The 128,189-nt window shown below is 65.8% G+C and overlaps 14 protein-coding genes across 39 annotated transcripts in view; 10 read left to right on the forward strand and 4 right to left on the reverse strand.

The window, feature by feature from the left end:
* Positions 1–16,014: 16,014 nt before the first annotated feature.
* On the forward strand, positions 16,015–24,732 carry MAP1S (microtubule associated protein 1S). Its single transcript, XM_054805675.1, has 7 exons — positions 16,015–16,250; positions 17,663–17,764; positions 18,521–18,603; positions 18,724–18,864; positions 19,371–22,611; positions 22,746–22,963; positions 23,064–24,732. Exons 1-7 carry the CDS (start codon positions 16,049–16,051, stop codon positions 23,217–23,219), a joined length of 4,143 nt encoding a protein of 1,380 aa, XP_054661650.1. The 5' UTR covers positions 16,015–16,048; the 3' UTR covers positions 23,220–24,732.
* A 1,863-nt stretch (positions 24,733–26,595) lies between these two features.
* On the forward strand, positions 26,596–36,359 carry FCHO1 (FCH and mu domain containing endocytic adaptor 1). Of its 3 annotated transcripts, none has more exons than XM_054805824.1 (29): positions 26,596–26,675; positions 27,724–27,873; positions 28,527–28,604; positions 29,384–29,475; positions 29,558–29,632; positions 29,720–29,861; positions 29,955–30,107; positions 30,229–30,333; positions 30,653–30,751; positions 30,879–30,975; positions 31,139–31,183; positions 31,270–31,342; positions 31,424–31,445; positions 31,535–31,589; positions 31,677–31,855; positions 31,935–31,959; positions 32,047–32,109; positions 32,208–32,250; positions 32,369–32,460; positions 32,571–33,197; positions 33,415–33,533; positions 33,628–33,733; positions 33,808–33,919; positions 34,027–34,182; positions 34,668–34,800; positions 34,906–35,105; positions 35,301–35,365; positions 35,476–35,640; positions 36,067–36,359. In XM_054805824.1, exons 3-29 carry the CDS (start codon positions 28,578–28,580, stop codon positions 36,087–36,089), a joined length of 3,093 nt encoding a protein of 1,030 aa, XP_054661799.1. In that variant the 5' UTR covers positions 26,596–26,675; positions 27,724–27,873; positions 28,527–28,577; the 3' UTR covers positions 36,090–36,359. The 3 variants fall into 3 exon arrangements, with proteins under 3 accessions (XP_054661799.1, XP_054661801.1, XP_054661800.1); XM_054805826.1 differs by having other exon boundaries at positions 34,093–34,182; XM_054805825.1 differs by having other exon boundaries at positions 29,393–29,475.
* A 331-nt stretch (positions 36,360–36,690) lies between these two features.
* On the forward strand, positions 36,691–38,636 carry B3GNT3 (UDP-GlcNAc:betaGal beta-1,3-N-acetylglucosaminyltransferase 3). The gene is made up of 2 exons (XM_054805957.1): positions 36,691–36,717; positions 37,494–38,636. The coding sequence occupies exons 1-2, from the start codon at positions 36,691–36,693 to the stop codon at positions 38,634–38,636; spliced, it is 1,170 nt and encodes a 389-aa protein (XP_054661932.1).
* Positions 38,637–39,376: 740 nt separating this feature from the next.
* On the reverse strand, positions 39,377–48,733 carry JAK3 (Janus kinase 3). Of its 2 annotated transcripts, none has more exons than XM_054805718.1 (26): positions 48,624–48,733; positions 48,302–48,420; positions 47,706–47,918; positions 47,475–47,598; positions 47,239–47,350; positions 46,468–46,613; positions 46,053–46,335; positions 45,836–45,958; positions 45,597–45,754; positions 45,239–45,350; positions 44,761–44,947; positions 44,289–44,410; positions 44,051–44,182; positions 43,884–43,968; positions 43,657–43,790; positions 42,731–42,863; positions 42,486–42,637; positions 41,618–41,768; positions 41,407–41,546; positions 40,939–41,128; positions 40,698–40,822; positions 40,358–40,530; positions 40,157–40,274; positions 39,938–40,048; positions 39,747–39,859; positions 39,377–39,652 (listed from the first exon to the last, which is right to left on the reverse strand). In XM_054805718.1, the coding sequence occupies exons 1-26, from the start codon at positions 48,689–48,691 to the stop codon at positions 39,646–39,648; spliced, it is 3,531 nt and encodes a 1,176-aa protein (XP_054661693.1). In that variant the 5' UTR covers positions 48,692–48,733; the 3' UTR covers positions 39,377–39,645. The 2 variants fall into 2 exon arrangements, with proteins under 2 accessions (XP_054661693.1, XP_054661692.1); XM_054805717.1 differs by having other exon boundaries at positions 48,612–48,629.
* A 745-nt stretch (positions 48,734–49,478) lies between these two features.
* On the forward strand, positions 49,479–55,613 carry SLC5A5 (solute carrier family 5 member 5). The gene is made up of 15 exons (XM_054805958.1): positions 49,479–49,570; positions 50,349–50,760; positions 50,874–50,939; positions 51,264–51,315; positions 51,396–51,505; positions 51,580–51,734; positions 51,852–51,992; positions 52,614–52,743; positions 52,919–53,007; positions 53,127–53,239; positions 53,460–53,530; positions 53,800–53,886; positions 53,974–54,179; positions 55,091–55,194; positions 55,290–55,613. Exons 1-15 carry the CDS (start codon positions 49,479–49,481, stop codon positions 55,520–55,522), a joined length of 2,061 nt encoding a protein of 686 aa, XP_054661933.1. The 3' UTR covers positions 55,523–55,613.
* Positions 55,614–56,040: 427 nt separating this feature from the next.
* CCDC124 (coiled-coil domain containing 124) lies at positions 56,041–67,757 on the forward strand. 2 transcript variants are annotated; one of them, XM_054805647.1, is made up of 5 exons: positions 56,041–56,206; positions 57,567–57,738; positions 64,925–65,111; positions 65,493–65,607; positions 65,937–67,757. In XM_054805647.1, exons 2-5 carry the CDS (start codon positions 57,580–57,582, stop codon positions 66,139–66,141), a joined length of 666 nt encoding a protein of 221 aa, XP_054661622.1. In that variant the 5' UTR covers positions 56,041–56,206; positions 57,567–57,579; the 3' UTR covers positions 66,142–67,757. The 2 variants fall into 2 exon arrangements, with proteins under 2 accessions (XP_054661622.1, XP_054661623.1); XM_054805648.1 differs by having other exon boundaries at positions 56,186–56,278.
* A 2,789-nt stretch (positions 67,758–70,546) lies between these two features.
* KCNN1 (potassium calcium-activated channel subfamily N member 1) lies at positions 70,547–82,507 on the forward strand. Of its 3 annotated transcripts, none has more exons than XM_054805365.1 (10): positions 70,547–70,798; positions 75,864–75,979; positions 77,235–77,669; positions 77,754–77,849; positions 77,935–78,353; positions 80,663–80,804; positions 80,915–81,025; positions 81,126–81,253; positions 81,937–82,006; positions 82,123–82,507. In XM_054805365.1, the coding sequence occupies exons 3-10, from the start codon at positions 77,292–77,294 to the stop codon at positions 82,393–82,395; spliced, it is 1,617 nt and encodes a 538-aa protein (XP_054661340.1). In that variant the 5' UTR covers positions 70,547–70,798; positions 75,864–75,979; positions 77,235–77,291; the 3' UTR covers positions 82,396–82,507. The 3 variants fall into 3 exon arrangements, with proteins under 3 accessions (XP_054661340.1, XP_054661338.1, XP_054661341.1); XM_054805363.1 differs by lacking the exon at positions 70,547–70,798 and adding an exon at positions 71,374–71,539; XM_054805366.1 differs by lacking the exons at positions 70,547–70,798; positions 75,864–75,979 and adding an exon at positions 76,638–76,738.
* Positions 82,508–83,661: 1,154 nt separating this feature from the next.
* Positions 83,662–86,379, forward strand: OCEL1 (occludin/ELL domain containing 1). 4 transcript variants are annotated; one of them, XR_008574287.1, is made up of 5 exons: positions 83,662–83,740; positions 84,241–84,368; positions 84,771–84,934; positions 85,055–85,698; positions 85,865–86,000. XR_008574287.1 is itself a non-coding variant. In XM_054805577.1 (5 exons), exons 1-5 carry the CDS (start codon positions 83,728–83,730, stop codon positions 85,982–85,984), a joined length of 654 nt encoding a protein of 217 aa, XP_054661552.1. In that variant the 5' UTR covers positions 83,662–83,727; the 3' UTR covers positions 85,985–86,379. The 4 variants fall into 4 exon arrangements, 3 of the variants coding, with proteins under 3 accessions (XP_054661552.1, XP_054661554.1, XP_054661553.1); XM_054805577.1 differs by having other exon boundaries at positions 85,055–85,283; positions 85,865–86,379; XM_054805579.1 differs by having other exon boundaries at positions 85,112–85,283; positions 85,865–86,379.
* A 109-nt stretch (positions 86,380–86,488) lies between these two features.
* On the forward strand, positions 86,489–94,415 carry OCLN (occludin). 5 transcript variants are annotated; one of them, XM_054805575.1, is made up of 9 exons: positions 86,489–86,863; positions 87,753–87,798; positions 88,086–88,922; positions 90,097–90,255; positions 92,591–92,754; positions 92,845–93,033; positions 93,113–93,284; positions 93,584–93,625; positions 93,773–94,415. In XM_054805575.1, exons 3-9 carry the CDS (start codon positions 88,239–88,241, stop codon positions 93,872–93,874), a joined length of 1,512 nt encoding a protein of 503 aa, XP_054661550.1. In that variant the 5' UTR covers positions 86,489–86,863; positions 87,753–87,798; positions 88,086–88,238; the 3' UTR covers positions 93,875–94,415. The 5 variants fall into 5 exon arrangements, with proteins under 5 accessions (XP_054661550.1, XP_054661547.1, XP_054661546.1 ...); XM_054805572.1 differs by having other exon boundaries at positions 87,757–87,798; positions 88,197–88,922; XM_054805571.1 differs by having other exon boundaries at positions 86,490–86,863; positions 88,197–88,922.
* A 689-nt stretch (positions 94,416–95,104) lies between these two features.
* NR2F6 (nuclear receptor subfamily 2 group F member 6) lies at positions 95,105–102,856 on the reverse strand. Its single transcript, XM_054805576.1, has 4 exons — positions 102,441–102,856; positions 99,117–99,211; positions 97,201–97,725; positions 95,105–96,681 (listed from the first exon to the last, which is right to left on the reverse strand). The coding sequence occupies exons 1-4, from the start codon at positions 102,689–102,691 to the stop codon at positions 96,407–96,409; spliced, it is 1,146 nt and encodes a 381-aa protein (XP_054661551.1). The 5' UTR covers positions 102,692–102,856; the 3' UTR covers positions 95,105–96,406.
* A 6,507-nt stretch (positions 102,857–109,363) lies between these two features.
* Positions 109,364–113,643, reverse strand: USHBP1 (USH1 protein network component harmonin binding protein 1). 2 transcript variants are annotated; one of them, XM_054805858.1, is made up of 15 exons: positions 113,511–113,643; positions 113,042–113,226; positions 112,878–112,960; positions 112,629–112,756; positions 112,330–112,557; positions 112,107–112,217; positions 111,898–112,019; positions 111,642–111,782; positions 111,475–111,557; positions 111,084–111,219; positions 110,753–110,990; positions 110,386–110,577; positions 110,207–110,298; positions 109,989–110,111; positions 109,364–109,615 (listed from the first exon to the last, which is right to left on the reverse strand). In XM_054805858.1, exons 1-15 carry the CDS (start codon positions 113,517–113,519, stop codon positions 109,444–109,446), a joined length of 2,043 nt encoding a protein of 680 aa, XP_054661833.1. In that variant the 5' UTR covers positions 113,520–113,643; the 3' UTR covers positions 109,364–109,443. The 2 variants fall into 2 exon arrangements, with proteins under 2 accessions (XP_054661833.1, XP_054661832.1); XM_054805857.1 differs by lacking the exon at positions 109,364–109,615 and having other exon boundaries at positions 109,625–110,111.
* A 735-nt stretch (positions 113,644–114,378) lies between these two features.
* On the forward strand, positions 114,379–117,344 carry BABAM1 (BRISC and BRCA1 A complex member 1). Of its 5 annotated transcripts, none has more exons than XM_054805861.1 (9): positions 114,379–114,513; positions 115,039–115,365; positions 115,449–115,507; positions 115,637–115,757; positions 115,830–115,908; positions 116,337–116,361; positions 116,594–116,723; positions 116,845–116,931; positions 117,022–117,344. In XM_054805861.1, the coding sequence occupies exons 2-9, from the start codon at positions 115,072–115,074 to the stop codon at positions 117,220–117,222; spliced, it is 996 nt and encodes a 331-aa protein (XP_054661836.1). In that variant the 5' UTR covers positions 114,379–114,513; positions 115,039–115,071; the 3' UTR covers positions 117,223–117,344. The 5 variants fall into 5 exon arrangements, with proteins under 5 accessions (XP_054661836.1, XP_054661834.1, XP_054661837.1 ...); XM_054805859.1 differs by having other exon boundaries at positions 114,388–114,513; positions 115,056–115,365; XM_054805862.1 differs by lacking the exon at positions 114,379–114,513 and adding an exon at positions 114,526–114,548.
* Positions 117,345–117,916: 572 nt separating this feature from the next.
* Positions 117,917–122,415, forward strand: ANKLE1 (ankyrin repeat and LEM domain containing 1). 8 transcript variants are annotated; one of them, XM_054805804.1, is made up of 8 exons: positions 117,917–117,956; positions 118,633–118,735; positions 118,844–118,931; positions 119,032–120,959; positions 121,083–121,245; positions 121,359–121,508; positions 121,582–121,711; positions 122,078–122,415. In XM_054805804.1, exons 1-8 carry the CDS (start codon positions 117,931–117,933, stop codon positions 122,382–122,384), a joined length of 2,895 nt encoding a protein of 964 aa, XP_054661779.1. In that variant the 5' UTR covers positions 117,917–117,930; the 3' UTR covers positions 122,385–122,415. The 8 variants fall into 8 exon arrangements, 5 of the variants coding, with proteins under 5 accessions (XP_054661779.1, XP_054661782.1, XP_054661778.1 ...); XM_054805803.1 differs by lacking the exon at positions 117,917–117,956 and having other exon boundaries at positions 118,338–118,735; XM_054805806.1 differs by lacking the exon at positions 117,917–117,956 and having other exon boundaries at positions 118,340–118,735; positions 119,032–120,987; positions 121,349–121,508.
* A 166-nt stretch (positions 122,416–122,581) lies between these two features.
* ABHD8 (abhydrolase domain containing 8) overlaps positions 122,582–128,189 on the reverse strand; it is a 10,493-nt gene continuing 4,885 nt past the window's right edge. Inside the window, exons 2-5 of the mRNA XM_054805808.1 lie at positions 126,275–127,052; positions 125,473–125,643; positions 125,121–125,337; positions 122,582–124,998 (exon numbers count right to left, since the gene is read on the reverse strand). Coding sequence (XP_054661783.1) covers positions 124,849–124,998; positions 125,121–125,337; positions 125,473–125,643; positions 126,275–127,044 — 1,308 coding nt within the window. The 5' untranslated portion in view covers positions 127,045–127,052 and the 3' untranslated portion in view covers positions 122,582–124,848. The remainder of the gene's footprint in view (positions 124,999–125,120; positions 125,338–125,472; positions 125,644–126,274; positions 127,053–128,189) is intronic.

Consider the following 128,189-nt stretch of genomic DNA (forward strand, 5'->3'; position numbering starts at 1 on the left):
TGACAGGCTTCTCTTATATTCTTACTGTAATTTATCACATCAAGTAATAATTTTCATAGCAAAAATTATTTTGAAAGGAAAAATGGAAATGTGAAGTTCTTGTCATTTTAAAATGGAACACTTCAGCCTTATTTGCATGTTTGACTTTGCATTCAGAATATAATGGGCAAAATGCAACACAATTCTGGTGAAAGCTTAGATTTCAATAAAGCATCGTTTTCTAAGAGGAAAATGTATGGGAACAATGCCCGGCTACAGCACGACTCCGCACTGACTCCTTCCCAGTCTGATCCCTTTTGGTCGCTCTTGCGATCCTTTGCCTTAGCCTTGATGTCACTTCAGTGAAGGTACAAGGTGGACAACCACTCCTTAGAGTGCGGTAGGTGACGTTCACCTCAAATCTTACTTATACTTGGTCATCACCAGTAAAGGTCACAAGGTTTTGACCACCTCAGAGAAGCTTTGAGCTGGATAGACCTGGGGAATGAAACATCTCTTACGCTTAGCTGGAGAGTTTGAGATGCCCTGGGGAGCAGCGTGGAGGATTTAAATCTGCTCACGTTAGGGCTGGCTTGCACTTGGATGAATCCTTGCTAGAAGAAAACCTAAAAAGACCACTTTAATATTATACATTTCCACTACCAACTATTGCTTTTTTATTTAGACATCTCAGGTGTGACAGAAAGCTCGTTCTTAAGCTTGCTGTAGTCCAAGCTCTCCTTTTTTAAGAGCGACAACCCATGCTATCCTAATTAAAGAGGTGGAAAATAGATGTGCAGACCGAGAAGATCCTTAGAATTACTAACATTTTTATCTTACTTCAGGAATGAAAGGTGCTCTTGCTCTTCCTGCTTTACAGCTTCACTGGACCGTACTGTTTGAGACGTACACGCGTTCGCATCACGGTGGCAAGCCAGCCACACAGCTTACTTCTGTATAAACTGCGTATCTTGACTTTGCAGGCTCTGAACCTGGCATGAGTTTGCTAAATCCTTTCGAGAACTTCATTCCCACAAACATCTGCCCGCTGCAAACGCCCAAAGGATGCCTTCTGCTACTGCTGCACCACCGCTAAATGAGCAGGCTCACAGGAAAGGAGAACGACTCGAGTCCTCTCCAGATAAGGTCTCCCAGCTCCAAAGCATCTATCAGCAGGACTGGGACCACTGCTCTTCTGGGTGCAGCTCCTTGCAGGGGAAGAAAATCATGGCCCAGGTGACAAGTTTGGTGAAGAGGAAGGTAATCAACTCACTCATGATCTTTTCAGCCAGGGAAGTAAGAGGTAACCAGCAGATGCTACGTGAAGCTGGGAACTCCATAGCTCCCCCTCCACAGCACGCTTCTGCCACCTGTGTCGTCCTGCCGTGCCTAACCTGAAAAAGACTTTTTTTTTCTTCTCTATATCTGGAAAAATAAAAAGGTTAACTTTTCCAGCCCTTTGTGTTGATTAATTCATTTAAAGTGGCAAAAGATATTACAAAGAATGAATGTTATGAAACTTTGGATCACTAACAATGATGTTGTTCCCAAAAGCACACCAGGAAATGCACACACTGTCTCTCATGACTCGCAGTCTGATGAACCCTCTTGTTATTGCTTCTCCAAGGATATTTGCCATTATCTGTCACTTCTCACAAGGTCGGTCTGTCAGTCCTCATCTTTTGCTCCACACCAAGTGTGATTTGGCCTAGGCAAGGGCTCAGTGCTGGGGTTACTGAACTTCATCCTTCCTCATGCGTGCCAGGTGTAACACAACTCGGACGTGCTGCAGGTGTTGCTGCACACCCCCCAAACTCCACCAAGGTGGGCCACCTCCAAGCCCTCAGATACCCCCAAGGCAGTTGAATGGAGGGAGCACAGAGGGGTTGGCAAGGCTCTGCTGGCAGTGGTTTACCTACTTCTTTAGCCACTCCGCGGAGATGAGGAACTGGGAAAATGAGTATGAGGAGCACCAGGTGAGGATGGCCTCACCATGGCCAAGAGCCATCCCGCCCACCCAAAACAGGCAGCTCAACACAGGACCATGCTACAGGGCTGCCGTTGTTCTGCAGGTCATGCTCTCTGCTGCTCAACCAAGAAGGGAATTTGGGTTGGAGAGAGTTTATGTTAACATTACATCACATGAAATGTCATTTAGGCAGGAATTTCTGAGCTGGAGAGAGAGACAAGATGGGAGGTAGCACACCACAGTGATCAGGCTGCTCCAGGGATGCCTGCAAGGAGATGCAAGAGCCTGAAACCCAGGCCATAAACTGCACAGACCACAAACTACGAGGGCAGTGACACTGATGCAGTGACGTTAGTACTGTTGTCTCCCCGCTGCTTGGAGTGCCTCCAGTGAAATCTGGAGCCTTTCCTGCTGATGGAGAGCAAAAGGGATGACAGATTTTCCTCTCCCTGCAGGGAATGTCCCCTGTGGTAGTGGGTAAGAGCTGGGTGCAGGAAGGGGAATCTGCTCTGCTTTTTTTTTTTTTTTTTTTTAAGCTGAGCCAGGGTGACTGCACCTGCATTTCAGGCAGCCACAGCCACCCTGGCATGTGTTACGGCTGGATAAGGCACCTGCAAATCCTCTGCAAAGCAGCAGGACCTGCCAGCACGCTTACACTGTCGGTAAAGATGTGCTAATGTCTCCGTGCTTCTTTAAAGGAGGTTCTGACAAGGGAATCCTTCATGCTCCCGCAATGAGAAGAACGAACACGTACCTGACTGCAGAAAAAACCCAAATTGGGAGATGTTTGTTATCAAAAAGGAGAAGCCCTTGTAAAGAACGCGATGCTAGAAATGCAGGTGTGCAGGATCCACGCATATCCCTGAACGCCTGACCTTCACGTTGATGCCTCTCACCACACCCCAACGTATGGGCATCCGGCGTAACCTCATGCCGCCGGGGCTGTTCTCTCCTCTGTGCCACGAACCAGAATGCCTCTCCGTCTGCTCCTTCCTTGTGTCGCCGTTTGTCTCCCCAACCGTCTCCCTTCATTATTGCCCTCCGAACCATTTGATTGCTGAGGAGCATAAAGCACCACGGCCAAATCCAGATCAGGCCTTGAATTTCAGTGTTTGTAAAATACAGAGGTGTCTAGGTCTGGGTTTCAGCATGATCCATCAAAGAAAGAGGGGACACTAGCTGGGGTCATGTCCCAGTTTTCAGGGAAAGCTCAGGGTCTGACTTCAAGACTGACTTTGTACAGTTTTCTTTCACAAAAGTCTCCTGGACTCTTAATAGGATTTAGTTGTGTTATTTACAAACTGAAAGGAGGAAAAAGAACCACCCAGCAGGTCCTCACGAGACAATGCAGAGCCCCTCCTCACACTGACTCAACTGCGTCAGCGCCAACCTTTCCGAAATCTCCCACTGCAGAGGTAGGACACCCAGGCACACCTACCTTTGATAGCCAGTGACTCAGAAGCTGAACCGAGCAAATTAATACCACGATGAAATGGTTCTCGGGGTTTCTGCAAAGTTTACACAAAATTTCTCGTAAGGGAAAGGTGGGCACGAGTGATGGAAACACGTTCTTACGCCTCACCTTCAAATCAAGCAACGCTTCCACCAAGCAATGACTACGATGAAGAGATGGAGCTGTGACCAGTGACACTGGGAGCATCTCCCCTGCCCCGTGACTCACCCCCTTGCATCGTCCCAAGGCAGATACAGGCAGTTTGCCCAGTGAAGCCCCTGCAGAGACCCAGTGCAGCGCTGGGGGTAGTGCTCCCCGTTCGCAGTGTGGGGCAGCTGACCCATGGTCTCCCAGTCTGTTCCCAGCTGACGTGTCCCAGCGCGCAATACCATCTCACGGCACGGCACCACCTCAACTGGCCTCCAGCGCAGCTCTTGCTCCACAGCAAACCCCTGAGGGGAAGAGAAAACTCTTGTCGATGTCCTAATTTCTCTTTTTCAAAGATCAATTGAGAATAAAATATTTACTCTGCATCCTAGATATTCATGTCCTCAATTCATTGAATACATCTCGAGGAGCCTCCGGACAGATCACACCACAGCTTCACCCTCTCAAGCTGCAGTGCAACGAACTCTATGTGATTATCTTTGCTCTGCAAATGCAAATCTGATATCCTTTTGTGTTACAGGGTAGGTACCGTGGAATCAAGCCTACCAGAGACTTTTGTGACCTCCCATGTTCAGCAGCGATATCATTGCTACCTTTTGAATGGCCCGGAGAAAACAAGATCTCAGGAGCCATTTATGGCTGTTGATGCTGCTGCTCGAATCAAGTTTCAAACAGCAGGTAAGAAAAGGATTTATCTCAATAACTTCCTTTAATCCATTAACTAGTCAGGCTGGCAATTTACAATCAAATTATTTTTCTTTTACCAAAACTTTCCTGCGTAATAATTTTCTTAAAGTATTTGTCTGCATGCATTAAAAAAAATAAAATCAAGAATTTAATTTCTGAATATATGTTACCTGCAAACAATCCCCATGGTGCTCATAGTTGCGCTGTAGCTTCTTTTCTGATAGAGGGGTTTAAAATAATTACAAAATTAGTGTATGAAAAAATCATCAACAAAATTCCACTGTTTGGCAATCAGCTATTAAGTGGCCAGAAAATAGTAATATTGCAATACAACGCTGTGGGAAAGGTTTCAGGTTTTTGTGATGGGCTGATCCATGTACAAATAAATGCTTATGGTTAACAAAAAAAAGCAGGAAGGAGCATTTAAATATTTTAATCAAGGAAAAATTTACTTCTAAAACCTTTCGACCTTGAACAATATTCCCATCTGCAATTCATTGTAAGTACTTAGTAGTAAACTTTTGAAAATTCAGTGTTTGAATGTCATGTTTGCATAGACACTGAGGGGCAAGATTAAATAAATCCTTAAATTTTGATCAGACACGTTAGTTAAAAAGTTTCATGGAAATATCTAGAAGCGGATTTTTTTCAAATCACTATTTAAAGTCAGTGTTACCAAGGGCAATTTCAAGGTTGCCATCAGCATCTTGTAGAGTACTAGATTATTAAAATTATTATTGTTGTAATGTAATTAAATCTGAAATAAAAGCCGTGAAGACTCTTAAAGAAAATATATTTTACATATCGGAACCCGGGTAATGCATCGACACATGACATTACCATTGTCTTCGCACTGTAAGAGCATTGTCTCACCGTTGTCTTACTGTTCTTTATCTGTAAAAATATCTCTCAAAGAGAAAAATAATAAGCCTTCTGCCTTAAAACTCCAGCCCTTCCAGTGCATTGTCTACGGACATGGAAATATGCTTTGGGGAAGCTTTAGTATAATTTTCAGAGATGTTTGGAAGGTAGGAGAATCTCAATAATGGAGTTATTTCATTACTCTATGTCACAATGACCGTCCATGAGCAAAACAACAACTCTGATGATAATTTTTTTTTCTGGTCAAAAGACCGCAGAAACCTGAGCCGCTCTCAGCCCACGCGTCTCACTGCAGCCTTTGCTGTTTGAGACACTGCACTGAAAGGACTTTTCATCAGTCTCCTACGGTACGGCATGGATGTAGACCCAGAGAGGTCCCTAGAGCCATGCTGCTGTGAAGTCCTTGGCAGCTTTTCTAGGACCCGGAACAGAACTAAAGGAGCCTTGAAAGTCCATTGCCTTCAGCCGCGTTTCCAAGAAAGTCCCTCTGACATATCCTCGCTCCTCAGATGCTGAAAGGAATATCTTCCAGATGCCAAGCCCCATGGCTTTGTGGAGTTATGCTGTCAAAGTCGTGGTGCTCAGGGGAATCGTAAATTGGATTTAGGGATGTTTTCTCCCCAAAGGTCTAACGCTGGGGGAACTGAGATGTTCTAGCTGGAGATACTAGGTTAGAAAGGAAACCAAAGGGATTCTCAAAGTCTTTCTTAAATTAGTCTATCCCTCCAGGCAAAAGAAATCATCCGCTGACAAGGAGAAGAGATAATTCCCAGCTAGCACAAGCCTACTAACCTCTGCCTTGCTTTTCCCAGACTTGTTCCACCCTGAAATGAGTTCACCTGAGCCCAGAAACGGCCACAGAACCAGAGCCAAATAAGGAAGCCAGATAAGAAAAGATTCCTAATCCTCCTGTTGTCTCCTTTGCCATTAAATCTCTAATTGGTGAATGAATCGATCACATAACTCCCCCGACCTCGGGGTGGTCGCTGGAGCATTAAGGAAAAAAAAAAAATTTCACTTTTGGGACTGTGCCAAATCCTCCACACCTGAGAGAGGCGAAGACGACCCTTCTCATGGGCTGCACGGCAAACTCCCCAGCACGGGGTCTGAAAACCAAACCTGCACAGGATTCAGATCCTGAAATCCTGGCCTCCGCCACCTTTATTACCCTCCCCTTCGAGTACAGCCCAGTACTCAGAGCATTTACCCCAAAACTAAGAGACGTGGGCTCATCCACTTGTTTGAGAAGAATCAAAGCTGGTTTGCTCCTCTCCGAAGTCTCTCAAACTCCGTAAGAGTACTTGGATCTTCTCCCAAGAGAGAAGAGCGGCAGATGCATGACTTATATTGGCGTGACTGCCGTAATGATCATTCACGTTAGCTCCGTTTGCAATAATTCTATATTTATGTAAGAATTTCACACGGTAGTGTGTTTTTTAAATACTTCTTTTCACTGCAGAGCACTAAATGTACTGGGAAAGGGAAATTAGCACAGTCAGAAGCACGTACACCGGGAAGTACATCTACGTGTGCAAAGCCATCGACCAAAGGAGTTCAAGGAACAGTCTTTGCCTCCAGCTAAATTGGTCCTTAATTGGGTCGAAACGTGCTCTGGTAAAATACCGTTATTTATCTGCATTGCTTAGCTGATGACACCACCAAAATTCACTGCAATTTTGGATTCTTGCTCTGCTGACCTCAAGGCGTTATGTGGTTGGAAATGGCTGCGCATCTCTTTTGCCCACCTGCGTTGCACGGCACAACCGGTGGGTCTCTGCTGAGCTGGCCCCATTTGTTAACAGCAGCATTGGAGGATGGATTATTTCTTCATCTATTTTAAACTTTGTAGAAGCAGCTTCTTTCCTGGGGCCTCACAATCCTTAGATCTTAGCCAGAACAAAGATGTAATGGCAAGATTCAACGGAAGCTTAATGCGAGACAAATATTTGAATTTATAATATTGCAGTTTCGTGATGGTTACTTTTTTTCCCCTGAAGGGAAAGACTGGACCAACATGAACTTTTCCTTACAGAAATGTTTTATTTTCATAACTGAACAACTGTTTTCAGACGGCACTTATATTAACAGCTGTGCAATCAATATATGCACAAATTTCCTTAAAACTAAAGGAGAAAAAAAAAAAAGAGTAAATCTTGTACTTCCATTCCAGATATAAAGAAAAAACTTCAAGATATTGAAGGTGTATTTAAGTCAAAGCATCTACCAGGGGGATTGTCTTCCTTTCAGTTTGTGTTTTGTTCTTTTTCACTCAGCCTGACAAATATACAGCATTGTGTTCTGGCCTTGCCATGACTAATTTCAAAGGAAACGTATAACTAGCCAAAACAAAGGGCAATACAGAACCCCAATGGTTTATCTCCAATGTTTTTCAAGCTTGTGGTCTGAAACAGAAGAAATGTAGTCGGTGACTCTGGGGGAAGAGATTTGCTTGGACTAATTTTTGTTTTTATGAGCAGAAGTCTAAGAGTAATGTGATATAAGCCAGACTGCTGTTCAACCAGAGAGGAACAAACATCCTTTGATACTGCTTTTATCCCTGAAGTAAATGATGCTAAGAAACTCCAGAGAAGCCTTTAATACATTTCCTGCTTCTTTCTTGGATTATTCCCACGTTAGGAACACTCTTCTTTGAATTGAATTTATTTTTCATTTAATGAGGTAAAAAAAAAAATCAATTTGAAAATGTAAAATGGGAGATGAAAACAATACAAACCAGATATATTGACTAATTGCTTTTCTGATACTTTTAAAGCCTGTAATTTCTGACTTATTGTCTGTTGTAAGAACTGCAAGAGGCAAGAAATGTAAGTCCATACAGTAATTTCAAAAGAGGCATAGCCAGTAGAATTTGTTCAATATTGTCTGAGCAGAACCCTTACATTTGGAGAATGCACCGTTTTCCGTATTTCCTTATTCTCAGCCTTGCACCAGCTGAGCCGTATGGACAACACATGTCCAAGACAAGCCTTAGAATGGCGTGAGAAGACCACGAAGCAAACGTGTAAAAAACTGACACAGATTCCGGAGTCTGATTATAGACAAGCAGGCCCGCATGGTGGTCTACGCTACTGGGTTTTGCTGCTTTCATTATCCGTGATTTTTCATTGAATTCCCCCGAATCTCTACGTGACGTTACAGTCTGCGACGTACACGCGCTCTGCGAGTCTTCGTTAGAGATCGTCAGCGCTGGTACCAACTGACAGCAGGGGCTGATGCTCCAACCTGCCCCTCGCTCCACTGCAGCACCTTTGTCAGATCCACTTAGAGCTGAACCAGACCGCGAAACAGTCGTGCACGCATTGAAAGAGTTCTAGTTTTAGCCCACTGAGAGTTAAAACCAGGCTGAGGGACCAGGAAGGGATGCAGAACTGAAGCCAAACCACAACACAAAGCTTCTGTGTGACCGAGTTCTGCGCATACGTCCCATCCATTGACAGGCAGCAGAGATCTGCGTGGTACGGAGGTGCGGGTGCGAGCCCACCACGACCATCGGCACGTCGGCTGTTGGACTCACGGCTCCTCCTCAGGGACGAGAGAAGGCTCCCGGGAAGAACGGTGTGGGGAAGTTCAAACCGTTTGCACTCTAGGAACATTCGGGTTAAAAGATCTCCCCTCTTTTTTTTTCAGATGGGAGGTAATGAAAGAGCTAGAAGCCTAAAATAATAGGTCAAGTTCACAACCAGCTTTAGTAAAGAATATCGGCTGTCTAAAATAATGCCAGTTTTAAGCTTCTCAGAGAAATGGTATTCTTCGGATTAACAATTAAAGATATCAAATGGAACAAAACCATGACGGCAGGGAATCAGGGCACAGAAAACACATGCATATCTCAGTAAGTGTCATCAGTACGGGAAAGCAAGTGAAAACTCAGCTAAGAAACGTTATCAAATATTCAAGGATGAGGGGAAACACATCCATCTACTGACAAGTGCAGGGATATGAAACAAAGGAGGACAGATTCTCTCCTTCAGCCGTGACACAGCTCCCTCTGCAATCAAACTCTCAGGTCTGAAGCAACAATCCCTCGGTTAACTCCCATGATGGAGAGCAGACACTTCCTTTACGAACACAGCCACCGCTGAGCTGAACACGCTTGTGATGCCTACAGCCAGAACAGACCACTTTCGCCATCACGGCAAGACGACGAGGCGGTGCTGAGCATTCCCATTCAAGAGAGAACCCGGCTCTGCAGGGGCTGTGCCTTCTGGAAACAATAGAGTTGTTATTCACGACCCAGTAAGAACCGGACTTCCATGGGAGAAGACAAAAATAAATAGATGTTGCAATAAATTGTCCTTATGAGCTGGACAGTTGTCCTGAAAAATATGTTTATTAATGCAATTCTGCTAAACACGGACATGGAAGGATGTTAAGGCAGGGAATTCTCGCCTCTGTAGCCATAAAGCAGTCCTCTTCCGAGTGTATTACTCCTTATGTACTCTTTACAAATTCTGCTGTTACCTTTTAGAGCTGATTTCCGTTATTTCCTTTGCCAAAGCTGTAGAAAAATGAGACATATAGAAATCGACATTTTATTTGTACAGGAAAATAGCCAAGAACTCACTTCCAGAAGGTCCCTCGAGAGAGAGGCTAAAAGCCTAACACGGAGGAGACCGGGCTCCGCGTCGACCTGTTCCAAATGACAGCATTAGGGTACGAAGCCGCCGGCTCTCCGAGTCCCCTATCAGTTGGAGTATCCCAGCCTTCCTTACAACCGTCCTGCAGAAGAGAACTGAATTTTCTATTGCGTCCTTGTGTGTAGACTAGTCCTGGAATTGCCACTGCACCAGCTCTTACAATCCAGTATTTTGTATTTCGTTGGAACAGAGCAAAGGATCCAGCTAATACGATGATGTCACAAATGAAAGACTGCATTTTGAACCTTGCTGTTATAACTCATTAGGCAAAGCATTCTTACATTAATTATTCCAGATGATGGCAAAAAAAAAAATAATTTAATATTCCATACAAAAGATGTCAAGGTTAATGATTCAATCGGGAGAAAAACTGCTAGCGGAAAAAACCCTCCACATGACAGAAGTTTTGATATTAAATGAATAAAAAGAATTAAAACTGTAAGAATTGAAGAAGGCACCTACAAAAACCCAACCTCCCCCACTTGTAGGATGATAAGGCTGTATTTTACATTGAGGCTTTTCGAGTAAACAAACCTTTGCTCTTCCACATTGCGTTTTCTCCAAACAAATTCACCAAGACCTACATTGATACCGCAAAACGCTTGGAAAAAACCCTTCAAACATGAAGCTTATTCCAGGGGGTGGTGTGAAAATCAGCCCGTTCAACGCCAGCATGCGTGTCACCCAATCTGTACCTTGGCGCTCTGCCTTTAAGGCGCTGTGCGCAAGAGCCAGGCATGGGTTGGTATTTAAAGCGATAATTCATCCCACCGTCTCCGTACTATGGGACTTGTACGTTGAGTATAACGAAGACATTTCTTGCTGTCGAATCTGACCGTCTGTTTTGCCATGAGCTAAGGAATTACCACATTAAATACCCTGAGGGGAATGCCCTCACCCTACAAATTGTCTCTTCTCTAAGTTTCTCACTTTTACTTGGTATTATTAATTATAAAATCACCAGTAGGATCCGAACATAAAATGGATGCCTTTAGTAGAGTGCTTGAAAGATGTTTAGAGGTTTAGTTAGGTACGTATTGAAGACTCACTGAACTAAAATACTGACATGCTCAAGACTGGGCTTTGGCACAGAACTCTGGCTTCGAAAGGAAACATGGGGTTTGCAAGGTCCCTTGAATTTTAGGTCAAGCCTGTAAAACCCGGGTGTAAAATGCTACCAGAAGACCTCACTGTAAAGCCCAACTCAGCCGATTGAGCTTAGGTTCCTTGTTGCGTTTTCCTTATGGTAAACGTTTGCCCCTTTCGTTGCGAATTCCTCCGACAAAGCGCAATCACCTTGTGTTTTATTGCTGCGTGGTGGCGAGGGCTGACCTCTCCCTCCGCTCCTACTACAAAGGCTTTTGTGTTCTACGTGTTGCTAGGAGGGAAGACGTGGAAGGACCGTACCTTGTTAGCTTTTCCTTTGCCTCCGTCGTGCCCCAAGGTGCTCTGCGTGACGCCAGTCTTCACCCTTTGGCAGCCTCTAGAAGAAGGAATAGATTCAATACAGAGTTTAATCTGTACTTAAACAGAAAGACAGAATGGCGTGGTCAGACAGGAAAGGCTTTAAATACTCTCCTACAAAACGGCAACAACAGCAGGTGTAACTAAAAGGCCGTTGCATTTACTAATGGGAGCACAATCCGGTGCAGCGCAGCACCCTTACTCCACCAGTAGCAAATGCTTCAGGAAAAAACCACACCAAGCTCATACGGGTGCAAGCAAAGAACAACCCCTCCCAAAACAAACTGCTTGGTTTGCTTTAAAAATATCTAGACTTTAATTCACCTTTCCCGATTCCTTCCCGTCGTCCTTTATTCCTACATGCCTTGCTCCTCTATTTTAGGAGGTGTAGGATGGCCTCGGGTGGCCCACGCGCCGTGCAAGGAGAGAGGCTGTTCGGTTCGACTCGGCAGGGCGCGCGCGCGATGAGGACGCAGAGGCAAACGCCGGCCTCGCGCAGAAAACAGACTGGACCGTTACTCAACAATCCCCAGACAACAACTCCTTCCCCGTGTCAAACCTGTAAATATAATAATAACAACTTATGAGACGCGCTTTTCATCCTGGAAACAAACACGCAGTATTTTCCAGATTGTAATTTTATTTCCTCTAAGAAAGTTGCCTTTGGAAAGCAGCAGCCTAATTAGCACAGCAGGGACTCGATCAGGTTTAAGGTACGTGGTTAGCGTGTCGCTTTGGTATGATATGAGATCACAGATCTCATTCTGGTCCCCAAAGGACGCTTCTGAACGACTCCAGTCCGCTGCCCGGACATTCAGCTCTCTGGGTACCTGCACATCACCTGCAGCAAGGGCAGAGGGGTAGCTACAGACAATTTGGTTCATTGCAACAACCCTGGCAATCAGGAGGCAACGTGGTTCCCGTGCGCACACGAATGACCCCAGTTCGTCCCTCTCTTGCCAGCACAGGAGCAGAAGAAGAGGCAATATGCATCTCACCTCCTTGAGGATCGACCGGAGGGTTAGCGCATTTCTGGGCACCGTTGATGGTTGATTTGAGTTTTATTATCAATCTACGGGCTAAGCGTCAACAACCGGCATCTGTGCCGGGTAAAACACTGGCCACAAAAAACAACTGGTACAACCGACAGCTGGGCAAACTGATCTGGCAAAGGCAACAACCGGTTTTATAAGGCATGAGTTTCTTAAGAGGAAAGGAGAAGAGGGACAGAAGAAAGAAAAGAAGAGGAGAGGATGGAACAGGTATCACCACCCTTGGATCCCACGATGTCGTCACAGGAACGGCATCTTGGTCCGCAGGTCTTGGTCTGCAGGTCTTGGTCTTGGTCCGCAGGTCTTGGTCCACAGGTCTTGGTCCGCAGGTCTCGGTCTTGGTCCGCAGGTCTCGGTCTTGGTCCGCAGGTCTTGGTCTTGGTCTGCAGGCGGTGGGTTGACAGCAGCGTGACCACATGGTGCCTTTATCCTGTTCTGCCCTCAGCGCCCACCCTCGGGGAGGGGGGTAACGTGCCTTCCGGGGTCCCAGGTGTCCAGCTCATGCCCAAAGCAGCCGCTGGAGAGTTACCAGAGGTGGAGGGAGGCAGCCCACCACCCCACCTCCACAGCACCCGCAGCGACCAGGAGTTGTTGGAGACAACGCAGGGTACGTGTGGCTCCTCAGCAGTGTCTGACACCACCCCCTGAGACAACACAGGGCATTTGCGGCCTTTCAACAGTCTCTGACACCACCCCGTGGCTCTGCTTTGAACTTCACTGGTCTTGGAGGTGGCACCCCTCCACCACCACTGGAAGAGGGATTGTCTGGATCTCTAGGGAAGACTCCGTCTCGAATACTCTTCCTGCAGATGCAAGTAATTGACCGCAGCGAGAGAATTTCCTTGTCCAAGCAGCACCCATATGCTCTCCACTGAGATCCTGAACAACTTCAATTTGTCCAAAATCGTAAGGCCCCTTGAATTTCATCTTCTAAGGTGGTGATACAAACATAGCGGACAGAAGGAGAAAAGAGAGAAGCAGCAGAGGAGAACAAGCGATTTATCATGCATTTAACAACGGCTATTCCGATCATTAAAAACAAAAATCCAGCCAGTAAAATAAGCCCAACCTGGATCAACCACTTTCCCCACCCCGTGGGTCCCAATGACTTCAGGAGGGAGGTAAACCAAGAGTTAGGAGAGAGTCTGTCAAACCAGTCTTTGGGCTGGAGCAATTGGAACAGTTTGGTGATTTGATCAGCGACTTCTTTCATTTTAGCACGGGCTTGCTCTATCGAGGTAGTAGCGTTGTGCATAGTTACGCGACATTCTCCGTCGGTTAAATTCAACGCGCCACGCGCACCTCGTTCCTTTAGTAACAACATATCAAGAGCTAAACGGTTTTGTAACGTCATCTTTGATACCTGTTGAACCTGCAAACTTAGTTCTCTGAAAGTATATATGGTCCAATTCGACAACACGTGGACTTGCCAAGTTATATTTTCTAATACAAATTGGTGCCTCCGCAAAGTCCGCTGTATAGGAAGTGGGTCCCTTTTCTCAGTCCGGCCCCACGCGATTAGGAAGTTGTGTACGCCAAGGGAGAATGACTTCTGGAGTAACTAGCTTCGTAACAGCCTGGCTGTTTAAACGGGTGGGAAAAGGGGTCTAGCGGAGTATTAGAGCAGTAATGAGAAGTGGTGGCTTCACCAACTCTGTGGGTTCCTGGCGAGAAGGAGCAATTTCCACTATGGACGGTAAGCTGCTGCTCGGCCCCTTTCGGGGTCTAGATGCGCCCGCAGCCCGAGTGGGAGTGGGGCTGTGTCAGGGCTGCTGCGGGAGGCTTCAGGCCAGGCACCCATTTTGGGGCTGGCACCTTTGGCCTGGGAGCAGGGGATGGATGTTTCCAGTTTGGAGGCTGGACGCTGATTTTGGGCTGGTTCTGGCTGTGCCAGGGTGTCCCCGGCGTGCTGGGGAGGGAGAGACCAAGACTTCGCCTGCCGCTGCTCTCAGCTGCTGGGGGGTTCCTCGCGGCAGCTCCCCTGGGGGCACCAGGATGTCCAGCACATGGGACTTTGCAGCTTTTTTCCTGGGTTTCTCTCCTGTCCTGCCCCGATGGGCTGCCCTGGCTCGGGTGCTGTGGGGGGAGACACTGCGCCAGGCGGCAGTGGACAGTGGGTGCCGGGGAGAGGACGCGAGGCTGCACGCGGGGGGCGGGATGCACCCCGAGCCCCCCTGATCCTACCACAGCCCTGATTCCCCTTCAGCAGGGACCGACCCCCAGCCGGATGCAGGGGGTCCGGAGTGGTGGTTACACCTCAGGGTGCAGCCTGTGGGGGTGGGTGCTGCTCGTGGGTGGGACAGGATCTGGCACCGGTGTCCTGGGGGGTTTGGGGTGACGTGGGTCTGGAGCCCCATGAGCATCCTGGGGGACTCGGGGTGACGCGGTGCCGTCTGCGGCAGGTCGAGGTACCGCAGGAGGTGCTGGAGAAGCTGGGGAGCAGGGAGCTGCCAGCGGTGGAGAAGAGGCTGAGCTGGGTGCCCTCGGTACAGCCGGGCTGGGGGGCGGTGGGTGCTCAGCCCTGAGTACTCGGGGAGGGGGGACACCAAGCCCCGCAGCCAGCACCGGAGCCAGACCCTTTGGGTGCCAGTCGCAGGGGTCCAGCCCCGGGGCTGAGGGGTGCCGGTGCCGTCCCGCAGTGCGAGGCTGGGGAGCCGTGCGCGGTGCGGAAGGGGGCACGCATCGGGACGCTCTGCAGCTGCGCCCGTGGTACCGCCCGCAACTTGTTCATCCTCAAGTGAGGGACCGGGGACATCAGGGACGTCCGGGATGCTGCCACCCACCAGGATGCTGCTGGCCCAGGTGGTGCCCTGTGCAGTGGAGGGGGAGCCCCAAGACACCCCTGGACGTGCCTGCACAGCACCCTGGCACCCTTGGGTGCCCTGAGCTGTGGGTGTCCAGGGCCGCATTAAACGACTTGGATTCATACCTGCTGCCTGCTCTTTGGGGGCTCTGGGGGGTCAGCACCCCTCTGCCGCTGGCTCCGGGCTGGGCATGGGTCCTGGGGGGCCGGGCAGGGTGGGCAGGGTGGGTCCCATCCTGCTGCGGGTCCACGTGGGGCACCTGAGGCTGGGGTGGGACAGCAGGAGGGTGGGTGCTGCTGTGCTGGGCTGGGGGCCAAGGGCTGGGCCCGGGGGGGTCTCGTAGTCCCGGCACCGTTTATTCCTGCTCCGCTGGAAGCAGTTTGGGCAGCGAGGCCGAGGGCGGGGGGACGTGACGGGGGCTCCACTGCCCGGCCCGGCCCCATCCTGCCCCGCACCGCACAACCCGTGCACGACACAGAGTTACACTGCACAGCCTCGCCCTTGCGCTGCCTGTCCCCTGCACCGCACCGTGCCGCGCAGCCCCCCACCCCGGCACTGCACCGCACTGCACCGCACACCCCCAGCTCCGCACCGCACGGCCCCAGCCCCACGCTGCCTCCCATCGCCGCATCACCCTGCAACGCCCACCCCCAGCTCCGCACTGGCCTGCGCATCCCTTGCACTGCACTGCACTGCACTGCACTGCACTGCACTGCACTGCACTGCACTGGCAACCGGACCCCACCCGCGGCGGCCCCACCCCGCCATTGCCCCTTTAAGACCTCTCCGCCCGCCTCCGCTCCCTCCCGTCCCTCTCCGTGCCGTGATCTCCCATTGGCCATCGGTGACATCAGTGGGCGGGACTTGGCGGCGGTGACGCAGCGGGGGCGGGGTCCAGCGCGGCGCGGCGCGGCGGGCGGGGGGCGCCGAAGATGGCGGCGGCGGCGGCGGCGCGGGCCGCGGGGGCTGCGGAGGGCGCGGGCCGGGCGGCGGCGGCGGCGGTTCCGGTTCCTCCTCCTCCTCCTCCTCCCGGCCCCGCCGCGGGGCCGCGCCGCTACTCGCTGCTGGCCATCGTGGGCGGTGGCTGCCACCGGCCCGGCCTGCTGGCCGCCGCGCTGCAGCAGCTGGAGCGAGGTGAGCCCGCGGCTCCCGGGGCGGTGGCGGTGGCCGCGGTGGTCCCGGCGCTGCCCCGGTGCGGGCCCGGCCCTCCCTCGCGCGTGATGCCCCGGGCTGTGCCCCCTCCTCCCGCCCCGGGGCCACCCCCACCCCCCCCCGGAGCCCCCCCCCCCACTCCCGGCTCCGAGCCCTCCCGGTCCCCGGGGTCCGACCGCTCCTGCCCCGCACCCCCGGGGCCTGACCCCCCCCGGGCCCTCCCGATCTGCCCTCTCCTGCCCCAGATCTCCAGGGTCCGGACCCCCAGCATCTGCCCCCTCTCCTGCGGCGGACCCTCAGGACCTGCCCCCTCCCTCGCCCCCAGACCCTGGGGATCTGCCCCCTCTCCCCCGGGTTCTGTCCCCCGGCTCTGGGGCGGCGGGCGGACCCGTCCCCTCCCTTTGTCACCACCTGGGACCTTGCCCCGTGGGGGCTGGGGGGGGCCGCGCTGGGGGACCCCCTTCACCCCCTGCTCCCGTCTCTCCCCCCCGGCCTTCCCTGAGCTGCGGCCGGAGCTTGGGCGGGGGGGGGGTCTCAGGCCACGGCATCAGAGCACCCCTGCACTGGAGCAGAGCCCCCACATCACGGCGGGGGACACACACACACGTGTCGCCAGGACTGCCCCGTTGTCCCCCTCCCTCGTGGGACCCCCTGTGAGGGCAGGACCGCGCCTCGCTGTCCCCGTGCAGCGAAACTGCCCCCAAACCAGCCCCAACCCTCGCCCAGCGCCTTGTGCAAAATTTGTGCAACCCCCCGCGGCCGCCCTGTGCCGAGGCCCAGCCGTCTTACGCCATCGCCCGCCGGTTTGCCGGGGCCGTTAGTGGGGAGCGGTTGCGGCCACGGTGGTCGGTCACCGCGGTGGGGGGCTGGCAGCTCCCCGTGAATCCCCCCTGTGGGGTCCTGAAGGGGTTCTGGGTGTTTTGGGGCTACGCCTCGGGGTTTCCGACCCCGCTCTGGGAACACCTGCACCGGCGGTAGCACCGTGTGCACCGAATCCTCCGGCACCGTTAATTCCTCTAATCGCCGCCTTTGAAGAGGTGCCGGCAAGGTGCGCCCGTCGCCCCGGGGGCTGAGGTTTTGGGTTGGCAAAGCTGGTGCTGCCGTGAGTCACCGTGCAAGGTGCTCGTCTGCCTGCCAGGCGGCCGGTCGGTGCGTCGGCCTCGTGCCGGGGTCCGACTGGATTTGGGGACGCACTGGGGTGTCCCCAAAGCCACCGGGCTGGCACGGTTGTGTCTTAGGGTGAGGTAGGAGTGGGGCGGACTTGTGCTGCTTCTTGGCTAAACCGGTGCCGTTTAGGTGCTGCGGTGTGGGGACGCGGTGCCGGTGGGTGCTAACAGGGCTGAGCCCCCCCTCATTATTTTTGTCATCCCATCCCCCCCCCAAAAAAAAAAAAGGAATCCGCTCTTGGGATATCGATCTGTCATCCTGCAACCTGGACGAGCAGCTGAAGCTTTTCGTGTCCCGGCACTCGGCCACTTTTTCCAGTATCGTGAAAGGTAAAAATGGGGAAACCCCCCCCATCCCAGGGGTGTCTAGTGGGGTGGGGGAAAACCCCCCCCCCAATCAAGCCAGGGGGGTGGCAGGGAGGGGGGGAGGGCGGGGAGGGACTCGCGAGTCCCTCCCCGCCGTCCCCCCCTCCCTGCCACCCCCCCAGCCGCTGTGGGAACAGACTTTGGCTTTGTGACCCCCTCACATCCAAGCCCCGTGATCCCCACCACCATGTGAGAAACCGCTTCCTTCCCTCACCCCGGGGCGGGATGCGATTTCCCTGGGAAAGGAGAAGATGGAGCCGGGAATGCCGGTGCCGCTCTGGTACCTCTGTCCCCACCGTGTCCCCTTGTCACGCCAGTGGGTCACTCCCTGGGTGTGGAGGGGGCCCATGGGAGGTGGTAGGGTCTCCAGTGGGGGGGTTGCAGCCCCGAGATCCCCCTGGGAGCACCCAGGGCTTGCCATGGTGCTCAGGGGGGACAGGAGGGGCTCCCCCAGCCTGTCTCCCACCTCTTTCCTCCCCTCCCTGCTGCAGGAAGGATGCGGGAAACGTGTCCTTCGGCTAAGCAGATCCGTTGGCCCCCGCCGTGTCCGGGAGCGGGATGGTGGCTGTCCCTCTTCCATGGGGGAAGTGGGCAGGGGCTGACCCTGCCGCCGTGTCCCCCTAAACCATTTCCCCCACCCAACCCCCTTGGGATGAAGCCAAACTGGGGTGCAGCCCCGTTGTTTTAGGGAAGGTGGGTGTCAGCCCTCGCTCCCCACAGGTCAGCGGACCCTCCACCACCGGGGAGATGTGCTGGAGACCCTCGTGCTGCTCAACCCTTCCGACAAGTCCCTGTGCGACGAGGTAAGGCGGGGGGGGACGGGGGATGCAGCTGAGGTCCCTTCGGAGCAGGGGGGTGTCACGGGATGGAGCCTGGTGGCATCATCATGTCCCCTTCTTTCCTCGTGTCCCCGCCGTCCCCAGCTGCGAAACCTCATCACGGACGTATCGCAGCACAAGCTGCTGGTGTTCGCCGGGCCCTGCGTGGAGGAGACAGGGGAGCTGATGCTGCAGACGGGCTGCTTCTCCCTGCGGGATTTCATCCAGATCTTCACAGACAAGGAGGTGCGGTGCCGGGGAGGGGAGCTTAGCTGGGGGACCCCCGGGGAGGAGCTGACTGCTCCCCACCTCCCCCAGCTCCGGTGCGTGGAGGGGGCCGCAGGCCAGTGCTGCCGGAGCGACTGTCTGCTCACGTTCTCCGGCGTCTCGGTGGGGGGAGCCGGGCACGGCAGCGGCACGAGCAGGAGGCTGGTCCAGCCGCAGGCAGCCACGTCCCTCTCACTGCCGGGCTGGGGAAGGGGCAGCGGGGGCGGGGGGGGCGGATCGGCCACATCCTGGCCCTGAGCCGCAGCTGGGGGGGGGGTGCAAATGGGGGACCAGCCCCCCCCCCCCAGGCATTGTGCCAGCACCGGGTACAGCGAGCGGGATGGGGTGTGGGAGCCCCCAGGGAAGGGGTGCCCTGTGCTTGCTGAGGGAGGGGTGGCTGAGGCAGGGCACCCCCTGGGTGCCCCATCTCTGGTCCTGGGTGCCCCATCCCACCTGAAGCTCTGGCTGTCCTCATCCCCTCACAGGTAGGGGAGATCCTGAGCTCCGCAGACCCCTCAGCCAAGGCCAGGCTGACCATCAGCTGCCCCGATTTCGGGGAGTGGAGGGACTCGGGCTTGGACCATCACAACCTCCAGGACTTCATTGAGCTGCGCTACAACCCGGGCTGCATCCTGCCGGAGATGGAGGGGCTGGAGGAGTTCATGGAGTACCTCTCGGAGTCGCTGGAGCCCCAGTCCCCCTTTGACCTCCTCGAGCCCCCCACCATGGTCGGCTTCCTCAAGCTCTCCAAGCCCTGCTGCTATATCTTCCCGGGTGGGAGAGGGGACTCAGCTTTCTTTGCCGTCAATGGCTTCAACGTCCTGGTGAACGGAGGCTCCAACCCTAAGTCATCCTTCTGGAAGCTGGTCCGGCACCTGGACCGCATCGACTCCATCCTGGTGACGCACGCGGGCACGGACAGCCTGCCCGGCGTTAACAGCCTGCTGCAGAGGAAGCTGGCCGAGCTGGAGGAGGATCCGTCGCAGGGCAGCGGGGACTGGGCGAAGAACCTCATCTCCCCGGAGCTGGGTGTCGTCTTCCTCAACGCCTCCGAGAAGCTGAAGGACATCGAGGGTAACTCGCGGGTGCTGAAGAGCTGCGATGAGGCTGCCCTGACCCTGCACTACCTGGAGAAGCTGGGTATCCGTCCCAACCCGCTGGCCCGGGACAGTGGACCCCGCGCAGAGCCCACCGTTCTCTTCCAGAAGATGGGAGTGGGCCGGTTGGACATGTACGTCCTGAACCCCGTGAAGGGTACCAAGGAGCTGGAGTTTCTCCTGCAGCAATGGTCGGGCAACAGCTACCCCAAGGAGCAGGACTTGCCCCTGCAGTGCCTGACCTCTGTCTGCGCCCTGCTCGTCTGGCACCCCGTCAGCCCCTCCGAGAAGATCATCCGGGTCCTCTTCCCTGGTTGCACCCCCCAGGGCCGCATCCTGGAGGGGTTGGAGAAGGTGAAGCACCTGGAGTTCCTCAAGCACCCCGTGGTCACCAAGAATGACTTGAAGGGACCATCAGTGCCCCAACCTGAGAAGCTGCTTAAGCAGAGGAGGGCGGAGAGCAAGGAGAGCCTGAAATCGGCTTCCAAGCTCAGCTTGGTGGACGCTGGGGCACCGGCGCCGAAGGAGAAGGCTCCATCAAAGGTGGAGAGAAAGGAGGTGAAGGCAGGGACCAAGGAGAAGCCAAAATCCCTGGGGGAGACAGCCCGAGCGGGATCAGAAGAGGAGAAAGCCAAGGATGCTCGGGCCAAGCTGGAGTCTTCGATGGAGAAGCTGAAGGTGGACACAAAGCCGAAGCCGAGCAAGGAGAAAGTGGTGCCCAAGAAGGAGCCCATTCCCCGGAAAGAGGAGAAGAAGCCGCCAAAGAAGGACGAGGGGGCCGAGGCGAAGGGGGAGGCCAAGAAGGAGGCGAAGGTGGTGAAGAAGGAGGTGAAGGCTGAGACGCTGCGGAAGGATGCGAAGGAGAGCAAGGCAGAGGCCAAGGCTCCCGCCAAGCCCCTGGCCCGGAAAACACCGGTCCCGGAGACTCGCAAACCCCTGGCCAAGGCCGGCAGCATCAAGAAACCCCCCCTCAAGAAGGAGCCAGAGAAGCCCAAGGCCAAAGCCCCCCGGGAGGCAGGCGGCAGGAAGGAGCCGGGGGCGTCGGACGGCTCCAAGTCCTCCTCCCCCGAGGACATGGTGCTGGAGGCCGAGCGGGGCCGGGGGGCCGCCTCGCCGGGGACTAGCGGCAGGAGGAAGAAGGAGGAATCAACGGACGAGGGCATCACCACGGCCGAGAGTGAGCTGGAGCCCTCGCCGCTGGAGAACGGGGCAGCTGGGGGGCAGGAGGACTCATCCTGCCTGGAGAACGGCCTGGAGGACCCCGACAGCCCCCAGCGTTTCCGCTACCTGGAGAGCAGCCCTTTGAGAGCCGTCTGCCCACCCTCACCCCTCGCCAAGACCCCCAAGAGCGACCGCAGCGTCAACTTTGACCTGACGCCCACCGGGATGCTCAATCACGGCCCCGAGGGCGGTGAGGACGCCTGCGGCAGCTCCGAGGAGAAGACCCTGGAGATGATGTCTCCGGCCAGCTCGGGGCCGGCCAGTGCCGGGCACACTCCCTTCCACCAGTCGCCGGTGGACGATGGCATGGAGGAGCCGGGCACCGGCTCGAACCGTCAGCCAAACCCTTGGCCGCCGGCCGGAGGCAAAGCCTCGCAGGACGGCTCCAGCTCCTCGCAGGAGAAGCAGGCCGGCTGTCTCTCCCTCAGCCCTTTCAAGGACGACGTCCCCGACGTGTCCCCCACCATCACCACCCCCTCGCTGCCTGCCGAGGTGGGCTCCCCGCACTCCACCGAGGTGGACGAGTCGCTCTCGGTTTCCTTCGAGCAGGTGCTGCCACCCGTCAGCGAGTCCCCACCGGAGGAGGGCAGGCGGTCTCGGGGGACCGGGGGGACACCAGAGCCGGAGGCCACCAAGGGCGGGTTGTCGCTGCCGCTGCGGCCGTGCCACCACCCGCCGCGGGCTGACGGCGATGCGGTGCCGCGGCCCGGCCGCCGTTCCGACTCTCCCCACGACGTGGACCTCTGCTTGGTGTCACCCTGCGAGTTCGAGCATCCCAAATCGGAGCAGTCGCCCTCGGCCGCCGCCAGCCCCCGGGAGCTGTCGGACAGTGACCCGTCGCAGGAGCTGGTGCAGCGCCGGGGTCGGCCCCGTCAGCCGGCGGGCGAGACACCCCCCACCTCCGTCAGCGAGTCGCTGCCCACCCTCTCCGACTCTGACATCCCGCCGGCCACCGAGGACTGCCCCTCCATCCTGGCCGATGGGATGGAGTCGGACGAGGACTCGGAGCATCCCAGCCACGGCGTGGCCAGGGCGCGCGACCCGCTGCCGGCCCCCATGAAGGACCCCTGCCCCCTCCCCGCCCAGCCCGGTATCTGCATGGTGGACCCCGAGGCGCTGCCGACCGAGCAGACCCGCGCCGGGAAGAAGGAAACCCCCGGCAAGGTGAAGAGGACCCCGTCCCGCGTGGGCTCGGCGCCTGCCGCCCCAAGAGCCGAGCCCCCCCGGCACCCCACCCTGGCTCCCAAGGCCAGGGGTCCCGCCAGCTCAGCCCGTGACGCCGGGGACAAGGCCAGGCTGCCCCTCGGGGACAAGAAGGGTCCCTCCGGCGGGGACACCCGCACCCCAGGGACCACCCGCGGCACTGGAGCCCGGCTGCCAGCGGGAACCGGCAGGGCATCACCAGCAGGTACGGGGCTGGGGGGGGACACACGTGGGTGCTCCCGGCTCCCAGAGCAGCTCAGAGGCTCCGCTGGTGCCGTGCAATGGGTTTGGGGAGTGCGGGGACTGCGGCTCACAGGTCCCGTACCCCCGTCCTGGCAGGCGCACGGGCTGCAGCCCCCCCGGGCCCCCCGGTCTACGTGGACCTGGCTTACCTGCCCGGCTCCTGGAGCGCCCGGACGGTGGACGAGGAGTTTTTCCGGCGCGTCCGTTCCCTCTGCTACGTGGTCAGCGGCGACGACCACCTGAAGGAAGGTGTCCTGCGCTCCCTCCTCGACGCCCTGCTCGCCGCCAAACACCAGTGGGGCACCGACATCCAGGTGAGCCCCCCCCAAATACCTGGAGCGGTGGGCTCAGCCCCCTCCCGGTGCTGGGGCGGGGGGGTCTGGGTGTGACGCAGCGCGGTGGGTGTCTCCGCAGGTGACCTTGATCCCCACCTTCGACTCGCTGGTGATGCACGAGTGGTACCAGGAGACCCACGACCGGCAGCAAGAGCTGGGCATCACGGTGCTGGGCAGTAACAGCACCGTGGCCATGCAGGATGAGACCTTCCCCGCCTGTAAGGTGGAGTTCTGAGGCGGAGGGGGGGGGGCCCACGGTGTGGGCTTCACCCCCACCCTCCTCCGTGAGCCCCCCCCTCTCCCTCCCTCCGCACCCGGTGACTTGGGGGCTGGTGCAGCCCCTGGCCGCTGTGGCTCGTAGGGGAGGGAGAGGGGGGGCTGCTGGGGGGAGATGCGGTCGTTAACCCCCCCCCCGCCCCAGGACTGGCGGGTCTCCCAGGGGACCCCAAGCCCACGGCACCCACATGCACCGCACCGTCACACACCGCGTGGTTCCCGCATGCCCACGCCGAGCCGTACACTCCTCGCTCTGCACCCGCTGCCGCCCCGGGGTGGGTGAGGGACCAGCCGGGGATGGGGTGACGCTGCCTTTGCGGGGGCAGGATCCGCGTCGTCCCCCCCTGCATCCAGCAGCGGTGCTGAGCTGTTTCCCGGCGGGCAGCGAGCCCCAGCCGTGCTCGACTTTACAGGGTAAATTTTATTGTTTGCTGTTCCTACCCCCTCCCTGGACAAGCCACTACTGCCAACCCTCCCGGGACCCGCAGCCCCAGCCCCTGGGGGGGACACAGGTCCCCTTCCGGGGGGCTCTGGGCTGGGAATGACGTCAGCCATCCCCGGGGGCGGGTTTCCATCCCCGTGGGGCAGCACTGGGGCTCGTGCCCGGGCTCGGGGGGGGCTGCGGCGGCTGCTCCTCTGGCACTACAGCCACGGGTTTCGTCCCCAGCCCATCGGACCCCGTGGCCGCCAAGAGCGGCTGTGTCCCCCCGTGTCCCCCCCTTTCACGTGCAGCAGCTGGGGGGGGGGGGGGGTGTCTGTCCTCTCCCATGGGCTGAGACCTGGCAGCTCGCTGCACTGATGGCTCTTTCCCTCCCTGACAGCAGGGGCTGTGGGGCCTGACCCTGCACCCCAACTGGGAGGGGGGGGCTGAGGAAGGCTGCTCCCCCCTCATCCCCCCCCAAGCCCTTGAGTTGCTGGAAGGCTGTTAAGAAACCAAATGTCACGTGCAATTTTTAAGGGGGTTTGTGAGCAGAGAGCAGGGGCGGCCGGGCCAGGAAGGGGGGGGCAGGATCTGGCCCCCCACTCCCTCCCCCCCCCCCCCCCCAGCCCCTGGCTGGGGCAAACACTAACCCATTTTGTAGGAGGCTCCTCGCTGGCTCTTTTTGTAATGACTTTTTAAGAAAAAAGGAGGAAAAAAAAAAAAATAGTGTGAACTGAACAAACCAAACCCGGTTCGGCCGGAGGTTATTTATCTGCGGCCCCCCTGGCCCCAGCACCGCCTGGCAGCCGCGGGGGCTTTTACCTTCGATTGTATCGTCCTACGTGTTCGGGGAGGGGGGACTGAATGTTTCACCTTTAGTGCTTTATATATTTTTTCTTAGCTGGGACCTGGTTTGGAGGTTGGGGGGGTGAGGGGGGCCGTGACCCCCCCCAGGCCCTTGCCCACGGACGCCGGCACGCTCCCCGTCTTGCACGCCACGTTCCCGTTTGGCAAATGTGTTGAAAATGAGCATTAAAGAGAGGATAGCTCCCGGCTGCTCCCTGCCTCTTGTGTTTGGGGGGAGCTCGGGGGGGTCCCTCGGTCCTTGGGGCAGGGGGCCGGGGGGGGGGGGCTGGATGCCACCCTGGGGTCCTGGGATGCTGCTGGGCGGTTTGGGGGTGCTGGGGATGGGTTTGGGGGTGAAGGGTGGGTTGGGCTCAGCTCTGGAGCGGGGAGGGTGTGCTCTGGGGCCGCATCCTGTGCTGGGTGAGGGGCTGGGGGCGGGGGGTGTCCAAGGCATCGCCCTGGGGGGGTCGGAGAGTGAGCGGGGCTGGTGCGCCAGCGCGGTGGAGGATGGATGCAGGGTTGCCATGACAACTGCATCCCCATCCCCACCGCCCCCGGCCCGCAGAGGAGGGGGCCGCGGCCGCTCCGCTCTGCCCCCGCACGCTTGGCACGGGGTGGGGGGTCCTGAGGGGGTTGGAGCTGCCTCGGTGCTGGGGAGGGGGCGGGGGTCCCATCCCCCTGTGCCCCAGCTGTGGGGCTGAGCCCCCACCCTGCGTGGTCAGCCCGAGCCTGGCAAGACCGGGGAGCTGAAACCCCCCCAGCCACCCCAAAACCTCCCCATCCCCAGGACCTCACCAGGCCCTTTGCTCCGGCGGTGGGGCCGTGGCAGCGTCATGGGGGGGGGTCTGCTCACCGGGAGGTCGGGTGTCACCTCCAGTGCCAGGGCTGGGGGGGCCGGGGCTGTTCCCGGTGCTGCGGCCATCACCGTCCCACCGAGCCCCCGGCTCCGGCACCGCAGGACGAGGCTTTTTGCCGGCACGGTGAACGGTCCCGGTCGGCTTTGGGCTGCGTGAGCCAAGGGGGCCTGTGGCCGTGGGTGGCAGCGCCTCGCCGGGGGCTTCTCTGCCATCGCTGCCCCGTTGGCCGCTGCCAACGTGCCCGGGGGTGCCGCGGGGTCACAGAGGTGCCCGCGAGAGCGGCGGCAGCACCGGCAGCGGCCTGGGCCTGGCCTGAGCCACGTGCAGGGCCAGGGAGGGCCACCCGACCCCCCAGCCCCTCCGTCCCAGCACCGTGTCCCCGCCGGGGCCGTTGCGGTGGCGGTGGCTGGCTCAGCCTGGCACGGCCGGGCCGTCCTGGCGGGCATCGACGGCACGAACGGGCCGGTAACCGAAGCCTCCGCCTGACGCGCCGTCCCAGCTCCAACAACCGTGGCCGTGGCACCCCGGGCCGGCGTGGGGCCGGGTCCCCGTCTCGAGGAGGATGGTTGTGCTTCGGCTCCCAGGGACGAGCCCCCCCCCCGCCCCTCCCCGGGTCCCCACCCGCCGGAGCAGCCCCCGCTGCCCACCCGTGCCCGCTCCCGCTCCCCGCCCCGCAGCTGCGCCGCGGCCGCCCCGGTGTCAGCCGGAGCCGGGGCATGAGCTCAGCGGGGCGCGAGGCACCGGGTGGCACCGGCGGGGGCGGCGGGGGGCTGCGGCGGGGGCCGGCCCGGTTGCAGCCGTCGGGGTCGGGTGCGGGGGGTCACGGCGGGGGTGGGGGGGTGGGGGTGCGGTTGCACCCTTAGCGCTGGGCACAGCGGCACTGGGAGAACAGGAGCCCCGGGAGGTGGGAGCCCTGCGGATGGTGGGAGCCCCCGGGCCGGGGTGTCGGTGCAGGCGGCTCTCTCCTCCGCGCCCCCCCCCGCCCCCGCCGCCGCCCCGCATCGCCCCCCGCATCCCCTCCCGCTGGGGGGGGGGGGGGGCGGCGGCCGCTTTAAAAATGCAAATCACCCCCTCCCCGCGCGCGGCGCGGCTGCTTCCCGGCCAATGAGAGGCGGCGGCCGCTGGCTGCGGTAACCGCTGCCGGGCGTGGTGACCAATGGCGAGACGGCGCGGTGGGAGGGGGCGTGGTCTGTGCCTCCCCCGCCCTCGGCGCGGTCCCGGCTCGGAGCGCGCGGCCCGGAGCGGGCGCGGGGCGGCGGCGGAGCGGAGCGGGGCGGGGGCGGCCCCGCAGGTGAGTGCGGCCCCGCCGGGCCCGGGTCCCGCGGCCGCCCGGTCCCGCCCGCGGGCGGGGAGCAGGGAGCAACCCCCAGTCCCGCGTACCGGAGCGGGGTGCAGCACACCCCCCACCCCCCCCCCTCGGCCGTGCAGCCCCCGCCGCTCCCGCGCGGTGCGTGGGCACAGCCCCTCCGCTGCAGCATCCCCCTCCCCGGGGCTGGGGTGCAGCCCCGCGCCCCCCTCGGCCGGAGCCGCCCCCCCCCCCCACGCTGTGCATGGCTCCCCGCTGCAGCGCACCCCGCCCCGGCTGCCCGGGCAGCCCCCGGTGCCCCCCCCCAATAAAATCCCCCCCCCCCCCGCACGGGTGCAGCCCCCCTTCTCCAAAACGCCGCTCCCGGTGCTGCGGGCAGCGCCCCCGCGACCCCCCCCGCTGCAGGTGCAGGACTCGGCGCTTTCCCTCCTTTTTTATTTTTTTTTGGGGGGGGGAGCATCTGCACCCCTGTGCACGCCCCGACCCCCCCGCGGTGCCGCTCCCTCCACCAGCCCCGCAGCCCTGGGTGGGGGTGCACAGCTTCCCCCCCCCCCCATTGAGCAGCCCCCAGCCCGGGCAGGTGCAGCCGTTCCGCGAGCCGGGCGGGATCCGGCCCCCCACCCCGGAGCCCCCCCCGCACCCCTCGGGGGGCCGCCCGCGTCCCCTGCACCCCAACGCCGGTGAAGGTCACCGCTGCGGGTGGCCAGGGCCGCCCGGCTCGGGGGCACGGGGGGGTCCCGGGGGGTCCCTGCCGCAGTCCGGCGGGATGCTGCACCCCCCCACACACACACACACCCCCCCCCGCACCCCCCGTCCCGCTCGGGGACTCGGTGGCCGCTGCCACCTCCGGGGACTTTGGCCGGTGGCGATGGGGCGGCGGGTTCGCGATGTCTGCGCCCGCTCGTGACCGGCGGCGGGTCGGGGTCCGGCCGGGCCCGGAGTCCCCCCCCCGGTGCTTCCCCCCCCCCCAGCCCCGCTTCCCCTCCGGCCCGGCTGGGGAGGCCGCGCTGAGCCCGCCCCGCTTGTGACACAGGTGGCTCAGCCTGCGCGGAGGGACCGCCGGGTCGGGGGGGCCGGGAGTGGGCGTGGGGGGGTGCAGCGTGCCCTAACCCCCCCTCCCCTCCAGACCCCCGGCGTGCCGAGGATGATCGGGGGGGGCCCACGAGCCCCCCAGCAGCCCAGGGTGAGTGGGGCCCCCCCCGTTATGCCAACCCCCCGCCACGCACGATTTTTTTGGTTTCCTGTTTTTCTCCAGCGCGTGATGGGGAGCAGGGCTGGGGGGGCACAGCCCCGGGGGAGGGGGGGGGCACAGCCGGGGGGTCCCCTCTGCCGAGTGCCGGGGGGCTGCTCCGGTGGGTGACCCCCAGCACGGCTGGGTGCATTTGGGGTTCAGGCAGGATGGGGGGGGAGGGGGGGCACGGACTCCTGGGTCCCTGTTTGTGGGTGGAAGGGGCTCCCCCGGGCGGGGAGGGGGGCTGGTCTGGGGAGGGGGCTGGTTTTGGGGGGCTGGGGGGCCACCGGCACGGCCGGGCGCGGGAGCAGCAGCCGCCGCTGCGCAGCAGCCGCTCATTTATTATTTAGCTGCGTATCTGGTGTCGGGCCCAAGCGCAGCCCCGGCGGCCCCCCCGGACCCCCAGCCCCCCCCCCCCGGGGTGCTACGCATCGTGGGGAGGGGGCCATGGCGGTGGTGGGCACGGGGGAGCCTGCGGTTTCCATGGCCACGGAGCTGCGTTTTCCTGGCAAAACCAATAAATACCGGCAGGTGCTGGCATGGTGCGGGGGGGGGTCCCCGCCGAGCCCCCCTGCACCCCCGCTAAGGGCCAGGTGTATCCCCAGGGCGCCGGGAGCTGAGCTGCGGGTCCCCGCGCTGCTGACCCCCCCTCCAAGATGTCCTACTTCACCGAGCACTTCTGGGTAAGCCTGGACCCCCACCCATGGGTGCACCCCACCCTCCTGGGTTCGCTGCGGGGGGGGGGACACCCCAGCCCTGGGGGGGGGGGCGGTTTATCCCCGCCGGTAATTTTGCAAGGCCCGACGCCTCCGTTAACGCTGCAAATTAATTGCTGAGGGGAGGGCGGAGTGATGGGTGTGGGTGCCTGCGGGTCCCCCGGCTGCGGTGCTGTCCCCGTCCCCGTGGGGATCCCCGTCCCGGCACCACGGGGGGAAGTTGGCAGCGCCGCGGGGGCACGAAGCGCGGCCGGTGCTTCCTGGTTCGTCTCTGCCGGGGACTCGCAGCTGCCTGCGCCTTCCTCTTCCCCCTGCCTCAGTTTCCCCAGCTGGGGTCACCGGCACCCTGACACCCCCAGCCTGGCCGTGCTGCCGGGGGGTGGTGGGAAGCCACCCCTGCCTGTTGCGGGGGAGCAGGCAGCACCCAAAATAGCACCCGGCGTCAGGGCTCAGCCCACCCCTTCCTGCCCTGCTCACCCCAGGGAACCCAGGCGTCCGGGGCCCCCCCCCGCCCCGAACCCCCCAGCTGGCTCCCTGGCAGGGCTGGGGGGCTCTGCACCCCCTTGTGCACCCCAGGGGGGGTCTGGGCCACCATGCCCCGTTTGGGGTGTTTCCACGCCAAATGGTGCTTCCTGCCATGCCAGCTGGTGGCACCATCCGGGGCAGGGGGGGGCCGGGGTCTCTCCAGATGCCCGTGCTGGGGGGTGCTGGGGGGGTTCGGGGAGCTGAGGGTGGTCCCGTGCCAGGGCGAGAAGAACCACGGCTTCGACGTGCTCTACCACAACATGAAGCACGGGCAGATCTCTACCAAGGAGCTGGCCGACTTCGTCCGAGAGAGGTACCGGGGTGGGGGGGACGGGCAGGGGGGACCCCGGCACGGCCGGGCTCCATCCCCAGCACCCCCTCCCTGCTGTCCCCAGGGCTGCCATCGAGGAGAACTACGCCAAGGCCATGGTGAAGCTGTCTAAGATGGCCACCAATGGGACCCAGCTGGGGTAAGCAGGGGTCTGGGGGGTCCGGAGCACCCCGAGCTGGGGTGAGAACCCCATTCATCCCTCCCTATGCCCCCCCCCCGCCACCAGGACCTTCGCGCCGCTCTGGGAGGTTTTCCGCATCTCCTCGGACAAGCTGGCTCTGTGCCACCTGGAGCTGATGAAGAAGCTGCACGACCTCATCAAGGAGATCTCGCGCTACGGCGAGGAGCAAGGCCGGGTGCACAAGAAGGTACCGCGTCCCCTCCTCCCGTCCTCCCTCACCGCACCCCGAACCCCCCTGCCCACCGTGTCCCCGTCGTGTGTCCGTGTGTCCCCCCTCCAGTCCAAGGAGGAGGTGTCGGGAACGCTGGAGGCCGTCCAGCTCCTGCACGGGGTGGCCCAGCTGCTGCCCAAGTCCAAGGAGAGCTACCACAGCAAGTGCCAGGAGTACGAGCGGCTGCGCAAGGAGGGCACCAGCCAGAAGGAGATCGACAAGGTGAGACCCAACACGCGGCCCGTCCCCCCCCTCCCCGCCTCGATGGTCCCTGTCGTCCCGTCTCTCCCCCCCCCCCGCCCCGCCACCGCTCCGGGGTCATCCCCGCTGCTCGGTCCCGTAGGCAGAGCTCAAGTCCAAGAAGGCGGGCGAGGCGCTGCGGCGGGCGGTGGAGAAATACAATGCTGCCCGCGCCGACTTCGAGCAGAGGATGCTGGATTCGGCCATGGTGGGCAGCGCCGGGGGGGGTGGGGGGGCAGGAGGGGGGTTCCCGGCGCTGGCTGCGCGATGCAGTGGTGGCGTGGGACATGCTGGTCCTTGAGGACCTGCCAGCCTGGCTGAGCACCCCTCCCGTGGTGACGGCAGCCCCGGTTGAGCACCCTTTCCCTGGAGATGCTGTCCCCTGGGGATGCGCCGCCCTGGTTGAGCCTGGGATGGGGACGCCAACCCCTGGGGACGTGCCCCCCCTCCCTGTGCGCACGCTGACCCCTTGGGGACGTGCCACCCTGCCCGAACACCACCCCCCAACCCCCCATCTGCCCCACCAGCGCTTCCAGGAGGTGGAAGAAGCCCACCTACGCCACATGAAGGGTCTCATCGGCTCCTACTCGCACTCCGTGGAGGACACCCACGTCCAGATCGGGCAGGTGAGTCCCCAGGGAGGGGTGACAACCCTGAGCTGTGTCCCCCTTGACTCTGTGTTTGATGTTCCCCCCCCCCCCCCGCTCCCCCCTTTTTTTTTTTTTTTTAATTCCCCCCCCCCACCCCGCCCAGGTCCATGAGGAATTCAAGCAAAACGTGGAGAACATCGGCACCGAGATGCTGTTACGGAGGTTTGCCGAGAGCAAAGGCACGGGGCGAGAGCGACCAGGTGAGGTTGTGGGCAGCATCCTGGTGGGCTCCCCCCCATTTGCACGAGGGCGATGCTCCCCCTCCTCGCACGAGGGCTTTTGCCCTCGTGCGAGGAGGGGGAGCATCGCCCTCGTGCAAGGACGGAGCCGCGGGTGCTGGGCTGATCCCCTTCTCGGTGGCAGGAGCGTTGGATTTCGACGAGTACCGGCTGGCCCCAGCGCAGGAAGGCGAGTACGTCTGCATCCAGCAGCCCCGCACCGGGGATTTTGGGGTGCGGAGGGGGGCTGCTTACCACTTTGTACCCCCTTTCCAGGACCCAAGAGGAGTCGGAGTAAAGCTTTCCGTATCCCTGGGTTGAGCCGTAAGGAGAGGGATCGCGATGCTGTGTAAGATCGCGTCCCGTCGCCCCCGCGTCCCGTCGTCCCTTCCCTGCTTCGGGATCTAACGCTGCCTCTCTCGTTCCCCAGGGAATCCCCGGATGCCGAGGTGGTGAGTATCCCAGTGCCAGCCCTGGGATTGGTTTTTTTCCATACTGGGAGGACTGGGGAGCGAGCGCCTCTCCGAGCATCTCCCCGCAGGGCTGCCCGGAGGTGGATGAGGACGGGTTCACCGTGCGTCCTGACGTCACCCGCAGTATCCTTGTGCTGGAGGGGGGGGGGGTGTGCGTCTGTGATTTTTGGGGGGTCCGAGCACGGGGGTTTTGCCTTGACGGGGGCTCAGCCGAGGCAGAGAACCACGTCTGCTCCTCCAGCGACTCCGACTACGACGAGGATGAGCCCCGCAAGTTTTACGTCCACATCAAGCCGGTGCAGCCCCGGGAGGCGGGTGGCAGCGCCGAGGCCACCGTGGAGCAGCTCAAGGCCACCGTGGGGAACCTCATCCTGCCCCCCAGCATCGGGGTGAGCCTTGGAGGGGGGCTGCGGGGTCCCCAGGGACCGTGCCAGGGCGAACTGACCCACTGTCCCCGATCTCTTGCAGGGCACCGTCAAGCGACAGTCGTCCCGTAAGTGCCACCGTGGGGGCTCAGCGCGACTCGGGGGTCCCCCGGGCTCCGTGTCCCCTAACGCTGCCTGTCCCCATCCCTCCCCAGGGCACGTGGCGTCTCTGACCCCAGCCCCAAGTGACACGGACCCCGAGGGGACGCTGGCGGCAGGTGAGACCGTACCAGGGGGGGTCCCGGGGATGTGGGGTCCTCGGGGTGTGGGGGACAGTGGCTCTGCAACCCCCCCAGCGTGTCCCCTCTCCCCGCAGGTGACAGTGCAGGGAGGGGGCGCCTGGCAGCGCAGGCGAACAGGTATGGGGCAGGGAGGGAGCGGGGTGCTGTGGGGCGGTGCACCCCCCCCACCCCAAGCCTCTTCCCGGGGGGTCCCGGGTGGGCACTGAGCTGCGCCCTCCATCTCCCTGCGGTGCAGCGGCCCCGGGAAAGCCCCTCCGGACATGGTGCCCCCTGACGCTCTCTTCGGGCCCCCGCTGGAGTCAGCTTTCGAAGCGGAGGATTTCCCGGGTGAGGATTTGGGGGGGTCAGGGAGGACGGAGAGAGTGGGGGGGACCACGGCATCCAGGGTGCCATGGCCAGCTTCCCCCCAGCGCTCTGACGCGGGCTTCTCCCTGCAGCCCCCCGCGCCTACGTCCTCACCTCCTCTTCCTCCCCTTTCTCCTCCTCCTCCCCGGAGAACGTGGAGGACTCGGGTTTGGACTCGCCCTCACACCCTGCGCCCGGACCCTCCCCGGACTCAAGACCCTGGACCCCACAGCCGGGGACGCCGCAGAGCCCCCTCCCCAAGCGGGGCGGCCCGTCGGACCCCCCGCTGCCTCCGCCGCCACCCCCCGCCACCCGAGATCCCGGCGCCTGGGTGCCGCGGCCCCGCAGCCCCGCCGGCCGCCTCCCCGAGCCCCCCGGCTTCGCCGTCTTCAGTGGCCCCGGGGCCGAGGGGCTCTGGGAGGACGCGGAGACGGCGCCCCGGGGACGCAGCCGCTGCCCCAGTGGCCCGGCCCCCCGGGAAGCCCCCTCGCCCGACCCTTTCGGGGAGCCCCCGCCGTGGGTCAGACCCCGCAGCCCCAGCGGGGACCATCCCCCTCTGCCCTGTCCTTCCTCCAACTCGGCCTCATCCTCCTCCTCCTCCCCGGCCCCCCCCAGCAGGGGGGAGTCCTCCAGCCCCTCTCCGTGGAGCTGCCAAGGGTCCGGGACGAGGCTGACCGAGGGCGGCACGCCGGCGGCTCCCCCACCGCAGGCTGAGCCGGGTGAGTGGCAGGGGTGCAGGAGTTGCCCCCCGTTACCCTTAACTCTGCCCCCCCCAAGCTGGGCATGGGGTCTCACCCAGCCCCGGCTCAGCTGAGAATGGGGCTGAGACCTGCCAAACTCATGGCACTAGTGAGACCCTGCTGGAGTCCCCTCGTGGAGGGGGGGGCCCTGCCATGGCGGGTCTCTCTCCTCACCCCCTGTCTGTGCCCCCCCCAGATGCTCTCCCCGCCTGGCCCAGCGCAGCCCCCCGCGAGGTCCCGCTCATGGCCCCCCCTCGCCGCTCCCGCACAAAGAGGCCGGTGGCCGGCCCGGCTGCAGGCAGCAACACCGACCTGGTGCGTAGCTGGGGGGGGAGCGGGACCGGGCTGCGGGACCCCCACGGTGGGGGCCAGACCCGGACCCCCTCCCCGATGCCGTCTCGCCTTGCAGTCGCGCTCGCTGAGCCCCTCGCCCTCCTGGAGCTGCGGCCCCTCGCACTCAGCGCCCGCCAGCCTGGGCGAGCGGGGCTTCTTCGCCGTCTCCCAGCCGGCGCTCGGTGGGTCCCGGGGGGCTTGGGAGGGTCGCAGGGTGGGGGTCCCATCCGGGCTCTGACCCCATCTGCCTCCCCAGGGCTGTCGCGGGGTCCCAGCCCCGTGGTGCTGGGCTCGCAGGACGCGCTCCCCGTGGCCACCGCCTTCACCGAGTACGTCCACGCGTACTTCAAGGGGCGCGACGCCGACAGGTACGGGGGTCCCGGGGCGGGGGGGGGGGGGGGGGGCCAGGGCTCCCCCCCCCCAGCTGCTATGTCCCGCCTGGGGCATCCGCTGACCCCCGGCCTGTCCCCGGCAGCTGCCTGGTGAAGGTGACGGGGGAGCTCACCATGTCCTTCCCCGCCGGCATCGTCCGCGTCTTCAGCGGGAGCATGGCCCCCCCTGTGCTCAGCTTCCGCCTGCTCAACGCCGGCGCCATCGAGCAGTTCCTGCCCAACGCCGAGCTGCTCTACAGGTGCGGGGACGCGGTGGCACCGCGGTACCGGTTGCATGGGGGTGCGTGGGCAGGCTGGCGGCGGTGGGGAGCTGGTGTCGGGGTACATGGGGTGCCTGGGGTGATGCAGGGATCATGGGAGGTGGTGGGTGCAGCGATGGGGAGCTGGTGTTGGGGTACAGGAGGGGTATGGGCACCCTGGGAGGTGGTGGGTGCAGTGATGGGGAGCTGGTATTGGGGTACGGGGGGTACCGGGGGGTGCAGGCATCTTGGGAGGTGGTGGGTGCAGTGATGGGGAGCTGGTATTGGGGTACGGGGGGTACCAGGGGGGTGCAGGCCTCTTGGGAGGTGGTGGGTGCAGTGATGGGGAGCTGTATGTCGGGGTACATGGGGTACCTGGGGATGCCGGGACATCCTGGGAGCTGGTAGATGCAGCAACGGGGAGCTGGGTGCCGGGTGTCCCGGGGTGCCCAGGCACCCTCGTCTCTCTGACCCCATCCCGGCAGCGACCCGTCCCAGAGCGACCCCAGCACCAAGGACTTCTGGCTGAACATGGCGGCGCTGACTGGGCACCTGCAGAAACAAGCGGAGCAGAGTCCAGCCGCCTCCTACTACAATGTGGCTCTGCTCAAGTACCAGGTGAGCCCCAGGGGGGGACAGCTGGGACCCCCTCGGGTCCCCCACCCAGCTCCTGGGGGTGGGAGGGTCTCGGCGCCCCCCTGAACCTCCCCGACCCCCCCCCAGTTCTCACGGCTGGGCCCCGGCTCGGCGCCGCTGCGCCTGTGCGTGCGCTGGGACTGCTCGCCGGGCGCCACGCAGGTCAGCGTCGAGTACGGTTACAACGCCGGCGCCCTGGCCCTGCCCGTGCCCCTCGCCAACGTCCACGTCCTGCTGCCCGTGGACGAGCCCGTCGCCAACCTGCGGCTCCAGCCGGCGGCCAGCTGGTAAGGGCTGGGGGCACCGGGGGTCCCAAACCTGCCACCCCCCCCACCGCCCCCGCCAAGGGTGGGAGAGCGGGGACCCCAGGCTGGGAAGTGGGTTGTTGATGGGGGGAGGGAGGTGGGGAGCAAGGGGGATGGAGTGGAGAGAGGAGGGTTTGGGGGGGCTGGGGGCTTGGGGACGTGCCCGTGTCCCGGCAGGAACCTGGAGGAGAAGAGGCTGCTCTGGAGGCTGCTGGATGTCCCCGGTGCCCCGGGGCAGGGAGGTGAGGCTGCGCCTGCCCTGCTCGGAGGGCACGGGGCAGGGGAGCAGGGTCCAGGCTCGGCCTCTGCAGCCCCCCCACCCCCTCCGCTCTCCTCCCCCCCCCCCCCCCAGGCTGCGGCCAGCTCTCGGCCAGCTGGGAGCCCCTCTGCGGGCCCAGCAAGCCCAGCCCCGTGGCAGCCCAGTTCAGCAGCGAGGGCAGCACGCTGTCGGGCGTCGAGGTGGAGCTGGCGAGCGCCGGGTACCGCATGTCGCTGGTCAAGAAGAGGTTTGCTACAGGTGCGGCTGGCGGGGCCCTGGGGGGTGCGGGGGCCTTTCCCCACCGCCCTGGGGGGTGCGAGGTCCCGTCCCCGTTCCCCGTGGCCCTGGGGTGCACGGGGTCCCTTCCCTGCTCTCCAGGGTGCGCGAGGTCCCTTTCCCGGGATGCACGCGGTCCCTTTCCCAAGGTGGACAGGGTCCCTTCTCTGCTCCTTGGGGTGCACGGGGGTCCCCTCCCCGCTCCCCACAGCCCTGGCGTGCGTGGGGTCCCCTCCCCACCACCCCAAGGCCCATTCTGCCCTCGCTGGGCGATGCCCAGCCCGGGGAGGGTGCGGGTAGCCCAGTTCGGGGCTGGCGTCGAGTCCCGGCCACTCGGCGATGACCGTCCTCGTGCCAGGCACGTGCCCCCCATCCTCATGGCCCCCCCTCACCGCCTTTCCTCCGCAGGGATCTACCTGGCAGGGTCCTGAGCCACCTCCCACCGTACCCTCCGAGCCCCCCTGGGCTTCCCCCTTGGTTGTGTGAACTTGAAACACTGGATGGAGGCCAGCTGGGGAGGGGGTGCCGCCGGGTGGGAGCCCCCCCCCAATCTCCTCCTCCTCTCCTTCTCCCTCCGGCCCCCCACTCCATGGCTGTCACCGTGTCGTCTCCTGCTGCCCGGCGGTCGGTCCCCTCCACCCTCCCCTGTGCTGTGAAGGGAGCAGGAGCTGCTCTTTTATTAAACACTTTATTTTCTAATAACCCCCCCACCGGCTCCTGCCTACCTCCTGCCGCGACGCCCATCCCCGGGGCCTCCAGGCTCCTCCTTGGAAACGGGACTCAGCCGATTCGCCGCGGCTCCCCGGGGGGGCTCTGCCGCTGCGGGGCCGGGGGAAACCGAGGCAGGGAGACGGCAGCGCTTTGCCGATCCCCTTCCCTGCACCCGTGGGTGCTGCCGCCCCACCTGCGGCAGCTGGACGGGCAGAGGGGTGGGGGGGACGGATGGGCGGACAGGGGGAGGATCCCTGCGGGAGATATCTGGTGCCGCTGGGGCCACATCACTCCTGGCACGGGGAGAGGTGCGGTGCGAAAATGGCCCCAAACTGGCTCTGTGACAAGGTACCGGGGGCCTCTGGGGGTCCGGGGTCTCACCGGGGGGGGCTTGTGGCTCTTTGCAATGCAGCGGGGTCCAAAGTGGCGCTCCTGGGCACCGGGACGGGGTCCCTACCTTGGTCAAGGGCTGGCTGGGTCCGTCTCCGGCTGGCCGGGCTCTGTGCGGTGCCGGCGGGCAAGCGGCAGCCGGGATCTTGCCAGGGTCGCCGTGCGCTGCCTGGGGGACCCCTGTCCCGGTGCTTCGTCTCCGAGGGTGAGGGCTGCTCGCGGCAAACGCGGGTGGGCTCCTTGCACCCACGACCACCCCGCTGCCTCCTCCCTATGCCTTGAGCCGGTGGTAACTCCTTGGGTACCCCCCATGCCAGCGGGTCCCGGGGGCTGCGCACCCTTCCTGGCCGTCCCCGGGTTTCGGCGCCACACCCTGCGTTTGCTCTCCCAAAGGAGAACAGCCCCGTCCTGGAACCGGCGGTTTATTGCTGCCTTTGGGTCTGCTGCACATTTCCTGGTGAAGCCGGAGCGGTCGGACTCTGCCCTGCACCAACATTGCCATTGCCCAGCTGCGCAGCAGCCAGCTCGCGGGTTACCTGCGGGTTACCTGCGGCACGGTGTGACTGGCCCGTGTGGGGAAATCCCCCCCCACCCCTCCGCGTACCGGGAGGGAGCTCCACGGTCCGCTCCGCAGGGCAGGGTGCTGTGCCCCTGCCCCGGTCGTCTCTCCGGGTGCGGCCGGCCAGGGGCTGCAGGGGTGACCGGTGCCGAATCCCACTCCCTGTCTCTTGCAGAGCACGTCCCTGCGGCGCTACAGGCTGGAGCTGTGGGTTCTGGTTGCCTTGGGGGTCCTGGGGCTCTGCTACCTGCTCTACCATGCTGACCAGCTGTGGCCCGGCGTGGCCCCCAGGCGCAGCCCCCCCCCCAGCCCCCGGGCAGCCCCCAGGCTCCCCTCGCCCCGCGTTCTGCCCACCCCCGCTCCGTGCGTGGCCAACGCCTCAGTGCACAATGTCACTGGCTTTGCCAAACTGCCCGGCCACGTGCAGGACTTCATGCGGTACCGGCACTGCCGGTCTTTCCCAGCACTGCTCGACGTCCCCAGCAAATGCGGGGGGGCCGAGGGGTCCTCCAACATCTTCCTCCTCTTGGCCATCAAGTCATCGCCGGTGAACTACGAGCGGCGGGAGGTGATCCGCAAGACCTGGGGGCAGGAGAGGACCTTTGAAGGAGCCCCCATCCGCCGGGTCTTCCTCGTGGGGGTGGCCCCCAGCGCCCAGGACGCAAAGAAACTCAACTGGCTGCTGCGGCTGGAGCAGCGGGAGCACGGGGACGTGCTGCAGTGGGACTTCAAGGACACCTTCTTCAACCTGACGCTGAAGCAGGTGCTCTTCCACACCTGGCTGGAGAAGCACTGCCCCGGCGTCCACTTCATCTTCAACGGGGACGACGACGTCTTCGTCAACACGGACAACGTCATCCACTTTGCAATGGCCACCCAGGGCATCGAGGAGCGTCATCTCATGGTGGGGCAGCTCTTCATCAACAACAGCCCCGTCCGCATCCAGCACAGCAAGTACTTTGTGCCCACGCAGCTCCTGGCCTCCAAGCAGTACCCGCCCTACTGCGGCGGCGGTGGGATGCTCATGTCCGGCTTCACCGCCCACGTCATCTCCCGGGAATCACGGGACATCGAGCTTTTCCCCATCGACGACGTCTACCTGGGTATGTGCTTGGAGAAGGCAGGGCTGCCGCCCGCTTCCCACGTCGGCATCCAGACCATGGGCATAGGGGTGCCGGCCAACACCGACCCCTTCGACCCCTGCTACTACCGGGAGCTGCTGCTGGTGCACCGCTTCATGCCCTACGAGACGGCGGTGATGTGGCAGGCCATCCACGAGCCCCAGCTGCTCTGCAGCAAGAGGGTGAGCATCTTCTAGGGTGGCCAAGGAGGACCGAGAAGCCGGGGTGAAACACCGGTGCAACCCAAGGGCCGCTCAGGCTGCGTCTCGCCCCGGACCCCCGGTAGCTGCTGCTCGGTGCTGCCGGGGAGGGGCCCCGAGGACCCCGGGGCTGACCCCCCCCCACCGTGGTCCTGCCGGGAGGGCAGAAGGGTGACGGTGGGGCCGAGTCCCGGCTTCCGCCCTGGGCTGGGTGGGCTACCACGTGCCCATCCTGCCCCTGGCCTGTTTCTGCCTGGTTTTACCCCAAATCTGCCTTCCGGAGGCCAGAGGAGTCATGAGGCACCAGGGGGAGAATAAACGAACCCGTGTTGTTAATGAGGGCGTGGGGCCTGCAGCCTTCCTGGGCGACTGGGGTGCAGGGAGGACAGGGCCGGCTTGGGGGGAGCAAGGGGAACCCCTCACCCCACTGGGGTGGGCGTTTGCCCTCAGCGAGGGCCCCACGAGCGGGCTGGAGGGGGGGGGACAGGCACGCAAGTTCATCCGCACCCTCGTGGCCTCGTGCGGGGGTGCCCACTGGAGTCACACCCCCCCCCGGAAAGCCTGCGGTGAGTGCTGAGCCGGGGACCCCCACATCCGTCCCGTGGGCACCCTCACCCCTCCCAGCCCACCTCCCCCAGCAGCTCCACAGCGACTGGTCCCCGGTGTCCCCTCTCCCCGGTGTCCCCTCTCCCCGGTGTCCCCTGTGCATCCTCTCTCGCTTCCCCCCAGCTGCCAAATTTACCAAACTTTACTAGAAAACGGCCGAATCCCACTGTGGCGGGGGCAGCGACAGGCACACGTGGGGTAAAAGGCAAGTGGCATCGCGGGGGGGGGGGGTGTCTGCCTGCTGCAGGCAGGGAGCTGTGCGGTGCCCGTGTCCGGGGGATGCGGGGGGACATTGCATGGTGGGAAGTGACGGGGGCCGCGTCCACCCGCGCTGCTGCCCCTCCGCTGGCCCCGCCGCTGTCGGAGCATCACCGTGTCCGTGCGTCCGTCTGTCTGTCTGTCACCGCCTGGGGATGGGGAGGGAGGTGGGTGGCTGGGGGCTGCAGCAGCAACCCTGGGGTCCCAGCTCGGGAGGGTGGCTGGGGTTGGGGGGGGGGCTACCCGTGGGCTTTGCTCCGTCCGTCCCGCAGCGCCTCGATCTTGGGGGCCAGCTCCCCGAAGGTGGGTCTGGCACTGGGGGTGAAGGCCCAGCAGCTCAGCATCAGCGTGTAGACCTGGGGACAAGGGACGGGGCCGTCAGGGGAAGCTGGGTGGCCCCCAGGAGCCCCCACCAGCCCGGGCAGGGCTCTCACCTCCACCGGGCAACTGGCCGGCGCTGGGAGACGCCGGTTGTCCTTCAGGAGCTCCAGCAAATGGCAGATGATCTGCGCCATCTTCTCGGTGCCCATCATGCGGAGGAACTCCTGCAGGCATGGGGATGCCGTCAGCGTGGAGGGGGGGGCTCATCCCAAAGGTAACGGATCCAGGGTGCGGGCAGAGGGACCCCAGCCCTGGGGAGGGGGGGGTCTCACCTCCGAGGGGCTCTTGCTCTTGTTGCTGTAGGTGAAGAGCTCGTAGAGGAGCACCCCGAAGCTCCAAATGTCAGATGCCCGCGAGAAGATGTTGTCTGCCAGGGACTCGGGTGCGTACCTGCCAGCGGGACGGTGCTGAGCACCGGATCCGGCCGGGACGGCAGCCCCACGTCGTCCCCCCTGCCCCAGTGCCACCCTCACCAGAAGACGGGGCTCTGGCCAGGCTCCCGCACCACGTAATAGTCCTTGTCCTGCGGCAGCAGCTTGGCCAGCCCAAAATCCCCGATCTTGACATGGGTCTCGCTCTCCACCAGGATGTTCCTGCTGGCCAGGTCCCGGTGCACGCAGCGCTGCACTCCCAGGTACTCCATGCCCTGCGCGAGACGCAGCCGCTCGCTGGGGCCGGGACCCGGCAGCATCCCCGGGGGCTCATCCCAGCCGGACCGCGACCCCTGGGTGAGCTGCGGCATTGCTCCGTCCCCATCCGTCCCCCCCCGCAGGAGACCAGGACCCCCTTGGCCACCGGCCCCCCGGGTCCCACCTTGCAGATCTGCCAGGCGTAGAGGAGCAGGGTCCTGTGGTCCAGGCGGGGCTGGTTCTTCTGCAGGTAGTCCCGCAGGCAGCCGTTGGGCAGGTACTCCATCACCAGCCGCAGTCCGCGCCGCCCTGCGCGCAGATCCGTCACCTGCCGGCCGGGATGCGGGCAGAGCCGGGTGCGGGCAGCATCACTGCCGGGAGCCCTGCCCGTTCCCTGCCCGCTCCCTGCCCCACGCCGTGCTCACCCCGGCTGTAGCACACGCCCCGGTACTGGACGATGAAGTCGTGCTGCAGCGAGTGCAGGATCTGGATCTCCCTCTCGAAATCCTGCAGCTCCTTGGCCGAATCCTGCTGCAGCTTCTTCACCGCCACCAGCTCGCCCGTGCTGTCGCCCAGCGGGTCGTAGCGGCACAGCTCCACGCTCCCAAAGTTGCCCTGGCCGGGGAGAGCCGGGAGGGGATGTGGGATGCTGGGGTGCCTTGGGGGGGACCCAGAGATCCTCACCATGTTCCCAGTGCCTGGTGCCCCCCCCAGCTCCCACGCACGGGGCACAAACCAAGCGTTCCTCAGCTTTGCAGGGCAAAGCATCCCCCCTGTGAGCAGGGGATGTTTCGTGTCCCAGATGCAGGTATGAGGGCGGGGTTGCAGGACGCTCGTGCACTGAGCCTTGCACACGTGCGTGTGGGACGGAGCCCTCTCTGCCCCCCCCTCACCTTGCCCAGCAGCGAGATGTACTTGAGGTGCCGCTCCTCGAAGTGCGTGGGGTCCTGGCCCATGGCGAGGGGCTCGTACCCCCAGAAGCTGTCCCGGAGCGTCACGTTGGCGGGCGACAGGTCCGAGAGCAGCTCGTAATCTGGGGGGAGGCAGGCGGTGAGGGCACCGTGGGGGTGCAGAGCCCGTACCCCCCCCCATCCTGGGGCCCACCGGAGGTGATGAGGCTGTTGAGGTCCCGGATGAGGGCGCGGAAGCAGGGCCGGCGGCAGGGCTGGTAGTCCATGCACTGCGCGATGAGCGTGGCCAGCTCTGTCCACTTCGGTGCGGGGAGCTGGAGGCTGTTCTGGTAGAAATCCAGCTTCTGTGGGGGCGGGAGAGGGTGCTCAGGCTGGCTGCGGGGTGCCCGGCCCCATGCCCCCCCCAGGCAGACCCCAAACAGCCCCCACGCTCCACACCAAGCTTTGCAAACCCCTTGCCCTGAGCATCACCCAAAGGCTGTGGGATTTTAGGCTGGGGGGGTTGGTTACCGCCCATCCCCGCAGCACCGGGCCCCACGGCCACCTCTGCTCTACACCGGGGCGGGAGGGTGCTCTGGAGCCCTGCAAGCCCCAGGGTGCCCATGTCCCCCCAGCGATGCCCCTTTTCCAGTGTGACCTGCGTCACCAGAGCCTCTGGCCGGCAGAGAAATCCCGGGGGGGCGATGGGCAGCACGTGCTCTTCTCCGGGCAGTGGGTGGGGGAGCAGAGCCCAGGTGCAGCTGGAAGGGACGGGGGGGTCGGGGTGCAGCAGGACGGGGCGGGGGGGTCGGGGTGCAGCAGGACGGGGCGGGGGGGGTGGGGTGCAGCAGGATGGGGCGGGGGGATCAGGGTGCAGCAGCACGGGGCAGGGGGGGTCAGGGTGCAGCAGGATGGGGCAGGATGGGGCAGGGGGGTTGGGGTGCAGTGGGACAGGGCAGGGGGATCAGGGTGCAGCAGGACAGGGCAGGGGGATCAGGGTGCAGCAGGACAGGGCAGGGGGGTCAGGGTGCAGCAGGATGGGGCAGGGGGGGTTGGGGTGCAGCGGGACGGGGCAGCCTCACCTTCTGGGGCTCCAGCAGGCTCAGCGGCATGTTGCCACCACTGAAGATCTCCCAGAGGGTCGCCCCGAAGCTCCACTTGTCGGCCGGCAGCGCCAGGCTCTTGGGGTCACTGAGGCACTCGGGGGCCACCCAGGGGATGCGCTCCACCAGCACTGGGAAGAGGGGGACAGCCCTGCTCAGCACCACCGGGGGGGGCCCTGCCACCCCCCCCCCACGTGGCACGCTGGGTCAGCCCGGGGACTTACTCTCCTTAGCCAGGATGGTGACGCTGACGCCGGGGTCGTTGAGCTTGATGAAGGGGGGGCTGCTCGGGTCCCCCTCCCGGGTCAGCAGCACCTTCTTAGCAGAGACGTTGCCGTGGGTGATTCTCTTGTCCTCCTGGAGAGGGGAGAGGGACCAGGACCGTCAGCACAGCCCGGGCCCGTGGGGCAGCCCCATGCGTAGGGCAGAGCCAGTGCCAACCGGGGTGAACTGACAGGGATGCATGGGAGTCGTGGGACACGGATACATGGGAGTCGTGGGACACGGATACGTGGGGGCTGTGGGACACGGATACATGGGAGTCGTGGGACACGGATACATGGGAGTCGTGGGACACGGATACGTGGGGGCTGTGGGACACAGATACGCAGGGGCTGTGGGACACGGGTACATGGGAGTCGTGGGACACGGATACGCGGGGGCTGTGGGACACGGATACGCGGGGGCTGTGGTACACGGGTACATGGGAGTCGTGGGACACGGATACGTGGGGGCTGTGGGACACAGATACGCGGGGCTGTGGGACACGGGTACATGGGAGTCGTGGGACACAGATACGCGGGGGCTGTGGGACACGGGTACATGGGAGTCGTGGGACACGGATACGCGGGGGCTGTGGGACACGGATGCATGGAAGTCGTGGGACACGGATACGTGGGGGCTGTGGGACACAGATACATGGGAGTCGTGGGACATGGATACGCAGGAGCTGTGGACACGGATGCACAGGTGCTGAAGGATGCAGCCACAGGAGCCACAGAACGCGGACGCATTGGAGCTGCCGGACACAAATGCGTGGGAGCCGTGGGATGAGGACATGGGAGAGCTGTGGGACGCTGACACGCAGGAGCTGCAGGACACGTGGACTGCGGGACACTGATGCTCGGTGCTGTGCCGGCAACCGGCTCACCAGGTAGTTGAGGGCGTACGCCAGCTGCTTGGCCACCTGCAGCTTCCAGCTCGTCGTCACCTTGCCCTCACCTTGGTTCTTCTTCAGGTAGAGGTCCAGGGGCCCGTACCTGACGTACTCCTGCACCATGATACCTGCGGGGATACGGCACGGGCAGGGCTGGCGCGTGCCCTCCCGGCAGCGCAGCCGTGGCACGGCGATGCACGGCGAGGGGGACGGGCACTCACTGTCCTTCCCGAGGCTGACGCCATGCAGCAGGACCAGGTGCTTGTGGGAGAGCTGGCTCATGATGCTGGCTGCCTCCAGGAAGGACTGGGAGCGGGGAGAGGCTGGCTCAGGGCTGGGGCTGCGGGGATCCCCCCGGTGCCAGGTTGGGGGGCTGCTCCCGCCTCACCTCGGAGCAGTTGCGGTGGCTGCCGTCCATGACCTTGAGCACCACCTCGGTCTGGTAGTACCCGTCCTCCTCCTGGTCCCGCTTGATGCCCTTGTAGATCTGGGTGAAGGAGCCCTGGCCCAGGCTCTCGCCCTGCCACGAGACGGGAACGCTGCCGGGGGGGGTCCCAGCCCATGGCGGGGGGGTCCCAGCCCACACACCCCATCCCACCAGCACCCCAGCCCCCCCGCCCCAGTACCCGCGTGAGGCTCTGGGCATCGATCTTGTGGAACATCATCTGGCTGAGGCCGCGGCGGGGGGCGGCGGGGGAGCTGGGGGCCCGGGGACAGCCGCTCCGCACGATCAGCAGGTTGGACTTCTCTGCGGGGACACACACACACACACACGCACACACACACACACGGCCGTGAGGGGCAGCTGGGACAGGCTGTGTCCACGCTGTGACGTCACACAGCCTGCCCCATGACATCACAGCCTGCTCTCTGATGTCATGCAGCCCACTCTATGATGATATGGCTTGCTCTGTGATGTCACACAGCCTGCTCTGTGATGTCACATAGCTCATTATATGAATTGCACAGCCTGCTATATGATGTCACCCAGCCCGCTCTGTGACGACACAGCCTGCTCTCTGACGTCACACAGCCTGATCTGTGACGTCACACTGCCGCGAGCCCTGCCCCGGCCCCGCCCCGGCACGGCGGCGTCACCTTTGGGCAGGGGCGGGCAGCAGGCAGCCAGGCGCATGCGGACACCCTCTGCCTGCAGCCCGCAGCACCCGTAGGTGTCGAGCAGCTCCCGCAGGCTGCAGAACCGCCGGGGCACCCCCGAGAGCCAGAAGTTCCCATCCTCGTCCCTGCGGATCAGGCAGCGCTTGTAGTCCTGGCCGGAGCCGGTCTGCGGGGCAAGAGCGGGGCTCAATGGCACAGGGTCCCCCCCAGGAGCCCCCCCCGCCCCGAGCCCCTCCTGCCCCGGGGTGCCCGTAGCAGCCCCGGGGCCGTGCCCGCCCCAAAGGCCATCGCCGATGGCACCGTCCCTGCGAGCACCGGGTCCAGCCTGGCGTTTCCCTCCCCGCTCCCGGTGACACCCGCAGCACCCGGCACAGGACCCCGCACGATGCTGCGCGGTGCCGGCACCCCAGTCCCCAGCCGGTGCCGGTGCCAGTGCCGGTGCCGGTGCCGGTCTCACCTCGGCGCAGACGGTCAGCAGGTAGCTGTCGAAGTCCTGTGGGCTCCGGCGCAGCAGGTACAGCCCCGGGTGGCTCCCGGCCACCTTCAGCTTGTTCACTGCGAACTCAGAGCTGCGGACGGCAGGGCTGGGTCGGGCGCGGTGTGGTCCCCCTTGGGGACACCCTGGGGACCCCCACTGCTCACCCCTCCACCACGGTCTCCCAAAACCCGGCGGGCACCAGGGTGGGCTGAGCATCACCGGCCCAGCGAGCAGGATGGGGACCGGTGCTCACCGCTCTTGTGACTCCAACCCAAGTGATTTCTTCCCCCATCGCCTGTGGGTTGGGGGGGGTGAGGGGGGTGTCCCCGGCACCCACCTGATGGGCCCGTGGCACTGGTTCTCCATGTCCTCCAGCAGCCGGGGGGGGGCCACCTCCTTGCAGAAGTAGTGGTGGGTGTCTGCGGTCAGGCGGTAGTAGCCGTCGATGAGAGCCACGAAGGAGCGGGCTTCCCGCAGCGTGGGGAACTCCACCTCCTGGGCGAGACGGGGCGGGGGGTCAGCCCCACACTGACCCCCCCACCCCACCGAGGCTCCCCCCACGCCCCCCCGGCTCACCAACACCCGGTTGTCCGTCTTGGTGAGGGTGACGACGCGGTTCTCCACGGGGCCGCCCTCCCGGCTCGCCTGCTTGATGCTGATGTCGACGATGTCGGGGAAGTCGCAGAAGTGCTGGCGGCTCTGTGGGGGACACGACCGGGCGTGGTCTCTATGCACCCCCATCCATCCCGCCACTGGACACCCCCCCCCCCCCAGCACGGCCACCCGCCCGCACCTCAGAGCCGCAGCAGCTCCAGGAGATGCCGCTATCGCCAGCCACGTGGATGGCGATGTCCGCGGCGGAGCCGGGCGAGCGCACGATGAAACTCTCCTCCGCCCAGCGCCGCTGCAGCCGCTCCAGGTCCAGCAGGTACTTGAGCTTCAGGTAACACCCGTCCGTCTGGCAGCCCCCGATCCTCCGCAGGGATTTGCTGAAGTGGCGGCGGATGCGCTTGCGGGTGAGGAAGCTGTGCTGCTGGATCTGGCACCGCAGCGGCTCGGGGATGCAGGACTTGTAGCTGACGGGGATGGGGAGGTGAGGTAGTGGTGGGTACCAGGCTGTCCCCAGGGACACCGGGCTGTCCCGACGGGTGCCGGGCTGTCCCGACGGGTGCCGGGCTGTCCCCACAGCCCCCAGCACCCTGGCTCACCTGACATGGCTGAAGACCTCATCGGGGCTCTGTCGCTTCTCCTTGGCGATGCGCAGCATGTCCAGCACGGCCAGGCTCAGGCACTCCTCCTGCGTGGGCAGGCTCAGCGCCACCGCCACGCGTCCCCCGATGAAATCACTGCGGGACTGGGGAGGGTGCAGGGGATGGGTGGGGGGCTCCCCGCGCCAACACACCACTGCCCACACCGGGTCCGTCTCCTGCCCGGGGGTGCTGCAGCCAGGACACCCGATGCGCCCCAAGACCCCTCCGTGCACAAGGCCGTGGCAGGTATCGTCCCCCCCCCAGCTAACGGGAGCTGCCAGGGTGGCCCCTGCTGACCCCCCCGTTGTGCTGGGCTGGCTGTGGGGTGGTGGGGTGACTCCAGCCCTGTGCCCCGCTGCCCACGTCAGTCATGTCCTGCCCCGGGCTCTGGTTTCTTGCTGCTGCCTGGGGGGCAGCGGAGCTGGCTCCGTCCCTGGGGCGTGCATCACCCAGGGGACGCAGTGACCCCCACCTCAGCAAACTGGGGTGCCCCGTGCCCAGTGTGGGATGCCCACAAGCAGCTCCAGCCAAGCTGGGTGGGAGGACCCACGTCCCGCAGGCATCATGGCTAGGGGTCAATGGGTGCTGGAGGAGGGCGGCACGGCCCAGGGCAGCGACGGCCATCACTACACCGAGCTTCACATATCCCACACATCTGAGCAGCCACGTGGGACCTTGCCCTGCGGCCCCAGGTGTTGGGGACAGGGACATCAGCCTGGAAGGGCTCACCTGGGCAAAAAGGTAATCGATGACGGGGTAGTCCAGGATGGGGCTGACCCGGTCATTCAGCAGCTGGAAGCGGTGGGACTGTCCCAGCCCACACCAGTTGGGGAAAAAGAACCTGGTGGGGAGAACGGAGGGGGCTCAGCGCCGCATCCTGCCCGGCGTACAGCCCCTATCAGCCATCAGAGACTCCCCAGGGAGCCGGGCTGGGGCTGGGCTGGCCGCGTCCCCGCAGGCTGTACCTGATCCTGTACACCACGACCTGGCTGTGGGAGTCATCGACGGTGAAGAGGTGGTTGGGGGGGAACCAGCAGCTGAGATCCTCAGTGGCCAGGGCAAAGAGCGGGTGGCAGACGGGCAGCACGCCTGGGGACGGAGCCGCGCTGTGACCCCCCGCCAAGGACGGGCACGGCTGGTACCCCGAGCCCACGGCCGCTGCCCTGAGCCCGCCGGCGCTGGGGGATGATGCTCACCGCAGGCTTTGGCGGCACGGACACACAGCTCCTCGGCCGTGTACTCGCCGAAGGTGAAGGTGAGGATGCCGGCGGTGGTGCCGGGGGGGCTGGGCAGGGTGGGCGCCTGGTGGTACAGGTACACCTGGAGGGTGCCGGTCTCGGTGGAGGAGAGGCTGCAGGAGCGCTTCCTGATCAGGGGGGTGTCCTCGGCCAGCGAGGCCATGGCGGGCGCTGCAAGGAGGAGGGGGCTCAGCCAGCGGCACGGTCCCCAGTGGCCGCACCGTCCCCCCCCGTGTGGGGCAGGACCTTGCCCCGTGCGTGTCCTTCCCCACGCATTTTCCTCATCATCCTCCCCCCCTCCCAGGGTAAAACCCCGCGGCCAAGCCTGCAGGATCTCCAGGGCTGGGGTGAGCCCGTCCTGAGAAGGATGAAGGGGAAACCGAGGCACACAGCCCTTTCTCCCACCATCCCCAGCCTGTCCCACGGCCTCCCCTCCTCTCCAGCCGGCCCATGCCCTGCATCGCTCCCAGGCGTGGGCAGGGAGGATTCAGCCCCATCCCCGTGCCCGCCTGGGCTGGCCGGACCCCGCCAAGCCCCCGGTGCCGGTGCGGTACCTGCTGCCGTGCCAGCGGCCTCGCCGGCGCTCGTGTGCTCCAGCCCCAGGGAGCGGGTCCCGGGCAGGGCTGTGCCACCAGGTCGGGGTTCCTGTCCTGCGTAGGCGGCTGCTCGGAGGCTGCGAGCGAAGGAGAGAGTCAAAAAGTCCCCTTGGTGACTTCCTTCCTGCCCGCAGCCTCCGCGGCGGGTGGCTTCCTGGTGAGGGAGGGGGTACAGGGTGAGGGCAGAAAGGAGCCACCCAAGGGTGCAGGGACCAGCCGGGCAGCGAAGGGGCAGGGAGCCCCGGGCACCCCACTTGGTGCTGGGCACCTCATTGGGCACCTCGCTGGTCCTGCCGCCTCCGGGTGCCGTGGGTACCGCAGGGATGGGCGATGCTCTGCCAGGGGCATCCCAGTCCCCGTCCTGTCCCCACGGGGTGCCGGGCTGGGTGCTGCTCACACACCCCTGCCCTCCCCTGCACCCCGTTGCTGGGACCCTCCCTGCCCCACTCACGGCCCCGCTGGGACGGGCTCAGCCCCTTCGCCCCGCTCCCGTCCCAGCCAGCCCAGCCCCAGGGTGCTGCCGGGGCCTTTGGGGCTGCCGTGGGGCTGGGCGTGTGCCCGGCCCTGGTGCCATGCGGCTTGGCACACACCCGCTGGCGGATGTGGCCGGGCCCAGCAGCTGCCTTTCGTTGTTTTTTTCCCCGTTTCTGCCGCTCTAACCGGCTCGGCAAAGAGGCGAAGGCGGAGAAGGAGGGCTCCTGTCCTGCCCTGCCCCGGGGACAGGCGTTGGGGACAAGGCCACCAGGGCTGGAGCCAGACCCCGGGGACCAGGGACCCTCGTTTGCCCCACGGTGACGCCTCGATGGGGACAGTGCCCCCGTGGCGGCTCTGTCCCCGTGTCGGGGCTCTTCCCCGGTCCCAACCCCAGGCTCGTCCTCGGGGTTTGGGACAGGACAGGGGGGAATCCCCGTGGGACAAACCTGGCCGGGGGCCGGGTGAGACAAAGCAGCGTTTGTGCTAAGGAATGAGGAAGCCGTCCAGCCCCGCGCACCGGGTGCCACGTATCCCAATGGCCGAAGCCATCCCGCCGGCCCCGCGCTCCCCGGGATGAGCGGCCGACTCCCGGCAGGGCAGAGGGAGCAGCGTGACTCGGGGCTAGCCGGTGCCGGGGCGTGCGGGAGGGAAGGGGTTATGGATGAGGCCCCCGACGGCTCCGTCCGCCCCACCAAGGGTCCCTCCCCGCCGGCCTGAACCTGCCTCCCGTGGGCTGGAGGAGCTGGAGGCACGGTCGGCCCCTCACCACGGCCCCGCTCCCCCCACCGCCGCCGCCTCAACGCCCGCCGAGGACGTCGCAGCAGCCTCCTCCGACCCGCCGAGCTCCCTGCGTCCCCAGGGACCACCGGGCAGCCCCCCGCTCTCCTCCTCCCAGCCTCAGCACCGGGTCCTTGCCGGCCTGCGGGCAGCTGCCTGCAAACAAGCTGCATTTTTTTTTCTGGGTAAAGGTTTAGCTTTGGTTTGTTTTGTCCCCTCGGTTGGAGATAAATTTGGCTCCGGTGGCAGCTCTGCCCCTCCCTGTTTGTGCTGGCGGCGGGGGGGGGGATCGCTCCATCCCGGCCGCATCCTTCGGGTGCCGACGCTTCCCTGGAGCCACGGAGGAGCCGGTGCCCAGTGTCCTCCGGAGCAGCCGGACCAGGCGCTGCCGCTCTCCGCTCCCTGCGTACACCGATCCGGGAGGTATTCGGGACGATTCCCTTGCTGAGCTCGGGCAGTCCCCTTCTGCACCTTGGGATTTCGCCCTGTGCAGCCAAACAGCCGCCCGGCCGCTCAGCACGGACCTTCCTGGGGACGGGGATGGGACGGGACGGGATGGGACGGGACGGGGCGGCAGCCACGCTCCCCACTCCGTGCTTGGTCCTTTTTTTTGCCGCGCGTTGAATGTCAGTTGATAATAGCACCGAGTTTTCTCCCCTTCCAGTCTCGCCGCTCTCGGATGCGCCGGTGCCACTGTGCCCTGGCCCAGCCGTGCGTGCCGTGTCCCCGTGCCGCGTCCCCATCCACTCTGCAGGTCGCCAGCCGGGGGTTCCCCCCTCGCTGCAGCCGCCACGCTGGCCCCCGCGGGGAGCCTGGAGGTGTGGGTGCCGGAGCGGCTCACCTTCAGCCTCTGGGACTACGGCGTCTTCGGGCTGATGCTGCTCGTCTCCACCGGCATCGGGCTCTTCCACGGCCTCGCTAAAGGCGGCCAGAAAACCTCAGAGGATTTTTTCACGGGGGGACGACGGATGTCGGCGCTACCCGTGGGGCTCTCACTGTCAGCCAGCTTCATGTCGGCCATCCAGGTGCTGGGGGTGCCGGCGGAGGCGTACCGCTACGGAGCCAAATTCCTCTGGATGTGCTTGGGGCAGCTGCTCAACACGCTGCTCACCGCCCAGCTCTTCCTCCCCGTTTTCTACCGCCTGGGGCTCACCAGCACCTACGAGGTGGGCATGGGGTGGGGGGGGCAGGGGGACACATCCTGCCCCGCATCGTGCCCCGGAGCAGCCCCCGGGGTGCCCCGCACAGCCCCGAGACGCTCCCTCGTCCTTGTCCCCAGTACCTGGAGCGTCGGTTCAGCAGGAGCGTCCGGCTGTGCGGGACCGTGCAGTACGTGGTGGCCACGGTGCGTGTCCGCGGTGCGCGGGTGGGACGGGGACGGTGGGGCCGCAGCACCCGGCGGGGGGGGGGGGGCTGGGATCCGGCCGTGCCGGCTGCCCTGAACCCCCGGGAAGAGCCCTTGTTCCCGTGCTTGTGTTTTCCGTGACTCAAAGCAAACAACGCCCGGCAGGAGCCCTGTTTTGAATGAAAACCCCAGTGTTTTCCCAGCGCTGAGCTCGGGCGGCACCGGCCCCCTTCGTCCCCGTCCCCGCTGGCGCAGCCGTCACCTGCCCCATGCCCACGGCGGGGGGGGGGGGCCGGGGCGCTGACCCCCCCCTTCTTCCCGCAGATGTTGTACACGGGGATCGTCATCTACGCCCCCGCCCTGATCCTCAACCAAGGTGCGGTGGGGACGTGGGAGCTGCTCCCCGTCGCGTCCCTGTCACTGCCCTGGGGACACCTCAGTCCTGTCCCACCCCAGGCATCGTCTGGGGCTCTGCTCAGCACCTTCCTTCTCCTTCAGTGACCGGTCTGGACATCTGGGCGTCCCTGCTCTCCACCGGAGTCATCTGCACCTTCTACACCACCATAGTCAGTGTGGGAGCGGGGGGTCCTGGGGGTCCCCGGGGGTCCCCGGAGCTCACCCATGGCTCGGTCTGGCACAGGGCGGGATGAAGGCTGTCATCTGGACAGACGTCTTCCAGGTCGTCGTGATGCTCTCCGGCTTCATCGCCATCATCATCCGGGGGTTGCTGCTGGTGGGGGGGCCTGCCAGGGTGCTGGCCATTGCCGCCAACGGCTCCAGGGTGAACCTTGGCGAGTGAGTGCCCCCACCCTGCCGTGTGCCGACCCCTGCTCCCCCCCGCCCCGGGGTGCTGGGGGGCCGGTGCTGGCCCCGGCTCAGCCCCCCGCCCCGACGGCGTGCCGCTGTGCTCAGCTTCAACCCAGACCCACGGAGCCGGTACACGGTCTGGACCTTCCTGCTGGGCGGCACGCTGGTCTGGCTCTCCATGTACGGCGTCAACCAGGCCCAGGTCCAGCGCTACGTGGCCTGCAGGACCGAGAGGGAGGCCAGGATGTGAGTCCACGGGGCCGCGGGCATCGCCTGGATCCCGCTCTGCATGGGACGGTGCACGGGGGCGAGGGGCTGCTCTGGGTGGGGGGATGGCTGCACACCAGCCTGTCACCTTGGGGAGCCCAGTGCCTGCACCCCTGCGTGAACCCTGCACCCTGGCATGGCCCCTGCACCCCTGTATGGACCATGCACGGACCCTGCACCCCTACACGGACCCTGCAGGAACTCTGCACCCTTGCATGGGCCCTGCACCCACGCACGGACCCTGCACCCACGCACGGACCATGCACGGACCCTGCACCCCTAACGGACCCTGCAGGAACCCTGCACCCACGCACGGACCCTGCACCCATGCGCGGACCCTGCACAGACCCTTGGCCCCTTGCATGGACCCTGCACGGTCCCTTCATGACCCCTGCATCCTTGCACAGACCCTACACCGCTGCACGGACCTTGAACCCTTGCATGGGCACTGCACTCCTGCACGGTCTGTGCACTCTTGCACGGCCCTTGTACCCCTGCACAGACCCTTGCACGGCCCCTGCATCCTCGCACGGATCTTGCACCCTTGCACGGTCCCTGCCCCCCTGCTCAGCCGGGTGTGCTCCCGCTCTGCGCTTGCAGGGCGCTGCTGGTGAATCAAGTGGGGCTCTTCTGCATCGTCTCCAGCGCGGTGGCCTGTGGCCTTGTGATGTTTGCGCTGTACAAGGACTGCGATCCCCTCCTTGCCGGCTACATCTCGGCCCCCGACCAGGTACTGGCCCCCGCCGGCTCTGCCCTCTCGAGTGCCAAACTGAAGGCAGCGAGGTGGAAGGGCGAGAGGGTTGGAGGGGCCGGACCCACCCCCGGGTCCCCGGCTCAGCCCCAGTGCAGGGGGTTGGGGTCCCCCAGGGTCCTGCCCCCCGCCGATGCAGCCGCCTCCCCCCCAGTACATGCCCTATCTGGTCCTCGACATCTTCGAGACGTCCCCGGGGGTGCCGGGGCTGTTCCTGGCTTGTGCCTACAGTGGGACACTCAGGTGAGGACGGGGTACCCCTAGCTCCAAGGGGACCCCAAACCTCCCCGTGGAAGGGGGCTTCCCCCCCCCCCCAGGCTGCTGGCGTCGGGGCTGAGCGCTGCCGCCTGCCCGCGCCCCAGCACGGCCTCCACCAGCATCAACGCCATGGCGGCTGTCACCGTCGAGGACCTCGTCAAGCCCAGGCTGCCCACGCTGTCACCGCGGAGGCTGACCCTCATCTCCAAGGGGCTGTGTGAGTGGGGACATGGCCGTGCCGTGCCGTGCCGTGCCACGTCGTGCTGCACTGCACCGTGCCGTGCCGTGCCACGCTCCCCGGTCCTGCACTGCACTGTTTTGTGCCACGCCACGGTGCGCTGCATGGTGCCACGCCGTGCCACGCCACGCCGCCTCACCCTGTGCCGTGCCACGCCGTGCCCTGCCGTGCTGCTGAGCCTTTCCCGTCTGCCCCGCAGCGCTCATCTACGGCTCCTCGTGCATCACGGTGGCAGCTCTGGCCTCGCTGCTGGGCGGCGGCGTGCTGCAGGTGAGCCCCGCGGAGCACAGCCGGATCCGGTGCCTCGGCGAACCGGTCACCCCGCTGCCTCCCCCCCCCACTTGCCCGCTGGCTCTGCCCAGCCAAGCGGGACCCGGCCATGCGCCGCCGGGTGCTGGAGAGCCCTTGAGCCGGCCGGGGGGTCTGGGGCAGAGCCAGGCACCGTCCTCCTCTTCCTCCTCCTCCTCGTCTGAGCCCCCCGCAGCCCCCGCAGCCCCCGCGCCGGCGCGGTGGGGCCGAGCTCTCCGTCCCCCTTCCAGGGCTCCTTCACCGTCATGGGGGTGATCAGCGGCCCGCTGCTGGGGGCCTTTGTCCTGGGCATGTTCCTGCCGATGTGCAGCACGGCCGTGAGTCCGGGGGGGCGCGGGGGGGGGCTGCGGGGGTCCCACTGCAGCCCGCTCCAGGGCCGGGCAGACCCCTCTCCTCCGCCGCAGGGCGCGCTGGGGGGCCTGGCCGCCGGCCTCGCCCTCTCCTGCTGGGTGGCCGTGGGGGGCACCCTCTACCCGCCCAGCGCCACTGCCATGGGGGTGCTGCCCGCCGCCGGGGCCCTCTGCCCGCTCTACAACCGCACCGCTGGCGCCAACCGCACCGTGCTCCTGGGGACCCTGCCCCCCCGCGAGGAGCCCCCGGCCCCGGCACGGTGAGGGGGGCGGCTGGGGGGGGGGGGGCGGTCCTGGAGGCGCGGGTGGCCTCCTCTGACATCACACTGCTGTCCTTGTGTGACGTCACACCAGTTTCCCTGCTCATTGCGATGTCATAGCACTTTCCTTGTGCCTTGTGATGTCACATATCGCTTTCCTTGTGCACTGTGATGTCACACCACTTTCCCTGTTCCTTGTGATGTCACACTGCTTCCCTTGTTCACTGTGATGTCACACCACTTTCCTTGTTCCTTGTGCTGTCATAGCACTTCCTCCGTTCACTGTGGCATCACACCACTTTCCCTGTTCACTGTGATGTCACAACTCTTTCCCTGTTCCTTGTGATGTCACACTACTTTCCTTGTTCCTTGTGACATCATAGCACTTTCCCTGTTCACTGTGGCATCACACTGCTTTCCTTGTTCACTGTGATGTCACAACTCTTTCCCTGTTCCTTGTGATGTCATACTGCTTCCCTTGTTCCTTGTGACTTCGCACTGCTTCCCTTGTTCACTGTGATGTCACACTATTTTCCTTGTTCCTTGTGATGTCATAGCACTTTCCCTGTTCACTGTGATGTCACAACTCTTTCCTTGTTCTTTGTGATGTCATAGCACTTTCCTTGTTCTTTGTGACATCACACCACGTTCCCTGTTCCTTGTGATGTCATACTGCTTCCCTTGTTCCTTGTGACTTCGCACTGCTTCCCTTGTTCACTGTGATGTCACAACTCTTTCTTTGTTCTTTGTGATGTCATAGCACTTTCCTTGTTCTTTGTGACATCACACCACGTTCCCTGTTCCTTGCGGCGTCACACTGCTTCCCTCGTTCCCTGTGACGTCGCGCTGCTTCCCTCGCTCACTGTGACGTCACACCGCTGTCTCTGTGGTCCCTGACCCCTCCCTCGCAGGCCGGCCATCGTGGGTGACTTCTACGCCATCTCCTACCTGTACTACGGGGCGCTGGGGACCCTCGCCACCGTGGTGATGGGGGTTCTGCTCAGCTCCCTGCCAGGTGAGGCCGGGGGCCGGGCGGGGGGACGTGACCCAGCGCCGGGGTCCCCCCCCACCCCACCCCAGCCCCTCCCCACGGCCCCCCCTTTCCGGCAGGGCTGACCAGGCGGACACGGCTGCCGCGGGGCGTGCTGTGGTGGGACATCGCCAAGCAGACGACGTCCTCGGTGCGTCCCCCGGGCACCAAGACCCCCAGGGAGGAGCCCCCGGGCAAGGCCGAAGCCCCCTGGGTGCTGCCGGCGAGGCCAGACGGGGAGAGCAGCCCCCCCCGGGCCCCCCCCGAGCCCAGCACCGCCACGGACCTGCTGCTGCAGGAGACCCACGTGTAGGGCGCCGGGGGGGAGGGACATGGGTGGGCTGTGGGGTGGGGGGTGCACGTCCCCGTCCCGGGGTCCCCAATAAAGGAGGAGCCGATCCCCTGGAGGAGCCTGTGCTTGGGGCGGGGTGCAGGGGGCGTCAAACGGCGGGGGGGGACACGACATGGACATGGGGGATGGGGGGTCCTGCTGCGCCCACGGCGGTGGGCCCTGCCCTGGTAAGCCCCGCCCACCCAAGTGACAACGGGCCCCGCCCCAGCCGGATAACAATGGGCCAGGCCCTGCTGAAGCACGCCCACCCGGGTACCAACGGGCTCTGCCCGGGGAAATCCTCCGGGTGACAATGGGCCCCGCCCGCAGGAGCCGCGCCGCCGTCTCGGGGGAGGGGGGCCGCCATCTTTGTGGCGGGCAGGGCAGGCGGGCAGAGTTGTGGGTTCTCCCCCGACCTGCTCGCCGCGCCGTGGGCGCTGCCGTGGGCGCTGCCGTGGGCGCTGCCGTGGGCGCTGCCGTGGGCGGGGGCTGCCGTCCGGCCCGCCGCTCTCCGGCGAGAGCAGGCCGTGCCCTCAGCAAAGATGGCGGCCGCGGGATGCGAGCCTTGACGAACCGCCGGCGTCGCTCGCCCCTCCCCTCCCGCGGGAGCGACCGCGCGCACCGGTGACGCGCAAGGGGCGCGACGGCCGGAGCGGCGGGGACCGGGTAGGAGCGGGCCCGGGCGGCGGGTCCAGGCCTCGGGGCCGGCCTGAGGGGCCGAGACGGGACGGGACGGGGGTGCGGAGGGAACCGGGAGGGAGGGGAAGGGCTGGGAAGGACGGGGCGGCGAGGCCTGGGGGGGAGGGAAGGGGGAAGGGGGGGGCAGGCCTGGGCCCTGGGGGAGGGCAGGGGGCTGGGGGGGCTGAGGGGTGCGGGAGGGGAGGGGGGGGAGCGGAGCTGTCTTTTCTCTGAGCAAACGGGGGGAACAGCCGGGGGGGGGCCCGCCGTGGGAGGGGAGGGCTGGGGGGGCCGGCGGAGGGGAGCTGTGTAGGGCCCCAAGGCGAGGTTCGGGGCTGGGGACGCTGGCACGGAGCAGGGCTCTGCTTACCCTGCCCAGGGGAGGGGTTCGGCCCGGGCAGGTGACAGCCGGCCCCTGGGTGGGCAGCTCGGGGCAGGGGCTGGCTCTGGGTGAGGGACCCGGAGCGGGGCTGGGCCCTGACGGCCGTGGGAGCAGCCCCTGGGGTGGGCGATCCCTGCCCCTCCCACCCGGCGTGGTGCTGTCCCGCGGCCCAGCCCAGGTCGAGCTCTTCAAGAAGGGTCAGCGCACGTATGGGGGAGGAGACGGGATTTAATCCACCCAGGCTTTGGAAAGCTTGGGACTCAAGCAGCCGGCCCTAAGCATCAGCCCCTCTCTGTTGTTTCTTGGTTTGTTTAGCAAATAGTGATTTGCCCCTAAAAGTGAAGGTTTAACGTCCAGAATGTGGTGTCTGCCTGGGCAGCGTGCTGAGGAGAAGGCCCTTTCTTCCTGCCTAGTTAATTCTGAGGCTTCTGTTGTGCCTGGCTTTTAGGACTTTTCCTGCCATGACGGTGTAGGGCGAATTGATACGGCACGTCTGTGCGGTCGTTTATCCAAGTTAAACAGGGCCACGGGGCTGCGTTTCTGTACAGTCAGGGGGTGTGATACAGCGTTTGTGCTGCTTCATCCTGCTCTGCTGGCAGCAGTGAATTCCCCTCGGAGCCTGCCGGTGCAGAACGACAGCACCCGGCTTCGTTTTGACTCAGCAGCAGAGAGCGTTTTGGTTTGCAGGGCCGTGGTGATTTTGACTCGGTACCAGGAACCCAACAGCCCGATTTGTCGTGTTGTCGCAGCATGGGAGGGACTGTCCTGGTGTGGAGTGAGCAGAGTTCCTCCTGGGTGAGCTGAGAGATCGCTCATTCTGTTCTGCCCAGGATCTCGAAATAGTATGAGGCAATAAGAAAAGGGGATTTTTGTGGTGTGAGCTCCAGCTGTTCCTGCTTCCCGGGGCAATGGTGAACCCAAGATCCTGTCCAGGGCAAGGATCTGAACCTCTTTTCTTCTCCTCAGAGCACCTTGAGTGATGCCCAAGAAGTTCCAAGGTGAAAATACCAAGTCGGCTGCTGCCCGCGCGAGGAAAGCTGAGGCAAAGGCAGCAGCCGATGCCAAACGTCAGCAGGAGCTGGAAGATGCCTACTGGAAGGATGAAGACAAACACGTGATGAGGAAGGAACAAAGAAAGGTGAATGGCTAGTCAGGTAGAAGGGTATCTTCTAGCCGGTCCTTTGCTGAGCCCATGAGATCCAGGGTTGCTCAGAAAGGGTCACTTCTCTTCCTCTGCCCCCCCCCCCCCCTCGCTGTCTCTCCACACATCGTCCTGCGCTTAGTTACGGGCAGAAGAGCTGGAGCTAGTGGCTTCTCTGGAAGCTAAAAGAAACTGAGTGTGGGAGTCAGTGTAAGTTTTGATGTGTAATTCAGAAATCTGGTGGATCTTAGAGCTGGCTTCCCGAGGGAGGCAGTAGAAGCTTTATTGTTGGAATCATTTAAAGTTGAATTAAGTGAAAGATCATAGACTCAGCTGTAGGGCTTGATTTTTGACCAAGCAGCTCTTTAGCTTTTTTTCTTTCCTTTTTCTTTCTTAACTTTTCTTTGATTTTTTTTTTTTTTTATATAAGGAAAAAGAAATGATCAGGCTTAAGGGTTACAAAGCCTTTTTTTGTCCTCCCTAACTTGGTGTGCCACACATCAGGACGTGTGTCTCTCAAAAGATTCTCTCTGGTTTGCTCTTACCAGCTTGCTCTGCCCTCGGTGCGCGTTTGCCTCGTTGCTCAATAAACAGAGCACTTTAGTGCTCGTTTCTGGGTTATTTGATTTTTGACATTGTCCTACATCAGCGTTAGACAAATCTATGTTCTGCTTGTGTGGATTTTCTAGAAACAATTGCCGGTGATAACTTAGCTGCCTCTTCTGAAATTATTTCTTTACCCTCATGCTAACCAGACAGGGCTTCTGTTGACAACATAAACGGGATTTGTGGGGTTACTGGGTTTGTGCTGCTCTCTGAGTTCGGTGCTTACTGAACTTTGTGTGTTGCTACTTGAGCACATTGGCCAGGCAGGCAGGATGCCAGCGCGTCCCCGTGACCTTGGCTGCCACGTGCTGTGTACGTCTGCGTGAGTTCACCCCTAATATGTGTCTTGACGTTTGGAATTTGGAGTCCTGTGTGCTGTTTCCCCTCGCGATCCTGTAATGCTGTCTAATTACTTCCTGGAACAAGGACTTATTATTGCTCTACTTAAGACTTGGCCAACAGTGACCTATTTGACTGGGCTTCCAAAACAGGCTCCTGCAGGGAAGGAACCTGGGAGTCTGGAATTGCAAACTGGAAAACCAGTTACTCTATCCCAGAGCCTCAGACCGGGTTTTAGAGAAACCAGTGAGGCGGTTGCCACTCGGCACCTCAGCCAGCCCCTTTCCCTGCGCCAGCATAGCCGTAGTCTCTAGGTCTGAATTTCACCTGAATGCTGTGGGTTTTGTAGTGCATTTGCTTCCCACAGGCTCCCCTGGGGATCTTGCAGCTCACAGCAGCAAAAAATCTCCGCTCAGACAGGGAGCTGTCCTGCCAGAAGGACTCCGAGTCTTATCTGTACCCGCGCAGGGGCTCTTCCTGCTGCTGGACCCTCGCGCAGGCGCTGCTGCAACCTAAGCAAAGGCTGGGGTTTTGTGGAGGTGAGCAGGTGGCCAGCAGATAGGAGCGAGTGGGTTGCTGGGGGAAAATAAATCAGCGAAACCTTCCTTAGCCGCTTCTCCAGTGCGGGAATATCCCCACGGAGAATGGAAGAAGCTGCCTGTGCCTCGTCACCTCCCGGCAGGGAAGGGATGTGTGACTAAGATTGTAAATGACTTCCCATCCCCATCCTAGAGAGGACAGAAACCAAACTTCCCCAGAGAAGTAGCTGTTTCGCGGGTGGTGCTGGTGTGGAAATAGCGCTGCTGTCCGTGGCCATATGCTGCAGGAGGGACTCGTGTCGCTCTCAGCTACAGCACCCGGAGGAGGGGATGGCGGTGCGTGTAGGAGGATGTTCTCAGCACCTCGCAGTCAGCGCTGAACGGCTCTTCCCAGCTCTTCCCCGGCTTTCCGGGCGATGGCAGTAACACGTTAATGGCGTTGCAGCGCACCCGCGCAGCACCTCTGAATTCCTGCACCGCCAGCAGGCAGGAGTGGCTGAAAGCCTTCAGGATGTGCTGAGACCGAACCCTGCACACCCCTTTTAATCCCTTTTTTTGCCCGTAGATGATCACCGGAACCTCGGTGAAATAAATGAGAGCGCAGAGCTCTGTGTTCCGGGGTTTGGTGGTTCTGCCTGGTGATCTGGGGGTCTCGCTGACAGGGCAGCAACGCACGTCAGCATTAATGTTTGGGTGTAGGGAAACTTAATGTTCAAAATGCAGTGCCTGCTGTCGTGAGATTCGCTGTCACCAGATGACTGTCCTGTTGTTTGCTTTTGCTGCGTTTTGGGGTTTCTTTAAACGCCGCCCCCGCTCTGAGAGCGACCTTCGGAGCTGATTTCTGCTGACAGACGATGACACTCATTTGGTGGCTCCGTGATGCATAAAGGAACATCTGAGCTAATATCACCAGCCTGCAGTGTGTGTGTTCCTCCTCTGGCACTTCAGCACAAGTCATAGCTTGTTACCTTTCCCTGGAGAGCACAAAATCTACATCCTTCTTGCTGGAAGACTCAGAGTTTTACCTAGGTAACCGTTTTTCTTTTAACATTTGGGTGTTTTCATCCTTTCTGTCCCTTCCCATGCGAAGTTATGCTGCAGCTCAGAGCGCGGCGCTCCTCACCAGCCTGATCGCAGTGTGGTTTTCTCCATGCAATTAGCTAAAGTGTGTCTGGTGGTGGAACAGCCGCGGACGCGTGTGCATCCTGGGGGAAGCTGCGGGCAGGCTTGGAAGGGTGACAAACCATTAAATCGGCTGGAGTGTTACGGGAAGAAGGGACCAGTGGAGTATCTGTCAAGGGCAGAGGTCTCGCAGCCAGAGTCAGACCTTCTTTTCTCTGGCGACCTTGGGTTTAGCTGCTTTGTGCCCTGCAGGTACGTGCAGGAAGATGTCGCTGGCTGGGACCGCTGCTGGAGCTGAGATGTCCGCTGGAAGGACGCAGCCGAATTCTCAATCTCCTTCAAAAAGTCCTGCTGGAGCTGTCTGGCTGAGGGAGGACAAGCCCTTTTCCCCGTTCAGGCTGTGTTTTGCCTGGACTCTGTGAGTGCCTGTGTGCCAGGAAAGCAGTTCCTCCTCGTTCAGCAGCGGCTCAGAGCCCCTTGGCACCCTTCTCTCTGCCTGGCGTGTCCTGGCATCGGCAGCACCGTCCTGCGGAGCTCTCTCCCGCGGCTTCGCTCGGTGGCAATGGCAAAGGGAGGGCGTGCAGATGGCGTGGGAGCGAGGAGACACTTTATACTTGTATGCGAAGGGTCTGGGGAAAGATTCAAGTTAAACGCAGGGCAAGTACTTGTGCTAGAAGAGCGCAGATAGCGCACGAGGGAGCAGTGACTTTTTTTGGTGCGAGTTTTATGCCTTTCTTGTTCCCGTTAGCCTCGATCACGGGGTGCAGGCCAGCAGGTTCGTGTACCAACAGATCCCAGCTGCAGTGGTATTGCAGGCAGGCAAGTGGTGACTTTCTCTTCCTCCTCTCCTCTGATTCAGTGCAGAATTACTCAGCTGTGAGCACCAGCTCTTACTCAGATAAAACGCAAGACAGGTCAAATGACTGTTCTTCCCTCTTTGGAGGACGTCTGCATGGTACCGGGTATGTGATACTGAAATCTGATGGCTTGAACGAGCAGAGATGTAGTGGAGAGAGACCTGACGATGCCAGGACGGGGTTTAGACCCCAGAACCAACTTCCTCAGGCTCCGGTATCCCTTCCATGCTTGCTTAGACCGCCTGTGAGCAACGCAAGGAGCCCGTTTGATCCCGTCTCAAAGCTCTGTGTACCTCAGAGAGCCCAGTGAGCACTTAGACGTACTCCAGGTCGGTTTTGCCCCACTCACTTTCTGACTGCGTCATTTTTTTTTTTTTTGCATTGCTTTGCCCTTCCGCCATGCAAGAAGCAGCGTGCTTCGCCAGGCTCTCCCACCTTCCTCGGGGCATCACGCTAAGAGGTTGATTGGGAGTGCTGCTGCTTCAATTGACTGCTTGCTCTCAAAGCCATGCGCGTGAGACCTTGTTCTCCTCCTGTCTGGCAGGTGGGAAGCTGTTCTGAAAGCTAATGAATTGTTCCTTGCTCAGGTAGTTCTCCGCAAAGCTGGAAACTTGGGTTTTGACACACAAATCCTTGGCAACGGAAGGGTCCAGCTAAAGAAATCTCACCCCCTGCTCCTCCTAGCGCCCTGCAGAGTGCAGCAATGTCGAGGGAGAAGATTATTCATTTCCTTTCCAGTTTTCTAATAGCTTTGCAGTACGCTTCACTTAGACAAATCCAAGCCTCTCTTTCATCAGGACATTTAAGCTGATTCATAAAGGATTAGTTTCTTTTGGCCCAACCTGAGAAAACTCTCCAAAAATGACAGCTTCAGGCCCCTTGGGCTTTGGGATCGGCAAGCAGGCGGCTCGGAGCTGCTGCTTTTGAACCCTGCAGAAGGTGCAGAGCAGACCCGAACGTGACGGGCCGCTGGGGAAACCTGAGCGTGTAGATCTTGTGGGTCTTGTGACAAATTAGTAACAGTGCTGGCTTATTTACTTTCCACAAATAGAAACTCAATTGTAAATGCCAGAGAGCAGGGAGTAGCTTACCCCGGCAGTTGGGGGAGAAGAGTAACTGGAGGTCCCCTGCAGCACGTGGTGCGGGAAGAAGGCCCTGCACCCTGCTTGTGCCTCTGTTTCCCCTTTGTTAAGTGTATGTGTCCTCTTTGGAGAGTTTTGTTCGAAAGGGGCTAACGGCAGCAGAGCGTTATCCTTGGATTTCTGCTCTGTCAGAGTGTCGTCGGCCCATCTGGGGCTGCGTGGGGTGAGGCTGCTGAGCTAGCTGCCTTGTAGGACAGTTCCCTTTCTGTAATGAGCAGGGGTAAAAGATAATCTTCTCTAACTATAAATAACATTTCTGTTCCGAAATGTCTTGCTCCCTTCCCTTAGGTCATTAGTACTTGTGTATCCCTCGTTATCTGTCTCCTGAATTATTCAGGCCACAGCTGTGCCTGGAGCCTTGCTGAGGTGCTCACCGTGCCAGCACCCTCTCTGGGTTACCTTGTCCAGTCACCCCCGAGCTCCAGGGATGGGACGAGCGGTGTGGGGACCCTTTCTTTGCACCAGCCCACGTTCTAGGCACGCTGCTTCTCTTGCGCATGCTTTGCATCTAATTAAATGGCTTACTCTCTCTGACTGCTGGACCTCCAGTGATTTCTGTGGCCCTCCTGTTTTGGCACATTAATCTCTCCAGTTTTGGGATTTCTCCTGCATTCTTCCTTAAAACCCGCCTGATGCTCAAGCAGGGTCTGGTGGCTGAGCCAGAGATCCCACCCGGAGCTGTGCTGAGGGTGGGCAAAGCACCACAGTTGCTTTTGCTCAGGTATAGCCCTGTGTATAAATTTTTAGGGAAGGAAAGACAGTCTTCCCCTTCCTCTCATGACAACCTTCCTGTTGCAGCAGCGGCCAAAATCCCTCCTAATCTGGGAGACCGAGTACATTTGTTTACTCAACCTTTACTAGAAGAAGGAGAGGCCTGACAGGAAAGCAGCGGGCAGGGAAAGCCGATGTCTTAAATAAATGAGTTTGCACTTTGAAATCATGCACGGTCCAGTTGCCGGGGCATTGTGTCTCAAGGCACTGGCACTAAGCGCTTAATGACCAAGAATTTGAAGACTGCCAGTTGTAATAAAGGCTTCATCCCTCTAATGGGTTTTTTCCCATCCTTGGCCCCAGCTGCTTGGAGTGGAGCTAGGCGAGGCTTCCCTTCCCTTCCCTTCCCTTCCCTTCCCTTCCCTTCCCTTCCCTTCCCTTCCCTTCCCTTCCCTTCCCTTCCCTTCCCTTCCCTTCCCTTCCCTTCCCTTCCCTTCCCTTCCCTTCCCTTCCCTTCCCTTCCCTTCCCTTCCCTTCCCTTCCCTTCCCCCTTCCCTTCCCTTCCCTTCCCTTCCCTTCCCTTCCCTTCCCTTCCCTTCCCTTCCCTTCCCTTCCCTTCCCTTCCCTTCCCTTCCCTTCCCTTCCCTTCCCTTCCCTTCCCTTCCCTTCCCTTCCCTTCCCTTCCCTTCCCGGTTGAAAGGCCTGGTCCTGGCTGCGCTTGACAGAAGGGGCAGCAGCCTGAGGGCATGTTTTGATTCAGCATTTGTGGGCTTTGATTCTGTGTTTTGATGGGTTTTTCTTTAAACTCTTGAGCCGTGGAGCGACTTAATGTTTTGGGGTTGGGGTTTTTGGGGGTTTTGTTGTTGTTTTGTTTCATAGAGTCTCAAAGCCCAGCCTTGCTTACCGTCTCTGGAGTGGGCCCTACCCCAACGTATGTAATTCTGCTCCTACTCCTTGAACACCGCTGAAGACGGCAGGTTGCGTTACTGCTGAGGTGGTTTTGCTGCACAACTGCCTTCGAGTAAACTCGTTCCATTAATGCTCGATCAGTTCCTTGTGCCATCCCTGTGAATAATGGATGAGAGCCGCAATTAAGTGTCCGTGTAACTAACCTAAATACAAACTGCTTTGCAGCATGTGACGCTGCCCCAGACAGAGATGTTTGCTTGTTGGTTCTTTCTTTTTGCCAGACCTTACAGGTTTGGGGAGGGGAAAAAAATAAACTCGAAGTCCAAGTGCTGAAAGCCCCTCAGGGCCTGTTGCCTGGTCTTGTCACTCTCTTCCCTGGGCCTTGGAGGGCAAAGTGGCTCTTAAACTCCTTCTGGAGCACTTTAAAATTACTGCAAGAGCTGTGTTGCTTGTTGGATTGGGTCTCACCGCCTGCCCTGGCTCTTAGGAAGACCGTGAGCCAGACCTGAGGACAAATTCAGCCTCTTGACTGGCTTGTCTTGAACAACTGCTGAACTTTCAACCTCCGACCACTTATTAAAATTAAAGTGGAAAACTTAATCTGATTGTCAGCAGGTCCTGGCTGGTACCTCCCACTCCTTCTCGACAGCGGGGTTGTGTTTCGCAGTGCTGACATCACGGGAAGCCAGCACATGGTTGCAGATGTGGCAGAGACAGGGGAAATTATTATTCTGAAAGGATGGGCCAGGTTATCGCTGTCTCGCTGGAGGTCGGGGCGGGGGAACCAGTCAATGTTTCTTCTGATACGGTGAGGTCAGCGCTGCGTTAGCTACAGAAGTGAGGTGCCTGTTCCTGCCCAAGTGGGGTTCCCTGCTCCCATAAGGGAGAGTTTGATCCCTCTGCCTCTGGTGCTGCGGAGGGTAAGGGTGGAGGTGACCTGATCCTTCCTCCCTTGCAGGAAGAGAGGGAGAAGCGGCGGCTGGAGCAGCTGGAGCGCAAGAAGGAGCTGCAGCGCCTGCTGGAGGAGGAAGACTCGAAGCTGAAAGGGAAGTCACCCAAGCAAGTCACTCCGGGCAAAGTCACCAGGGCCCAGATCGAGGAGACGATCAGAAAAGAGCAGCAGCAGCAGGAGAATGCAGATACAGGTTTGTGGTGCCATAGAAAGGCCCAGAGAGCCATGGGGGGCTGGGGAGAGGGAAGGGGGCTGTTCCTTCTTCACCTACTGTCGCTGAAGGACAAGACGTTTGGAAAGCAAGAGCTGCCTGCAGCTATTGTGTGCTGCATGCTTTGCCGTGGCTGTGTCTAACACCCAAATGGGGGGAAAAAAGAAACCCCCCATCACCTTGAGGTGGAGAAACAGAGCTGCAGAGTAGGCACTCTTACCTTCCAGGACTGGGACCGAACTCTGCCTGAGTTTTCTCAGCACTTTCTTCAGAGTGCTTTGGAAAAGACTGTGCCTCTTCTGAGGGTTCTGCACAGGCCGGATTTGATGTTAACGGTTCTCCCTTCCCCCCCTCCCTGTGCAGTGGAGAAGGAGAAGACTCACTTGGAGGTTCCCTTGGAAGAGAACATCAACAGAAGGGTACTGGAGGAAGGATCGGTGGAGGCCAGGACGATTGAAGATGCCATTGCTGTCCTCAGGTACGTGGCCATATCATAGCGGTGCTCTCCTTTGAAGGTGTCACCTTCTTTATGAGAGGTTCTTGCAGGCACTCCCTTCCCCAGAACTGGCTTCTTTCTGCGCTTTGGCTATGACTTTCTGTCTTGACAGCAAGAACAGGACACGTCCCCTGCCCTGTTGTTCTTTGGAGAGTATTTCAAGTGGGTAGGGGAAGTATCACGGGGTTTTTCTGCTTTATCACCCACGTTATTCCGTGCGCACTTGGTTGCGCTGACAGGGGATCAGAGCGGCTGGTGCCTGCAGGGAGGTGTCTCTGATACGTGTCTCTCTCCGAATTCCCTCCCGGCAGCGTTGCCAATGATCTGGACCGGCACCCCGAGCGCCGGATGAAAGCTGCCTTCACGGCTTTTGAAGAGGTCAATCTACCACGCCTGAAGCAAGAGAACCCCAACATGCGCCTGTCCCAGCTCAAGCAGCTCCTCAAGAAGGAGTGGATGAAGTCTCCAGAAAACCCCATGAACCAGAGGCACAAAGCTTACAACAGCCAAAAGTAGAACTTAGAGCTGATCGTCCCCCACGGACAGTGGGCTGGAGCCACAGGGCTCTGCTTGGATGAAAATAAGAGACACAAGAAACCCTCTCCTTTTGTTTCCTTTCCCTGTCCCCACTTTCTGTCTTTCTCTGTTCTTGGATTTAAGATAAGCACGAGGTGAAGACGGCCTGTCCCTCCCGACGTGCTCACCCCTCTGCAGGCAGCTGGTACAGAGCAACCCAGACAGACTAACACTACCTTCATGCTTCCAAATTTGGTTGTTATCTTACAAAAAAGCTACTAACTCGCTTCCAGACCTTCAGCACGGGCAGCAGTTTGTGAGGTGTGATGTCAGAGCTGCCTGCTGAGGTAGGGGATGCTGGCTAGCACCGCGCGTTAACCCGCTCACAGCCCAGACCTGCGTTCATCCCTGTCTCTACTGTGGCTGCACCGCACCCTCGTGCTCTGCAGGGTGAATTTTTGCATCTGTCACGAGGAAGGTGCCTGCCCTCATGTCGTCCTCGGTGCTGGGACGTCCCCAAAGAGATTCCAGACTGGGATCGCTGTTGGCCCTGCCTGCTGCCGGCCACCTCTCGCCTCCTGATCTCGACTGGCGGTGCATCAGACAGGGAGGAGGAACCCCAATGGGAGCAGAAGCTCTGTTGTGGGGAAGAGAGAAAATAACCTTCCGTCTTCAATACAAGAAATAACAGCGCAGCGTGGTTCCTGCCTTCTCTGCGCAGGACACTGGTGCCGGACTTCTCTGTGTGACTTTCCTGGTGGCCTTGCCCAGAGCCTTACACACTGCTGGTGGGACAGGAGGGTTCCTGGAGGGGCTGCAACCCCGCGCTACCCAACAACTGCCCCAGGAAGGGAAGCTGCTGCCTCTCCTATTGCTTCTTTCCCCGCCTGCTCTCGGGCTCAGGCAAGAAGGTGCTCTGTGGGCCCATGGAAGGGGACACGAGACTGTCGGGCTCAGCAGCTTCCCCCGCCGCTGGACCGAAGGCACTGGCCTGGCTGTGTCGCCTCTGCTCCCCTCGGCCGCAGCCCCACGGTCTGTCCGCTGGTCCAGGCCGGAAGAAATCGGTGAGCTCCCGCAGCCATGGCAGAGTCCTGCCCCTCGCTTCGAGCAGCCACCGGGTTTTCCTCTTTTCCCTTTCCCCTTCCCATCTCTTCTCTCCTTTGGGAGTGAAATTCCTTCCTAAGGTCTAAACCCTTGACCGGGCAGCAGCTCCGTCGCCGTCGGCACTTACCTGTGTGTGTAACCGGGGCTGCCAAACCCAGAGCAGCTCGTGGCTGGTTTGGCATCCCGCCGGGGTTTCATCTGATGGCACTAAACAAAGAGGGTAACGGGCAGCGCGTGCCTGCGAGCAGGCAGGGAGGGTTGCAGAGGCGTTTGCACTTTGGGGGTGAGGGGGGGGGTTTGAGGAGGCGATGCTGTTTTGGGGTTCTCCCCAGCCCTCCCCACCCTGCTTGCAGGTTGAAGGAGCTGGGTCAGCCCCTGCCACTGTGTCCCCCCCCCACACACACACGCTCCCCCGTGCCCAGCCGGTAAAGCCAGGGAGGAATGCACCCCGCGTCTCCCCTTTCTGTGAGAAGTTTGTTGTGTTTGAACCCAATTAAAAATTAAAAAACCAACCCCAACTCCTGTTAACTTGTTGAAGGAATAAAGGCTGGGGGGGAGGAGGGCTGTGATTTCCTGGTTTGCTCTGGGGGGGCTGTGTTTGCCGCGTAAATGGTGGCTAAAAATCCCGCTGCGGTTTGCGTCGTGGTTCCTGCATTGGGGAATTCGGGGGGGGGGGACCCTTCGTGCCTCCCCCCCAGCAGGCTGGGGGGTGTGCGTGGCTCCGCTGCGGCCCTGGAGGAGGCTGCAGGCAGCTGCCCTGCCCTTGCCTGTGACTGACGCGGGCGAAGCCCACTACCTGCCCTGCCTGCGCCCTGCCTGCGCCCTGCCCGCCCCTCCTCGATGCTGAAATAAGGAGCCCACGTGAGTGTTTCCCCAACCCGCGTCCCTGGGCTGACCCCCCCCCCCCCCGTTCCCCCCCATCCCTGTGTCCCCCAGGCTGCAGGGCTGTCCCCCCCCTCCTCCCTGGGGGCCTGTGTGTCCCCCCCTCCCCATGGCGCAGAGGCCTTCGGCTCCTGCACAGCCCTGGCTTTGTGCAGCAGAGCCCACCCTCCTCCTCCTCCTCCTCCTCCTCCTCCTCCTCCTCCTCCTCCTCCTCCTCCTCGCACTGCGGCACTGCCGTGGTGCCCCCCCGGGGGGGCCGCGTGGGATATTCTGGCAGTGACTGCACGGGGGGGCTGGGGGGGGGGTGTGGAAGGGGCTAAAGGGTGGCTGCCCCCCCCCCCAATTCAGGGAAGGGATCCCCCGGTGCAAGGGAGGGGTTATTGGGGGAACCCCTCCAGTGCAGGGTGGGGGTTCCCCGGTTGTAGAGAGGGGATCAATGGGGGGAATCCCTCGGGGGGGACACAGGCCGCCCCAGTGCAAGTGCGGGGTTAATGGGGGGGACCCCCCCCCCATTGCAGAGGCGCGTGTGGGGGAATCCCGCGGTGCAGGAAGGGATCCCGGGGCACGGGAAGGGTTAACGGGGGAACACCCCCCCGCTGCAGGGTGGGGGGGCGCGGTTTCCCCCTCCCCCCCTCAGCGAAGTGGCTACCGGGGGGTCCGTGCCCGCCGCGGGGGGGTTTCCCGGCACCGGGGGGGGCCGGGCGCGGTGGAGAGGGGAGGGATTCCCTGCCCCGCCCCCCCGGGATTCCCCCTCCCTCTCCGTTCCCCCCCCCCCACACACACACTGTGCGGGGGGGGCCGCGCTCGCGCCGTGCACAGCCCGGGGGGGGCGGGGTTACCATGGCAACGGGCTGCTCCGCTGCGGGGGCGGGGGAACCCGCGGGGGGGGGGGGGGCGGTCACGCGGGCCCGGGATCCTCGCAACGCCCGCGCAGCCGCGCAGGGCTTACACCGGGCATCCCCCCCCGCGGCCCCCCCTGCACGGGCATCCCCCCCCCCCTGCACCGGGCATCCCCCCCCGGCACCGGGCATCCCCCCCCCCCCGGCACCGGGCAGCCCCTCCCCGCGCACCGTGCACACCCTCTGCAGAATGCACGCTCTGCACCATGCCCCCCCCCATCCCCAGCTCTCTGCACACCCCCTGCACCACGCAGCCCCCCCGCTTCATGCACCCCCCCGCCCCTGCACCCCCCCCCCCGCCCCTGCACCACGCACCGCCCCTGCACCATGCAACCCTCCGGGCACCGCCGTGCCTGCCCCCCCGCCCCGCACGCCACACCCCCCCGCAGCATGCACCCCCCTGCACCCCCCTGCACACACACTGCAGCACCGTGCACGTAGCACACCCCCTGCACGGAGCTATGCGTGCACCCCCTGCGCCCCTCCCTGCACACACACACACAAAGCCGTGCACGCAACCCCTTGCATGCACACTCACAACCACGTATTTACCCCCTGCACGCAACACAAAGCACACTGTGCACGCGCACGCCTACACGCTGCAACCCCTATAGCCCGGCACTGTACACACGCGGCCCTGCGCACGTCCCTGTGCATGCACACCCAGCCCTGCGCCTCCCACACCCCTGTGCACGCTCCCTGTCCCCACACCCCGCTGTGCACACCCCACCGTGCTTTGTTCAATGCACAACCACAGCCCCTGTGCCCTCCTCACCCGCAGCCCCTGTGCAAAGGCGCGCACACGCTCGCACGCCCTCCCCAGCACAGGGTGCTTGCACACGCGTGTGCCCTGCTGCCCCAGGGAGGCCCCGCTGCTGCCCGCAGTTCTCTGACTTGACAAAGGGAGCGCGGGGGGAGGCTGCAGGCAGGTGGGCAGCGCCCGCAGCCCCCCCCACTGCTGCCCACCCTGCCCACACCCCGCTGCCCGCACGCCCACCGCAGCCTGCCAAGCGTGGGTGCGATGCACGCCACATCTGGGGGCCTGCTCAGAGACGCCACCCTGATCCCCCCCCCCGCCCGGCCCTGGGGGGTCCCGGTTCCCCACCGGTGGCAATCGCATCCCCAGGAGCTGCACACCAGCCGTGGGGGCCCGCGGTCCCCGTGCCGCCCTGGGTGCTGGGTCCTGCTCACGCACCCGTGCCAGGCCGGCCGCGCGGCTGCTTTCGGTGCAAGCGGGGGGCTACTGAGGGCACCGCGGCCGGGTCAGAGCCAGCGCGGCTCCAGGGTGCCCCGGCTGGAGCGATGCTGGGCACCGGGGAGGGAAAAGCACGGTGGTGGCGTGGGTGCCCGGGGAGCTGCGGGGCGGGTGATCGCCCACGTCCCCGCAGATGTGGCAATTAAAGTGGGGGAGCCGGCAGGCGGCTAAATTTAGCTGCAGACAATAGCTGCGGTGGCCGGGGCGGCGGGGAGGAACCGGGAGCTGGTGTGCGCGGCTGCGCGTGTGAGCGGAATAGCAACGCCGCCGCATCGCCGCCTCGCGCCCTCCGCCTGTGCGCTGGGGAAACCGAGGCACGGAGCGGCAGCGTGGGGCCAGGTGGGACCGTGGGGCCGGAGCAGAGGCGCCCGCCCGCCCCCGGCCCCCAGCTCGTCCGGCCGTACCGGCAGAACCTCCCGGCAGCCCGGGCTCACCGTCGCGCCGGCACGTGCCGACGCCAGGCCATGGTCACCGGTGGCAGCGCTCGAGGGGAGCGGAGGCTGGGGTCTGCCTGCAGGTGGGTGCACGGGGGGGGGGTGGGCTGGGGACCCCCTCTGGTTCCTGGGGACCCCCCCCTCCAGCTCCTGGGGACCTGCTGCTGCTGGGGAACCCCCTGGCTCCTGGGGATTCCCCTGGGTCCTGGGGATCCCCCGGCTCCTGGGGACCCCCCCAGCTTGTGGGGACCCCCAGCGCAGCGGGGATGGAGCGGGGCAGCGGGGGGGTGCCCGGGGGCAGCACGGCTCTTTGGGAAGGGGAAGGGGATGCCATGGGGGGCTGACCTGGGGACACCCTGAGGCTCTGGGGGTCCGGGGCAGGCAGGGCCCATTTGGCTGCCCCTGCTCCCACCCGCTGCGCACCCCACAGCCCCCGGTGTGTCGGGGAGCCGGGGGGGGGGTGGATTGGGGCAGTGGGGCGCTGGAGGCAGCCACGGCGGTGACAATGAGGACGCGATGGGAGTGACTCTGTCCGGCTAAAAATATCCTCCTCCCCCATCCTCCGCCAGCGCCGCGGCCTCAAGGTCACTGCCCGCCGTGGCGGGGCTGGGGGGGGGGATGCGGGGGCGTGGGGCGGGGAAGCCCCCGGCCCCCCCCCCCCCGCACCGCGGCTCCCACACGCGCCCGGGCACGGCTGCCGTCGCCACCGCCGCTCTGCCGCGCAGAGAGCTGCCAGCGGCTGCAGCCCCTGCGCCCCGGCCCATGCCCCTGCCACCCCCCGGGCACCCCGGCTCGTCCCGACGCTCCCCATAGCGCCGTGGCAGGTGAGCGGGCGCGGGGGTGGCAGCAGTGGGGGCCCCCAGGGACGGTTTCCCCCGGCTGTGGCTGGGTGCCTGGGTGGGGGGACACCGGGGACGCCCTGCCTGCGGTGCATCGGCTGCTCTGGGCAATCCCCAGCTGCTGGAGTCAGGGGAGCACGGCGGGTCTCAGGGCTCGGGGTTGGTGCAGCCGCGGGGACTGAAGCTGCGAGGCTGCATAGGGGAGCGTGGCTGAGCGGGTCTGGGGGGCCCTCAGTGCTCCCTGGCAGCGGGGTCCGGCTGCCGGCACAGCCCCGGTGGGGGACACGGCCCTGGGACAGCTCTGGCCAGGGGATCCAGCCCCACGCTGCACCCATCACAGCACCCACCAAAACCGGGGAGACCCCGTGCCGCGAACAGCCTCGGTCGATCTGGCTGTGATGCCGGGAGCCGGCCATGCCGGGGCGGCGCAGCCGGTGAGACACGGGGGCTGACGGGACCTCGGGCCGTGCGCGGTGCCAGGGCTGCGCGTGGTGTTTGCTGGTGTAAAGTCCAGGGCTGGTGCTCGGGGCTCCCGCCGGGTTCTGGCACCGTGCGGCGCTCGTGGCTTCGACGTGCCAGGGAGTGCCCGGCGTGCCGCGGTGCAGCCGTCGAAGCTGTGGGTGCTGGGGCCTCCCTGCCCCTCCTGACCTTCCCTGTGACCTTGGGCTGCCCCTGGGGACCCCGTGCAGGACTAGGGACCGCGGTGGCTGCGGTGACACTGCCACGGCGGCGGGGACCACCGCCCCGCAGCACAGGGACAGGGCTCTCCAAAGGTGCTTGCGAGATTTGGGGACCCCCCCCTCGCCCAGGGGCTTGTGGCAGTCCCAGGGGCAGCGGGGACACCCGTGTCCCCCCCAGCCGGCCCTGGGCGGGGGGTCTGTGGTGACCCGGCGGGGGCAGCCAGGCGGAGCGGCTTTGTCCTTCAGCTGAGCCGAGCTGCGTGGGGGAGGCGGCGGGCGAACCCGGCGCAGCGGCTTTGTCTGGGGACCGCGACGCGGTGGCGGCGGAGGGGGGCGTGGGGAGCCCAAACCCCCCTCCCCGAACCCTGCAGCACCCCGCACCCCAGCCCCAGGCACCCGCCGGGCTCGGCGCAGGTAGGGTGTCCCCGTCCGCGTGTCCCCTCCTGAGGTGGGAGGGCTGGGGTTGGGGTCCCCCTTGGGCTGGGGGTGCCTCGGGGACCCCGGCTGCCCCCACCGGCCCCGGGGCCACCGGTGCTGCCACCGCCATTCCTCCGGGGCCTGATCCAGCCCCAGGGCGTCTCGGTGGGGCTCAGGGGAGGGTTTTTCTCAGGGAGACCCCGGGACAAGCCGGGGATTCCCCTGTGTCGCAGCGGGGCCGAGGAGGTTCGGGTGTCCCCACGTGTCCTCGTGTGTCCCCACGCGTGTGCCAGCCCGCGTGCCTCCCCCTGCGCCATGGGACCTTCGGACACCCCCACAGCCCCACGGGTGGGGATGGGCCAGATCCTGCGTGGGGCGAATCACCCCGGTACCGGGCTCTGCCCCTTTGCACTGGCCCCGACGTGCTGGGGCAGACACGGGGTGCCCGGGGTACGGGGACGCGGCTGCTGGCATCCCCGGGGCTGCCTCGGTGGCAGGGCTTGGCTCGGCCGTCCCGGTGCTCTTTGGGGAGCCCGGTGACCTCATCCCGGTGACCTCATCCTGGTGCTTCCGCCAGCCCCAGGGGGGGCTCAGATGGTCCCGTGCACCCCCAAACCAGGCTCAGCCCCCCTGCCCTTCCCTCGGGGGGCAGCGGCAGTGGCACACCCCCCCATCCAGCTTTGTGCCGGCGGGTGGGCAGCGGTGTTTGCGAGGGCCGGGGGCTCCTGCCGGCACCGACAGATGCTCTCCAGCCTGGGACATATGGCCGGGGCTTGGCAGCGGCGGGAGCCGCGGCCGCCCGAGGAACCGGGGCCACCGTGGGGAATTTGGGAGGCCGGGGGGGGCTGTGAGGCGTCTGACGCGCTTCGTGCACCCGGCAAGCCCCGAGCCCCCACGCCAGCTGGCGGGAAGCCCCTGCGGCCCCAGGCGAGGGGCACGGCGTGGGTCCCACCGCCCGAGCACCCCGTCCCCTGCACCACGGCGGGGTGGGGGTTCCCTGGTTCCCCAGCTCCTTCCCCCCCTGTACGGCAGCGGGACCGTGGCCGTGCCGCCCGGCTGCTGGCATGGGACCCGCAGGCATGGCCCGGCCGCGACCGCAGCTCCCCCAAATTCCTGCCCTGCCCTCCCCAGGACCGCGATTCCCAGGCAGGAATTAGCGACTGGGTAATAAATAAATCACCAGCCAGGAGCCTTCGGCTGCCCGCTTCTATTTTTAGCTGCACCCTCCTCCTCTGCAGTTGCTCCCAGGCAGCAACGCTGCTCCGGGGCACGTGGGGAGCGGGGGGTCCCACCGCCACCCCACAGCCACCCCCAGGGCACCGGGGCCTGCTGCGGCCCGGCCATGTGGGGGGGTCAAATCCCATCCCCCCCCACCCGTGTCCCTGCTCCGTGCAGGATGAGGAGGTGCTGCCCCGGCCGGGGACCCCTGAGGACCCCCGTCCCTCCCCAGCCGAGGGTCTTGCCCCAGCCAGCTCCTCTTTAAAGCCCGTGACATCCCGTGCCCACCCAGGGCAGCCCCCCCACACCTCTCCCCAGCGACCCCTACACCCCCCCCGGGGAGATGAGACTTCGTGGGTCCCCGTGTCCCATCCCCGAGCGCTGCGGCGGGTGGCGGGAGCACCCTGCGGCCGTGCGGAGACACCCGGGCTGCGGCGGTGGGTGTCCTGCTGCCGCATCGCCGCCAACCTCCCGGTGCGGGAGCTGCCGAGAGCCGGGACGCTCGGGGCCGTTGCTCAAGGACACGCAGCGGCCATGGACAGCAGGCCCCGGCCGGGGGCGGGGGGGGACCTGCCACGTCCCCGTCCCCGCGATGGGGCTGTGGGGGAGCAGCGCTCGGCGCCCCTGCGCTGCGCATCCCACCCGAGCATCCCCGGGGATGCAGCCACCGGCCGTGACGTCCCCATGGGGACAGGGACCCCTCGGGGCTTCGCAGTTTTAATCAACCCTCCGGGCGCTGAATCCTGCCGGAGATGTCCCCATCGATGTCCTGACGGGGAAGATTTAATAGGGCCCATTTATGTTGCCATTGATAGAAGCTATTAGTGAAACGACCACGGAGCGATGGTTAATAAAATATTTACTGTCATCCGTCTGGGAGGGCTCTGGGGGCGGCTTCACCAGCCCCATTCGAGGTGCCAAAAACTTTGCCAGGCCCCGGCATGGCTCTGGCATCTCCGACACCTCCGTGGCAAAGGGAGCCCGGGGTCGGCAGCCCCGGGAGACCGCTTCCCCCTCCGCCCTGCCCGCTGCGTATTTTTCTCCCCAACCGAGTATTAAAAAGAAATCGGAGCCCATTTTCCTGCAATAAATTTGGCAGAATGGAGCGAAAATGATCTGGCTCTGGAGGGGAGCCAGCGGCCCTGGATACACACCGGTGAGCAGCTGGGCGCTGGAGCCCGGCCACGCAGCCTTTGCTCCCGCAGGTAGCAGGAAACCATTGGCCCTGGCTCCGGAGCATCCCCCTGGGGGGGCGGGGAGGGGGTCTCAAAGCCCTGCTGCCCCCCGCCACGGATGGGGGGATGCTGGTGGCGGCAGCCCCTTCCCGGGCATCCCTGCACCGGGGCGGGGGGGGGGATGTCGGCGCAGCGGCGGCATTTGTAGTGGGGGTGCTGGTGCCGGTTGTTTTAGCCGGGACGGGCTGCAGCAGGAGGCCTGAAATTTGGGGAGCTGCCCCCCCAACCCCCCCCCGGGGGTACGGCCCCGCTGGGGGGCCAGGGGAGAGGCTGCGGGGACCCCCCAGCTTCCCCGGGCGAGGAGCCCTGCAGCAACCTGCCCCGGCCTGGCCCTCCAACCGGGGTGGCGCTGCCGGTGCCATCTGCACCGTGGGCTCCACACGGGGATTTCGGTGCCCGTCGTGCGGGGAGGGGCTGTTGGTGCTGGGGGGCTGCAGGAGGGCGCAGGGCCAGGGGCTCTGCCCGCGTCCCCCCGGTGCCCCCCGGCCCTGCCCTCCCCTTACCCCAGAGCCGAAGAACGTGGCTCCGCTCGCCGAGTCCCCGCTCCGACGCCCCGGTTGCTGGCGGGGGACTCAGTGCGACACCGGCAGCCCCCCTGCCCATGGCCCCGCTGTGGCCCACGGACGGGGTGACCCCCCCATCCCGGGTGGCAGTGCCAGGGCGGGACCCTCGGCCGTGTGCGGTGGCTCTGGGGGTCCACGGCACCGCGGGCGAGGGGGTTCGGGGCCCCCGCTAACGCCACGTCTCCTCTCCGGCCAGGCGTGGAGGGAAGCCCATGGCACCCGGACCCCCGGACCCCCCCCGCACCAAGCCCCGGCCCCGCAGCCCCTAACGCCCCGAGGCCCCCCCCGGCCGGCCCCGGGGAGCCCGAGCAGGTAAGGGGGTGCGGAGGGGCTGGGGTGGGCAGGGCTGCGGGTGCAGGGGGCTGCTGCGGTGTCGGGGGGGGTCACGGGGGGGTGTTGGGGCGCTGGGGGGGGCGTTGGGGTGTTGGGGGGTGCGCTGGGAGTGATGGAGGGGATTACTGGGGGCTCGCTGAGGAGGATGGAGGGGTGCACTGGGGGTGGTGGGGGGGCGCATGGGGGGTGATGGGGTTTGGGGTGCAGGGGACCAGCGCCGCGAGGCTGCAGGGTGGGGGGGAGGCGGGGGCGTGCATGGGGGGGCGCTGGGGGCGTCATTGGGGGGCTGAAGGGTGTGCGCAGGGGTGTGGCGGGGGGCTGGTGGGGAGGGGCTGCCAGGGGGTGTTTGGGGGTGCCTGGGGGGGGGTTTGGGGGGGACTGGGGGGGTTCGGCGGGGGGGTGCCGGGGGTGTGAGTGCTGGGGGGGCTGTGGGGGCCGGGGTCACACGTGCTGGTGTGTGTGGGTGCGGGGCAGCGGCGGGGTCTGGGGGTGCGGGGGGTGTCCGGGAGCGCACGGGGGGGGCGGGGGGGCCGCGGGGGAGGCGGGGCCAGCGCTCGGGGGCGTGGAGAAGGGCGTGGCGTGCTGTACGTCACGGGGGGCGTAGACTGTCTCCGCCAATGAGGGGCCCCGCCCCGCCTCCGCCCCGCCCCTGAGCGCTCCGGTCCCGCCGCCGCGCGTCCCCGGGACCGAGCCGGGCTGCAGCGGTGGCGGCGCGGCCCCGGCCCGGCCCGGCGGCAGGTAGCGGGCAGCGGGCAGGGCAGAGCCGGGCCGGGCCGGGCCGGGGGTGGGGTTGAGGTTGAGGTTGAGGTTGAGGTTGAGCCGAGCCCACCGGGAGCCCCGGCACCGGGAGCCCCTGGGGCGGCGGGGGCGCGCAGCTGGAGCCCGTTACCGGAGCCCGTTACCGGAGCCCGTTACCGGAGCCGTCCCGGGGCCGCGAGAAGGGCCCAGCGCCGGGCACCGGGGGCACCGTGAGGCCGGACCCCTCCTGCCCTCGCTGCTCCCCGCCCCCCCCGGAGGCGGCAGAGGGGGCGGCCGGGCTGCAGCGGCACCGACCCCTGGGCGGGGGACACGTCCCCCGTGGGCAGGGCACGTCCCCGCCGCGGTCGAGGCTGGCACACGGGCACCATGTGCCCCGTCAGCTGTCGCCCGATGCCGGGTGGGGTGAGGATGCTGATCCCGGGGACACCCCCCCCACCCACGCACCCCCCCCCCGACACCGTCCCCTCTCCCGCAGGTCGCCCCTGCGCCGCTGAGCCATGCGGGATCGCCCGGCCCCCTCCTCGCCAGAGCCATGAGCAGCTGCCGGTACAATGGGGGGGTGGCACGGCCCCGGGGCCCCCTGAGCGCCTCCGCCCGCACCCTGCACCCGTTGGAGGGGGAGACCCAGCCGCTGCGGCCCCGCCGTCCCCCCGGCCTCGAGGTGGTGGTCTCGCGGCCAGAGCAGCCCGGGGGTCCGGACCCCGGCTTGACGGCGGCCCCGGGACAGGATGCGGCCGAGGAACGGGGACGAGGACCCCGGAGGAACCAGAACATCGGGTACAAGCTGGGGCACCGGCGAGCCCTCTTTGAGAAGCGGAAGCGCCTCAGCGATTACGCCCTCATCTTCGGGATGTTCGGCATCGTGGTCATGGTCACGGAGACGGAGCTGTCCTGGGGCGTCTACACCAAGGTGGGGGTCGTGGCGGGCGGGTGGGTGGGCAGGCAGGGGGCTGGGGGGATCCGGCCGGGCTCACGCCGCCTGCTCCCCTCGCAGGAGTCATCGTATTCGTTTGCACTGAAATGCCTTATCAGCCTCTCGACCGTCATCCTCCTGGGGCTCATCGTCATGTACCACGCCAGGGAGATCCAGGTGAGGGGCACCCACCCGTGGGTGCTTGCCAGGGCCGCGACGCCCCGGGGGTCCCACCGCCCACCACCCCCTTCTCCCCCCTCAGCTCTTCATGGTGGATAACGGCGCCGATGACTGGCGCATCGCCATGACCTACGAGCGCATCTTCTTCATCGCCCTGGAGCTGATCGTCTGCGCCATCCACCCCATCCCCGGCCAGTACCTCTTCACCTGGACGGCGCGGTTGGCCTTCACCTACGCCGCCTCGGTGGCCGACGCCGATGTGGACATCATCTTGTCCATCCCCATGTTCCTGCGGCTGTACCTGATCGGGCGCGTCATGCTGCTGCACAGCAAGCTCTTCACCGACGCCTCCTCCCGCAGCATCGGTGCCCTCAACAAGATCAACTTCAACACCCGCTTTGTCATGAAGACCCTCATGACCATCTGCCCCGGCACCGTCCTCCTGGTCTTCAGCATCTCCTCCTGGATCATCGCTGCCTGGACAGTCCGTGTCTGCGAGAGGTACGGGGGATGGTGCTCAGCGGGGCTCCTGGGGGGGCGGGGGGCGCGCGGGGCTGGGGCGCAGCTGAGGACACACGGTGCAGACCCCGGCGAGGCTGGGGGGAGAGAAGAGGCCCCTTGGAGAAGAGGCCCCCGCTCTCTGGGCAGAACCTCCTCGGCGGGACCCTCGTGTGGTGGCCACGACGGTTTTGCCAAACAAAACCCGCTTGCTGGGGCGAGGTGGGGGCGGCCGGACCCCCAGGCTGTCCCCTGACCTCTCCCGAGCCCCTTCGTGCCCCCCCGGGACACGGCAGGAACCCTTCTCTGCCGGCCAGGAGGAGCTGGGGGGGGTCTCACGGAGGGGACCGAGCCCTCGCGCAGGATGTGGCCCGTGCTCCTCAGCTGCTCCCGCAGAGATGCCGGGGCCGGGATGCCCGCGCCGGTGCCCTGCCCGTGCTCGCCCCTTCTCGGCCGCTCCCTCGGACACGCGTTAACTGCTCTTGTTTTCCCTCCCTGCCCGCTCTGCTGCTCGCAGGGACAAACTGTGAGTCACCCCAGGGCCCGACAGCGCGTCCTGCGCGGGACGGGCCCCCCGCCCCAGCCTCGTGCTACCCAGAATTTAGGATTAGCTGCAGCCGGCGGGTTGGGGGGTGTCAGGGTTGGGGGGCCGGGGAGAGGGGGCAAAGAGACCGTGGGCACGGAAAGGGGCTGGAGCCCTTTTCTGCTTGGAACCTCAGCAGCTGCTTTCCGCCCCCCCTGTGCCCCCCCAGCTGGGGCGGCCGCGGTGCCCAGCCTGGCCGCGGGCACGAGCCGGGGGTCCCGTCGCAGCGGGCGCGGGCGGGGGGGTGCAGAGCGTGGTCCTTCTGCCCCGGCTCTCGGGGTGCTCTCGGAGGGGTGGGCTTGCTGCAGGAATCGCTGGGGGTCCCGGGGCGGCCCCAGAGGGAGAAAAACCCCGGCAAAGAGCGGAGCTGCGCTGGAGCAGCCGGGAAGGAGCCGCTGGATCCTCCTTGTTTGGAGCTGGAGGCTGAGGCTCCGCAGGGCTTTTGCTCGGCTCCGGCGGTCGCTGTCGCTCGGCGTTTCCCCTCCTGAACGTGCCCGGTCCGGGTGCGGTGAAGGAGTTCCGGGTGCCCCTCGGGAGGATGGGGGGAGCGGGGAGTACTGCAGCCCCCGCTGTCCCGGGGAGCATCACCACGGGGTGATGTCCTGGTGCTGCTGGCCCTTTGGGGACCGACTCAGCCCCAAGTAGGGAGCGGGGCCGGCTCACCCCCTATGCACCCCAATACCAGCCCACCCTGGGGTGCGGGTCCCCCCCGGCCACGCGGTGCCCCCCAGCATCGCCCCGCCGCATCCCTGGGTCCCGCCTGAGGTTCCAAGCCCAAACCGCGCGGCCGTGCCCGGGGGCCAGGCAGAGGGACGCAGCAATCCTAAATTCCTTGCCGCACGCTTGAGTTCACCCCGGCTCGCTCCCGTCTCCCCCCTTCCCTTTCCTCACCCCTGGCACCCATTTTCCCAGCTCTCCGCTGCTCCCCGCATGCCCCCCCATCCCGCTGCCCGGCTTGGCTGCACCCAGCGCCCGGCCCCACTGCTCCGTGTCCCCCCCAGCCGGGCTCATCCCTGCCAGCGGCGGGGGCCGTGTCCGGGGGTCCCTCGGGGAGGGGGCGGGGGGGCACAGCCATCTGCACTCGTGGCATCAGTGCTGGCCACGAAATCTCAAAGCACAGTGTCCCCTGCTCCCCCCACAGTGACGCCCACGGTGGCCTCGGGGCCCTTTGTAGCCCTGGGCTTGCTTGGGGGGGTGGGGGGTGGGGCAGCTTGCTGGGGTGGCCACCCAGGAGCTCATGGGGGCGAGGGGTGCTCTGCGCCGGCCGTGTCTGTGCAACCATCCCCCATTTTGCAGAGATGGGGTGTCCCCTCCCCAGGGGGGTCCGGTCTGATGGTGACACCCGTGTCCTGTGCTTTGGGAACTCTGGGGGAGCTTCAGGAGGCCGGAGGTTGCTGCCATCCGTGTGTGGGGGCGGCTGCTCCCCACCCCTCGTCTCCAGCAGTGCCCCCCCCCCCCCAAACCAGCCCAGCTCCCGGGGACCGCAGCCACCCCAGGGCTTTCCTCCTCCCTGGCGCCTGTGTCCGGAGCGAAGTGTCCCCAGGGTGTCCCCAGCTGCTTTGGGGTCCCACGTGCCAGCGGCGTGGCCGGGAGTTTGGGGACTCTCCTGGCTGCAGCCGCCGGATAGGAAAGCGGTTAAAAACCGTGTGGCAAAGCCGGCGGCGCCACGGGGGGCACGTGGCAGGATCGGGACCGTGCGGTGACGGTGGCTGCGCTCGGCCCTGGGCAGGTACCACGACAAGCAGGAGGTGACCAGCAACTTTTTGGGGGCGATGTGGCTGATCTCCATCACCTTCCTCTCCATCGGCTACGGGGACATGGTGCCGCACACCTACTGCGGGAAGGGCGTGTGTCTGCTCACCGGCATCATGGTGAGCGCCAGGGAGGGGGGCAGGCGGCGGGGCGGGGGGGGGGGGGGATGACGACTCCTGTGCCCCCCCTCTCCTCCCGCTGCCCTCACTGTGGGGCGCTCTGCTTGCAGGGTGCCGGTTGCACTGCTCTGGTTGTCGCCGTCGTTGCCAGAAAGCTAGAGCTCACCAAAGCGGAGAAACACGTGCACAACTTCATGATGGATACACAGCTAACGAAGCGGGTAAGACCCCCCCCCAGCCCCGGGAGCCATCGGACACGGCAGCGCTGGGCGCAGGACCGGCCATCTCCGTCCCTCACCCTGGTGCTCTTGGTGCCTCCAGGTGAAAAATGCTGCTGCCAACGTACTCAGGGAAACGTGGCTCATCTACAAACACACCAAGCTGGTGAAGAAGATCGACCATGCCAAAGTTCGGAAACACCAGCGTAAGTTCCTCCAAGCCATCCATCAGTAAGTGCCAAACCTTTACCTGCTTCCTACGAGGAGGTTTTTCCCTGTGGTGGCTCCGGGAGGAGAGCCAGGCGCTTCGTCCCCTTCTCTGCCCGTGCTGCCCGGACCCCCGGGTTGGGAGCCAGGTGGTCCCTGTCCCTCTTGCGGGGGGGTGGGGACCCCGATGACGCCGGGGTGACCCCAGGGGTACCCGACTGATGAGGCTTGACGTGACCGTGTCTGTCATCCGGCTTCACCCGTGCCGGGGAGCGGGGCTGGGGGCTGCGAGCTCCCGGGTGCCTCCTGCTTTGTGGGGGGGAACCGAGGGGCGCCCAGCTTAGAGGGGGGGGACGCGGAGGAGGTGGGGGGGGCCGTGCTGCGGCTGCTGTCGTCTCCCTGCGCTCTTCGTGGTGGTATTAAACCTGCTGTTGTGTTTTGTCTCTGTTCTGCCCCGTCCCTGCAGAGCTCAGAAGTAAGTCACCCCGCGGGGCTGCTCCTCTCCTCCGTCTGCTCCCGTTTGCATGGGCTCGTTGCTGCAAAATGGGGGGGACACACGGCGCAGCCCCCCCCCAGGGCTGTCTGGGGCGAGGATGGAGGGGCAGAGGCTGTGCTTGCGGGGTGGGGGGGCTGCATGCCGAGGTGCTGGGAGGGGGACTGCATAGGGGTGTCGCTGACCTTGACCCCGCTCCCCCATGTCTCTGCAGGTTGAGGAGCGTGAAGATGGAGCAGCGGAAGCTCAACGATCAGGCCAACACGCTGGTGGACCTGGCAAAGGTGAGCGATGCCGGGGTTGGGGGGGGCCGGGAACCCCCGCTGCAGGGGCTCCCGGTGCTGAGACACACACACCTCCCCCCCCCCCCGCCCCGGCGTGACCCCTAAACTCCCGTCAGACTCAGAACATCATGTACGACATGGTCTCGGAGCTGCAGGAGCGTAACGAGGACCTGGAGAAGCGGCTGGGCGCCCTGGAGAACAAGATGGAGGCGCTGGGGCTGAGCCTGCTGGCGCTGCCGGGCCTGGTCAGCCAAGCCCTGGGGCAGCAGCAGCGCGAGCTCCTGGGGAGCTGGACCCCCCGTCTCTGCTCCGCCACGGCCCCTTGCACCCCCACCCGACCCCCCAGGTCCCCTTCCACCGCCCCCCCTACCTCCTCGGACAGTGGGTGATGGGGGGGGGGTTTGGGGGGGCCAGGGTCCCTCTTATGTCTGGCCATCGTGTGGCTGATTTCAGTAGCTTTGTTCTGTAAAGCCCTGTATAAATTTCCTGCGTTCACTGTGCTGGCGTGAGGCTGGAGCCCCCCCCCCGCCCCGAGCCGTCCTGTGCCCCCCCCCCGGCCAGGTGGGAGGTGAGCCCCGGCCTCCAGGAGGGCTTTTTTTTTTGGGGGGGTGTGGGGGGGGTGTGCACAGGGAGGATGGAGCAGCCCTGGGGGGGATGGAGCAGCCCTGGGGGGCAGGAGGGGAAGGGAGGGGGGAGAAGCCAGGAGCCCTGAGTGTTATGGGGGGTCTGGGGGCTGCCACCTCCGCGTGGGGGGGGTGGAGGTTGGGGACAGGGTGGGGGGGCGCCTGGGGTCTTGCCTGGAGGGCGCGGAGCGGGGGGGGGCAGCCCCCCGTGGTGAGAGCAGGGCTGAGCCCCGGGGGCTGAGGATTCCTGGGGGGGGGCGGGGAGGGGGGGGCTCTGTTCCTGGCTCTGCCACGAAGTGACCTTGGCGAAGTCACGTCACCTCTCTGTGCCTCAGTTTCCCCCATCTGTAAAATGGGGGTGGGGGGGTGGGGAGGGAGGGATTGGGGGGGAGTGGGGGGGCAACGGTACCGACCATTGTAAAGTGCTGTGAGATTCCTGGATGCAATATTCAGCCCAGCCCCCTGCCCGTGGGGTGGGCAAGGACCCTCTGCCGGGACCCCCGCAGCCCCGGCCCCCCCCTCCCCGGGACTGGTCCTGCTCCCCAGCTACGACCCTCGGTGTGGAGGGGGGGCCGGGGGGGAGCTGAGGTGCACATTAAAGGAGGCTGAACTGGACGCGTCGCTCTCTGCTCGCGGCAGCGGGACCCCGCATGGTGGGGGGGGTGGGACAGGGTCCCGGAGGGGGGAGTGAGGGAGGATGCTCGGGGGGGATCTTTGTGGCTCCCCTCATTGCAGAGGCTCCTCCCCCCAATCCTGGGAACCTTGCAGGGGGTGGATGGGCCTGACGTGGGGGCCCCGAACCCCCCGGGGGGTGCACCGAGAGGGCTGGGAGCTTGCAGCCCCCCGCTTGCTGGCACTGGGGCAGGTTTGGGGGGGGGCTCGTAGCAGCGGGTGGGGGCTGTTTGCATGGGGTGAAGGCTGTGGGGGAGCCCGGGGGGAGGCTGGAGTGGGCAGGGGCCGGATCCTGCCCACGCAGGGCCCCGTGTTGTGCTTCGGGGCGGCGCGGTGCAGTTAATGTTTAACTGCTGGTGCCTGTTGCGGGCAGCGGCGGGCAGAGGCCGGGGGACATCGCGGTGAGCCCCGGAACCACGTCCCGCCATGAGACGGGCAGGTAATGGCGGGGCCTCGGGGGCTGGGTGCTGTCCTGCCGGGGCTGGCATGGGGAACGGGGGGGGATGCGGAGCCCGGGGGTGACACGGCGGGGCTGGTCTGCTTGACACGCGTCCAGCAGCACCCGTGGCGGTGGTGGGGACGGCTGGCAGCGATGCAGCGGGGACCCTTCCCCTCCTCCTGCCTGGAGGGGCTGCGGCGGTTCCCTGCTCCTGCGGGCCGGGCCGGGGTGGCAGCCCTGGGACACGCACCAGAGGAGCTCGCAGCAGGGGAGGTGACATCCCCGGGGCACGGTGGGAGCTCGCTGGTGGGTCCCCGTGTCAGCGGCCACTCGTGGATCCCCAGCGAGCGATGGGGAGGGAGGGCGGCTCGGGGCCAGGCTGCGAGCGTGCCCCACGGGGGAAACTGAGGCACATGAGGAGGGCTGGTCACGCTGTGATCCGTGTCCCTGTGCCACGGGGTTTGCTCCTGTTCCCACGCATCCCGGGGCTTCTCCTCCAGAGGGGCTCAGCCCAGAGGCGGAGAAGCGGAGCAGCTGCCAGATGCGCCCAAGGGACCCCCATCGCCCCCAAGCTGGAGGGAGCCGATGGCCGAGCCCACCCGCCCCACCAGCGAGCCAGGGCTGCCGGGTACGGAGCTGGGTGCAGGGGTGCTGAGCCCCCAGGCTGGGCTGGAGGTGTTCAGCCCCACTTCGCTGCTGGGGGGGGCTGGTGGGGCTGGGGGTGGCCGGCCTGGCCTGGCAGCTCACCGCCATCCTCCTGGGGCTGTGCCATGGCCCCCCCCTCACCGGCATCTGCCGCCTGGCAGCTGGGCAGGCAGCCGCTCTCATCTTCCTCTTCCTCACGGTGCTGCTCTGCCTGGCTGGCAGCCTCCTGCCCCTCCAGACATGGAGGCACGGGGTGGCCCAGAAGCACCGGGAGGTCCCCGGGAGTCCCGCCAGCACCAGGAGCGGGCACATCCCTGGGTGGTCCCTCCCGTGCCCCCCGGTACGCTGGCCGTGCAGCGTCACGCCCCTCCCTTGTGTCCTGAAGGCTCCGCCAGCCCGAGCCAGACACGTCGTCTTCGAGGATGAGGTGATGTCACTGGGGAGACCCCCGGGGAGGGTCCCCCCTGCCGCAGACGGGGAGAAGACGGGGGCCAGGTCCGTCCCCCCCGGGCTGGCACCCCGGCCACGCGCTGTCCCGGACTACGTGGTGTAAGTGACTCCCGTGGGGATGGGGGATGGCCACGGGACGGGGTGTCGCGGAGCCCTGGGGACCCACGACACCCAGCTGAGAGGGTCCTGCCTGCCTGGGATGTGCGGGCAGCACCGCAGGCAGCGCCCGGGCTCTCCCTCCCGCACCCTGAGCCTCGTGGCCTCGTGGCGGTGCAGAAAGTACCCGGCGATCCGGAGTCCCCGGCAGTGGGAGGGCTACAAGGGCGTCTTCCAGGACCAGCTGGCGGAATACACGGAGCTGCTCGGGGAGCTCCGCGCCGCGCGGCGGAGGTTCGGGGAGCTGGAGGCAGCGATGGGCCAGCGGCCCCGGCACGCCGGGAGCAGGACGGTGGGTCCCTCGGCAGATGCCGTACGGCTTGCAAGCGGCGTTGGGTGTGATGAGTTGGCTGGTCTCTGCAGGGACTCGGGATGAGCCTGGGGGGCTGCAGCGGGTGGGGGGGACTGGAGGGGACGTGGGGACACCCGGGTTCCTGCAGCTGAGAGGTGCGAGTCGTACCCAAAGGCACCCAGCAGCGGCTGGGAAATTAATGAGCAGCAGCATTTCTCAGCTACGCCCTGGGCGAGGTTTTCGCCGTGCAGCGCGGGAGGAAGGCTGGCTGCCCTCGAGCCCCCCAGGCTCGTTAGCTCCCGCTGCCTCGTTAGGGCCAGGCTGAGCCCCCGGGGGCTCCGGGCTGTGTCTTTCGGCCCCACAGGATGGGAGCAGGGTGGCCCATGTCTGGCACAAGTACGTGAGGAAGAAGAGGGTGAGAAAGGGAAGGGGTCAGGATCTGCTCCCCGAGCTGGGGGGCTGCTGGTCCACGGCCCCCGCGTGGTGCCTCTCCCCCTTCCCCAATGCTTGGGGGGGGTCCCCAGGGCACCACAGGACCCCGGTGCCAGGTTCCTCCCAGCTGAGCACGGTCCGGCCGGCAGGATTCGGCCCTCCTGGAGAAGCAGCAGCGCTGCGAATACCTGAAGAAGAAGCTGACGCACATCAAGGCGCGGATCCAGGAGTATGACCGCGACGCCCGCGACAGCGCCGTCTACTTCTGAGCCTGCGCACCGGCCGGCACCGATGCCGTGGGATGATGACCCCAGGGGGGACCCCGGGGGCTGGGTGCTGGGGAGGGGGCGCTGATGCTGCAGGGATGCACCCGGTGCCCACCCGGCCGTTGCACCCACGCGGGTACGGCGGGCAAACCCACAGGCTCCTCGTGCTGCTGGTTTTGGGGTCCTCTGGGTGCTCCGTGCCCCAGGGAACCTCGTGGCCCCCAGCTCCCCCCGGAGCTGCCCCGGGTGGGTGCTGCCTGTCCCTGCGTGGGAGCCGGGTCCTGGCTGTGCCCCCACCTCACCCCGCGTCACTTGGGGAGAGCACCCCCCACCCCCCGGGACAGTGGGTGCAGCTGCAGAAGTGGCCAGAACTGGTTTTAATAAAACGCGGTGATGTTTGGGGGGGTCTCAAAGCGCATCCTGGGGCACCCAGAGGGGCTGGGGGCAGCTGGCAAACGCGGGGTGGGGGGTGTGGGGGGGTGTCCCAGCGCCCGTGGGACCCTCCCGTGCTCAGGACAACAACGGGGGGGGGCCGGGACGGGGCAGAGCAGAGCCCGACCCCAAAGCCCTGAGGGACCCCGGGGGCTGCGCGGCCCCAGCCGGGGGTGCTCCCCCCGCTCCGGGCTCCCCCTTATTTCACCCCGTCCGATGTAACCAACTCCCCCCGGAGCCGCCGGGACGGAGCCGCCCGGGCTGCGGCGCTGAGACCCGGGAGCGGGGGCGGCTCCCGGGGCTCCCGCCCCCCCCCCGGCCATCCCACCCCTCCCCGGAGGCGGAAACCGGGGCCGGGCCGGGGCCGGTCTCCAGCAGCGCCCGGCTGCCGCCGTGCCGCCGATCCCGGCTGCCATTTTAAGGTGAACAAAGAGGCGGAGGCGCGGGCAGGTGAGTGGCTCCGCGGCGGGACCGGACCCCCCCGGCACCGGCACCGGCACCGGGGGGCGAGTGAGCTCCCGGTACGGGAGGGTGCACCGGGGTTCCCGTCGCTCACGGGGGGGTCCGTCCTTCCCCGCCGCCCCTGCGCGCACCGGGGTCCCCACCGGCACCGGGGTCCCCACCGGCCGCGGGGCTCAGGGGCCGCAGCCCGGCAGGTGGAAGGCGAGAGGCGGTGGCTTCTCCCGGGGGAGCGGGGCCAGGGGCCGCTCTGCCCGCCCCCCCCCCCCCCGGCGGGGAAGGGACCCCCGGAGCCCCCCGGTCCCGTGTCGTTCCCGCCGGCACCGGGCTGCTCCGGGTCGCCGCACCCCGGTTACGGGTCCGGACCTCCCTCCCAGAGGGGTCCCCGCCGCTGCCGTGCCCCGATGGGGGTCCCCGGTGGGGCGGGGGGGGGGGTCAGACCGCGGCCCCGGGGGTTAATCCGGCTGGGATCGGGGGGTTTGGGGATTTGCGGGGGGGTCGGGACACCCCGGGGAAGTGCTGGCCCTGACCCCCGGGGGCACCTCCTGGATGGCGGCTGCACCCCAGCACCCCCGTGCCCACCGGTGCTGCGGGTCAAGGGGTGCCAGCCCCCCATACACCCGAGGGGCCTGATCCTGCCCGCTGAGCCCCGGCACCCCGGGAGCAGGCGGACGGGTTGGGTTTCCCACCAGAGTTCAGGTTTCCTCCGTGTTGCTCCCCGCTGCGGCCGGGGGGGTCTTCACATTGGGGGGATCTCTGGGCCGGGGGGTCTCTGCATCGATTTTGAAAAAAACCCAAACTCTTGAAAACCAATTTGCCACTTTTCACTGGGGTTGCTAATGTGCCCTCTATTATTATTATTTTTTTTTTTTTAATCCAGCCAGATCTGCTTACGGAGGAACCCTCGGGGTTAGCGCTAGCCTTGGGTAAGAGGTTTTCTGGTTTAATTAGAATTTAAACAATCCAATTCATTCAGGTGGTGTCTGGCGGCCACGGTCGGGGGGAGACCGGGGCCGGCGTGGCGGGGGCTCGTGCGTGGGGCAGGGCTGTGGTGTGACCTGGCAGCTTTTGCTGGGTGATGCTCGGTGAGTCACTTCTCTTCCCCGTGCCTCAGTTTCCCCATGAGTGGCGGTGACTCTGTTTGGCGCGGTGTTGGGCACGGGTGGGCGGCTGTTGGTGGTTCCATCGAGCTGGTGACCAAAGTCCCCGCCAGGCGCGCGGAGACGTAGGAACCCGGCAGCGCCGCCTCGCACAGCCGCAGCACCGGTGCCGGCACCTCCCGGTGCAGGACCAGCTCCGACGGCTCCGTCCATCTCCCCGCCAGGCTCTCCGTCGCCACCCGCCCGTGCCGGACCCCGCCGCCACCATGTTCAGCAAGAAGTCCTATGACGGCCCCCCCATGGGCTACGGCCCCCCCACTGGTTACGGCCCCCCCACAGGCGATTACGGCTACGACTACGGCACCCGCTCGCCCCCGCCGGGCTCTTACTACATCGAGGACGTGCCGCAGCACTTCTACAAGTGGACCTCGCCACCCGGCGTGGTGCGGATCCTGGAGGCCGTGATCATCCTGCTCTGCATCGCCATCTTCGCCTGCGTGGCCTCCACCCTGGCCTGGGAGTACACCTACGGCTTCGGGGGGATGTACGGCAACGGGCTGGGGAGCTTCTACGGCTCCGGCTACTACGGCAGTGGGTTGAACTACGGCTACGGTTACGGGGGCTACTATGGCGGGGTCACCAACCCGCGGGCGGCCAACGGCTTCATGATCGCCATGGCCGTGCTCTGCTTCCTGGCCCAGCTGGGGCTCTTCGTCGCCAGCGTCAGCAAATCGAGCGGCTCCCGCTCCCGTCGCTTCTACCTGGTGGTCATCGTGGTCTGCGCCGTGCTGGCCTTCGTCATGCTCATCGCCTCCATCGTCTACATCATGGGGGTCAACCCCCAGGCGCAGATGACCGGCAGCTACTACTACAACCCCTTGCTGACCATGTGCAGCAACACCTACCTGAACCAGTACCTCTACCACTACTGCACTGTGGACCCCCAGGAGGTGAGGGTGCACCCCAGCTCTGGCCAGACCCCCCCCCTCTTTGAGCCAAACCGGCAGCGCACGCCCCTGGCTCCGCTGCAAGCGTGGCGCTGAGCAAGGGCAGCGCGGGAGGGACAGCATCGGCGACCGCGCGTCCCTGCCCTCGGGATGGGTCCCCGGCCAGCCGGGGTTTTCCCCTCCGTCTTTAACGTTTCTGGTGGTATCGGTCAGCGTTGTGGGGCCACGGAGGGCAGGGGGTGGCTCTGGGTGCCGGATCCCAGCCTGACTGTTTGCCAGGGTGAGCCGGGGCTGCGGGAGGAACCGGGGCGAGCCGGCTGCCTGCGCCGGGGAGTTTCGGGGAGGGGACGGGCTGTCGTCCCGGCACAGACCCAGTATCTGGTACTTTGGTCTCCCCGGTCGTAAAAGTATATGAAGAAGGTTGGGGCAGGGGCAGGCTGCACGTGCCAGGATGGGTGCAGGGCCGGGGTGCCAGCTGGGTGCCAGCTCTCCCCAAGCACCCACGATGCTGCTGGCCCAACTCGGGAGCCCGGCAGGTCAGTGGGGCAGTGAGAACCTTCAAAACAAAGTCCATCAGCCCCGGTTTCGGCTGGGGCCGGCGGGGATCCTGCGTGGCACATGGGCTGGGACTGGCGCTGCCGGTTCCCATCCGGCCAGGCTGGCCGTGCCGCATTCCTGCGCCCTGAGCGGGGGGAGCCGCGGCACCCGCACCGCTCTTGCTCCATGCAAAGGCCGAGCGTGGCCTAATCCGTCCTCGCCTGGCCCCGATTTCAGTGCAGCTGCAGGGACGAGCGTCACGGCGCGGGAGCTGGCCCGTGGCAGAGCCGGCAGCGGGGTCGGGGTGCTGCATGGAGATGCTGGAGGGTGCCAGCTCCCTGCTGCTCCTCGAGCCTCAAACTCGTGCTGTCCTCATGGGAAAATCCGTCCCCCCCCATTGCTTGAGCTGGCCCCAAAAGCTCTCGAACCCCTGACGGGCTCCATCCTGGCTGCCCGGGCATGGGGGGGGACCCTGCCCTGCTGCTCCCGCCATGGTGGGGGGGTCCAACATCAGGAGCATTTGGGGTGAGGGGAGCAATTGCCGCTCAGCCCCAGGGAGGTGCAGGGCCCCCGGGATGAGGTCCTTGTAGCCCTGTGGGACCCCCACCCTGAGACCCCCCCCCTCCCTCTGCCCCTCCAGGCCGTGGCGATCGTCTGCGGGTTCCTCATCGTCATTCTGCTCTGCCTCATCTGCTTCTTCGCTCACAAGACGCGGAGCAAGATCTGGAAGTACGGGAAACCAAACATCTACTGGGACAAGGTGCCGGTGGTCCAGGAGGGTCCCAATGTAGAGGAGTGGGTGAGTCTGAGGGTGGGCTGGGGGTGCTGGTGGGTACCTGGGTTGCGGGGGGGGTCTTCCCTGCCTCCCCCCCGCCCCCGAGCATCCTCCCTGCCTGCCCTTTATCAGAGGGGCTGAACGTGCCCGAGGCAGTGCTGGGTCGGGATGTGCTGGGGTGAGCAGAGGGGCTGCGTGGGGACCCCGGGGCTGCTCCCGGCGCTGGGGCTGTGCCAAACCCGGCCAGGGCTTTGTGCCAGGACCCTCTTTCTCCATGGCTTGTGCCGCCCCGGTGCCTGGTCCCGGGGCGTTTGTACACCGCAGCAGGCAGCTCCCGGGGCACAGTGTTATCGCCACCGGTGCGACGCTGTGCCCGGTGCTTGCCGGGTCCCTCCCTGTCACCCCGTTTGGGCGCTGTGTTTTTTCCCAGCCGGTACCGTTCCCTGGCACCGTGAGGCTTTGCACAGGGTGCTGGGCTGGGTGAGCTGGGCTTAAACTCCCTGAAAGACAAACAGGGTGGGATCAGATGGGCTGGGTGCCAGGAGCGCTGAGGCTCTGGGTCCTCTCCCCTTTGCTTGCCCTGCGCTCCGGCACGCTGGCCGTGGGACGCCGCTCGTCGACGCCGTTTGGTTTCGGTCTCGGCAATGATTAACTCGGCTCCGTGGGGCCGTGCCACCCCGCGGCACTGCCGCGAAGGGAGCCGGGGGCTTTGCAGCAATCAGACCGTCACCGTTTGGGCTTCGAATGAGCCTGTGTCCCTTGGGTGGGGGATGCTGGCGAGCCCCCCGCTGTGGCTCTTGCCCCGTGGCCCCGGGGAGATGCCAGTCCCAGCCTGGCCCCGCTGTGTGCCAGGACGTGTCCCGTCCTGTCCTCGCTCTGCAGCTCTCGGAGCTGGTGTCTCCGTGGGAGCCGGTGTCTGGGGAGGGTGCAGGAAGTCTGCAGCACCCCATGGGGAAGGAGCCTTTGAAATCAGCCCGGCTCTTGGGGTGCCGCCATGCCCCAGCCAAGGAGGGGCTGTGTGGGCAGGGGCTGCACCCCTGTCACCGTCCCCATCCCGTCCTTATCCCCATCCCTGTGAGAGCAGGGCAGCCCAGGGGCTCTCAGGCACTGGGCTCCCCCCCAGCACCCGGAGCGGGGACGTTTATCACGTTTATCCCAAACCTTTGATGCAAACCCGGAGCGGAGCACAGCAGTTGCTCCCAAGCCCCAGAAGGCTCAGCTCCGCTCTGTGTCTGTGTCCCCACGCCTTGTTCTGTGCCTGGGTCTAATATTTATTTTTCATTTTGCAGAAATACCTTTGTTCTGGTTTATTTATTTTTGTTCAACGTCCCTCCCTTGCAAAGCATTTCCTGGCTCGCTGGGTGTCGGGCTGCCTGGGGGGCAGAACCCCGTGCACCCAGGCTGCCCCTCGCTCTGCCGGGTGCCACCGTCCCCACTGGTGACACGTCCCCGCTCGGTGGGGAGGTACTGGAGTATGAAACCCTCCCAGGACGTCTCGTTCCTTGTTTATGGTTGTGATCGAGATAAACGGGTGACCTTCGAGCGGGCGTGAGACAGCGGGTGCCACTGCCTCCGTCCTGGTGTGGCACGGGGACGTGGCTGTCCCCACGCTGGTGGCCGCCGGTGGCCGTCTCACGTGGTGGCCCTGGTCAGGCAGAGCGGGGCCGGGAGCGACCCCCAATTAACGGCGTCTTCATTAGCCGGGGGGGGGAAGCGCTGGAGGAAGCGGCTTCACCGGCTGGAGCTCGCAGCTGACGTCCCCAGGGCCGCCATCCCGGCAGGGACCGGCTTCCGGCACAAACAACCCACAAAGGCCAGGAAGGAAGGGGGGGAGGGACAGACGGACGCCCCACGTCCTCCTTGAGGAGCCCCGGCCGTGCCGAGCAGTGAGGGTCTGGGGGGGGCGATGCTGGGGGGGTGAGCGTGCAGCGCCTGCAAAGCCCGGGGGTATCACTCTGGGGGTGCAGAGCGGGGTGCCAGGACCCCCCCCGAGCTGTATGTCCCTCTGTGCCAGTCTCCCGATGGGACACCCCCCCCCAACGGTGGCTCCGCGCAGGGTGGCATCACCGGCTGCAGCGCTGGGTGCACGGGCTGTTCTCCGGGGCACGTCCTGCAGCCTCCCCCCTCCCCAAACGCTGCTCTGCAGGGGCTCCCCCATCCCTTGCCCCCCCCATGCCCGCTCTCCACCCCAGGCAGGATTGCTGCGGCTGCTCCAGGGTTTGTCCAGCTCCAGGAGGTGCAGATCAGTGTGTGCCCGTGTGCCCGGGGACCCGCTCGAGGGCAGCCGAGTGTCCCCACCATCCCGTGGCACGCACCCACGCCGTCCTGGCACACGGCTGAGCGCCTCTCCCTGCTCCAGGTGAAGAACGTGGCGGACGGGGCCAGCGTGCAGGATGAGACGGCCACGCTCGCCTACTCGGAGAAGCCGACGAGCCCCATCGCCGCGCCACCCTACAGCCCCCCCTCCTACAGCTACACCCCCCAGAACGGGTACTACCCCTCCGGGACCTACAGCAGCCGGGGGTGAGTGGCTGGGCAGGGGACGGAAGGGCTCGGGGGGGGGGGGCTGGGACACCCATCCCGAGCTGGCTGATGTCCCCACGTCCCTCGTAGTGACCAGCCGGACCGGGCGGTCAGCCCCAGCCCTGCGGAGGAGAAGGTGCGGGAGCAGCCCACCAAGCCCCCTGCCCGCCGTGGACGCCGGCGCCGGCGCAACCCAGAGCTGGACGAGTCGCAGTACGAGACCGACTACACCACGGCCGTGGAGTCCGGCGACGAGCGGGACCAGGACCAGTGGGCCAGGTGAGGGGGGGATCCCGGGAGCCCCCCCCCTGCACCCAGAGCTGCCCCCGCAGAGCCTGACCCTGCCCCTCTCCCGCAGCCTGTACCCCCCCATCACCTCCGACAGCACCCGCCAGAAGTACAAGCAGGAGTTCGACATGGACCTGAAGCGCTACAAGCAGCTCTGCGCCGAGATGGATGGCGTCAACGACCGCCTCAACCAGCTCAGTAAACAGCTCGACAGCATCTCTGAGGACAGCCCGCAGTACCAGGTCAGGGCTCGCCGGGCTCCGCAGGGATGCCACGGGGCCACTGGGACGGGGTGGGGCGTCGGGGATGGCTGCTGCGGGGCGTCGGGATGCTGCGGGGCATCGGGATGGATGCTGCGGGGCGTTGGGATGGCTGCTGTGGGGCATCAGGATGCTGTGGGGTGTTGGGGATGCTATAGGACATCAGGGATGCCGTGGGGTGCAGGTCACTGCTCGTCCCCACCTGGCACCCGCCCTCATGGCCCCCAGCCATGGTGCCCGCTGGTTGTGACCCCCCCCCCTCCTGCCCGGTCCCTTTGCAGGATGTCGCAGAGGAATACAACAGGCTGAAGGACCTAAAGCGGGTGAGCGTGCGGAGCGCGGCCGGTTTCGGTTTCCAGCTGAAGCAGGGCTGGTGCGATGCAGCTGCAGGGGGGAGGTGGAAGCCGTGCCCCCCGCCCCCGGCTGCAGCCCCTCCGCGCGGCTGAGGCCGGTCCTGTGCTGCCTTTCAGAGCCCCGACTACCAGACGAAGAAGCTGGAAACCAAAACCCTGCGCAACAAACTCTTCCACATCAAGAGGATGGTGAGCGACTACGACAAGGTGCGGGGGTAGCCTGTGCCCCCCCCCCGCTCCTGGCAGGATGGGCACAAGGGGGGGTCCCTGCTCCCCACCCATCCCCTCAGAGACTTTGGTGCATTTTGTACCTTTGTTTGTATAAAAACCCCAAACCCAAGATTCAAAACCACCCTGCGATGTTGGTGCCAAGGGCGTGGGGCTGGAGGGCCCCCCCTGCGTGCCCCCCTGTGCCTTCCCGTCCTGCACAGCGGGGGGCTGCAGGTCCCCTCCCGCTGCTGTAAATGTGTTTGGGGAGGGGCTGCAGCCCCCGGCTTCCTCTGCCGCCACCAGGGTCGGGGTACCAAACCGTGGCCGCAGCCCTTTGCCAGCAGGGATGTGCTGCCGAGGCTGGATGGGGCACAGCATCCCTCGGCCGGGCATGTGGGGGGGCAGAGCCCTGCAACCCCCCCCCCCCCCCGAGCCCCTGGGGCTGCCCTTGGGTGAGCAGCCCTGGGCAGGGGTGATATTTTCTAAGGAACTGGCTGACAGTGTGTATATTTTTTTCTTTTTTTAAATAAATTGTATCTATTGATTTTAAATCAGCAAAAGGGGCTGCAGCGGGGCCGTGCGTGGGAGCGGTACCTCCGGGGGCGGGGGGGGCCCAGGCTGGACATGGGGCTGTCCCGGCACGGCCACAGCACTGCCTGAGTGCAATGGGTGCTGCGCGGATCCTGCACCCCCCCCACCCCTGGGTGTGGAGCAGCTGTGGCCCCCGGGGCAGACCCCCCCCCAGCCCTGCCCCAGGCTGCAGCAGCCCCCACGCTGCCCGGACACCCCCCCCAAAGGTTGGTCCAGCCGCTGATGCTGCCCAGCCACATCAGCATCCCAGCCATACAGGGCAAACACAGCACCCCACTCCCAGCCCCCCCCCAAACACCCCCCACCCCAGGGGGGAACCCCAAAGCCCCCCCCTTTTCTCCCCAAAGAGCAGGTACAAACCTCTGTGCTGGCTCCCGCTCCCTCCGTGCCGCTGAGCCAGTTCTGCCACAGCAGCCCGCGGGGACCAGGAGTGATTCCCGAGGGCCCCCTGCACTGAAGAACAGCGCAGAGCCCCCCCCCCCCCCCGATCCCCAGGATTTCCAAACCCAGCCAATTTTAGGTGTCTTATAGGGGGGGCTTAATTTTTGGGATGCTATCCCCCCACTCTGCTTCATCACCCTGGGGGGGGGGGGGGTCAGCTTTGCTGCAGGATAAATCCCTTTCCTCTCTCACAGCAGATCCCCGGCGTTGTAAGAAACATCTTTTATTGACTTCAGTTAATTTGTTTAGTATCATTGAACAAGGATTATATTTTCAGTGAATCAATCTAAATGACAAATCCCCGGCTAATCCTGCCTCCGTCTGTTTGCACGGTGGATACCCCTGAGAAGCAGAGCCTCGGGGGGGGGGGGATCCCCCATCCCTCCAAAGTGGCTCTGCCCCACCACATGTCCCTTCCTCCAGCACGGTTCAGCCCTGGGGACAAGGACACCCCCACCCCACCCCCCCCCCCCCCCCCAGCAGCATCACCCCTTTCCAGCCAGATTTTTCTTCCCCAAACCTGGCTTAAAAAAAAAAAAAATTAATGAGGCACAGGAACATAGCGAGCGTGGGGAGGGGGGTGCTGGCACCCATCTCCCCCGCAGTGTGGGGATGGGGTGGGTGCTGGATCCAGCCCGGGGCGGGGGCGGGGCAGGGGGGGCAAAGCACCGAGCAAGGCAGCAGGGAATGAGCCCAGGGGAGAAGGGCTGGGCTGGGTGCTGTGCAGCACCCAAAAAAGGACTGTTCGGTTTGCACCCCGCATGGTGCACCCGTACCCCCCCATCCCCTCCCCTGTAACCCCCCCCCCCCGTGCCCCAACAGTGGAGATGCTTCAGTGGAAAGTGCAGGGAGGGGGCTGGGACGGGGCACGGACAAGGCCGGTCCCCGAAAAGGGGCTGCTCCAAGCTCAGCACATCAGTCCTCGAGGCTGGATACAGCCCAGCCGGGCAGGGGCAGCCCCTGGGCAGGGCACAGAGGGGCTTTAAACGGACCCTTTTGGGGGGGGGGGGCAGGGGCTGGGGACCCCTGCAGCACAACCCCCCCAGATGATGGCTCTGCACACCCAGCAGCCCCCTTGCACCCCAGCCCGGCCAGTCCCCCCTCCCATCGCCTCCTGTCATCTGAAATTCAGATTCGGAGGGGCAGCCAGAGGATGACGTCCCCCTCCCCGGGCTCCAGCCTGGCTGCGACACGGGACCAGCCCCGGGGATGCTCCGAGGTCCCCGGGGGAGACCGGGGGGGGCCCAGGGAGCTCCGTTTCGCAGGGGTACAGAAGAGTTCGGTGTCCGACAGCAGCGGCACAGCCAGTACCTTTGGGTTTAGGACAACAACGCCGCGACCCCGCTGCTTCCGCGGGGAGCTGCGGCGGACGGAGGAGCTACGAGACAGCTGTGGGGCTGGGGGCCGGCGCAGTTTGGGGCCCCCCAAGGACGGCACCGACTCAGGGCGCTGGAGGGAATCCGGGTCCAGCTGCTGGGGTTCCCCGGGGCAGCCCCGAGGCTCCGTCCCCTACTGCCCCGTCCCGTAGGGCCAGTTGAAGGTGCTCCCGGACAGCAGCATGTCCCTGATTAGTGTTTCGATGGGCGTCTTCCCCACCAGCCTCATGAAGAAGAGCTGGGAGATGAGGGCGGCCGGCACGGCCCGGAGAGCCGGCAGCCGCAGCAGGAGCCGGCCGAAGCGCTGGGGCTGCGAGGGGTACTGCGAGCGCACGTACTCGGTCAGGGCCACCTGCACCTTCTCCTGCAAGCTCTCCACGTGCGCCGGGTCCGAGAGCCCGCAGGCATCTGCCAGAGGGATGGGATGGAGAAGGGTCAACGGTTGGAGCCCCCCGATAACCCCAGCGAGCCCCCCAGCCCCTCTCCCCCACCAGCTGCTGCGGCCGCGCTCCCACCCGGATCGGGGATGCAGCTGGCCGCAGCAGTGCCAGACCCCAGCGTGGATCGCTCCGGCTGCAAAGGGCTGCCGCAGGCTCGTCCCCGCCAGCAAGGAGCAGGCGCCTCTGCAGCATGAGAGGAGCACGGACGGACCGAGGGAAAGGGCTCCCCAAAACCCTCCGGTGCACGGGGGTAGCTGTGTCACTGCAGGTGGCATTGCTGGCACCCCGGGGAAGCTCAGCCCTGTGCCCAGATGGACGAGCTGGGATGCCGCAAGGATCACGAGGACCCTCTGCCACCCCCCTGAGAGCCACAGGATGCTCTCTGGACCCCAAACCCCGAGGGAAACGGGGGGGCAGATACTCCCCAGGGGCTCACAGCTCCACGGGGCAGGGATGGGGACAGAGCCCGGTCGCGGCACCGACCTACCCGGCGTGAAGAGCGCGATGGCTTTGAGGCAGCTGTACTCAGCTGAGTCCACCTGGAGCCGGTTGAGCTTCTCCACCTGATCCTGGAAGATGCGGATCTGGTCCATGAAGGAGACGACGCGGTCGGCCGACATGGGGGAGGCGTGGAAGCCGGCAGCGGCCAGCAGCGGAGCCATGTGCAGCGGCAACGCCGACTGCGCCGCATTGAGGACGAAGAGCTCGCTCCAGCTGAGCCGTAGCAGGGCTACTTGGTCAGAGACGGGCAGCTCGGGGAAGAAGGGGATGTTCCGGGCCCATTCCACCGTGCTGAAGAGGAGGCGGGCGGCCAGCTCGCAGATGTTGTCGATGCCCATGATGCTGCCCTGCTGCGCGTACTGCGAGCCGTAGCGGGCGGCGGGGTAGGGCTCAGCCCGCAGCAGCTGTGAGATGAGCTCCGACACCGGCTGCCCGTTGAAGTATTCCCCGCTGGGCATGGTGTTGGGGCTGGTGCTGGAGTGGGTGGGGGGGATCCGGCCCCGCTGCACGGCTGCGGGGGGGGAAGGAGAGGAGGTGTCTGCTTGCTTCTGTACCCTGCTGCATCCCCCATCCCGCTCCCGGGGGGCACGCGGGGTTCCCTCTGCCCCGTGCAGGGCGAGGAAGGATGGGGACGGTCCCCCTCCCCACCCGGCATCCCCGGCAGGGACGGATCCTGCCACCCCAAGGAACAATGGGCGGCTTTCAGGCGCTCGGGGAGAGGGAGGTGGTGCGTGCCACCCGCTGCGCCCGCCGGCGAGCTGCCTGCGAGAGCTACACTAATCTATTTAGCATCCCAGTGATTCACCAGCAGCTCCCAGGCTACCGGCGCCGCAGCTCGCCACGGCCTCCGACCAGCAGCCGGGCTGGGACAGCATCCGTGCCACCTCCTCCTCCTCCTCTGCAAGGCCCCGGCGCAGGAGCGGCTGCGGCTCCGGCCGTGCCGTGCCAGACTGGGTGCCCTGCCGGCACCACGGCCCCCCTGCGCTGGCTGCAGCGGAGCAGGGCGATTGCTACCCAAGGTCATCGCATGGCAGCAATCATTTATTTGCAAATAAAACGTCCATCTTGGAAGCGTCGTTAACCCTGGGGCACTCCCCCTCCTAATTGCATTCAGGGAAAGCCATTTTTCAGCTCCCCCCCTCTCCCATTAGCGCCCACTATTTGCTCAGTCCCTAGTAATTAATTTATGGGCTGTTCATGAGCCACTTAAATGAGCGCTCTAAATCATGCTAAGTGGCAATAATGCCATCTCGACTCCTCTGGAAAGGAGGGAATTACTGTCCTGCTTCCAGTATCCTTCCCCCTTGCTCCTCGCATTAATGCCACCTGCCGCTGAGCAGCCTCGGCACCGCGGCAGAGCCCGTGCTGAGCCCCGGCATCTCCATCCCCGCGCACGCCTTGGCGCGACCCCATCCTGCCGCGGAGATTCGAGATCCCGGCTCTTCCTTTGGGCTGAACCCCTCGTCCCACGTGCAGCAGCCTGGGAAGCATTTGGGGATCGCAGCCCCGGGGTGACGGGGAGCAAGCGGAAAGCAGCCCGGGGAATTTGCACGGCTCCGGCTGCACCGGGAACCCGTCCCAGCCGACCTCCACCGTGCCTGGGGCACCGGGGCTGTCCCGGCTCCAGGTGTGTCACCTTATCAGCCCAAGGCTCCAGCTTTTCCAAACAAACACCACCTGCGGTGCCGCACCGAGGGCAATTCAAGGTGGGGGAAAAAAAAAAAGAAGCGGGGGGATGGGGAAACTGGGGGGGTTTGGTGCAAACGGGGTTCCCGGAGAGGTGGGAGAGCACCCGGCAGCACCAGGAGCCCTCGGCCGGCGCTGCAGCAGCCCCCCGTTGCAGCGGTGGGATTCGTCGGGACCCCTCGGGAACCGTCCCCATCCCCGCGGCGTTGGCATTACCTTCCTTCCTCATCCCCACGCGGAAGCACTTCTTCAGGCGGCAGTACTGGCATTGGTTGCGGTGGTGCTGGTCGATCTGGCAGTCGCGGTTGGACCTGCGGGCAGGACCGGGCAGATGAGGTGCTGGGAAGGAACAACGCAACGCCGCCGGGCACGGGGGGGGCCCCACGCCCCGTCGAGCTGCTCCGCCACCCACCTCCCCACCGCCCCCAGGCAAAGCCCTTCGCCTCCGAGCACGGCCCTCACCGCGCCGGCCGCGGCCGTGCCACGCCGGCCCCCGGCGTGCAGACACAGGCGCTCCCAGGCGGCACTGAGATGCTATGGAAACCGCGATTTCCTACGGCAGGGGCTGCCAGTTTGCGTTGCCAGCGATGCCCGGGGCCGTGGGAAAGCTGGAGAGACCCCCGGGGCTCCCGTCCTCGGGGACACGTAAGGATGGGTGCCGGGGAGCGATGCCCCGTGGCCCGGCACGCGGGGAGGGAAGCGGCGAAGCAGCCCCCGGCCTCCCCCTCTCCGAGACGCGCATGGAATTTCAACTATTTCCTACCAGGCCGGGGCTGCCCCCGTGGCCCCTTGGGCATCGAGCGCTTGCAGGCGTCCCCCATGGCGGTGGCACGGCCCCGCATCCTCCGTGCTCCGGTCTGGCCTCGACCGGACCCTGCGAGCGCGGCAAAGCAAAACCTGGATGCGACGCGCGTGCCCCCAGCCCCGGCCGGAGGGATGCTTCCCCCCCTCCCCGCTTCCATCCCGAGCAACCTCGGAGCCTGCAAGGGGGTCGTGCCCACCCCCGGCACATGGGTCCTGCACCCCGCGGCCGGGCACCGGCCATCGCCAAAGCCAGCCGCCGACCTCCGCGGGGAGCGACGCGCTGGACGGACTGGGGGAGACATTCCCGAACGGCATCGTTAGCGTCCAAACCCCCCCCAGCCCCCATTCCCGTGGGGCGCTCGTGCTCTCGGTCCCCACGCGGCCGAGCAACGCGGGCGCTGGCATCCCACCCAAAGGCTGTCGCGGCAAACGGGGAGGAAAGGGGGTTATCAGCAAAACGGCGATAAATTAAGGTATATAAAGCAGCAGCCAGGAAAGTACAGGCAGGGCCGGGGCACGGCGGCGTCCGGCAGCAGCTCAGCTCTGCCTGGGAATCCTGACATGAATCTCCTCATCCCTACACGACTCCAGAGGCGAGACAGGCGGGGATTCCCGCCGCGCTCAAACCGGAATTAATTCACCCCGAACATCACCACTGCGCTTAGCACATTTTAAAACGTGTTGCTGATAAAAAGTTATTCCAGCGGAGAAGTGATAGCTAATCAAAATGTCAGATTACATCTTCATCAGCTGCCTGCGCCACGGCGGGGGCAAAGCTCCCAGCCCCATGGCCGAACCTCCCGGGGGGGGCCCGGCTGACCCTCACCGTGGCCTCGGGGCACCGTCCCCGGCACCAGGAAAACCCAAAAACCATCTCAGCTCCCGCCAGCGGCTCAGAGCGAGTTTCCCAACTGATAGGCTGCAGCGACCTGGGAAACCGTGAGAATACAAAAGGCGTATACTGTGCTAATTATGTAATTAGAACATGTAATTATTTAGTGCAAGAACTAAACTGAATCCAACTCACTTTTAATATTCAAATTAGAGCAATCTTGGCTTGATGCTGCTTTTGACTCCTTGAACAAAGCAGATGCCAGGGCTGCCGGGGGAGCATTGTTCCCGGCCCCTCCAACACTTACTCCCTACTCGGAAAACCAACGTTTTCCTATTGCACCGAATCGCTTCCCAGCGCAAGGAGGGGAAAAAACCTCCCCAAAACACCTGAAGTAGGTGCCCAGATACCAGTGACAAGCAGAGGATAAAAGCTCGGATGCTCGTAGGCCAGGAGAGGCCCCTCCATCACTCCCACACCTAAGCGGCATCTGGGATGCAGAGTCCGTCCCTCTCCCGGGGAGCCCTGATTTGGCCTTTCCTTTGTTCCAGGAAACCGGAATTTCTCACAAGCCATATTTACTCCCCATCTTCAAATCATTAATCCTGAGCAGCCGCTCGGCTGAGTCTGCTGATCAGATGGGGAAACTGAGGCAGGGCCGGGGGCGATGCGCACGCTGCATCCACGCACGCTGCGTCCCCCGGCAGGCAACGGGGAGGATGCCGCAGGACCGGGGGTAACGGGAACTGAACCCTGCCCCGCGCCCGCAGCTCCGTGGCCACAAGCGGCTCAGCTGACGTCAGCCGGGACCCGGCAGCGCTGGTGCCGGGAGCTGCCGGGAGAGGAGATGCTGTGCACGGGGGAGGACGAATCTAGGCCGCCCAAACGAGAGCAAGGCGGCTTGGAGACAGCTCCCGCCGCAGGAGCAGCGCTGCCCCTTCCCTTCCCTTCCCGTGGTGTCTCAGCACCACGAGATGAAGCTCAAAGCAGCCGGCCCCCCTCGGGCAGGGAGAAAGCGGGGTGCAGAGGTGGGGTGCCCCGCTCCCAGCCCGGCTGCGCAGTGCCCATGGCCGGGATACAGGTGCCATCCTTGCAGCACCCTCACTGGTTTAGCAAACGCCACTGGAAGCACTTGCACGTGGATCCAGACCTGCGAGCGAGCCCCTAGACACACATTTACCCCCCCAGGAACAGCCCAGACCCAGGGGTTCCCCACACGAGCCAGCCCGCCCGACGCTCGTTTCGAGCCCAGCAGAAACTCCAGAGTTATTTGCAGCTCCAAACTTCGCAGGGGTCGTATCCTGGTCCTGCTGCTGGGCCCAGATCTGCGGCAGCGCTGGCCCGAGCGCAGGGGCCGGCAGGGGCTGCGGCCCCTCTCCCCGGCATCGCACCGGATCGGCACCCACAGCATGCCGGGCCGTTGACACCTCCGGTTAAAATTATACTCGCTGCCGCACCGGTGCTTTCTCTGGGTAGAGCGGCCGTGACCGAAGTGACTCACGGCCACGGTGCGTTTGCAGGCATTAGCCTGGAACGGCAATTAATGCCGGAGCAGAGCCGGGCGATGACGAGGACCCGGACACTGGCTGTGCCCCACGGCCCAGGGGATGAGGCGGCCGGGGCATCCACCCCTCCGGGAGCTGGGGATGCACCGGGCAGAGGGGCCGCTTACGTGGGGTGCAGAGCACGAGGGGGACCCCGCGCCGCACCGGGGGATCCCGTGCGGCTGCACGACGGGCCCCCGTTAGCGCTGCGGCGGGGCCGGCGCGGAACGACACGGGGGCCGCCGCAGAGCCACGCCGGGGACCCTGCACCGGGCGCCACCGGGGAGCCGCAACCGTGCCGGGGCTCTGCCACCCCCGGGGGCCCCCGCCGAGCCCCCCCGCCGGTCCCCCGGCCCCTACCTGCAGGTGTAGCAGAGGTTCCTGCGGATGCTGCGCTTGAAGAAGCTCTTGCAGCCCTCGCAGGTGAAGACCCCGTAGTGCTTCCCGCTGGACTTGTCCCCGCACACCACGCAGTCCACCGGCGCCCCGGCCCGCTCCTCCTCGCCGTGCTCCGCGTCGCTGCCACCGCCCGCCGGGGACGCCGCCGCCTCCTCCCCGCCGCCGCCGCCGCCGCCGTTGGGCTCGCCCCAGCCGCCGGCCACCATGGCCATGGCTCCGCGGCCCCGGGGCTCAGCACCGGCCCCGCCGCGGCATGGAGCGGCGCCCGGTACGCGGCGCCCGGCGCCTCCCGGAACGAGTTAAGCAAGTTTTTTTGGGGGGTGGCAGCCGCTTTGGGATTTTTATGTTGGTTTTTTTGGGTTGGGGTTGTTTTTTTTTTTGTTCCCCCCCCCCCAATCCCAGCGCTCTCCCCCTCCTCCCCCTCCCCCCCGTTAACGGGGGGGCCCCGCGGAAACTTTGCGGCGGCGGGAGCGGGGCGCGGCGGGGCGCATCCCCCCGCGGGGCGCGGAGGCTCCGGGCGCGGCGGCCGCCCCGGGGCTCGGCCGCATGCGGGGGCCGCCGCTGCCCGCCCCCGGTGGCTCCTCCGCTCCGCGGCACCGGCAAGGAAGGAGGAGGAGGAGAAGGCGGCGGCGCTGCCCCGGCCCGCCCTCGCCCCTACGGGCCCCGCCGCCGCCGCCGCTGCATGCAGCCCGGTCCGGGTCCGGGTCCGGCGGGACCCGCTCCGCCGAGCCCCGGGGCTCTCCCCGCCTCCCGCGAAAGAGCAAAGTTCAGCCGCTGCCGCGGTGGCCGCCCTGGATGCTCCTCCCCGTCCTCCTCCCCTTCCGCTCGCCGCCGGGTCCTGCCCCGGCCCCGGCCCCGCCGCCGCACCGGGCCGCCCCCGCCGCCCCCCGCCCGGGCCGGGCCGAGCCGAGCCGGGGGTGGGGCGGGGGGAGCGGGGGGAGCGGGGGGAGCGGGGCGGGCGGTCCCATCGCACCGCACCGGAGCGGGCAGGGCGGGTCGGTGGCCGGGGCCGGGCACGGCGAGGGGCCGGGCGGCTCCGTGGGCCGGTGGTCCCGGTTGTGGTGGAGCCGGGCATGGCCACGGTGCGGGGCCGGGTGCGGGCAGGGCGCGGGCAGGGCGATGCCACGGCCCGGTAGCCGCGATGGAGCAGGCGGTTCGGCCAGCGGAGGTGGCTGGAGGCGGCCCGGCCGATGCCCTTTGGGCACCGGAGCCCTTCGCCGGCACCGGGAGCGTTCGGCACTCCGCACCCACCGGGGCCGCACCGGGAGCCCGGTGCGCAGGGCCACGCACTGCCATGGGCCGCGGTTACGGCCGCGGTTACAGCCACGGTCCTCGTCACGCGCCCAGCAAGTGACCTCAAAAGCTGCAGGGCGCGGCAACGGGCGGATTCACCGGCGAGCACCGGAGTCCCCTCGGGGACGGGGACCGGGACGGGGTCCGGCCAGCCGTGCTGCCGCGTTGAGGGGGCCGCGGCGGGAGGATGGGAAGCGATTCCCCACGCCTGGCCCGTGGCCAAGACGCCGGCGTTGGCAATCCCCTCCTCTCGCCGACAGCCCCAGCGGGACCTTTAATTACAGCGAGCGGCACGAGGCCACGGCTCCCCGTCTCGTGCGGAGCACGAGGGCCGGGGCCGCGTCACAGGGGGGCACCCGGGGTCCCCTGGGTGCCGTCGCTCTGCGCAGCCCCTGGGTCGGGGCCGAAGGGCTGGATGTGGCCCGGGGACCGGCTGCCTGCAGCCCCGTAAAATCCGTGCGTAATGTGGTCAATCAAGTCGGACCCATACGAGCTCATCGGCCGGCCCTGCGAGAAGGGGTGGGCTGGGGTGCGGGCTGCGGGTGCGCACCACCTGCCTGCTGCCACCCTGTTAATCATTAACGAAGAAATAAACTGTGCGGAAAGGTGCTTGACCTGGGAGCAGCCCTGCAATAGGGCCCTGCCTTTGCCTTTCACCCAGGGGCCAAACTCTCCTCCCGGCCGTGCCACCACGGCCCCGGTGTCACCCAGCAGCGTGCCTTTCACCTTGACTTCGGGGGCAAAGTCCGGCAGGCGGGGTGTGGATTCGGGGTGCAGGCAGGGGCTGGGTGCCCCCCATGCACCCCTGTGCCCCCCTGGCGTGCCCTCGGGGCAGGGCTGCGCCCATGGGGGGTCCCACATCGCAGTCGCAGCTTGGGCCAGGCGAGGATGCTGATGCCGAGCGGAGCAGCCGGCGATGCCCACGCTGCACGGCCGGGCTGGGACCAAGCGCTGCCGGGACCTTCGCGGCGCCTCGTGCCACCGTCCTTGGCATTCCCAACCCACGCACCGGGGCCGGCGTCTCCATCGGGGCTAAGGCAAAGGCGAAGCAAAGCGGGTTGGATATTAAAAAAAAAAAAACCCAGCAAAGCACCAAGCCCGGAGCAGGGGTGCAGCAGAGGTGGATGGATTACGGCTCTGGCCATAAATAAAACCTCCATTTCCTCCTGTCTGGAGGGATCTCTGCTCACCGGGTACCTGCTAATGCGGCCGGGCCAAGGTGCCCGGCGAGGGGCCGATGCCGCAGGGCTGCTGCGGTGAGGGAGCAACACCCAGCAGAGCCGGCTGGGAAGGGGCTGGGCTCGGGGGGGGGGTCCCGGTCCGGGCAGGGGGAGTCACCCCCACCTGCAGCCGGCCCCGCTCCTCCTTTCTCTTCTGTCAGGCCGTGATTTATGGCCCTTTCCCTGCCGCTCCCCCGCCTCCTCGCCCCCTGCAAAAAATAATAATCCAGGAACAAAGGAGGAAATTGGATCTTCTCCCCCGCGCGGCTCCCAGCCCCGCGGTGGGAGCTGGGTTTGTTTTGACGTCGGTGTCCAGTTGGCAAAGGCGTTTGATCTCCGGAGGAATTCCTCCTTCCTCTCGCTGCTCCGCTGACTCTGCTGCACAAAAGGGCCCCCGGGAGCTGCCGGCGCATTTCGTGCCGCCCCGACGCCCCCGGGAAGGGTCTGGCATGGCAGAGGCGCCTGCCGGGCTCGGGGAGGTTTCTGGGCTCGGTGTCGGACCCGGATCCAGTGTGGGGATGGGATGGGTGGCAGCAGTGTCCACCCGCTCCCCCGCAGCCGTTGGGCTGGAGGAGGATTGAGCAAATGTGCCAAAATGTGCAGGGGCAGGGCCGGGTGGCTGTGCCGCCGGAGAGCCGGGTGCCGGTGCTGATGCAGAGCCGGGTGCCGGTACTGATGCAGAGCCGGGTGCCGGTGCTGATGCAGAGCCGGGTGCTGGCAGCACCAGAGAGCCGGGTGCCGGTGCCACCAGCCCTGACCCGATGACCGGCATCCCGGTTAGCACCACGCCGAGCGGCAGGGCAGCCGTGCCCTCTCCCCACCCTCGTGGGAGCTGCCGGCAGCTTCCTGGGGGCTGAGACACCAGCCTGTCCATCTGTCTGTCTGTCCCCCCGGCACGGCCCCACGTGGGCCAAATAGGGACGGTTTAGGTCAATCCCCCGAGTTTCAGCCGTCGGGCAGGATCTGGCCCCGCTCTGCACCGCAGCAGCTTGCAGAGCCTCCAGCCCCAGTTTGCCGCGAGGCCAAAGGCGCTGAGCCCCGACCGGGCTCCTCGTCACTGCATTCCTGAGGCCGGATCCTGCCCGTGGGCGTGTGGGCATGTGTGTGCGTGCCGTGGGCGGCGAGGGCAGACGGGGGCTGCTCCGGAGCCGTGGGGGGGCAAAGGGGCCCTCATGGCCCGGGGGGGTCCTGACCCTCCGGCAGCAGCCACGGGAGCGCGTGACCTTGCCGGGCTGAACCGTGGCCGTGCCGCGGCAGGCAAAGGACAAAGGGAGGCCGGGGCCGCCTGTGCCGTGCACGGCCCCTCGGCTCCCTGGGCAGGGTTGCGCCGCACTGCTGCGCCCCACGGCTGCCCCATGGCGCGACCCTGTGCCCCACTGCTGCCCTGGGGCACACGCGCCGGCACGGCACAGGGAGGACCCACCACGCTCCTGTGCGGCAAATGTGCCTCCGTTGAGCGCACACGCGTGTGCGTGGGACACATATGGGGGTGCACACGCGTGTGCAAATGGCGGCGGGGGTCGCTGCACACGCACGGGCTCTCACTCCCCCACGGCCACCCCGCGGAGCAGCAGTTTTGCCCCCGATGCTGCAGTTTTGCCCCCAGCCCTGCAGAGAGGCTGAGGGAGACCCGCTGCCCATGGCCCCCCGGCTCCCCCCTTCCTGCCGGGGAGGGCCGCTCCCTGCCCTGCATTCCCGGGATATCAGATCCCGGCTGCGGCCCCCACCCAGGCACGGCCGGACGCTCCCTCCCCGGGGGGGCCGTGAACCACGTGCCCTCCCTGCTCCCATTGCTCCCGGCTTCTCCCCACTGCCTTTGCCCCTGTGCCCCCCCCGGCGCAGCCTGTGTCCCCCCCCCGATGGGGTTTCGCTGCCCCCCGGCACCCGCTCTCCCAGGGAACAGGGGGTGGTCCCACACTGAGCCCTGCTAGCCAAGGGTGCTGGGGGGTTTGCTGCGGTCCCTCGGCTTTGCGGCAGCCCACGCTGCTCCACGGAGGGGAAACTGAGGCAGGGAGCGGGCCGGAATGGCGGCATCTTGCAAATCATGAACTGGCACGTGGAGCCCTCCCTGGGGAGCTGCAGGTTTCTGGGGGCAGCTGGGGGTGAGCTGTGGGCAAAGCAGGGGGGTCCTGCCACCCTCAGCTGCCGTGCTGCATCGTGCCGTGCTGTGCCGTGCCGTGCTGTGCCGTGCCGTGCTGCACCATGCTGTGCTGTGCCGTGCCGTGCTGAGCTGCACCGTGCTGTGCTGAGCTGCACTGTGCCGTGCTGCACCATGCAACGCTGGGCCATGCTGCGCCGTGCCGTGCCGTGCCATGCCGTGCCGTGCCAGCAACCCAGCTCCTGGGCTCCACTCCCAGCTCACGGCACGCTCTGTCCTTGGCAGAGGCTCGGCGTGTGCCAAGGTGAGCAGCGCGGCTGGGCCCGGCGTGGTGGCAGGAACGGGGAGCCGAGGCCACCTCAGCCTGCCCCGAGTCCCTGCAGCCGCCAGCACGGTGGGGATGCCGCAGCCTCGGGCACCCCGTCTCCGCCAGTGCCCCTGGGGGGGACGCGGTCTGGCCCTGGGGTCAGCAGGGTGCAGTGGGGGGGATCCCTCCAGCCGGGGTGGGGGTGGCGGTGGGTCCCACCTGCCCTCCCCCTCCCGCCGGCACCCAGGGTTGGAGCCTTCCCGGCCGCCCCGGCCCTTTCATGCGGCTCTCGGTGGAGCCTGACCCCGCACAAAGCCCCCAGGAGCCCATTTGAATCTGAAAAGGGGTCTGAGCGCAGAGCCCTGACCTTCAACCTGCGGGTCAGCCCCTCCACGCCACCGCCACCGGCCCCCGGGACCCCCCCACGACCCGGGCTGGACTGAGCCGAGCCACGGTCCCCGCCAGAGCCAGGAACAAGGGGTGCAGGCAGGGAGAGGGGCTGGGAGCAGGCAGCGCAGGCAGCCCCCCCTCCGGTATCTGGGTGCGGGGACTCGCCCCTCCATGCCGGGCGCGCAGCAGCGCCTGCCGCACCGACCGGGCCCGGGCTCCGTGGCACTGCTGCTCCTGTTTCATGCCGGGGTGGCTCCCCGGGGCCGGGGAAGTTCTCCTTCCATCCGTCCCCGCCACCGCCGGGGCTCGGGGCTGCCCCATTTTGGAGGGCTCCTGGCTGGCGGTGAGGTGACAGGGGTGGAGGGCACGGGGAGCCCGGGGGGGGCAACCTGCATCCCCACAGCCCCATATCCCCACAGCCCCACATCCCCACAGCCCCATATCCCCACAGCCCCACAGCCCCACATCCCCACAGCCCCACATCCCCACAGCCCCATATCCCCACAGCCCCATATCCCCATATCCCCACAGCCCCACATCCCCACAGCCCCATATCCCCACAGCCCCACAGCCCCACAGCCCCACATCCCCACAGCCCCATATCCCCACATCCCCACAGCCCCACATCCCCACAGCCCCATATCCCCACAGCCCCACAGCCCCATATCCCCACAGCCCCACAGCCCCATATCCCCACAGCCCCATATCCCCATATCCCCACAGCCCCACATCCCCACAGCCCCATATCCCCATATCCCCACAGCCCCACATCCCCATATCCCCACATCCCCACAGCCCCACAGCCCCACATCCCCACAGCCCCACAGCCCCATATCCCCACAGCCCCATATCCCCACAGCCCCATATCCCCATATCCCCACAGCCCCATATCCCCACAGCCCCACATCCCCACATCCCCACATCCCCACATCCCCACAGCCCCACAGCCCCGCAGCCCCGCAGCCCTGCCCTGCAGCCTCCATCCCTCTCTCTGCCCTCTCCATCACCACGGCTCTGGATATTGATCCACTGAGCCTTGAACTCTGCTGCAGGATCTCTCCGGGGAGATGCAGGCCTCATTTTAGCCTATATATAACTCCGTGCCTCAGTTTCCCTTCCACCCTACACCGTGTCGGAGCCCTGGGCTGCCCCACAGCCCTGCACGTCCTCCCACCGGAGACCCACGCTCAGCCCGGTGCCCCATCACGCCAGCGTTTGGGCTGCCGGATTGAGCCCCCCGCTCCCCGCAGAAGCCCCCCGCCCCGGCACAGCCCCGCTGCCGGCCCCCCCCCGTGCGGTGAGGATGCCCCCGGCGCGGGGTCACTGCTCCTCTTCCCTCCTGAATATGCATGGGCCCCGGCCGCCACGGCCACCGCCGTCACCTTTGATCCCACGTCAGGGATAACAAAATGGCTTCATCTGCGCCGGGAGATAGCGGGGGCGGCAGGGAGGGGACGGCCTTTGTTCCCAGCCCCGCTGGGATGAGCCGAGCTGGGGGTCCGGCTGCCTGAGCCCCCCCTCCCCGAGCCCAAAGCCCCCCCCGAACCCAAACCACGGTGGGGCTGGCTGAGCCATGAGCATCAGTGGTTTATTCTCCCTGGGGATACAGCAGGCACCTCCCGGCACGGAGCGGTCTTTGGGGGTGTCGGGGGGTCCCTAGATACTGGTCTCGCTGCCAGCCGTCCCCTGCTCCAGGGTCTGCAGCCTGCGGGCCAGCGCCTGCGCCTGCCGGGCATGCTGCCTGCGCAGGGCTCCTGCCTGCACCTCCAGCCGCCGCAGCTGGGCTGCCTGCTTCCGCCGGGCACCGCGGTACGCCAGGGCCAGCGCGCTGCGGGCACCGCGCTCAGCATCCCAGCCGGGACACGGCGCCGAAGGGACCGAGGGGACTGTGCAGGCAGGAGGGAGAGTGGGTTTGGGATGTGCAGGAAGAGACCACGCACCGGGGGTGCGCAAGATGGGACCGTGGTTGTGGGGTGTGCAAGAAGGGACTGTGCTTTTGGGGGGTGCAGGAAGGGACCACAGGTTTGGGGTATGCAGGGAGGGACCGTGGTTTTGGGGTGTGCAGGGAGGGACCGTGCATGGGGGGCATGCGGGGGGGATGTGCGTGCAGGACATGCAGGAAGGCACCGTGTTTTCGGGGCGTGTAGGGGGACGTGGCACCCACCGCCCACCCAGCGGGGAAGCGGGCACCTCCTGCCCACCTGTGAGCGTGGAAGAAGTCTGCGGTGACGGTGACGCACTGCGCCTGCTGTGCGCGGCTGGCGGCACCGCTCTGCTCCAGGGACAGCACCAGGGCCCGCGCCTGGGCGCGCAGCTCCTCCACCCTGGGGACACCCGCATGGCAGCCGGCCCCGCGCACCGCCCAGCGCCGGCACGGCTCCCCGGGGCAGGGCTGCGGCACGCCGGTGAGGTCTCTTACCGGGCCAGGGCACGTAGCAGCTCTTCCCCCATCCTCTCCGGGTCCGGAGGGTGCCGGGGAGCCGCTGCTCCCACCCGGCTGGTTTGGGCATCCTGCAGAGGCTGGGTGTGGGTCCCCGGCCCCAGGGAGACCCCCAGCCCTGGGGAGGGTCCCCGTGGGGAGGTGAGAGCGGTCCTTACCTCCTCGCTGCTGCTGGAGCTGCCGGGGGGGCTGGGGGAGCAGCCTGGCCCCCCGTTCCGCTCCCGCTCCAGATGCTGGAGCACCAGGCGCAGCGCAGCCTCCCGTGGCCCCTGCCCGGCCGCCAGCACCTCCAGGCCCCGCTTCTCCCTCTCCGCCAGCTGCAGCCGCATCTTCAGGTCGGCCATGGCCTCCTGGCAGGGCAGCGGTGTCACCGCCGGTTGGGGGAAACTGAGGCACGGCCCCAGTCCCCTGGTTCCTCTTCCTCCTGCCGTGCATCCCCCCCGCACCTCTCCCAGCTGCTCTGCTCAAAGCCTGGAGCCCGCGGAGAGCTGGGGAGGGACCCGGGCGTCTCCCCCCACATCTCACCTTGAGCATCGCCAAGTCCTGCAGCAGCTCTGCTTTCTCCGGCCGCCTCCAGCCGGGCAGGAGAGCCCTGGCCTCCCGCAGCACCCGCTCAGCCCGGACTCGGGCGTCCTCGCTGCGGTAGGTGCTGGTGGGTGCCGGGGCGTCGTGCAGGGACGCCTCCACGGCCGCCTGCTCCGCGCGCAGCCGGCGAATGTGCTCGCGCAGGGCCCCCTCCTCCATTCCGTGGGGTGCCGGGATGCTGCGGGGACGGGGACGCGGACGGGGTGGGCGCGGGGGGGCACAGTGCCATCCCGGGGACGGCTCAGCATCGCACCCCCCCGCACCCCGGTACCTCTGCAGCCTGGGGGAGCCGCCGTCCCCGCTCTCCTCCTGGCCGTCCGGCTCTGCTCGGCCCAGGAGCTGCGGCCCCTCCGTCGGCGTGGGGCTGGACCCCCATCCGCGCCCTGGGCTCTGCTCCCCTGCGGCTTCTAGGCACGGGGCAGGCAGCATTCGGGCAGGGTCCTCGTCCCGTATGTGCCCACAGGGGCTGTGCCGGGGACCAGGGATCCCCAACGTCCTTCCTGCATCCCCCTGAGAGCCGTAAGCATCTGCCCAGCACCCTCCCAGCGCCTTCCCTGCACCCCCTTGACACCTGCCTGCATCCCCCCAGCATCCTCCCCATAAACCCCCCAGCATCCCCCCAGCACCCCCACCCCCTGCGGCCCCCCCGGGCTGGCACTCACCGCCACGGGCACCGTCCTCCTCCCTGCCCAGCTTCGCCCGCATCAGGTCGAGGAGGGCGGCGTAGGCCCCCCCGCAGCGCTCGCTGCAGGGAGAGGGGGGCTCAGCGTGGCAGCGCAGGCTGTGTCCCCCCCCGCCCCCCCGTGCCTGTCCCCGTCCCCGTCCCCACCTGCAGCGCAGGGCCAGGCGCAGGGCGGTGCTGCGGGACTCGTGCTGGCCCAGCACCATGCTGAGCCGCTCCGCATCGCTCTTGCACTCCTGCAGCGCGGCCGCCAGCTCCCGGTTCACCTCCTGCAGCCTCCCCAGGTGCCTGGGCACCGCCAGCAACCGCGGTTAACCGCTCAGCCGGGGCCCGGCGCTGTGCCTCAGTTTCCCCGCCAGCGAGGGCTCCGCAGCCCCTGGGGCTGGCACGGGGGGGGACTCACCCCTGCAGCTGCTGCACCCGCTGCTCCTGCTCCTGGCAGGCACCCTCGGAGGGCGGGGGGGAGACGGGGCCGTGGGGCTGAGCACCGTGGGGCTGAGCGCCATCGCCGCACTGGGGCAGGTCCTGCAGAGGGGACAGGCAGAGCCTGGTGCCGGGGCAGGATCCCACCCGCTGAGCCCCTCCGTGCCGCAGCCCCGGCCACACACTCACCTGGGGCAGTCGGGGCTCCCCCTGCCCCGGGGGGCTGCCGAGCCCAGGGGTGTCGCTGCCAGAGCCCCCCGGCTCCTCCAGCCTGGACAGAGCATCCCGCAGGTCCTGGACCTGTGCCGAGCACCGGGCTGAGACCCGGGGGCCACTCCGGTGGCACTCTGGGGGGTGGGTGCACCAGAGCAGTGCCCCCCCCGACCCCCCTTGCTGTGCCCCCCGCACCCACCTTCCACTGCAGCCGGTCGCGCTCCCCCCACAGCGCCCGCAGCGAGGTCGTGGCCCGGCTCAGCTCCTCGTCCCGGCGCCCCAGGGCCGCACGCAACGCCGCGTTCCTCGCCGCCGCCGCCGCCACCGCCGCCTCCTCCGCCGGCAGCCCCTCGCCCGCTCCCTCCTCTGGGCCCCGGCACGTCGCCCTCCCAGCCCAGCCTGGGGTCTGGTCCAGCTCCTCCAGGCTCTGGGGTACAGGAACGGTCAGCCGGTGCCCATCCCCTTGGCGTCTGGGCTGACCGTGCTGGCGTGGCTCACCTTGGCCGCCCGTGCCCACTCCTCGCTGGGCACAGGCTGCGCCGGTGCCTGCCGGTGCCGGGAGAAGACGGCGCGTTCCAGCGAGCTCACAGCGTGCTGCAGGTCCGCAAAGAGGTCAGGGCCGTGCGCTGGGGAGAGGGAGCACGGCTGGGGTCAGGTCCCTGCAGCAGGCAGCGAGCTGCCGGCACAGCACAGCACGGCACGGCACGGCACGGCATGGCACAGCGCGGCACGACACAGTGCACCCACCTTCCAGCGTGCCGTCGAAGCACCGGGACTGTGGGCTGGCAGCGGGGAGGCTGGCGGTGCCCTTCCAGCCCTCCTCATCCTCCCTGTGGGGCAGCGAAGGCCAGAGATGGAGGGACACGGGTGGTGGCAGCCCCCAGGGCCCTGCGGCCGCCGCGTGCCGGTACCTGCCCGCGCGGTGCTGCAGCCGCTCAGCTCTCTGGCGCAGCCGGGACTCTGTCGCCAGCAGCTCGGCAATGCGCTCCTCGAAGCGCAGGATGCCCTCGGCGTCCCCCGCCATGTCCTCATCATCGTCCTCGTCCTCTTCCTCATCCTTCTTCTCATCCTCGTCCTCCCGCTGGCCCGGTGGGAGCTGCGGGGACCGGGGGTGTCTGCCCAGCCCGGCACCAGGGGCAGAGGGGTGACACCCGCCGGGGTTTGCCAGGCTGGGGACGAGGTTTGGCCGCCGGCCCCAGCGCCTCGCCCCTCTCTCCGGAGCCGGGCCGGACCTGGCGCTGCCGCACCATCGTGTGCCAGAGCCTGGCACCGGGACCGGCGATGCCCGTGGCCGGGGGATGCCCACGGGGGGCACGAGGAGGCCCCCAGCCACGCGGGACCGGCCCCGGCAGCGCCCATCCCGCGGGACGCCCCACTTGCCTTCTCCATCCCGGCCGCCTCTTGCCCGTGCCGCCCTGCGCCAGCCAGCGCCCGTCCTGCGGCTCGTCCCGGTTCCACGGTCGGGGCTCCCGGCGCGTTCCGGCCACGTCCCGGCTGCGCCTCCGGCCCCTGCCCTGGGCCTTTCCCAGTCCTGGTTCCTGCTGAGATTTCCTCTTCCTCGGCAGCCCCGGCGCAGCCTCCCGCGCTTAACCGTTGCGCTGCGCCGTCCCTGCCTGCTCTGCCCCACGGCACCCCGGCCCCACGCTGCACCCTCCCCGCGTGCCCGGGCTCCCTCGCACCCACCTGGGAGGATGCACCCAGGTTTGCGTCCTCGAGCATCCCCCGGAGTTTGGGGAAGGGAGGGAGCACCCAGAACGCAGGGGGTGCGAGGGCGCGCACGAGCGTTTGGGGTGCCAGGAGGCATCGCGTGGGGTGCTGGGGTGCGCGGGGCCAGGAGGCAGCCAGCCCAGGGGTGCTGTGGGCAGTGTGTGGACGTTTAGGTGCTGGAGGGTGGTGTTTGGGGTGCAAAGGGGTGCTGCAGAGGTATTGAGGGTGCGGGGGGGGGCAGCGTGTGGGTGCTGGAGGGTGCTGTCTGGGTGTTCAAAGTGCTGGGACAGAGCGTGGGGATTTGGGGTGCAGAGGGACGGTGCGTGGGTGCAGCAGGGTGTGCGTGGGTGCTTAGCGTGAAGGAGGCGGTTCCTGGGTGCAGCAGGGTGTGCACGGGTGTTTGGGGTGCAGGGGGTGCTGCACGGGTGCAGGGGGTGTGCGTGGATATTTGGGGCGCAGGGGGCGGTGCACGGGTGCAGGAGGGTGTATATGGGTGCTTAGGGTGCAGGGGGCGGTGCATGGGTGTTTGGGGTGCCGTGCACGGGCTTTCAGGGTGTCGGGGTGCCCTCCTGCCCGCACGTGCCCGGCGGGGCCGCGGGGAACTACAAATCCCAGCAGCCCCCGCGCGACGCCGCTTCCGCGCGGTACCGGGCGGGGCTCGTGCGGCCGGGACTCGGTGAGCGCGCGCCGAGGGGGGGGTGCAGGGCCGGGGTGCGTGGGGGTGCGTGGGTCGGGGGTGCCTGAGCAGCGGGTGCACGGTGCCAGGGGGTACAGGAGGGTCCGTGGCTCGGGGCTACGTGGGCAGGGGGTGCGCGGGGTTATGGGGCGGGGGGGGCCGGGGGTGCGGGGTGTAAGGGGGTGTGTGGGGCGGGGGGGCCGGGGGTACGCGGGCAGGGGTCAGCGGTGCGAGGGGTGGGAAGAAGCAAGCGGGGGGGGGGGTGCGGGAGCAAGGGGTGCAGAGTGGGGGGGGCTTGAGGCAGGGGGTACGGCAGTAAGGGGTGCCTGGAGTGGGGGGGGTGTGGGGCAGGGGGTACTGGAGCAAGGGGTGCACAGAGTTGGGGTGGGGTGGGGCAGGGGGTGCAGGAGCAAGGGGTGCACAGAGTGGGGGGGTGCACGGGGCAGGGGGGATCGGAGCAAGGGGTGCCCGGAGCGGGGGGTCCAGGGGGCGCAGGGCTGCAGCAGCGCCAACACCCCATTGCAGCTGGCATCGGCCCCCAGCACCGCTGGAGCTGCCATGGAGCGTGGCTGCGTGATGGACACGTCGGAGCCAGGCAGCGCCGCCGAGGAGGAGGAGGAGAAGGCGACAGAGCCGCGGCCCAGGACCCGCTCCAACCCCGAGGGGGCTGAGGACCGGGCGCTGAGCGCCCAGGCCAGCGTGGGCAACCGCAGCGAGGGGGAGGGCGAGGCGGCCAGCGCTGACGACAGCCCGCAGGGTACGGCTGCGCCCGACGGCACCGCCTGGCCAGGCCCCGCGCCCCCCACCGAGGTCCAGGTCAAGACGCCGCGGGTGAACTGCCCCGAGAAGGTGGTAAGTGTCCGCAGGGAGGGCGGCGCAGCCCCGACGCCAGGGTGAGGGGCTGCGGGCGGCTCAGCCGTGGTTGTCTCCGGCAGATCATTTGCCTGGACCTGGCGGAGGAGATGGCTCTGCCCAAACTGGAGTCCTTTAATGGGTGAGAGTTTGGGGGCTGCTCCTGGCTGGGCTGGCTTCAGGACCCCCGGGGACCCCGGCTCTGCGGTCCCCACCCGGCACGGGGACCGGGGAAACGCTGGTCCCCGCTGAGCGCCGGTCCCTGCGGCAGGTCCAAGACCAACGCGCTGAACATCTCCCAGAAGATGATCGAGATGTTCGTGAGGACGAAGCACAAGATCGACAAGTGCCACGAGTTCGCGCTGGTGGTGGTGAACAACGACGCCACGTGGGTGAGCGGGGCCGTGGGGACAGGGGTGGGGACGGGGACGGCTCCGCACCCCCCTCACCCCGGCTCCTCTCAGCTCTCAGGGTTCACCTCGGACCCCCGTGAGGTCTGCAGCTGCCTCTACGACCTGGAGACCGTCGTCTGCAAGTCGTTCAGTATCCCACCGCCTGTGGGGCTGGGATGGGGGGGGGGGGCACCCCGCGGGGTCCCTTGGGTGCAAATGGGGTCCCCTGGGTGCAAACCAGGCCCCTTGAACGTAAGCGGGGACCCTCCGGGCCCGTTGCCTGCAGATGGCAGCAGATCCACAGCCTCGCTGGCATCCCCGGCACAGCCGAGCCGGCTGCGGCACAGAGCGGTGTCGGCGTTTGAGGCTGGAGGGTCCGACCGGGCCCCTGAGCCCCCCGAGGCAGGCTTTAACGCTGCCTCCTCCAGACCCACCAGACACCCGTTTTTGGGTGTTTTCTCCCCATCCTGGCCCATCCCTCGGCGGGAGCTCGCAGCGCCAGCCCGGCTCTGGGTGCGGGATGTCCCCGGGGCGGGCAGGGTGCTGTGTGCCAGGATCCGTCCTTACCTGGGGCTGCAGATCTGGAAGGGCTCTTCAACCTGATGTGAGTATGGCCGGGGGGGTACGGGGGGGCGGGGGTGTCGGGGGGCTCCTGGCTACGAATTTCCTTCTTCACTGTAAAAATGCTGCGAGCCTTTAACCCGCACAGCTCCCGGGGCGGGTGCTGCTTTCCCAGTGCCAGCCCAGAGCGGTCAGACCCTCAGTAAGTTCTAACGAGGAGGGGGGGGAGCCCCCTCCCCGTGGGTCCCTGAGCCCCTTCCATCCTCCCGGCACAGCCAGCAGAAGATCGAGCTGCCGGTGACGGAGAACGTGCAGACCATCCCGCCGCCCTACGTGGTCCGGACTATCCTGGTGTTCGGCCGCCCGGGCTGCCAGCCCCAGTTCTCCATGTCGGAGCACATGAAGGTAGGGGGGGTGGGTGTCGTCCCCCTCCCTGTGCCCACCCCCGGGCGAGCTCGGTGGCTCCGGGTCCATCCCGGCGTGTGGAAGAGCCTCCCGGTACCGTTTCTGGCTTCTCGTCCTGCAGAAGATGCTGCAGTGCCCCTACTTCTTCTTCGACGTGGTGTACATCCACAACGGGGCGGAGGAGAAGGACGACGAGACGAGTTGGAAGGTAAACGCGGGACGGGGTGTCCTTCCCCCCCCTCCCACTCCAACCACCGCTACTGGGGGCTGCGTCACCCACCCTGTGCGTCCCCCCCAGGAGATGTACGCCTTCTTCAGCAGCCTGGACACCAAAGGCACCAACTACAAGTACGAGGTGTCGCTGACGGGGCCGGCCGTGGAGCTGCACAACTGCATGGCCAAGCTGCTGGCGCACCCGCTGCAGCGACCCTTCCAGACGCACGCGGCGTACAGCCTGCTGGAGGAGGACGAGCCCCCCGAGATCGAGGCCACCGTCTGAGCCGGGGCGGGGGGGGGGCGGCTGGCCGAGAGCCGCCGATGGCGGGGGTGGGGGTGGTTGGGGATCGGCAAAGGGCGGCCGGGCGGTGTTACCTGCGATGGGGGAAAGAGATGCGGTTTCCTGAGCGGGCGTCGTGCTGGTGCTGCGGCTCCTGCGGCGGGGTCGGGAACCTGGGGGGGGTGGGGGGGGGTGGTCCCCCTCCCCCCCGGCCTTGGGGATGGGGGATCCTGTGCCCCGTGGTGCTGGCTGGGGGCCCCGAGGGGCGGCTGGGTGCCTGGGGCTCTCGTCATTACCGGGGGGGCAGGGTGAGGGGAGGTGCTGGTGCCGGTTACTGGGAGGCACTGGGTCATGCTGGTGCAGGGCACTGGGAGCCCTGATGGGGGGTGCTGGGAGGCACTGGGCAGTACTGCTGCAGAGTACTGGGTGGCACTGGGAACACTGGTGCAGGTTACTGGGTGGCACTGGGCAGTGCCGGTTCCTGGGAGCACTGGGCAGTGCCGGTGCGGGGCGCAGGGAGGGGCGGGGCGGGGCAGGGGGCGGGGCAATGGGCGGGAGGCTCCGCCCCTCCAGCTGCGAGCACATCTGGCGGGGGTGGGCGCGGATGCCTACGGCCAGCTCCTATTGGCCGCCTCGCCAGCCAATGAGCGGCGGTGTGGCCGTGCGCGGGGGTTCGAAGGGGCGGGGCGCAGTGCGCGTGCGCGGGGCGGCATGAGCGGCGCGGGGCGGCGCGAGCCGTAAGGGGACATGGGGGGGGGGGGGGGTGTTGGTACCGGCACCGGACGGGCCTTGTCCCTGCAACAGCCGGGCCTTGCACCGGCGCCGGGGGGGCTTTGCACGGGCGGGCGATCAGCAATACGGGCGTTGGACCGGGCGGGGGGCGCGGAGCGCGTGCTGGGGGTACCCCCGTATGCGGTGCCCCGGGGGGGGGATCGCAGCGGGGGTCTGGGGGGGTGCGGGCACCGGGGAGGGGGTGCGGCACGCGTGGTGCTGGGGGGTCCTGCAGGGACCGGGGGGGTGGGGGGGGGCGGTGGCACAGGGGAGTCCTCGTGCTGGGGGGGTCCCGCTTCGGGTGCCCCAGCGTGTGGCTCCGACCCGGGGGGGGGGGGGGGGGGGGGGGCTGGGGCACAGCGCTGCCCGTGCCCGGCTGTGCCGCAGGGCGGTGCGGGTCCTGCTGGAGCAGGGGGGGGGCCCCCAACCCGCTGCTCCCGGAGGGGGTCACCCCCATCCATCCGGCCGCCGGCAGAGAGCGGGTGGGTGCTGGGCGCTGCCCGGGGCCGCCGCTGCGCCACGGCGGGGACCCCAAGGCCAGGTCACGGCCGGAGCCCCGCAGCGTGACCCCCCCGTGATGCCAGAGCACCCAGCTGCGGGGCTGGTGGCACTGGTGCGACCCCGACCCGCTCCCCGCTCCAGGTGCACCGAGGAGCTGCTGTCGCGTGTCGCCGCGTCCCGGGGGTGCTGCCGGTGCCTCGAGCTCCTGCTGGAGAAAGGGGGGGACCCAGAGCCCCGAGACCAGGTTAGCGGGGACAGCCCCTTGGGGATGCTGCCTGCGCTGGGGGGTCCTGGCCCTGGCGGGGCCGTGGCACCCCGTGGCACCGGTGACAGCGGTGTCCCCTCCCTGCAGCACGGGGAACGAGACGGCGACGTGGTGCTGGGACGAGTGCTGATCCTGCGGGACTTGGCGCACGCCTGGGGCTGGCCCCCTGCGGAGGGTGAGGTGTCCGGGGTGCCCCCTCGGCCCGGACGGGTGTCGGGGGGGCTGATGCAGCCCCCCACTCCGGGCCAGACACTGACTCCTGCCTCTGCCTGCAGATCCGGGGGGGCCCTGGCGCTCCCTGTCCTTCCTGACCGAGGATGGCACCCAGGGCAGCGTCTGCCCCGGGGACGGCGCTGAGGGGGGGCTCCTGAGCAGCACCCGCAGGTCCCTGCTGGAGGAGCTGGAGCTGGGGGGCGGCTGCAGTTCAGGGGAGCCCCTGCACTGGTGGGGCTGTCCCCCAGAGCCTCCGTCCCTCTCCATCCCCTCCGTCGCCCCACGGCCCCCCGCAGACCCCGGGGGCTCAGCTCTCCCCCCGCAGCCCCTTGCCTCCAGCACGCTGCTCTCGGCCGGGGATGAGCTCGGGGAGGGACCCCAGACCGCGAGGGGAAGCACGGGGGGTCCCCCCGGGGGTGTCCCCGAGCCCAGCGCTGGGGACAGCCCCGGCCCCTCTCCACAGCAGGAGTTTGGTCCTGGGGGGTCCCCGAGCTCCCCCCAGCCCCGGTGCTACAGCAGGGTCCCGGGGGCACGCGGGGTGTCCCCAAGGGCTCCCCTGCTCCGCGGTGGCCTGAGCAACTGCTCCGTAGCGTGCCAGAGCCCTGGGGACAGCGATGTCCTGGGCGCTGCGGCTCAGCACCGTCCCGGTGTCCCCCAGGGACCACCAGTGGGCTGGGCAGGGCTGGGGGGGGACATCCCCAACCTGGGAACGACGGTACTCGAGGTGGGGGCCGGGGGCTGTGACCGCAGCAGCCTTGGGGACAGCAGCGGTGCCAGCGAGCGCTTCGTCAGTGCCGTGGAGACCCTGGAGCCCAGCGAGGCCGGGGGGTGCCCGGGGGCTCAGCACCGCCGCTCCCCCCAGCCCAGGGCAGCCGGGGGGCTGGAGCCAGGCAGAGCCCCCTCCCCAGCTGGAGCCGCTGCCTGGGAGCTGCCCCCCGCCAGCCCCCCAAATACGGGGCAGGTGCAGGGTGAGGATTTCTGGGGGGGCTCCAGGGCAGCCCCTTGCTGCGAGGACGGCTCAGATGTGGGCGATGGAGGGGAGCTGCTTTCCCGGCTCCAGGCGTGCAGCCTCCGGGGCTCCCCCCCCTGCACCCCAGGACCCCTTTGCAGCCCAGCCAGTCTCGCTGCTGGGGGTGTCGCCCCCCAGGGCCAGGAGCCCCCCAGGTACCACCACGTCACCCCCAGGACCAAAAGCCGCCTCCAGGCCTCTGCGGCACGGCTCAGCGCCTCCTCTTCCTCCTCCCTCTTTGACGAGACGCTGGAGATGCCCCGGAGGCCCCCCAGGCTCAGAGCACCCCGGGGTGTCTCCAGGGACCCTGCCACCACCTTGGGGCACTGCATCACCCTGGGGGCCAAGGATGTGTCCGGTGGGGCCAGAGAGGGGACGGCCTCTTTGGATGACACCGAGATCTTCCCCAGAGCCCCCAGCCAGCCCAGCTCCCCCCTGGGGACCAGCAGCTCCCCCGGCTCCAGCCCCACGGTCCTGCTGGTCCCTGGGGACCACGGCCACCCCCAGGACTCCCCCTTAGGTGCTCAGGGTTCCCCCTGTGCTGCCGGCAGCCCCAACCCCAGGGTGCTGGAGGGTTGCTCTGGGTGGCAGGACCCCTCACCCTTGGGGACACGCCAGCCCCCATGGCCCCACGGGAGTTTCAGCCGCCCCCCGGTCCCACGGCAGCTGGGCAGCGCCATGGCGGAGCCAGGGAGCCCGGCCGTGCCGCTCTCGCCTGCCGGCCGCAGCACCCACCGCCACGCTGGGGAGCACCTGGAGGAGGGGGAGCGGGGACGGGCACCCACCGAGCGGCATGGCCCCGGCACGGAGGCCACCACCAGCCCTGAGGATGCCGCGATCCAGGATGGGCGAGCATGCACCGCGCCACCGCGGCCTGTCTCGGATGAAGCTCTGCGCCGGCGGCTGCGGGCGTTGGGGGATGACCCGGGGCCCGTCACGGAGCTCACCAGGCGGCTCTACCTGCGGCGGCTGGAGGAGCTGGTGAGGGGACCCCGGGGGAGGTCGGCAGGTGAGCCCTGGGGATCCCCCCCACCCGGCTGGCCAGTCCCCGCGGTGCCGGCGTGGGGCTGACGGTGCTCCCCGATGCCGACGCGGCCGCCCCAGGACACAGCCCTGAGCTGGCGGCTGCGCTGCGGACCGGCCACGTCCCCGACTGTGCCCAGGACGAGCTGGCGCTGGCCCGGCAGTTTGACCGCCCCGACCGGAGCCGGCGCTGGCGAGAGGGGCTGGTCAAGTCCAGCTTCAACTACCTCCTCCTCGACCCCAGGTAGGGCTGTGTCGCTGCCCTGCATGTCCCCCGGGCCGGGGGTGTCTGAGCGGGGACCCCCCGGGAGGCATCGAGCCCCAAAACTGGGGGTTTGCACCCCCAGGACCACCCAGAACCTGCCGCTTCGCTCCCACCGCCTGAGCCCGGCCAAGTGCTTCAGGACCTTCGTCAAAGCCATCTTCTACGTGGGCAAGGGGACGCGTGCCCGGCCGTACTGCCACCTTGCCGAGGCGCTGAGCCAGCACCGCGCCGGGACGCAGAAGGTGGGATGGGCGTGGGGGGCTGCGCCGGGGCAGGGGGCTCGAGGCCACGGTGATGGTACCCGCTGTCCCGCAGGGCTGCCCCAAGGTGCGGCGCATCCTGGAGATCTGGGCGAGCGGGCAGGGCGTGATCTCCGTGCACTGCTTCCAGAGCACCGTCCCGGCGGAGGCTTACACGCGGGAGGGCTGCCTCGTGGAGGCTCTGGGTGAGCGGGGCCGCGGAGGGGAGATGGCGCTGCCCTGGTCCCCTGCCCTGGTCCCCTGCCCCTGCTCCCGGCATCGGTTCTGCTGCCGTTCCGACTCCCTGCATCCCTCCTACGCTGTGCAGGACTCGGGGCGGGGGACGCGCGCAGAGAGGGGGTGCAGCCCATCCTGGGGCACACGGGGACTTTGGGGTCCCCGGCTGCCAGCGCGGGGTCTGGACGCGATCCCCCAAACCCCCATCTGCAGGAGAAGCTGCCTGGGAGCGGGTGCTGGTGGGGGACACGGGGCTGCCCCCATCCCCGCAGGGCTGTGGGTGCTGGTGGGGGGGCAGGGGGCCGGGGCGGTGGGTGCTGACCCCGTCCCCGCAGGGCTGCAGACCATCACGAACCAGAGGAAGGGGAACTGCTACGGCGTGGCGGCGAGCTGGCCGGCGGAGCGGCGCCGGCGCCTGGGCGTCCATATGCTGCACAGGGCCATGCGCATCTTCCTGGCCGAGGGCGAGCGGCAGCTCCGGCCGGCGGACATCCAGGGCGGGCGCTGAGCACCCTGGGGTGCTGGGGGGCACCCCCTGCCTGCACCTTCCCTCTGCCCTGTCCCTGGAGGTGGCCGCGCTCTGGGCGCGGGTTTTATGTCGTGATCACTGGCGAGAATTTTTCTATTTTTCTGTTTTCCTAAAGGGTGATAAATAAATCACTGCAGGTCTCTTTTTTTTTTTCCTTTTTCTTTTTTTCCTTTTTTTTTGTTGTTGTTGTTGCTAAGAAATCCAAGCTGCCTGTGATTTCTGGCTTCCCTTCCCTGCTCTGCCGCGCTCCTAGGCCAACCCCCCTGCGCCCGGTGCATCCCTCTCCATCATCGAGTCGGACGCGACTGAGAATATAACACGGCTTTACTGTGTGAAATGGCACTAACGCGGCGCGCGGCTCAGCGGCGGGGTTACGGTGCGCGGTTTGCCTTGGCCTTAGCACAAGCGATGTGGATACAAGCGGCACAGACTCCGTGGCAAACAGAGGTTGAAGAGCCGTGGCCCGCAGCCGGGCACCGACAGTCGCCTGGAGCTGGCTGCGGGGGGTGGGGTGGGTGGGGGGGTGTTGTGGCAGGGCAGAGCCGCGTTTTGGGGTACAGCTGTATTTCTGGGTCCCCTCGTCGCAGACCCCGGCCGTGCTGCAGGGTGTCCTCTGACCAGGATGGGGTGGGAGGGGTGTTGCGAGGGAAGGCTCGTGGAAACCAGTCGAGTCCGGGGTCGTTAAAATTCTCATTATGAGACAGGTCGCGGCAGCAGTGGGCAGGGGCAGGCGCGGGCAGAGGGGTGCTGGGGTGGAGGGGACCCACTTGGGGACACTCATCGCGTGGGGTCCCCGTGGTCACCCCAGGGCCAGCTCCAAAGGGCCCTTCCTCCTCTGCATCGCTTGGTTTGGGGAGAAAGACGGGCTCAGCTTTGGGGAAGGCGTGTTGCAGGGGGGTGCCAGCTCCGGTAGGAGCAGCCCTGCCCGGCCAGGAGCCCCTCCGGCCAAACTGGGGTGCCTCGGTGCGGCGCCAGCCCCGGTGGGGGCAAAGGGGGGGGTTCGGTGGGACATGGGCCAAGGGTGAGGTTTCCGTGGGACTGGTTGTTTCTTTGGTTTAGATGGGGGGAAAGAAGAGGGAAGCAAAGCAGGGAGCAGCTCCGCTCTTTGGGGTTGCGGGGGGCTGGGGCCATCCCCAACGTGCGGGTACAGGGCTGGAGAGCAGCCGTGATGAGCGCAGCGTCCTCCCGGTTCGCTCGGGCTCCCACCCATCCCGGTGCGGCCGGGAGCCCCCAGACCTCGCGATGGCACCCGGGTCCCCGTTTGACGCTTCTCGTGTATCTTCTTGGTCCTGCCTGGCTCCTGGCAGCGGGATGCGAAGGGAGAGGGGAGGAGGTGATGGGACTGGTGGGTTACGTACCGAACGGCGTTGGCAGGTAACGAGCCGTTGTCCGTTGTGATCGCGTGGTCGTGGTTTGCTTCGTCGCTCCCACGTTGCTCTGAGACCCCGCGGATCCGTACAGGAGCTGTCGGCAAGGATGGACACGGTGGCGATGGGATGGCGTATTGCTGGTCCCCCGGTGCACGAGGGACGGGTGCGATCCTGGCGGGGATGTGGTGCGGGAGCAGGTGGTGGGTCCAGGAGTCGTGGAGGAGCTGGAAGCCAGGAAGGGCGAGCGGGTTGGACGCTGCGGGAGTCGCTGCGTGGTGGCGATGGCTCCGAGCATCTGGAGGCTGCGGCAGCGGGAGGGAAGCAGAGGGCTCTGCAGAAGCCAGTGCTGCGGTACCTAAAGTGATGGTGGTTGGGGACGTGACTGCACAGACGGTGGCACCGGGGACCGCAGGAGAGCTCAGGTTTGGCATTGTCCTCCCCACAGTAGCCGTGCCAGTCCCACCAGGGAGGGGGAGCTGACGGTCCTTCTGGCCGTGCCCACGGGAGCAGGCCACCTCCTCATCCTCATCCTCATCTCCTGGCCGGGCAGAGACGAGCCGTGCAGGCAGAGACGAGCCGTGCAGGCAGAGATGAGCCGCGCAGGCAGACCCTCGTCAGTGCCAGGCAGGAGCTGCCGGACGCCGCGTGCACGGCTGCTGGCAATAACGGGGGTCCTGTGCTCCCGACCCCGCGAGCGAGGCGCTGCGAGGCTCAGAGAGGCAAATCCTGCTGCTGAGGCCGAGGAGCCTTTGGCTTCACCTTAAAGCAATCCCAGCTCAGCTCCTCCAGCCCTGGCCGGGAAGGTGCCGGAGCCGACGCGCTCTCCCTGTGGAACCCCTCCGAGTTCTTCCCGTTTTGCTGCAGGTGGGACCAGTCCCCCCGCAGCCGCCTCCTTTCTGTCCCCGGGGAGGTCACTGTGTGAAGAAAACAATACTACAAAGAAACAGGATGAAGACGCTCCAACGACTGCCATGCCATCCCCGAGGGGACGGGGACTGGCTCTGCCACGTTCCCACTGCCGGCCCCGCGCGCCCCTGCCCGGGGGAGCCTCCGTGCTCCGCCACCAGCCTCCGATGCGGCCGGGAAAGAAAATGGGCTGAGCTCCTGGCGAGGGCAGCCTTCATCGCACCCCTCCGCTCTCGCAAACCCCTCTCCGCTCCAAAACATCTCTCCCATCGGAGCAGCCCGGTCACCGCGTCCTGCCGCCTTATTTCTTCTCCCCTTGCCCGTCCCCAGCTGGCGTCTCGGGCTCCCACAGGACGAACTCGTGGAGCAGCGTGTTCACCGTCTCGGGACACTCCATCATCACCATGTGGCTGCCCTCGTCGATCACCTTCAGGAAGGCGATCAGCAGGATCTGGAGGGAGATGGTGGCAGCAACAGGCATCAGCGCCGGGACGAGCCCCCTGCCCGCATCGCCATGTGCTGGCAGGCAGACCCCAGCCCTCGCCCACCCCCCAGCCCCGCGCAACCCCCTACCTCGGCCATTCGCTGATCCTCCTCCACCGGGACGAACTTGTCGTGCATGCCGTGCACCAGGAGCACGGGCACGGCCAGCTCCGCGTGGTAAACCTCGTCACCCTCCGGCCAGTACTGCCCGCTCATCATGGCGCGCAGCACGAAGGAGGACACGTTGAAGGCATTGCCTTCCTTCAGCAGCTGCTTTTCTTTGGCACCCTGGCGAGCGAAGCCAGCCCTGCGGGAGGGAGCCGGCACAGGCAGCGGGTTAGCCCAGCGTGGTACCTCGGGGGCGTCTCTGACCGCGCTGGGGGTCCCCGCCGTGGCCGAGGACACCCCTCCCCAGTGCCGCGGTGCCGGGATGGCCACTCACTTGAGGAAGCTCCATGCCAGGCACGGGGAGAGGCAGTGCAGCACGCAGGTGGGCATGTTGAAGATGGAGCAGAGGCTGGGCTCCAGCGCTGTCGGGCCCCCTCCATTGATCATGATCACTTTATGGACCAGGTCTGGGTACTCGTGGGCGAGGAAGGTGCAGAAGGACACCCTGCGGGGAGAGAGAGACGGTGGGCACGGGGGGCCACGCGTGATCCCGTGGCACCGGCGGATGCTGCACGCCAAGGATCCATGGCTGGACCCCAGGCTACACCCCCTTCGGTTGACCTGTGCTCCCCCTTTCTGGGGCAGGGGAACCCCAGTCAAACCCCACAGCTCCACAGAGCCCGGGCAGAGGGGCTGAGCTCGGGGTTTCGCTCCTGCGCAGACCAAAGCAGGGTGCCAGGACCTGCCTGGGTGCCCGCCAGCCTGGACCAGCCTCGTCCTTCTCATCTAATCCTGCCCGGCTCGGAGCCCGGCTCCAGCTCCCTCTCGTCCCAGGGCTGCTCTCTGCACTGCTTAGTCTCCATCTAATTGACTTTCTTGGGCTTACTCTATTTATAGGGCGTGCTCTGCCAGCTTCCCCGCTGGAGGACGGGCTCTGGGATTAGCTGGACCCAGGGATGCACACCAAGAGGATGTAGGAGATCAGAGCCGAGGGATAAACCCAAAACGGGAAACCCCACACCCCTCCTCTGCTTCTCAGCCCCCAAAGTGCAGGATTTGTTGGGCGTTTGCTGCCAAGGAGAGGACGGGGGAGTGTGAATCCATGCCTTCCCTCCTGGGACCCCCCAGTCCCTTACCCGTACGAGTGTCCTATTAAGATATTCCTCTTCTTCGCGTAGCGCTTGAAGACGGCCCTCATGTCCTCCGCCAGCGCATAGAAGGTGTACGCAGCAGCGATTTGGGGAGCCGAGCTGCAGCCGTGGCCGGCCAGGTCGGGAGCCACCACTTCGTAGCCCAGCTTGGTAAAGAAGTCCAGCTGCTCCTTCCAGATGTCCAGCGAGCCGCCCACGCCGTGGATGAAGAAGAGGACCACGTCGCTGTGTGTCCCTTTGCAGCTCGTGATCTGCTTCTTGCAGTCGATGTTGACGACTTTCTTGGGTTTACGCTTCCGACGCTTGCCGGGGGCAGCGGCCGCCTCCCGCGTGCCGCATCCCGGCGTGCCGCATCCCGGCGTGCCGGCGGGACCCTGGGCGGGAGTTTGGCCAGCCAGGTCGGAGAGCTCCAGCTCCACGGTGCTGTTGGGTTCCCCCGAGCTGTTCTGGCAATGCAGGATGTCGGAGCGGACGGCATCCCCCAGGTTCTCGATCACCAGCTGTCCGTTGCGGTAGACGGTGATCTTGCGCTTGCAGTGCACCGTGCCGCGCTCCGGCCCCCCGAGCTGGGTCTCCTCGGGCCCCTCCGGTGCCGGGCGGTTGGGCATGCTGTGCCTGACCCGCAGGATCCTCCCCGGCTTCACCTCCATGAAGCTGTAGCCGTTGCTGGAGTCAGCGCTGTCCAGCGGCCCCACGGCGTTCGTCGTCTTGCCCATCAGGCAGCAGAGGAGCCCATCGGTGATGCTGTTCAGCATTATGCTCCCTGCAATGAAGGCAAGGGGGGGGGCAGGAGAGGGGGGGTTAGTCACGAGCTCCAGCGCCCAGCAGGGACCTGCCGGGGGTCCTGGCTGCGGCACGGGGGACCGGGGACAGCCCCGTCCCCCCCTGCTTTGCTGCCAGCCCCCACAGGGGATGCATCGGGGGGGTGAACGTGGTGCTCCCCAAATGCACGGCCCTCCCCGGCCACCTGCAAACAGGCTTCTGTTTCAAAGACAGACCCAGCGTTCCCTGTCCAGCTCTGTCTGGGCCACGTCACCGAGCCAGTGCGACGTACACCGGCCTGGCAGAGGTGAACTGGAGCGGCCGCAAACCCACGCAGTCCCCGGCACGTGGCCGCGGGCCTCCGAGAGGGGGTCTGCTCTGGCCGAGGGAAGGTACATGCAAAGAAAAGCCTCTTTGAAATGAAAATGCTATTTCTGGCACCAAATATGGGGCTAAGGAAGGATTCAGCTATGAAAATGCATTATTTATACCAATTAAATATATATATATATTTATCTCCAGTCTAAACCACTGATACAAACGGTGAGAGATGGAAATTACCGGGACTGGAGATGAGGGTTTTAATTACAGTCACTCCGCAAACCAAGGCTGAAAACAATACGGCAGGAGAACCGGGGAGGCATGCAGTGGCCAGGCATCCACTGGGGGGGGCGGGAAACCCCCTCCCCGTATCCCCACCTGGCACCACGAGGGGCTGGGGGGGACATGGCACTGTCCCTGCTGTCCCCAAGGCTCATTCCTTGACATTTCCTCTTCCAGATGCGCTCGGGTGGCTTTGGGAGGGGGCTGCGAACGTGGGGACCACCAAGCCTGGCCGAGAGCGAAGCCAGACCCAAGCAAAGGAGGATGCGAGGTGGGAAAGGCATCGGGGGCATCGGTGCTGGCACCGGAGCCCGACGCCGTCCCGGTGGTGCCGAGGGGGCTGGGGAGGTCCCTGCCTCCCCTGGCTGGCAGCCTGATGCACATTTATTATTGATGAAGCTAAACACGGTGAATTATTGATGCCGATGGGCAGAGAGAGCCGGAGCGGGCGCTGCGCGGAGGGGCTGTCCCTGCAGGAGGGGGCACCGGCTGCCCCCCGAGCGGCGGCTGCGGGTGCCAACCATGACCCCTGCGG

This window comes from Grus americana, chromosome 28 (genome assembly GCF_028858705.1).
Source record: "Grus americana isolate bGruAme1 chromosome 28, bGruAme1.mat, whole genome shotgun sequence".
In the NCBI taxonomy this organism is placed as follows: domain Eukaryota; kingdom Metazoa; phylum Chordata; class Aves; order Gruiformes; family Gruidae; genus Grus; species Grus americana.

Coding starts and splice junctions, on each gene's coding strand:
- MAP1S (XM_054805675.1), top strand. CDS start 16,049: ATGGCGGCGGCGGCGGCGGCGCGGGCCGCGGGGGCTGCGGAGGGCGCG. Junction 18,604..18,723: donor ACAAGTCCCTGTGCGACGAG/GTAAGGCGGGGG, acceptor CGCCGTCCCCAG/CTGCGAAACCTCATCACGGA. Junction 22,964..23,063: donor AGTGGGGCACCGACATCCAG/GTGAGCCCCCCC, acceptor GTGTCTCCGCAG/GTGACCTTGATCCCCACCTT.
- JAK3 (XM_054805718.1), bottom strand. CDS start 48,691: ATGCCCCTGGCAGAGCATCGCCCATCCCTGCGGTACCCACGGCACCCG. Junction 41,547..41,617: donor CAACAGCCTCATCACCTCCG/GTGGGCCCCAGG, acceptor GCCTCCCCCCAG/ATTACGAGCTGCTCTCGGAC. Junction 39,860..39,937: donor CGGCCAGTTGCCCGGTGGAG/GTGAGAGCCCTG, acceptor CCTTGTCCCCAG/GTCTACACGCTGATGCTGAG.
- KCNN1 (XM_054805365.1), top strand. CDS start 77,292: ATGAGCAGCTGCCGGTACAATGGGGGGGTGGCACGGCCCCGGGGCCCC. Junction 80,805..80,914: donor GTCTGCTCACCGGCATCATG/GTGAGCGCCAGG, acceptor CTCTGCTTGCAG/GGTGCCGGTTGCACTGCTCT. Junction 82,007..82,122: donor CGCTGGTGGACCTGGCAAAG/GTGAGCGATGCC, acceptor AACTCCCGTCAG/ACTCAGAACATCATGTACGA.
- SLC5A5 (XM_054805958.1), top strand. CDS start 49,479: ATGAGGCCCCCGACGGCTCCGTCCGCCCCACCAAGGGTCCCTCCCCGC. Junction 52,744..52,918: donor ACATCTCGGCCCCCGACCAG/GTACTGGCCCCC, acceptor CCTCCCCCCCAG/TACATGCCCTATCTGGTCCT. Junction 53,531..53,799: donor TGGGCGGCGGCGTGCTGCAG/GTGAGCCCCGCG, acceptor TCCCCCTTCCAG/GGCTCCTTCACCGTCATGGG.
- OCEL1 (XM_054805577.1), top strand. Junction 84,369..84,770: donor CAGCGAGCCAGGGCTGCCGG/GTACGGAGCTGG, acceptor TGTGTCCTGAAG/GCTCCGCCAGCCCGAGCCAG. Junction 85,284..85,864: donor GGCACGCCGGGAGCAGGACG/GTGGGTCCCTCG, acceptor TCCGGCCGGCAG/GATTCGGCCCTCCTGGAGAA.
- FCHO1 (XM_054805824.1), top strand. CDS start 28,578: ATGTCCTACTTCACCGAGCACTTCTGG. Junction 30,108..30,228: donor GCCAGAAGGAGATCGACAAG/GTGAGACCCAAC, acceptor TCGGTCCCGTAG/GCAGAGCTCAAGTCCAAGAA. Junction 31,184..31,269: donor GCTGGCCCCAGCGCAGGAAG/GCGAGTACGTCT, acceptor CCCCCTTTCCAG/GACCCAAGAGGAGTCGGAGT.
- USHBP1 (XM_054805857.1), bottom strand. Junction 112,558..112,628: donor AGTGGGCACGGGCGGCCAAG/GTGAGCCACGCC, acceptor CCTGTACCCCAG/AGCCTGGAGGAGCTGGACCA. Junction 111,220..111,474: donor GGAGGACGGTGCCCGTGGCG/GTGAGTGCCAGC, acceptor CCCCGTGCCTAG/AAGCCGCAGGGGAGCAGAGC.
- ANKLE1 (XM_054805803.1), top strand. CDS start 118,568: ATGCCAGAGCACCCAGCTGCGGGGCTGGTGGCACTGGTGCGACCCCGA. Junction 118,736..118,843: donor ACCCAGAGCCCCGAGACCAG/GTTAGCGGGGAC, acceptor CCCTCCCTGCAG/CACGGGGAACGAGACGGCGA. Junction 121,509..121,581: donor ACCGCGCCGGGACGCAGAAG/GTGGGATGGGCG, acceptor GCTGTCCCGCAG/GGCTGCCCCAAGGTGCGGCG.
- NR2F6 (XM_054805576.1), bottom strand. CDS start 102,691: ATGGCCATGGTGGCCGGCGGCTGGGGCGAGCCCAACGGCGGCGGCGGC. Junction 99,212..102,440: donor AACCTCTGCTACACCTGCAG/GTAGGGGCCGGG, acceptor TCCTGCCCGCAG/GTCCAACCGCGACTGCCAGA. Junction 96,682..97,200: donor CATCGCGCTCTTCACGCCGG/GTAGGTCGGTGC, acceptor TCCCTCTGGCAG/ATGCCTGCGGGCTCTCGGAC.
- CCDC124 (XM_054805647.1), top strand. CDS start 57,580: ATGCCCAAGAAGTTCCAAGGTGAAAATACCAAGTCGGCTGCTGCCCGC. Junction 57,739..64,924: donor TGAGGAAGGAACAAAGAAAG/GTGAATGGCTAG, acceptor CCTCCCTTGCAG/GAAGAGAGGGAGAAGCGGCG. Junction 65,608..65,936: donor GATGCCATTGCTGTCCTCAG/GTACGTGGCCAT, acceptor CCCTCCCGGCAG/CGTTGCCAATGATCTGGACC.
- BABAM1 (XM_054805861.1), top strand. CDS start 115,072: ATGGAGCGTGGCTGCGTGATGGACACGTCGGAGCCAGGCAGCGCCGCC. Junction 115,909..116,336: donor CGTCGTCTGCAAGTCGTTCA/GTATCCCACCGC, acceptor CTGGGGCTGCAG/ATCTGGAAGGGCTCTTCAAC. Junction 116,724..116,844: donor CCATGTCGGAGCACATGAAG/GTAGGGGGGGTG, acceptor CTCGTCCTGCAG/AAGATGCTGCAGTGCCCCTA.
- B3GNT3 (XM_054805957.1), top strand. CDS start 36,691: ATGGCCCCAAACTGGCTCTGTGACAAG. Junction 36,718..37,493: donor CAAACTGGCTCTGTGACAAG/GTACCGGGGGCC, acceptor TGTCTCTTGCAG/AGCACGTCCCTGCGGCGCTA.
- OCLN (XM_054805575.1), top strand. CDS start 88,239: ATGTTCAGCAAGAAGTCCTATGACGGCCCCCCCATGGGCTACGGCCCC. Junction 88,923..90,096: donor GCACTGTGGACCCCCAGGAG/GTGAGGGTGCAC, acceptor CTGCCCCTCCAG/GCCGTGGCGATCGTCTGCGG. Junction 90,256..92,590: donor GTCCCAATGTAGAGGAGTGG/GTGAGTCTGAGG, acceptor TCCCTGCTCCAG/GTGAAGAACGTGGCGGACGG.